The sequence below is a fragment of the Musca domestica genome, unplaced genomic scaffold (assembly GCF_030504385.1).
Source record: "Musca domestica strain aabys unplaced genomic scaffold, Musca_domestica.polishedcontigs.V.1.1 22, whole genome shotgun sequence".
In the NCBI taxonomy this organism is placed as follows: Eukaryota; Metazoa; Arthropoda; class Insecta; order Diptera; family Muscidae; genus Musca; species Musca domestica.
Genome location: NW_026712262.1, coordinates 9,164,460 through 9,308,638, shown reverse-complemented (window position 1 = coordinate 9,308,638; position 144,179 = coordinate 9,164,460). Strand labels below are relative to the sequence as shown.

Genomic DNA, 144,179 nt, shown 5'->3' with positions numbered 1-144,179 from the left:
GCAGGAAGGGACTTTAAGCACAAATCACAGTTAACAACGTGCGCTGGCAATACGATCAACATTTCACTGCAACACACACCAAGCCTTGCGCCTTTAGTTTGTAGCACATTTTCATACGTAGGTTACGGAAAAAGGAAACTGCAAATACTGAATAGAGCATTTGTAGATATATTGCCATGTTTATTTAATAATATATCTACAACTGCGTATTTGGATACCAGCAAAAATTATTTGGATCACGCAAAAAAATCTTTGACTGCAAGAGAAAGCTAAGGTCTGAATTCACCTCCTGTGTGACGTTATTAAATTGTATACACACAAGATCAATTACAGAAAATTCAGAGTTGAATATCCTTAAAATAAAATAAATAAACAAAAAACTGAACAAACAATTATTTGTGAGGGATTAAAGAAAACTTTGGAAATTTATATTGTTTATCCTATACTTTCAAAGAAGGTATTTCTTATCCGAAAATCACCGTGAATAATACCACTAGCTTATAAATATTATGTTTCTGAGGATTTTGATTCCTCAGAAATTATACATTTTGCCATGGCCGAATAAAGGATATTCACATTCTGCTCTTAAATTTTCCAGTTTTACAGCATGTTCATCATTAAAAATACTTTGCAGAAAAGACGCTAAATAGTTTCTTGTACCCATTGAACGTTTTCCCTGAAACCCGAAATATATTTATTGTTCAATTATTCATTGTCTGTGGCTTGGATCGGTTATTTCTGAAAACCAAGAAATGTGTATGTATTTTTTACGCTGCAAAATAGTTAGGCTCAATCCCATAATTGTCGTTTTTATAAAATCAACGTTTATTTCTTAGTGGAGCAAGATGGTAATGCTTACCAGGGGCGAGGCAGGGAATACCTTTACCGTTGTTTTTTATAAAAACAAAAATTATGTGATTAACCCTAACTATTTGCTAACAACATTAAATATTTATATATACTATGATGTCCCTAACCATCAATATACGTATCAAAAATATGCGTGGCCATTATTCTACTTTTCACTATGCCGTCTTGCTAGGCTTGTATGTCCATACTTATGATGGAACTGCCCTATGAGCATGCCAGCGTATTTGTTGCCATATGAGCCTGTATTTATATTTACATATTGACGCAATGCCAAAAGATATGTATCTCTCACTCCGAAATTTGTGCATACGACCAGCGAACATACGTTCTCAATTGCCTTCTTGAATTCAAACATACACAAACTCTCCTTTTTGATGTATGGTGAGTATCCCTTCCGTAGCCACAAATATTTACTCAGCTCAAGGCTCAGGTCTGCGGTTCCTTAGGTTTTGTACTAACACAGCAGCACACAGTCATATACACAAATAGATGAACGATTATAAAGGAAAAGTTGACATGAAAATATATTTTGTTGGTTTTCGGAAGGGTACTATGGTGGTTGTTAATATCCACATGTACCTAAACATATTTGTCAATCTGACACTGGCCATAAACGCTCAGTTTCGCTATTTTGTCAATGCGATACAGAATAATTCTCTCATAACTTTAAACCATACCCAGAAGAAAATTATCGGAGAATATGTTTTAAGTATCGAATATTATTATCTTGTAATATTATAATCTGTACATGCATATTATTTTTCTTATTAATTTTAAGATGACTACCATATCCTACACCACTATATCATACTTTACATGTACACCTAAAGTGCAAAATTACAATTTGTTTAATTCATATCTCTGTCGAGACTAGCTTTGAAAACTGAATTTAGCAGTGAATAGGAGAGTCCTTGGGGCACTCACCACGCGTTTCAATAAAAGCTACCAATGAAAGAGAATAGTGACCCTTTCAAAAATATTTTTATTTTTTAATATAATCTCCTAAAACTTCAATACACTTAGTCCAACTATTTTCTACCAATTCTATCCCTTGATTAAAATAGTTTTCCTCAAGATCTTCAAAAAAGTGGTTTACAACTGTAATTGCATCTTCATTTGAGGTAAAACGCTTGCCAACGCTCGCTGGTGTGTTGTCTTGAAAAAAAAATATTTTTTTGTGTTGTAAGCCAGGACATTTTTCTCGAATTTGTACATTTGATTGATCCAAAAGGTTACAACAGTACTCTGAATTTATTGTTTTAACCTTTTGCAGATAGTCAATCAATAAAATACCTTCGAAGTCCCCAAAAACCGTTGCCATAACCCCGGCTGGTGGGGTTTGAATTGTTTGCGTGTTTTTTGAACACCTGCTTCTATATGAAGAAGTTACCAGATCGAAACGTAATTTAACATGTGGTAATAACAGAGATGGAAGTTTCCAACACACTTAACTTTTTTCTATTTATTAACACTGCAAATATACATTCGAAAATAGTAAGTCAAATATATATATATATATATATATATATATATATATATATATATATATATATATATATATATATATATATATATATATATGTATATATATATATATATATATATATATATATATATATATATATGTTATATATATTATTACTCAAGAACCGCTGTTCTGATTTTAAATATAAAATCCAAAAAAAAGAACGCATAAAATGTAAAATTTGAGAATTTTCAGTTTGACTTTTTTTCATATTGACTTACTATTTTTGAATGTAAATTTGTAGTGTTTTTTTTTAATTCTAATGTGATGTGTAGACTTTTTTGGGTAGGATAAAGCGACAACGAGTAAAAGTGTTATTTATAGATTTTAACGATTTTATTGGCTAAGTTGAACTAGGCGAATAATATCATTTCAGAAGAGTATAAGATATGAAAAAAATCAATATTTTATCGCGTACGAATGGTTTTTTCAATTTGATTAACTTTATTGAATTGACTCGATTTTTTGAGAATAGAAATTGCAGGCGGGTGTAGTACTAAATTATGTGGTGACGAAACTGACGAAAAAGGGAGACTAACTCATTGCAAAAATTTTAAAATCGGGAAATAAATCGAGAAAAAATTTTTAATGAAATTCTTCGTAAGGATCTTTAAACATGTATACAACAAATAATTTAAAAAGTTCAAGATTTTTATACCCTCCACCATACTATGGAGGGTATATTAACTTTGCCATTCCGTTTGTAACTCTTCGAAATAATCATGTCAGACCCAACAAAGTATATATATTCCTGATCAGCGTAAAATTCTAAGTCGATTTAGCGATGTCCGTCTGTCTGTCTGTCCATCTGTCTGTTGTAATCACGCTATCTTTCGAACGAATTGAGATAGAAGGCTAAAATTTTGCACACATGTTTATTTTTCCAGTAGACAGGTTAAGTTCGTAAATGGGCCATGTAGGTCCACGTTTTCATATAGCCCCCATATAATGGTACTTCGCGATATTCGGTATTTTGATGATTTTAGCGACACTATTCAACGAAACCGTTTCAAATTTGGAATTTGAAGTTCGAAATGGATATTACAGTCTAAGACAGGTCCAGGTCTTCGTATAGGCCCTATATATCAGTACCTCCCTATACTCGGTATTTTGACGATTTTAGGTACAATACTCACCGAAATTGTTTGAGATGTCGTATTCGAAGTTCGTAATGGATGCTACAGCCTGTGACAGAAAATTGTCTATGTTGGTTCAGGTCTTCTCACAGTTCCGATATAACGGTACCTCCCTAAATACGATATTTTGATGATTTTAGCTACATTATTGACCGTTTAATTCAAGTTTCGAATTTATGACAAACAATGCATATGTAGGTCCACGTCGTATACACTCCAATATAACTACTATCTTCGGTATTTTTTTAAATTGTAACAGGATTTAAGGATTTTATTTTTTGAAAATTTTTAAATTCTTTCCAAATTGTGGAGGGTATTCAAAGTTCTGCCCGGTCGAACTTACTGTTTTTTAACTTGTTTAATTTTCTTTTTTTAATTTCACTTATCATATTGTATTCAACGGCTGGCATGGTTTTGATGATTCACAACATTTCGGAATGGTAGAAAAGGATAAAATTCAACCCATATTAGCCAATAAATATGTGAAAAAATATTTTTGTGATAAATATTTCATAGTTTTTTTTTTTTTAATTTTACGTGCTATATGGAAGTGTACAATTTTTGTTGTTTTGAAATCTAAACGAATGATGAAGAAAATGAAATAAGTGAGGAAATACGATGGTAAGTGAACCTACTTTTTCACAAGGCAATAATCTGTCAAATGTGAACTCATAGTTCAAAAATATACTTAAATCGCAGGTACCGATATATACTTAAATCGCAGGTACCGATATATGCGCAATAGTGAGTAATTACATTGTGCAAAAACCAATCTAAATAAAAATTATTCGGTTAGTAGATCAAAATCTTAAGGGGGATTTGGGTTACAGCCCAATATAGTTCTAACCATAAACAAATTGCCTCAAATATTTTACTCCATACTTCGATCAATTTACGATAGAGTTTTAACATTGATGCAATCCATGTAGAATCATATATACAGAATATGGGTCGTGTCGGTCTACCTTTTGGTATAAGCCATATTTAAGGGTATACACCGATTTCAAATTTTTAATTAAAGTCTTTAGAATGAAGAAAATGTCCTTTCAAAAAATTATAAGTATAGGGCAACCTTTCGGTATAACCCTCATATGAATGTATCCCTGATTTTCTTTTGATTTGACCATTATTTGGCATCTGGCTTCTCTATTTCGAGTGTCTTGACCACATTTCCCAATCGATTTTGCTGTATTTAGGTTACTTTGTGAGTAGAGAACCACCTTACAGGAAAATGTCAAGATAGGTAAATGTTGGTATAGTCCCCAGGTCCACCGATCTATAGTGGTTTTTATCGGTTGGCGGATAAACACACGGGCATTGTTAAATCGTCATTACTTTTTACTATCATAAAGAACATAGACTTTATGGGGTCCCTAATGCACAATTTGAGGTGTTATGGTAATGGGTGTAAAAGAGTAATTAACTTTGACCATTCAGAAGTTATTCTGCTCTCCTTCCATAGGTATTTATTTCTATTTAGTCGCATCAATATTTATAATAACATTTGTGGACCCTTATGAGCCAGATTTTGATAATTAAAGTTCTTAGTAAGAAAACACTATCCTTGCAAACTAACAATAGCTCACCTTTTGGTATAACCCTCATATGATTTAAACTATTTGCGGGGTCTTGGTAACTCTTTTAATTTTTTTTTTGGCAATTATTTTGCATATGGGTTTCTAATGAAGGGTAGAAAACGGTAGGTGAACACATATTATCATTTTACGCCATGAATATTTATTTTTATTTAGAAATTGTCATCGAGTCATTATTCATAAAAAATTGTGCCACTTATATGGGCTAGATCTCTGAATTATTATGCCTTACAAAAATAAGCATTAAAGACTAAAAGTGATCGGGCCAGCTATCTATAGAGGATGAGAAAAAACTGTAACAAAGTCAAACGCCATAATTTTTATTATTATTTTTTTTTTTCATTTTATTGAATGAAAGCAAAAAATGTCGAAAATAGCATCATATTTTACAATAAGTTTAGATTTGTTCGAATTGGTCACTTTTGGCACGAAATATGGCCTCCAAACGACCAATGAAACCGTCACACGCTGCCCGAATGTTGCTCTGCGGTATTTTGGCCCATTCCCGGCGAAGCGCTTACTTGATGTGATCGACTCTTTGGTATTTTTAATTTTCCGGAGATTTTGGAGGCCATTGTGCGGTGGAAATGAAGCGAGGAACCTCATTTTGTAACCATTCTTGGGTGACGCGTCTGCGGCCAAAATGTTTGCGTGCCCAAGACTTTAATACACCTTCCAGAATATTTTCCCGATTATATTCGGCATTTATTCTGATGCCACGGTCGATTAATACGAGCGGAGAGCGTCATCAGCCCACACCATCACAATGCCGGGCCAACCGGAGGTGCACATTTTCAGCTGACCACTTTGGCAAGTAAACACGATCATATTGTTTGTTTACAACGAATGATTTTTTATCGGAGAAAACCAAATTCGGCAGTTCCCCACTTTCAGCCAAGCGAAGCAACTCTTTAGCTCTTTTGAGTCTATTTTCTTTCTGTTACGGTGAAAGTTCGTGCACTTTTTGGTATTTCAATGGATTTACCACGAGCTCATTTTTCAATATTTGCCGAATGGAATATTGCTATATGTTCAGCTCACGAGCAATTTTTCGGCCACTGCGACGCGGGTTTCGATCAAGTTGCTTCTTTACTTTTCGAACCATTTCTGCTGATGTTTCTGTTTTCCTTCGTCCACTTCCTTGACGTCGGGCTACGCTTCCAGTATGAAAATATTCATTTTGACATTTGAAATGTAAAATTGTAATGTTTTATATTTCATGACTTAAATGACTATATTAAAGTGCAGTACCGAAGTATGTGGTGCCGAAACTAAATAGACGATGTCGAAATAATAATAATAATAATTAAATAAAGTTTAAAAATCGCAAAAAAAAATCAAAAATTCCAAAGTCGGAAAAAAATCGAGAAAACTTTTTCCATGGCATCGACTTTCAAAATAATAATACATTTTATTGACAAACTTCGTAAGGATCTTTAAAGATTTGTTGTAAAAAACAGCGAACAGGTGGACGATATTTTCTTTTCAATTTGTTTTTCTTTTTTTTTTTTTTTTTTGTCAATTTGGCTTGTCATATTGAATTCAATCTTTTTTTGTGAACAAAATAAAGAATTATGTTAGTTGCTACGCTTATAACTCAAGAACGGCTTGACAGATTTTGACAATTCAAACAATTTCGTAATGGTATCTTGGCAAAAAATATGTAAAAATATGCCAATAGAAATATATATTTTTTTAATATTTCTTTAATTTATTAAATCGTTCATATATTTTGATGAAACTAACAATAAATTTTCATATGTTACATACTATTATTTTTTATAGGGGGTTGTCAATAAAATCACCCTATATTTGTTTCATGCTTAAATTATTAATTACTAGCTGGCCCGGTCCGCGTTGCCGGTACTTTTAGTATTTAATATAAAGTTCACAAATCTGGCTGATAAGGGTCCACAAATATTATTATAAATATTGATGCGACTAAATAGAAATAAATACCTATGGAAAGAGAGCAGAATAATTTCTGAATAGTCAAAGTTAATTACTCTTTTACACCCATTACCATAACACCTCAAATTGTGCATTAGGGACCCCATAAAGTCTATGTTCTTGTTGATAGTAAAAAGTAATGAGGATTAAACAATGCCCGTGTGTTTATCCGCCAATCGGTAAAAACCACTATAGATCGGTGGACCTGGGGACTATACCAAAATCTACCTATCTTGACATTTTTCTGTAAGGTGGGTCTCTACTCACAAAGTAACTTAAATACAGCAAAATCGATTGGGAAATGTGGTCAAGACACTTGAAATAGAGAAGCCAGATGCCAAATAATGGTTAAATCAATAGAAAATCAGGGATACATTCATATAAAGGTTATACCGAAAGGTGGCCCTATACTTATAATTTTTTGAAAGGACATTATCTTCATTCTGAAAACTTAAATTGAAAATTTGAAATCGGCGTATACCCTTAAATATGGCTTATACCAAAAGGTAGACCGACATGACCCATATTTTGTATATATAATTCTACATGTATTGCATCAATGTTTAAACTCTATCGTAAATTGATCGAAGTATGGAGTAAAATATTTGAGGCAATTTGTTTATGGTTAGAACTATATTGGGCCGTAACCCACCACCCCTTAAGATTTTGATCTACTAATCGAATAATTTTTATTTAGAATTTCCCAACCCCCAGATTGGTTTTTCCACAATGTAATTACTCACTATTGCGCATAGTCCCCCATATATCGGTACCTGCAATTTAAGTATATTTTTGAACTTTGAGTTCACATTGAACAGATTATTGGATTGTGAAAAAGTAGGTCCACTTAACATCGTAATCCTCACTAATTTAATTTCCTTCATCTTTCGTTTAGATTTCAAAACAACAAAAATTGTACACTTCCATATAGCACGTAAAATTAAAAAAAAACTATGAAATATTTATCACAAAAATATTTTTTCACATATTTATTGGCTAATGTGAATTTATGGATTGGACTTTATCCTTTTCTGCCAAGGACCATTCCGAACTGGTGTGAATCGTCAAACCCATGGCAGCCGGTTTCCAGATTTAAAAAAAATGCAATGAGTTAGTTTCCCTTTTTTTGGATTCTATCCTTTTCTGCCAAGAGACAATTAAGAATTTGTCTGAATCGTTAAAATCAGAACAGCGGTTCTTGAGTAATAATGGTACTAACTAAACTAACACAACTTTCTTTTATATATATCTATTATGTCTATTATGTATATATGTCAAATCATAATCATTCACAGAGTTCAGAGTTCATAATTGAGGGCTGAATGATTTAAGAATAGCCAAAGTTAATTACGTTTTTAAACCCCTTAACACCTTAGATTGTGCACCTTAGATTGTCGTCATAAGTCCCACTAACCATGCTAGTCTGTTTGTCCGCCAAAAGGTGGACTTGAGGGGGTACATGGAGAAAATGGTATTACATGGAGAAAATTCTAAAATTTGTAGATATGTTGACATTTTTGTGTAAGATTTTAACCCCCCCAAAATACACATTTTTAGCCAAACGCTTTCAAATATGGTAAAGCAGGAGGTAACTTTATATGGGTACTACTCAGAAACATCGACCTACATTGAAAACTTTCTTCTACCCCTTATAATCCAAGATGACAAATAGAGGCCAAATCAAAAATAAAGCAGAACAACATAGCATGTCCAACTGAAAAAAATTTCGCGTGATTTCAATAAGTCAAAATAGTTTTATCCACCTCATAATTGAGGGCAGAATGATTTCAGAATAGACAAATATAATTACTATTTTACATCCATTATCGTAAGATAGGAATTAATTTTATTTGCCATTTAAATTGGAAGTTGGAGACTCCATAAGGTCCATATTTTTCATCATAGTATAATTCAATGACGATTCAACAATTATTCGGTCCCGTGCTACTTTCCTATATTTGTAATTTCTTCATGTTTCCACAATTTATTTCATATAGATGTACATCCCAAATCTACGTTCCCAACCAATATTCTCTTGGGGTTACAAATTCAATAGAATACAAAATTGTCTTTTCTGACCACACAATAGATGTGAAAGTGGACTTGGGGATACTCCAATGTGGGGACTTTACTTAAATAAATTCCTATGTGGCAATTATCTGTATGATGGTTCCCTACCCCAGGGTAGCATAAACACAATTTTTTAGCCAAATCAATTGATGAATGTGGTCAAGACCAATATGGACCCTACTCTGAAAATTTCAAATTTTATGCGAAAAGGTTCTCTACCCACTTAGAAACAAAGATGCCAAATAAGGGCCAAAAATGAAAAAAGTGACCATGACCCCAAAAATGGCTTAAACAAAAGCGATTTAAAATATCTTGAATTTTTGGGAAGAATTTCTGGAAGGATAGAAATGCTTTTCTTACTAAAAGTCCCATTCGCACCCTTTTATATTGGGTATTTTACTGATTGTACTCCCAAAGAATTTTGCATATTGAGCTCTCATTAGACGGATTATTGTCAGAAGTAGGTCCACGCTTTGAAATGAGCCCCATTAGGCTTTTTGGGTAATTTTTGTTTGTTTAAATGTGTTCACAACTTCCAGCTGAACCACAATGTAGGCCCTGGAGTTGAAAGCTAGATCCCAATTTTAGACATGAAAGATCGCCATTTAACATCATATCGCACCAAGATGCCAGTCCGAAACTGTAGGTCCTGGAGTTGAGAGATAAATGTCAGTTAAATATTTCGCACTTACTTCGTTTGTTTGGTGACAAATTGTATATAGGGAAAAATTATTCTTTATTTTGTTAATAATCCACTGAATTCAATATGATAATACAAATTGAAAAAAAATTGACAAAAAAAGAATAAAAAATTGGAAAAACTTCAACTTGTTCGATGATTTTTTACAGCAAATGTTTAAAGGTCTTTACAAAGTTTGTCAATAGAATGTACTTCTTCCCCGCCCTAAACTCTAGCTACATGCGAAATTCCGCGTCGATTGGTCTATAATTGCGACCTGTAGAGCAACTGCAAAATCCGACATTTTTTCAGTATTTGGTCCCTTTCAACCCCTAAGCATTTGGCGATCATCTCCAAAAGAAATAGGCTTCTATTCTGACCCTAACCCCACCTTCGTGCAAAATTTCGTAAGGATTGGGCCATAATTGCGACCTGTAGCGTGATTACAAATTAACATGGACAGACGGACAGACGGACGGACGGACGGACGGACATACATAGCTAGATCGACTCAGCTCGGCGAGCTAGGAAGATCCATATATACTTTCCTATATGGGAAACCAATATTTCGAGGTGTTACATAAATTCTGGCCCAATCAAACTTATAATACCCCCAACACAAAGTGTTGTAGGGTATAAAAATTGGTATTAATATTCGAATTCAAAAATCTATATATATAAAAGAAAGTTGTGTTAGTTACTACGCTTATAACTTGAGAACCGCTGGACTGATTTTAACGATCCATACAAATTCGGAATTGTCTCCTCTCCGAAAAGGATAATATCCAAAAAAATCGCGTAAAAATGTGATATATTAACATTTTCATGTTGACTTTTGAAATGTACAATAGTAATGTTTTATTTTGCATGATTTTTTCTATGTTAACTTATTTTTTTCTAATGTACATTTGTAGTGTTTTTTATATTTATTTTTGAATTCGAATATTAATACCAATTTATTTAATTGACTTGATTTCTTGAGAACTGAAATTGATGGCGGGTTGCAGGGAAGTGTAGTACCGAATTATGTGGTGGCGAAACGGAATAGATGATGTCGAAATAATTTAACGCGATCACACCAAAGTTAAAAGATAATTACTTTTTCAAAATCGCAAAAAAAAAAAACACGAAAAAGAGATCTCATTGCAAAAATTCTCAAATCGGGAAAAAACCGAAAAGAATTTTCAATGGAATCGAATTTTAAATAATAGTACATTCTATTCTATTGACAAACTTTGTAAGGATCTTTAAATATTTGCTGTAAAAAATCAGCGAACAAGTTGAAGATTTTTTCCAATTTGTTATTCTTTTGTCAATTTTTTTTCAATTTGTATTATCATATTGAATTCAGTGGATAAGAATAAAGAATAATTTTTTAATATATACAATTTTTCACCAAAAAAAAAAAAATAATAAAATAAAATAAAATAAGTGCGAAATACGATGTTAACTGACATCTACCATTCAACTCCAGAGCCTTATCGTAGTTCAGCTGGAAGATGCGAACACATTTAAACAAACAAAAATGACCGAAAAAGCCTAACGGGACTCATTTCAAAACGTGGACCTACTTCTTTCATGTGACAATAATCCGTCCAATGAGAGCTCAAAATGCAAAATTCTTTGGGATTACAATCAGTAAAATACCAAATTTAAAGGGTGTAAAATAGTAGAGCGAATGGAACTTTTAGTAAGAAAAGGATTTCTATCCTTCCAGAAATTCTTCCCGAACACTCAAGATACCTTAAATCGCTTTTGCAGGTCATGATATCGATCATAACTCACGGATAAGGGTACAACCCGATTTCATATTTTTATAACCATCGTAAGATTTAAGCTATTTTTGGGTTCTTGGCCACTTTTTTAATTTTTTTGCCCTTATTTGGAATCTTTGTTTCTAAGGGGGTAGAAAACCTCTTCGCAGAAAATTTGAAATTTTCAGAGTAGGGCTCATATTGGTCTTGACCACATTCATCAATTGATTTGGCTAAAAAATTGTATTTATGCTACCCATCATATAGATAATTGCCACATATAAATTTATTTAAGTAAAGTCCCCACATTGGAGTATCCCCAAGCCCACTTTCACATCTAATGTTGGGTCAGAAAAGAAAATTTTGTATTCTATTGAGTTTGTAACCCCCAAGAGAATATTGGTTAGAAACGTAGATTTGGGATAAACATGTATATGAAATAAATTGTTGAAACATAAACAAATTACAAATATAAGAAAGTAACACGGGACCGAATATTTGTTAAATCGTCATTGAATTATACTATGATGAAACATATGGACTTTAGGGGGTCTCCAACATACAATTTAAATGGCAAATAAAATTAATTCCCATCTTACGGTAATGGGTGTAAAATAGATATATTTTTGATTTGACCTCTATTTGTCATATTGGATTATAAGGGGTAGAAGAAAGTTTTCAATGTAGGTCGATGTTTCGGAGTAGTGCCCATTTAAAGGTACCCCCTGATTTTACCATATTTCAAAGGATTTGGCTAGAAATGTATTTAGGGGGACTTATGAGGACAGAAATGCACAATCTGAGGTGTTAATGAGTTTAAAAATGTAATTAACTTTGGCTATTCTTAAATCATTCAGTCCTCAATTATGAGGAGCACAAAACACTGCTCATTTGACGGGAAAATTTTGCTACGATTTTTACCATACTAAAATAATTTGATCACTTACATGCATATAACTACGGGCCGGCAACGCGGAACGGGCCAGCTAGTAAAATATAAAAAACACTACAAATGTACATTAGAAAAAAGTAAGTCAAAATGGGAAAAAAACATGCAAAATAAAACATTACTATTGTTATAACAAAACGTGGACCGACATAAACCATAAAATTTCCTCTATGAGCGATTTAAGGTACCTTGAAGGTTAAGGAAGAAGTAAGTGCTCTAGGTGAAAGCTAGATGCCAATTATTGACAGGAAAGATCGCCATTTAACATCGTATTGTGCACTTACTTACTTTTTTATATCATTCATTCAGAATTCAAAACAATAAAACATGTAATTTCAATATATTATGTCAAATTGAAAAATGTCAAGCAAATAAAAAACAAGTTAAAAATATCAGTCTGTTTTGCCGACATATTCATACCCTCAGCCTATGTTTGATTATTTCAATACATTTTTACTTTCGTTTTGATTTTAAAATAGTTAACCCTCTATGGAGTAGGTTCCAAAGAAATGGACCAATATTGTCCATTTCATAACGAACCTAAATAAATATGACATAAATATTGCGACGTGTCAGATCTGGTCCATATTGGTTACTTCCTAGAATAATATTTGAGAATTTTCAAAAAATGAAAAAAATCCATCTTGATACCAGATCTTGGGTTTGTATAAATATGGGCATGTGCGAAATGACAGTTGGACTATTACATCACATTTTATAAGTGTTGTAATTATTCAAAATTTTGAACCTTTGTGGGGGATAGATTGGGCCGATATTGTCCATTTTCGCACCTGACCTAGCACTGTTGCAAATATTTAGATTTGCAAAGTTGGAGCAAAAATATATTTTTTGAAAATTTAGACCTTTTGTGGGGGAGGCACCTAGAGGAGTGGACCGGTGTATTCCATCTTAACACGTTTCTCATTCTGTGCAGAAAATATATTTTCTGAAAATTTCAACATTTTGTGGGGGAGGTACTAGAAGGAATGGGCCGATATTGCTCGATCTAAGTTTGACAAAAATATTACGGTATACCATGTTTGGACCAAATCGAATACTCCTTTCGAGAGTTATCGTGCGCACCGGCCAGAAAGACAGACGGACATCGCTAAATCGACTCCAAATATCCTGAAACGGATTTGGTCCAATTTGCGTCAGTGCTAGGTCAGGTGTGAAAATGGACAATATCAGTCCACTCCATCAAGTAACTCCCCCACAAAAGGTCAAAACCCAAAATCTGGTGTTAAAATGGAATATATCGGTCCAGTACTTCTGGTACCTCCCCCACAAAGGCGCAAAATTTTGAATATCCATGGAGCTTATAAAAAGCGAAATTATCATCCGATTCCATTCAATACTACGTCATCTCAATCTCAATAGCTCCATCAACACAAGATCTTTTTTAGTGGTAGTGATCGGACAATTTCTTTGCTTCCTGCCCACAAGATTTTGAAAAACAAAACGCTCAAAGAAAGCGAAATTTAGCATTGAACACTCTTCAAATTTCAATACTTTTATCTATCATAACTTGCGAAACAAGTCAGCGATTCTTTACAACTTCCTATATCTAAATATATCTCTCTATGCCAGAAACCTGAGATGAATATGGAATTTATGATTTTCCATAAATTGGATATAAAAGTTCGATTTTCTCGATATTGCCCATACCAATATTTTTATATGTATTAGATAAAGCATGAACATGGAATACTTCGGTCGACTATATCTGGTACCTCACGAATATTTTCTAAAAATTATCATATATGTCATGTAAAGTGAAGGAAGTTACCAATATAGTCCAAATCCGATACGACGCAATATTTATATCATACTTATTTAGATCGAAATCGTCAATATTGGCCCATTCCTTCGGAACCTACTCTGTAAGGGGTTATACATTTGAATAATCTTAACAGAAGTCAAAATATTTTTAAATAATCGTACATTGGCTGAGGGTATACATCTGTCGGCAAACCGACAGATACTTTTTAACTTATTTTTTGTAAAATTTAGGGCTTAACACATTACTTATATATTGCCTAATCCATATATCATCGTGTTGATGCATTACTGAATATTGAGTGATATGCACAAAGACAGACCAACACCTCAAGCAACAACTTTACAGCTTTACCACCTTTAATAACGCTTCTCTCATACCACAACAAAGCAAACTTTAGGGAAGAGTTTCAACATCCCGGCCTAGACAGAGATAAAAGCATAGATATTTGATGTAATTAGACGTGTGTCCATTCACATCACAACAGCATAAGGTAGGGCATTTAACAATTATTACCTTCAAAGAGATATATTTAATTAGTCTATTCGTGTTTTATTAAAATCCTGACAAAATGTTGAATGTCGTTTTAGTGAATCATTTGAAATTCAAAATGGTGACACAGGTAGCCTGTACTAGCCACACGCTCATCTTCGCCCTCTTTTTCTCTAACAATACAAATGTGCAAGGCAAGGGCAGCCGCGTGTTTTTAAAACATTTCACAAATAACGTGTACTTCATTTAAACCCCCGGGTCGCAATGTGTAACCTTTTAATCTACGACTCGACAGTATGGTTTCCTTACTCTTCCCTTCAAATTTACCAAAATATTCCTGACAGCTTTGTCGTGGAAAAAGACACACACAATATAACAACGTTTTAAAGTAAGCGGACAACCCTTTTTTTCTTTTTCTGTTTAGTTCATGCCCACCCCGGTGGTCATTCGACAGAAACGGGTTTTGTATATAGGGGCGCTTACCTTAATGTACAATTGGTGTATGTAGACATGCACTATATATTTTCGTAAACACATGCAAATTGAAACGGTCATACGTGTACACAAAAATGTACATATGAGTTACATGCATTTGTTGTACAATTAAAAATCAAAATTATTTTTTAGTTTTCAACATTACCAATGACAACAGATCACCAACTTGACCGCAGTTCTAAATGTTTCAGATCTCATGTACAAAACAGTAACTGATGTCAGAAATTTCCTAATTCACCTTGTGACTTCATATTTTAGCAGTCTTTTTCTATAAAATGAATAGAAGACTTTTTCTTCATAGGGTTTTTTCATTTGGCATTGCTTTTCTTCTTTACGCCCCTACCCACTGGGTGAAAACATGAATTCACAGTAATGTTGCCGAGATTCGTTGAATGAATTTCCATTTGGAAGAATTTCATTTTTTTTTTAATTGTGCTGTGATTTTAGGCGGTTGCTTTGAAGATGAGGATCATGGAACAATTACATCAAGGTAATGTCAGTTCATATAATATCCAACTCTGCGTTTTCTGCAATTTAACTTGTCTAACTTAGCTTGATCAAAAAAAATTTCCCCATATCTGATTACTTTATATAGGGTAAGTGTACCAGTAGTCGGCATTTTTAGGATTCTCGCGTTTTTAATCGCTCACCATTCTGAGTGGAACTTTTCAATTATTACAAAGTTAATTTATTCAGATTCGAAATTTCGTATAGTTTTTGCAATAATAAATAAAGTTTTAATAACTTGTTATTAAATATCATAAATTTGTAGTTTTATTAAAACAATGCTTTTTTGCAAGTAGTCGGCATCACTTGCCAATTGTCGGTATGGCATGTTCCAACAGTCGGCATACCAGTTTTTTTGCAAGCATAATTAATAATAATACTAAATTAATTCATTAAAATATAATATTTTTGTTTAGTTAAACTGATTCGACGTCTTTATTGTACTTTTCTTAAGAATATGGATTGTTGAGGACCTTCACAGCCAAAAATTTAATTTTTATTAGAATAAATCATCTTTTCTTAGCGAAATTGTACACAAAGATAGCTTACAATATATTTGAAGTAAACAAAATACATTTAGTTACAATAGTTTCATTTATTTGGGCTTAAAAATAAAAAGTGCCGACTACTGGGACATGCCGAACTTATTCACACTTACCCTACAACGGATCTACGAATAAAGGTGTAACTTTAGAAATATTATAAACGTATTATTGATCAAGTCTACCTTCTAAATCTTATGATGGCATGGAATTTACGTATTTTGGTAATACGGACACGCAAAACATGTTACCAAATTGAGTATGTATGTTCTGCATATTTAAAATCTCAAAAATTCAGTTCTGAGAAAAACCATGGTACAATAAGGAGGAAGAACAGCTTCGTAAAACTACAGAAATACAGCCCTGAGGCTATGCCCGCTTTCTGTCAGACTCATTCAAAATTATACGAGTATACAACAAGTTGTTTTCTTTTTTTTAATATTTTCCTCATTTTAAAACGTGTTAAAGAGCGCGAAAAATAAATGAAATACCTGGATTTTCTCGCAAAAATATGACCCAAACTTTTCAATATTTCAATTTAATAGCTAAACTGTTTAATAGCTTTAATGCGCGAGGCGTAATGTACATGTCTTCCAATTATTGATTTTGAAAATATATTTTTTAATTTTTCAAAACAATAAATACATACACAAAATTGGCAGAAGTCGAGTACACTTAAAAAATTGTAGTCAGCTGATAGCTCTACCTTACCTTTTTATTGTATCATGAGAAAAACGTATTTTACATTATCTATTAAATTTTGAATTCCCGAATAAAACGGATTAGTTCAGCAAATGTAATGTGACTACATAGACAATTATTTGCAAAGAGGTCATCGGGTGTCAGTACTTGATTTCATTCATTCTGATTGCACATTTTTTAAGTAATTAAGAGCTTCATAAAGTCAAAATATGTTCTGTTCCTGAACTTGCAAGAAACTATTAGCTTTGCCATTTTTATACCCTCCACAATACATAGTGTAAGGGTATATTAAGTTCGTCATTCCGTTTATAACTAATCGAAATAATCATTTTAGAGATAACAAAGTATATATATTCTTGATCAACGTGAAATTCTAAGACGTCTCTCTGTCCGCCCGTCCGTCTGTTGTAATCACGCTATAGTCAAAATGAATAATGATAGGAAGCAAAAATTTTGCACAGATCAGTCTGCAGGCAGGTCAAGTTCGAAGATGGACTATATCGGTCCACGATATCGTATAACCCTCATACAACATTACCTCCCGATATTCGGAATTTTGATGATTTCAGGCATATTTTTCAATGGAATTGTCTGAAAATCCACACAAGGAGTTATATCTGAGTACTTTACCACTATATCCACTATATTATATATAGCCCCCATACAACATATCTTCGGTATTTTGATGATTTTAGCTATATTTTTCACTGATTTTTTCAAGTTTCGTATTTCAATATTGTAGTTGCTTATGACAAAAATTGCCTATGCAGGTCCAGGTCTTCGTATAACCAAATTTTTGGCGAATGTTATTTTTTTGAAAATTTCCAAATTCGTTCCAAATGGGTATTCAAAGTTCGGTCCGGCCGTACTTACTGCTTTCTTACTTGTTATATCCTCCACCATTCTATGGAGGGTATATTAACTTTGTCTTTCCGTTTGTAACTCCTCGATATATTCATAATAGACCCTACAAAGTGTATATATTCTGGATCAGCGTAAAATTCTAAGACGATCTAGCGGCGTCCGCCTCTCAGTTGTAATCATGCTATCTTTCGAACGAATTGAGATAGAAGGCTAAAATTTGGCATTTACCAGTAGGCAGTTTAAGTTCGTAAATGGGCTATGTCGGTTCACGTTTTCGTATAGCCCCCATATAACAGTACCTCCCGCTATTCGGGATTTTCATGAATTTAACGACATTATTTACCGGAATTATGCAAAATGTATTAAAAGTTCGGCCCGGCGAACTTAGCTGCTTTTTTACTTGTTTCGATATCATAAAGGAATAAGTTTTCATAGTAAAAATTTACACATATTTGCAGTTCTGGAACAAAGCAATACACTTTTGGTAATTTACGTCAAACTCCAGGTAAAAAGACTGTAACTGCTTGAGTTCTCAAGATATCAGAGTGGAAAGTTGATAGAAAGATAAAGTAAAATTGAAAAGTCAACCTTGTGCAATGTAAATATATGCATTTAACAACATTTTTATGTTAAAATGTGTATTAATTTCTCCATAGTGTATATAGAGAGTTTATCTTTTTGAGTTTATCAATTTTCAATTTTGACAGAAGTTATTTATTTCATTTTTTTTTTGTTTCTTGACAACATAGTTGTAAGAAGGTAACATAATTTCAATTTAATTTATCTGTTATGTACTTTCGATGTCCGATTTAGGTACATATAAATCTATTGAAACTTTTTGACAACGAGATGTTGTCAAATTAAAACGAACAATAATAAAAATATATATGTTTTTATACCCTACACCACAAGGTGGTCACGGTATTATGTCTTTGTGCATTTGTTTGTAACATGCAAAAGGAAGCGAGATAGACCCATAGTTCCTTTTGATGATCTGCATAGAATCACTTTCTGAGTTGATTTATGCATGTCACTCCGTCCGTCCGTCCATCTGTCCATGTATTCTTGTGAACAAAATGCAGGTCGCATTTACTATCCGATTGAGATACAATTTTGCAAACAACATTTGTTTGGCCCAAGGACGAACCTTATTGAAATTGGAGATAATCGGTAAAAATTTAGATATAGCTCCCATATATATCTTCGTCCGATTTGCCTTTTATTGTGCACCAAACGTGTAATATCAGCCCGAATAGTATGGAATTTTGCACATACAACCAAATTAGGCCTGAATAAGTATGCCAAATTTTATCGAAATCGGTTCAGATATAGCTATAGCTCCCATATATATTGTTCATCCGATTTGTTATTTTTGTCCTCCGCAGCCGTAATATGCACTCTGTAACAACAATATTTGGGGAAATATATCAAATGCAGCTCAGAAATACCTTTGCTAAATTTTATCGAGATCGGTTCAGGTGTAGCTATAGCTCCCATATATAACTTCGTCCGATTTACCATTTATTGTGCACCAAACGTCTAATATTTTTCCAAATGGGATGGAATTTGGCACATACGACCGAATTTAGTCTAGAAGGTAGTATGCCAAATTTGGTGAAAATCGGTTCAGATATAGTTATAGCTCCCATATATATTGTTCATCAGATTTATTGTATTTGTTACCCACAGCCGTAATATGCAATCCGTAACAACGATATTCAGGGGAATATATCAAATACAGCTCAGAAAAAATCAAAATTTGTTTCTTTACTTTTCCTTCATCGCTACTTTTTTCATGTTTTATAAATCAACTCAATAAAAATTATAAGAATCACATTTTTATTTCAAAAAGTCAAAAAGCTAATGTGTGTCCTGGATTCGTGGATATGTGAAGAGAAGGAGCTCATAGTTGAACTTATTAAATTACAACAAATGCATTGATCACATCATGAAAATTAATGTTATAGCCTTCTTATAATATGTCCGTTCGTTTACTTTCCCAGTAGCATGTACTCAACAAGAAGTTACTAAAAACAATACGATTTTCAATTGTCCATTTTCGCACATGACCTAGCATTGACAAAAATATTGCGATTTGCATAATTTGCACAAAATCGAGTGATCCGTTCTTTTTCTATTGGGACACCCTTTGATCGACTCCAAATGTTCTAAAACGGATTTGGTCCAAAGAGACTTGGTCTTAAAACCGTCATTTCGATGAGGCATGTTTTTTATGATTTAAAATAAAATAAAACTTGACTAAGTGTGCAAAAAGATACCGTTTACAACAAATACCTATTATTCATGCTTATCCAATTGATATGGGCTCACGGATACACGATTTTTGCTGGATTTCACACCTAAATAAACAGAATAGTCAATCATCCGCTCTTAAAGTATTTATTTTTAATCTTTACTTACGTACTCCTTATCCATTGTTATTAATAAAAAAATAACTCTTTTCCGCAAAAAAAAAATATTGGTTAAAATGGTTTGTTTTTTTTTACAAAACAACTGATTCAAGAACAGTTGACGTTACTGGATAGTTCCTACTGGAGAAACTTTACCACTAAGAATTAAATACCAAATTGACTCCCTCATTTCACTCTCACTTACTGGACATTTGGCTAAACGTAGAGCTTCCAGTAATAAATTTGTACAAATTATCGAGTAAACGAACACTCAAATGTGTGTATACAGCTGTTTTGCTATTTTATTTCATTTTTCATGTAGTGCTTTTCACACTAAAAAAATAATACAAAAAATGCGAATGTTTGTGATTGGAAAATAGTACAATAGTGGGGATTTAATAAAGCATTAATTTTTAAAGGCAATTATTTGATACTTTTTAAGATATGGAAGAACGTTAACATAGCGTTACCTAAAATTCGACGATATTCAACTTCCCTACTAGGATAAAATGTTTTGTACCTCCGTATTACCCAAATACTTCAGCTCCATATCTTAATATCTAAAAAATTAACCTGTAATATTTTCCAATTACAAACATTCACATTTTTTGTATTATTCATTTATATTTTTAACGCAAAACAAAAGAAGTTTCGGTTAAAAACGTCGACTGCGTACGTCGAACATTAGGTAACAATACAAAATACAAAGGTTATAAAATTGAAACAATATCCCTTAATATACAACATGTCACATGAACTATTTCACCACCTCAATTGTAATACACCCCTTCATTCAGAGTTAATTTCAGCTAATGGGCCGTGTGAACTGAACAGTAGTTTAGCTCGTAGAACTCTCTTTTCACGTGGTTTGTTTACGTGGTGGCTGCCCAACTCGGTGGAGTTGCGTCTGTAGTTCTGAGGAATTTCTGCTGCGACTATTTCGCCTGTTATTTGAAAAGGAATATTATTAACCGCATCGAATGTTATACATATATCTTGTGTGGCAATGCGTCTATGGACAACAAAACCTACTACTAGTCGTACAATTATGAGATATGCACCTGTGTGGAAAATTGTAATCACAATATTTCTCATTTAACGTTTTTATAGAACCTTGTGAAAAACTAATTCGCTTTGAAATTATTTTTGGTTTGATTGGTTAGTTTCTAAACTTGATCCAAAGTCAAAATTGCCATATTGAAGCCAATATTTCGACAATGGCATAAAACTGTAAATTCTACACTAATGGAAGCGTTATAGAGTTACCTAAAATTCGACGTAGCGCACACAAATATTCAACTTCCCCACTGTGGTACATTTTTTTATACCTCCCTGCTACCCAAATACGCTAGGTCCATGTCTTATCTCCTACAAACAATTAACTTTGTAAAAATGGATAATTATCAACATTCACCCAATTGTTTGTATTCTTTATAATTGAACTAGCTGGCCCGGTCCGCGTTGCCGGCCCGTAGTTTTTGTTTATTATGCATATTTTTAAAAGAATAATTATTCACAGATATGACTGATGTAAGTGTTTGCGTACTGGTCGATTAAAAGTGTTTTAAAATATCTGTACCCATTTATAAGCCGTGGACTTCAATATTTAAACCGTGTGCTTCAAATGTGTGGATGTGCTATACAAATCTATTAAAAAGTATATATGAATCTTATCCCCATGTAAGGGATCAAATTAATTTTTAGTATGGTAAAAATCGTAGAAAAATTTTACAGTCAAATGAGAAGCAATTTGGAATTTACTGTATTTTGTACACCTCATAATTGAGGGCTAAATGATTTAAGAATAGGCAAAGTTAATTACTTTTTTAACCCCATTAGCACCTTAGATTGTGCATTAGAGTCCTCATAAGTCCCCCTAACCATGTCGGTCTGTTTGTCCGCCAAAAGGTGGACTTGAGGGTATACTATTGCATGGAGAAAATTCTAAAATTTGTGAATATGTTGACATTTTTGTGTAAGATTTTCACCCCCCGAATACACATTTTTAGCCAAATCCTTTGAAATATGGTAAAATCAGGAGGTACCTTTATATGGGCACTACTCCGAAACATCGACCTACTTTGAAAACTTTCTTCTACCCCTTATAATCCAAAATGGCAAATAGAGGCCAACTCAAAATTATAGGTATTTCACACCCATTACCGTAAGATGGGAATTTTTTTATTTTCCATTTAAATTGTAAATTGGAGACCCCATAAAGTCCATATTTTTCATCATAGTATAATTCAATGTCGATTCAACAAATATTCGGTCCCGTACTACTTTCTTATATTTGTAATTTGTTCATGTTCCCACAATTTATTTCATATATATGTACATTCCAAATCTACGTTCCCAACCAATATTCTCTTGGGAGTTACAAATTCAATAGAATACAAAATTTTCCTTTCTGACCACACATTAGGTGTGAAAGTGGACTTGGGGATACTCCAATGTGGAGACTTTACTTAAATAATTCCTATGTGGCAATTATCTGTATGATGGTTCCCTTCCCCAGGGTAGCATAACAAAATTTTTTAGTCAAATCAATTGATGAATGTGTTCAAGACCAATATGGGCCCTACTCTAAAAATTTCAAATTTTATGCGAAGAGGTTCTGTACCCCCTTAGACACAAAGATGCCTAATAAGGGCCAAAAAATAAAAAGGGACTAAGACCCTAAAATAGCTTGAATCATACGATGGTTATATAAATATAAAATCGGGTTGTACCCTTATCCGTGAGTTATGATCTATATCATGACCTGCAAAAGCGATTTAAGGTATCTTGAATGTTTGGGAAGTCCCAAAGTCCCATTCGCTCTACTATTTTTGGTATTTTCCTGATTGTACTCCCAAAGAATTTTGCATTTTGAGCTCTCATTGGACGGATTATTGTCACATAAAAAGGTATGTTCACGCTTTGAGATGAGGCCCATTAGGCTTTTTCGGTCATTTTTGATTATTTAAATGTGTTCGCATCTTCCAGCTGAACCACGATATAGGCCCTGGAGTTGAAAGGTAGATGTCAGTTTACATTCTATTTCGCACTTATTTTGGTGAAAAATTGTATAGTGAAAAATTATTCTTCATTTTGTTCACAAAAAATCAACTGAATTCAATATGAAAAAAAAATTGACAAAAAAAGAATAACAAATTGTAAAAATATTCAACTTGTTAGCCGATTTTTTACAGCAAATGTTTAAAGGTCCTTACAAAGTTTGTCAATAGAATGTACTATTATTTTAAAAATCGATTCCATTGAAAAAATTTTTTTTTTTCGATTTTTTCCCGATTTCAGAATTTGTGCAATGAGATCTCTTTTTCGTGAGTTTTTGGCGATTTTGAAAAAGTAATTATCTTTTAACTTTGGTGTGACCGCGTTTAATTATTTCGATATCCTCTATTCCGTTTCGCCACCGCATAATTCGGTACTACACTTCCATGTAACCCGCCATCAATTTCAGTTCTCAAGAAATCAAGTCAATTAAATAAATTGGTATTAATATTCGAATTCAAAAATAAAATATAAAAAACGCTACAAATGTACATTAGAAAAAAGTAAGTCAAAATGGAAAAAAATCATGCAAAATAAAACATTACTATTGTACAATTCAAAAGTCAAAATGAAAATGTTAATATATCACATTTTTACGCGATTTTTTTGGATATTATCCTTTTCGGAAAAGAGACAATTCCGAATTTGTTTGAATCGTTAAAATCTGTCCAGCGGTTCTTAAGTTATAAGCGTAGTAACTAACACAACTTCCTTTTATATATATAGATTTGTTCATGTTTCCACAATTTATTTCATATGGATGCACATCCCAAATCTACGTTCCCAACCAATATTCTCTTGGGGGTTAAAAATTCAATAGAATACAAAATTTTCTTTTCTGACCACACATTAGATGTGAAAGTGGACTTGGGGATACTCCAATGTGGGGACTTTACTTAAATAAATTCCTATGTGGCAATTATCTGTATGATGGTTCCCTACCCCAGGGTGGCATAAATAAAATTTTTTAGCCAAATCAATTGATGAATGTGGTCAATACCAATATATGCCCTACTCTGAAAATTTCAAATTTTATGCGAAGAGGTTATCTACCCCCTTAGAAACAAAAATGTCAAATAAGGGCCAAAAAATGAAAAAAGTGGCCGGCAAAAACCCCAAAAATAACTTAAATCATAGATGGTTGTATAAATATGAAATCGGGTTGTTCCCTTATCCATGAGTTATGATCGATATAAAGACCTGCAAAAGTGATTTTAGGTATTTTGAATGTTTGGGAAGAATTTCTGGAAGGATATAAAACCTTTTCTTACTAAAAGTCCCATTCGCTCTACTATTTTGCACCTTTTATTTCAATATTGGTATATTACTTATTATTCTCCCAAAGAATTTTGCATTTTGAGCTCTCATTGGACGGATCATTGTCACGCTTTGAAATGAGCCCCATTAAGCTTTTTCGGTCATTTTTGTTTGTTTAAACGTGTTCGCATCTTCCAGCTAACCCACGATGTAGGCCCTGGAGTTGAAAGGTAGATGTCAGTTAACATCCTATTTCGCACTTATTCAATTTTTTTAGTGAAAAATTATTCTTTATTTTGTTCACAAAAAAAATTGACAAAAAAAGAATAACAAATTGAAAAAGTCTTCAACTTTTTCGCTGATTTTTTACAGCAAATGTTTTAAGATCCTTCCTTACAAAGTTTGTCAATAGAATGTACTATTACTTTAAAATTCGATTCCATTGAAAATGTTTTTTTGATTTTTGCAATGAGATCTCTTTTTCATGATTTTTCAGCGATTTAGAAAAAGTAATTATTCTTTTAACTTTGGTGTGACCGCGTTAAATTATTTCGATATCATCTATTCCGTTTCGCCACCACATAATTCGCTACTACACTTCCATGTAACCCGCCATCAATTTCAGTTCTCAAGAAATCAAGCCAATTAAATAAATTGGTATAAATATTCGAATTCAAAAATAAAATATAAAAAAACACTACAAATGTACATTAGAAAAAAGTAAGTCAAAATTGAAAAAAATCATGCAAAATAAAACATTGCTATTGTACATTTGAAAAGTCAAAATGAAAATGTTAATATATCACATTTTTACGCGATTTTTTTGGATATTATCCTTTTCGGAGAGTAGACAACTCCGAATTTGTGTGAATCGTTAAAATTAATCCGGCGGTTCTTAAGTTATAAGCGTAGTAACTAACACAACTTACATTTATATATATAGATACCATATTTTCAACACACCAAAAAAATAAATTTTTCAATTGTCAAAGCTGAAATCATTCAACTTTGAAATTGTGTACACCCGACGTATTTGGGTAGGAATAGTATGATATGCATGTGTTTTACTTGTGTGGTGAAATTCGTCGATCGAGTACGTCGTATTTTAAAACACCTCAACTGCTTGACGAATTTTGTTCGGAAATAAGAGAAGCCAACTACTGAAAAAAATTGCCAAAACCAAGTTGAATAATACTCGTTGCAACTCTATTGTTGACTCTAGAAGTAAGTGGAGAATAACTCGCGATCTAGGCGCCTTCCCCCTCTTTATACAATCAAAGATTTTGAGACCGTAAGGATTATAGGCCCACTGCCCTTCTCAACGTACTCCAATGTCTCACACTTTACTTTTCTTGCAGTCATACTTGTTCATCCGACTGGCACAAGTGTGCAAATGATGGCTCGAACTACTTAAGTATAAACCTTAATAGTATAGACCAACTAAAGAAAGTTTGTCCGATTGGTTCCAGCCAAATAGTTTGCACTCCAATGCTAGTAAAAACTAATTATGTTAGATATGGAAATATTGGTACATCGCGAGAAGATAGACTTAGTTTCTAGTACAAAAAACTTGTTGTATTGAACATTTCTCTCAGTTTGTTATTCCATATTAAAATAGCGTTGCACAATTTTTCGCTCCCTCCTATATATTGTCTCCCTCCACCTTACAAAGATGGGTATGCTATTTTTATACCCTCCACCATACTATGGAGGATATATTAACTTTGTCATTCCGTTTGTAACTCCTCGAAATACTCATGTCAGACCCAACAAAGTATATATATTCTTGATCAGCGTATATATATGTCTGTCTGTTGTAATCACCCTATCTTTCGAACGAATTGAGATAGAAGGCTAAAATTTTGTACACATGTTTATTTATTCAGTAGGCAGGTTAAGTTCGTAAATGGGCTATGTAGGTCCACGTTTTCATATAGCCCCCATATAACGGTACCTCCGGATATTCGGTATTTTGATGATTTTAGCGACATTATTCACCGGAATTATTTCAAATTTGGTATTTGAAGTTCGAAATGGATACTACAGCCTAAGACAGAAAATTGTCTGTGCAGGTCCATGTCTTCGTATAGCCCCCATATAACGGTACCTCCCGATATTCGGTATTTTGATGATTTAAGCGACATTATTAACCGGAATTGTTTAAAATTTGGTATTTGAAGTTTGCAATAGATACTACAGCCTAAGACAGAAAAATGTCTGTGCAGGTCCACGTCTTCGTATAGCCCCCATATTACGGTACCTCCCTATATTCGGTATTTTGGTGATTTTAGCGTCATTATTCACCGGAATTGTTTCAAATTACGCATTTAGAGTTCGTAATGGAAACTACTGTCTATGACAGAAGATTGTCTATGCAGGTCCATGTCTTCGTATAGCCCCCATATAACGGTACCTCCCTATATTCGGTATTTTGGTGATTTTAGCGTAATTATTCACCGGAATTTTTTCAAATGGTGGAGGGTATTCAAATTTCGGCCCGGCCAAACTTACTGCTTTTTATACCCTACACCACAAGGTGGTCAGGGTATTATGTCTTTGTGCATTTGTTTGTAACAGGCAAAAGGAAACGAGATAGACCCATAGTTTATTTTGATGATCTGCATAGAATCACTTTCTGAGTTGATTTATGCATGTCAGTCAGTCTGTCCGTCCGTCCGTCTGTCCATGTATTCTTGTGCACAAAATGCAGGTCGCATTTATTATCCGATTGAGATGAAATTTTGCAAACAACATTTGGATGAACCCTATTGAAATTGGAGATAATCGGTAAAAATTTAGATATAGCTCCCATATATATCTTCGTCCGATTTGCCTTTTATTGTGCACCAAACGTGTAATATCAGCCCGAATAGTATGGAATTTTGCACATACAGCCAAATTAGGCCTGAAAATAAGTATGCCAAATTTTATCGAAATCGATTCAGATATAGCTATAGCTCCCATATATATTGTTCATCCGATTTGTTATTTTTGTCCTCCGCAGCCGTAATATGCACTCTGTAGCAACAATATTTGGGGAAATATATCAAATGCAGCTCAGAAATACCTTTGCTAAATTTTATCGAGATCGGTTCAGATTTGGATATAGCTCCCATATATAACTTCGTCCGATTTACCTTTCATTGTGCACCAAACCTCTAATATTTGCCCAAATGGGATGAAATTTGGCACATACGACCGAATTTAGTCTAGAAGGTAGTATGCCAAATTTGGTGAAAATCGGTTCAGATATAGCTATAGCTCTCATATATACTGTTCATCTGATATGTTATATTTGTTACCCACAGCCGTAATATGCACTCCGTAACAACGATATTCAGGGAAATATATCAAATACAGCTCAGAAATATCTTTGCCAAATTTTATCGAGATCGGTTCAGATTTGGATATAGTTCCCATATATATTTTTATCCGATTTCAAATTAATTTCGCACCAAATGGGCAATACAAGTCCGAATTTAAAAGATACAAATGCTTCGGCATATTTAGTCCTTTGAATTTTAAATTATAATTATAATCATAGCGTGTATGATTGAATTCTCCCATGAAAACTTTTAATTATTAAGTGGAGCTCAACTAAATTAGCAAAGTGGTGTAGGGTATCATAAAGTCGGCCCCGCCCGATTTTAGCACTTTCTTTACTGGTTTACTTGTTATCATTCCGTTTGTAACATCTCTAAATATTCGTCGTAGAGCCCATAAAGTGTATAATCATGATCAGCATAACATTCAAAGTCGATTTAACGACATCCGTCTGTATGTTGAAATTCCGACACAGACCATAAGACAATTTGTATTTTATCTAGGATGGTTTGTACTGAAAATGAGATATATCGGTCCACGTTTTTGTATAGCCCCCATATCACGATACCTCCCAATATTAGGTAGTTTGATAATTTTTGTCACATTTTTCCACGGATTTTTAAACAAATTGGTATTTGCAGGGTCATAATGGATTCTAGCCCCGGAGGCGACACATTGTATGCAACGTCAACGTCAACGTTTTCATTTAAGTATGAAATTGTCTATAAAGGTTCTCGTTTTTGTTTGACCTCATCCACTTTATGTTTTTTTGAAACCTTTAACAGCATTATCCAAATGATCTTACTGGTATTTGTAGTTTAAAGTGGAACACGTTTGAATTTAGATACTTTTATACAAAAATGTTTTATTTACCCAATGGTGGAGGTTATTAAAAGTTCGGCCCGGCAGAACATAATGTTTCTTACTTGTTATTATTTGAGATTTTTATTTACTTCGAACAATAGAAAAAATAAACTTTTGTTAATATTTTAATTTTGAATAACAACATTTTTATTGTATGTATTAATTTTTAATAGACGTTAGTAATTATAATTACATAAATTGAACTATAATTTATATAGGGAATTATCAACGAATATTTACAGGTGTTACAAACGGAGTGGCAAATTTAATATACCCTCCAGGGTTGACAAACAACAGAGGCATTTTAATAATAGACCAAAATTATGTATGGTCATCTTGTGGAAACATATTTATTATTTATTTGTAAATCTTCTTTAAAAACATATAGTTTTCAAAATTAAAAATTTAAATATCCTCCTCGATAATACGCACACAACACATGGTACAATGAATAGAGGGTATGTCACCCATAACTAAATGATGGATTTATTGAATAGACTTTGGCACCAGTGACGACTTACAAAACTGCATCCTAACCCTTTATTTTTACATCACCATGCATGACATAGGAAGCAGGGAGATGGCAGGGTTGGTGCCGGATCCCCTCCGAAATGGCGTTCATGTCTGTCAGCAAACTCTTTGTACGTCCATTTTTATACCCTCCACAATATTATGTCGTATCTGAAGTTCACAATGTGACAGAAAATTGCCTATGCTGGTCCAGGTCCGATATAACGGTACCTCCCTATATATTTTAATGATTTTAGCTACATTATTCACCATTTATTTTAAGTTTCGAATTTGAATATGGTAATGGCTTATGACAATGCCTACGTAGGTCCACGTCGTATAGACCCCAATATAACGACCATATTCGGGGTTTTGAAAATTTCCAAATTTGTTCCAAATGGTGGAGGGTAATCAAAGTTTGTGTGGCCAAACTTACCGCTTTTACAGCTTACAGCGATCTTAGGAATTGAAGTCAGTCGTACTCTCTTTATGCAACCCGTATTAGTAACTTTTACCCATAAATTTTAAAGGAATAATTCATAATTATCTCACTGATAATAAAAGGACACGTAGTTGTCATTACTAGTAATGTGCATAGCTATTTAGAGACAGTATAAGCCGTAAACCCCATTTAAGAGTAATGTAAACAAACTATCTTCTGCATTACCAGTAAGTTAAAAATAATAGAATGTGTTTACAAAGCAAAATACTGTGCTTTTCTCAACGAAGCAAAAATAATAAAAAGCGATGCGTTGTTAATGGAATATTTTTAGAACCCCTTGATGCTCGCAGCAGTGACACAGTATGAAGAGTGTGTAACAATAAATCATAAGGTTGAACTTTCAATACCAGCAGCAGAAAACAAACAGACAAATTTTGAATCCACGTTCAAACCACCTTGTTTGGGCTTGCGTCAAATGCCATTGGTTAGGTAGTTTGGCGTTTTGCTGGGTGCCAAACAATTCTATATTTTTATTTGTATGACTTATGATGTCAAATATCAACAAAATGTTCATTAAAATGAAAACTGATCTTTAATCTTTGTTGTTGCAAAATGGCCAGGCTTATCCCTTTTATTGTTGTTTTTATAAAAACAACGTTTGTTTATTAGTGGAGAACGATGGTAATGTTTACCAGGGGGTAAGGCAGGGAATACCTAGGTTTCGGAAAGAGCCACCAATCCTCATCAGTTCCCTTGTTTTTTGTCTGGGATATTCTCCCCAGAAGTTATTTTAAAAATAACTTCTATGACAAAAAACATTTTTACCCAAGTGACGAGATTGTAAGCTCAATAGAAGAGGAACCAAAGAATTAAATAAAACTAAAATTCTTTTGGAAAGTCTTCTAAATCTTACAACCGCACTTATAAACATTTACATCTTTCTCCACTTGTTATGCTTTCGTTCAACCTGAACGAAGAAGCATAACCATGTAAGTTGGTTTTGTCTGTTACAACAAAAACCCCTGACCATTTTGCAACAACAAAATACTACGGTATCCCGAACAAATAAGCCACACTGTTCTGATCTTTAATCGTTGCCTATGTATGGCAATTCTGACAGTACAATCTCAAATGTATGCTACTTTGTGGCAATGCATACAAGAATGTAAAAACAAAATCTAGGATAACGGATTGTTGCGTTATATTTTCAAAAGTATGTCACTTGCGTACATGTTTGTCGAATTCCACAGAAGCAGAAAGGTATCAGAATTAATTGCGTGATGTACCTTCTTCGTAAAAAATTTAATTTTTCCCAGTATTCATTTCCCTGCCTACTATAACGGGTATTTTAACTTTGTTATTCATCTTTTAGCTCCTCGAAATACTCACGTTAGACCCCTCAAAGAACATGTATTCTTGATCAGCGTGAAATTCTTTTCCACTTATTCTGCTAATATCCATCGAACGAGTTAGATAGAAAGCTAAATTATTCACACGTATGTATTTTGTCTGTAGGAAGGCCAATTTAAGTCAATTTTCTAACAAAATTGTTAAATATGTTCTACCTTCCTGTATACTACTAGACTTAACTTTATACAAAAGTTTTCATATATTGTCTTTTTTACTTTCTATTTATTTTCGTACAAAAGAAAAAGTCATTTCCTACTGTTCCAGAGGAACTTATCTTACTGGAAAAGTGGAAAGACATACTCTGCAGCTTTTAAGTGTTTAACTGTGCTTCTTCTTAATAGAGATTTTGCATCTGCGGTTTCTTTCTACTTGGAATTAGAGATGATTTACAATTTGTATTGTATCAGACCTTCCTCACAATTTATTTTTTAAAAACGTATTGGAAAACTGAAGCGTCTTAATATTTATGCTTTATGTTTAAACTTTAAACTTTTGTATCTGAGGTACTCTCAATTCTATCAAATAACGTCTATATTTTCTAACATGTTAAAGTATTCTAATACTTGCCACTAACATTATTCGGTTTTCCAATTTCGCATTCGAATCTACTCGCTCCACTCTCTTTACTAACTCATTTTTCCTTACCGTCATTAAAATGAGCTCTGCTACTGCTATTGTTGTACCAACAGCAGTCACCTCATGGACTTTTTTGTCCGCCTATGTATGGGGATGACATTTTTGTGACTCGGTGTTGGGCGACTTGAAATGGAATTGGTAGATAATGAATGAGAAAACGTTAAAATAATTCACAAACATACATCTGCTCATGCTACATTTCTACATTTCAAATTCGCCATGTGAGTTAGCCGGTGTGTGCCCTTTATCAACGGGCCTAACAAATAAAGAATTTTGTGAGGTAAGCAGCCGAATGGACTCTTACCGTTCCATCCGTACTTCTAATTGCGGAAGACATCCACGTCGTGCAAATGAAACTTTTGCTTTCCGGCAAAGTTTGTACTGCCTGTTTTTGTGTCGTCCTATACTTTACGCATGTTTGTATGAACAGCAATCTGACTGTGAAATACCACATTCCATATAAAGACAAATATGTGTATGTGTGTTACATCAAATGTATGATTCGCCATCTTGAAATTCGCATTCACAAATTTACACCCACTGGTCAGGGTGGACAGTCAATGTAGCCGACAAACTACTGAATCTATGGCTTGTATGTCAAAGCCAGATTCACTGCACATACACACCACCAACGAGGGAAAGTTCAACCCTTTAAATAAATTGGAAGAAAAGGTAACGAAATGTTTGCTACTCGTCCACTGCACTGTGGTCAAAACTAACGAAAATAAATGGGAAATAAAAAATTTCCAATCCATTGATAAAATACGTCGACCCAATATTGAAATTATACAAAAAGAAAAAAAAAATAATATTAGAAGTTATAGAAAAATTAGGGTGAAGTTACATGGTGACACGGTAAGACTGTCTGCGGTCTTCTTTTGTTGTCAAAACGCAATGTTGTATTTAAAAATATGCAATAAATAGTTCTATTTATACATACATTAACAATTTTAAAATGTAGATTTTGTGAAACATATTTTTTAATGTTTTTACATATTTTTATAGATTATGTTTATAGGTGCGGTTGTAACATTTAGAATATTTTCCAAAAGAATTTTAGTTTTATGTAATTCTTTGGTTCCTCTTCTATTGGACTTCGTTCTCGTCAGTGGGGAGAATATCCCAAAAAAAAAAAAAAACAAGGGAACTGATGAGGATTGCTCGAGGACTGATCGTTCACCACTAATAGATAATAAAAACAACAGAAATGGGATTAAGCCTGACAATTTTGCAACAAGATTTCACGTTACCTCAATATGGATTCTATGATTTTTGATTAAAATGTTTTTGTAAATCAAAGAAAAATAAAAAATTAATAAACACCTGTGTCCTACGTTCGATGTCCTATGAAGTTTCCGTATTAGTATGTGTTATGAAGGTTTCGTAAATTCTAAATAGAAATAAACATTTACAGCAAACAATTTCTAGCATTATAGAATATTTCCAATCAAATGGGCTGTAGTTTTGAATTCGTCGTATTTCAAAGGACAGCTTAACCTTACCCCTCCTATATGTCCACCACCATGGGATGGAATATATTTATTTGTCAGCAGTTTGTAACACCACAATCTTCTTCGGAGACCAGAGCGCAAAATTCGACGTCAATTGAACTATTTAAGAAAGATCTTTGCTCTGTGCGCAGATGTAAACACAGAAGTATAGTGTGTACAGACGTATACATACTTCTTACGGTGATATATATTCAAGAAGACACATCGATGCCCATTTAGGTTTTGCCCTCATATAATTCCAATAGCGCACACTCGTCCTCCTGCATGTCTCAGCAACAATATCCGATGGCTTATTCATTCATATTCTATTGAGTGAAATCTTTTCCGGCAATAATTTTATATATTATACTAGCTGGCCCAGTCCGCGTTGCCGGCCCGTACTTTTAGTCTTTAAAGCATAATAAATTACAGATCTGACTTATGTAGGCGGCACAATTTTGATTATAAGTAATGACGCCATTATAATTACTCCAATTTTGATTATAAGTAATGACTTGATTATGAGTAATACCTCCATGACTAAATATAAATTAATATTCATGGCAAAAATTATAATCACGGTCGGTTTTAAATATTTTGAATAACCTGATCTTATTTTTCAGCTATAGGCTTTAATTTGAGTGTTAAATACCTATATGATAAAGAACATCTATAATATCCCCATGTGAAAATTCAGCTCAATTTTTGATATTGTAAAAAGCATTCAAATGAGCTATAATTTGAAATTTGTATTTCCAACGTTTAAAATCCCGTACTGCGTGGTATTCAGTTTTGTCCACATAATACTTGAAGGCAGAATGTTGTCAGAATAGCCAAAAAAATTACTCTTTTGCTCCGATTACCGTAAGATGGACATTAATTGTTTGTCATTTAAATTTTGCGGTGGAGATCCAACAAAGTTACTTTATAATTTCGTATTTTTTCATGTTTCTGCCACAATTTCCGACTGAATGAGTCCCAGATTGACATTTCGGAGTTTATTTCACATAGACGTACATCCCAAATCTACGTTCCCAACCAATATTCTCTTGGGGGTTACAAATTCAATAGAATACCAAATTTTCTTTTCTGACCACACATTGGTTGGGAAAGTGGACTTGGGGGTATACTAATGTGGGGACTATACTTAAATAAATCCCTATGAGGATAATTATCTGTAAGATGATTTTCTACCCCAGGGTTTTTTACCCCAGGTAGCCTCAAGACTAAGATGCGCGCTTTTCCGAAAAATAAAATTTATAAGAAGAGGTTTTCTTCCCCCTTAGAAACAAAGATGTCAAATAAGGGCCAAAAAATGAAAAAAGTGACCAAGACCCCGAAAATACCTTAAATCATATGATGGTGATACCAAAACGTGATAATTTTTTGCAAAGATGGTTTCTTCTTAAATTATCAACATAAGCTAAAATTAGTACGAAAAATATGGTTAAAATGTAGAATATACTTGAAATCGGGTTGTTCCGTTATCAGGGGTTATGATCCATATCATGACCTGCAAAAGCGATTAAAGGTATCTTGAATGTTTAGGTAGAATTTCTATTTTGCGTTCTTTATAGTCGGTATTTGACTGATTGCAGTCCCAATGTATTTTGCATTTTGTGTTCTCATTTGACAATTTATTGAAAGAAGTAGGTCCACTTTTTGAAATTAGCCCCATAACGCTTCTTTGGTCATTTTTGTTTGTTTAAATGTGTTCGCATCTTCCAGCTGAAGCACGATGTAGGTCCTGGAGTAGAAAGCATTTAACATCGTATTGCGCCCTCATTTCATTTTTAATATTATTCATTCAGAACTCAAACCAATAAAAAAATGTACACTTCAATATAGAAAAAAGAAAAAGAATCTTTAACTGGTTCGCTGATTTTTTTGCGACAAATTTTTAAAGGTCCTTACGAAGTTTGTCGGTAGAATGTACTATTATTTTGAAATTCGATTCCATTGAAAAATTGTAGATTTTTCCCGATTTTAGAATTTTCATATAAATCGATAACGGATAAAATTGTTATTTATAGATTTTATGTATTTATTGGGTATTACGAATAAATACATAAAATCTATAAAAAAAACCTACACATCATATTAGAATTCCAAAAAAAAAAAAACTCTACAAATGTACATTCGAAAATAGTAAGTCAAAATGGAAAAAAATATGCAATATAAAACATTACTATTGTACATTTTAAAAGTCAAAATGAAAATGTTCAAATTTCACATTTTTACGCGATTTTTTTGGATTTTATTCTTTTCTGCCAAGAGGCAATTCCGAATTTGTCTAAATCGTTAAAATCAGACCGGCGGTCTTTATGTTATAAGAGTAGTAACTAACACAACTTTCTTTTACATATAGAGAGATAGATTTAAAAGTAGGCGCGTTCCTCAGCCCCTAAATAAGTACTTAGGGTTGGATGGAAAGCCAACAGCATCTCGTGTAATAATTCTCAAACCAATATCTTCACTATTTTGCCAAATATAAAGATTTTAGATTAATCGTAATAGTGGGCGTAAAAGGAGGCGTGGTCAATATTTTTTTCTTTAAAAACCTAACTCGGGGTATGACGAACGTTTGTACAAAAAATTATGCAAATCGGTTGAGCCGTTTTCAACTGATTCCGTTACCAACAAACAACAATTGATTTTTATATATATAGACTAGCTGGCCCGGTCCGCGTTGCCGGCCCGTAGTTTTTGTCTATTATGCATATATTCCCAAGCATAATTATTCACAGATATGACTGATATAAGTGTTCACGTACAGGTCGATTTAAAGTGTTTTAAAATACCTGTACCCATTTTTAACCAGTGGGCTTCAATATTTAAACCGTGGGCTTCAACTGTGTGGATGTGCTATACAAATCTATTAAAAAGTATATATCAATCTTATCGCCATATAAGGGATCAAATTAATTTTTAATATGGTAAAAATCGTAGCAAAATCTTCCAGTCAAATGAGCAGTAATTTGGAATTTGCTGTATTTTGTATACTACATAATTGAGGGCTGAATGATTTAAGAATAGCCAAAGTTAATTACTTTTTTAAACCCATTAGCAACTTAGATTGTGCATTAGAGTCCTCATAAGTCCCCCTAACCATGTCAGTCTGTTTGTCCGCCAAAAGGTGGACTTGAGAGGGTATTATAACATGGATAAAAATTCAAAAATTTGTAGATATGTTGAAATTTTAGTGTAAGATTTTCACCCCCCTAATACGCATTATTAGCCAAATTCTTTGAAATGTGGTTAAATTAGGAGGTACCTTCTTTATATGGGCACTACTCCGAAACATCGACCTACATTGAAAACTTTCTTCTACCCCTTATAATCCAAGATGACAAATAGAGGCCAAATCAAAAATATAGCAGAACAATATAGCATGTCATAGCATTTCGCGTGATTTAAATAAGTAAAAATAGTTTTATCCACCTCATAATTGAGGGCAGAATGATAAGATGGGAATTAATTTTATTTGCCATTTAAATTGTAAGTTGGAGACCCCTTAAAGTCCATATTTTCATCATAGGATAATTCAATGATGATTAAACAAATATTCGGTCCCGTGCTACTTTCTTATATTTGTAATTTCTTCATGTTTCCACAATTTATTTCATATGGATGCACATCCCAAATCTACGTTCCCAACCAATATTCTCTTGGGGTTAAAAATTCAATAGAATACAAAATTTTCTTTTCTGACCACACATTAGATGTGAAAGTGGACTTGGGGATACTCCAATGTGGGGACTTTACTTAAATAAATTCCTATGTGGCAATTATCTGTATGATGGTTCCCTACCCCAGGGTGGCATAAATAAAATTTTTTAGACAAATCAATTGATGAATTTGGTCAATACCAATATGGGCCCTACTCTGAAAATTTCAAATTTTATGCGAAGAGGTTATCTACCCCCTTAGAAACAAAAATGTCAAATAAGGGCCAAAAAAATGAAAAAAGTGGCCGGCCAAGACCCCAAAAATAACTTAAATCATAGATGGTTATATAAATATGAAATCGGGTTGTTCCCTTATCCATGAGTTATGATCGATATAAAGACCTGCAAAAGTGATTTTAGGTATTTTGAATGTTTGGGAAGAATTTCTGGAAGGATATAAAACCTTTTCTTACTAAAAGTCCCATTCGCTCTACTATTTTGCACCTTTTATTTCAATATTGGTATATTACTTATTATTCTCCCAAAGAATTTTGCATTTTGAGCTCTCATTGGACGGATCATTGTCACGCTTTGAAATGAGCCCCATTAAGCTTTTTCGGTCATTTTTGTTTGTTTAAATGTGTTCGCATCTTTCAGCTAACCCACGATGTAGGCCCTGGAGTTGAAAGGCCCTGGAGTCAGTTAACATCCTATTTCGCACTTATTTAATTTTTTTAGTGAAAAATTATTCTTTATTTTGTTCACAAAAAATCCACTGAATTCAATATGATAATACAAATTGAAAAAAAAAATTGACAAAAAAAGAATAACAAATTGAAAAAGTCTTCAACTTTTTCGCTGATTTTTTACAGCAAATGTTTTAAGATCCTTCCTTACAAAGTTTGTCAATAGAATGTACTATTACTTTAAAATTCGATTCCATTGAAAATGTTTTTTTGATTTTTGCAATGAGATCTCTTTTTCATGATTTTTCAGCGATTTAGAAAAAGTAATTATCTTTTAACTTTGGTGTGACCGCGTTAAATTATTTCGATATCATCTATTCCGTTTCGCCACCACATAATTCGCTACTACACTTCCATGTAACCCGCCATCAATTTCAGTTCTCAAGAAATCAAGTCAATTAAATAAATTGGTATAAATATTCGAATTCAAAAATAAAATATAAAAAAACACTACAAATGTACATTAGAAAAAAGTAAGTCAAAATGGAAAAAAATCATGCAAAATAAAACATTACTATTGTACATTTGAAAAGTCAAAATGAAAATGTTAATATATCACATTTTTACGCGATTTTTTTGGATATTATCCTTTTCGGAGAGTAGACAACTCCGAATTTGTGTGAATCGTTAAAATTAATCCAGCGGTTCTTAAGTTATAAGCGTAGTAACTAACACAACTTACATTTATATATATAGATAAGGCACAACCCCTATAACGGTGCCTGCTAATTTAACGTATTTTAAAAGATCGAGAGCGAATTTCCAGCCGAATCAGTATTTAACAGTTTCAGAATTTCAGGCCATGCAAATTCACGTTTACCTCTTGATATTCGGCACTTCACTTGTCCCAATTTCTAACCCGAATATGTTACAATTCAGCGTTGTGGACTTTTATCGTAAGGAAATTTGCCATGCGGAAATGAACGTCCACTTATTGATATATGCTGTATAAAGCTGTGCTGGTCTATTTAGAATACCAGCGTATTGTGCACTAATTTAATTATCTTCACTCTTACAATCAGAGTTCAATAACAAACAAGTAAGCAAATTCTACAGTCGCGCGAGGCCGACCATGTGATACCCTACAACACTACAATATGTTAGAACCCCCTTTATGTCCAAATCCATTTTGGAAGATTTTGCTTTTGACATTATGTCACGGAGCACTGCCCAGATATTACCCTTAGCATTTTGGCCAGGGACATTTGTCCAATATTTACGCACTTCGTTTTGCTGTTAGTTGTTGTGCTCCATGTTACAGCTAAATAGAATCCAATGGTCATCCAAAATGCTAGAATTCTTCCCTGTCCTTAACTCTATTCTCATGCAAAATTCCCTGTTGGTTGGTTTGAATTGTGTGATCAGGAAAATGTTTCTGTTTTTTGGTTCATTGGAACCCCCAATTTTTTCAGTTTTTGGTCCATTTCAACCCCTAAATATTATGCGATCATCTCCAAAAGAAATAGGGTTCTATTCTGACCCTATATAAAAATACTACAAATTCAATTTTAAAGTAAAATTGAAAGAATTTCATGCAATATAAAAATATTACAAAACTAATAATATTTAAACGCTATTTTTTCAGTTCTATATTATACTAGCTGAACCCGGTGCGCTCCGCTACCCCTTTTGATTTTATATGCATTCAAAATTTTATTTACGAATATATGTTGGTTAAAAAAAAAAAAAAACAAATTAAAAATTAATTAATTAATTAATGCGTAAATAACCAAAACCATTAGAAAAGCAGTAACATGACATGCATACACGAAGGGTTTGTCCTTTGGATTTATTTATTTCATAGCAAATACCAAGCGTGCAGGAAACTGCAATTTTTTTTAAGTAGAGTGGCATTTCTATTGCAATTAGTGAATTCGAGATAGCAACATACTTCGCCGTACTAAGCGTATTTCAAATAAATTGTTGTGTTGTTTTTTAGTGTTAGCCTAAGGCGTTGTGGGTCAATTATTCTTATTAAAATCTTATCCCAATCTGATCCGATTTAAATATAATTTAAAAAAAAATACTTTTACACCAAACTCCGCCACACCTTTCATATTTCATTGAAATTGGTGCGTCAAATATGTGAAATCGGCCGAGAATATATATGGGAGCTATATCCAAATCTTCACTAATTTCCAATTAATTTATCACATTTATTACTATAACCAAATTCCGCCACACATTCTGAATTTCATTGGAATCGGTCATATATATCGTGTTTGGTGCATAATATGTATGAAATCGGCCGAAATATATATGTTAGCTATATCGAAACCTCAACTGATTTCAATATAATTTGGCAATTTTTTCTGGTGCCAGATTTTGCCTCTCTCGCTTTGGGTGCATCAAATATGTGAAATCGGCTGAGTATATATATAATCACATCTGAGCGTATTTGAATATAATTTGTCAAATTTATTTTTGTACCAAATTTAGCCACTCATGCCGAATTTCATTGGAATCGGAAATACGTATCGTGTTTTGTGCATCAAATATGTGAAATCGGCGGAAAATATATATGGGAGCTATATCCAAATCTGAACCGATTTTAATATAATTTGACTAATGTATTTTCTAATCAAAATCCCGTTACATATTCCAAATTTCTTTGGAATCGAACATACATATCGTGTATGGTGCATAAAATACATGAAATCGGCCGAAAATATATATGAGAGCTATATTCAAATCTGAACCGATTTCAATTTAATTTGACAAATTCATTTTGGCTCCCAATTCCGTTACTTATTTTAAATTTCATTACAATTGGAAATACATATCGTGTTTGGTCCACCAAATACATGAAATCGGCCGAAAATGTATATGGGAGCTATATCCAAATCTGAACCGATTTCAATATAATTTGGGAAATCAATTTTTTAGATAAAATCTATCACACGTTTCAAATTTCATTGAAATTGGGGATACATAGCGTGTTTGGTGCATCAAATGCTTGAAATCGGCCGAAAATATATCTGGGAGCTATATCCAAATCTGAACCGATTTCAATATAATTTGACAAATTTATTTTCGGATTAAATCCCGTCACACATTCCAAATTTCATTGGAATCGAACATTCATATTGTGTTTGAGGCATCAAATGAACAAAATCGGTCGAAAATATATATGGGAGCTATATCCAAATCTGAACCGATTACAATATAATTTGGCAAACTTATTTTTGTTCCAAATTCCGTTACGTATTCCAAATTTGGAGACTGTATCTTCAACCAAACAATAGATATGTGCATATACAATCTAAATTTTTGGGAGGTACCTCCGATTCTGATGCTATATCTCCAGTTCCAAGTGGAAATTCAGAAATGTATATAGCCTATGTTACTTTCAGGCGATGTTGCAGTATATATGGAAATTTTCAGGAAAATCTATTCAGCGGTTTTCGAGTCCATAAATTACAAACAAACAAACAAACAAACAAACAAACATACAAACATTTTCCTCTTTTATAGATATAGAGATACAAGCTGAACCCGGTGCGCTTCGCTACCCCTTTTGCTTTTATATGCATTCAACATCTTATATACAACTATTTTGTGGTTTTTAATAAAAATAAAACAAATTCAAGAATTTTAAAAACGTATTTGTTGTAATGCTTTGGGATATACAATGTTTTTTTTTTTTTTCATTTAAAAGCGTAAATAAACAAATCAATAGGTTTACCCTCACGGGAACATACCAGGTACAGCTAGCCATGAGATTTATTAATTTTAATAGCAAATGTTGTACGCTTCTCAATCTTATAAAATTGAATGGAATTTTTGATGCTATTAGGAGGATTATAGGTAGCAATATTTATGAACCCACATACTTCCCCGTAATAATCGTATCCTCAATTTAATTGTTGTATAGTTTTTTTTAATGTTAGCCTTGTAACAAGAAAAGGCGTGGTGGGTCTTTGTTCCTTAATTAAATAATATACGAATCTGAAGCGTTTCTATATATAAAGCTTAATCAAATCTGAACCGATTTCAATATAATTTGACAAATGGATGTTCGTTTCATTGAAATTGGGGATACATAGCGTGCTTGGTGCATCAAATACATGAAATCGGCCGAAAATGTATTTGGGAGCTATATCGAAATCTGAATCGATTTCAATATAATTTGGCAAATTTACTTTTGTTCCAAATTCCCTACATATACTAAATTTGGAGACTGCATCAATCATTAGATATGTGCATATAAAAAATGCATTTTTGGAGGTTCTGATGCTATATATCCGATTCCGATTCTGTGTTTAATTTCGTGGTGGAAAAAGTCGACAAATCACTCGGATTTTTTTATCCTGAACCAGAGTTAAATTTTACTGAAACATGCATACTTTCGATTATTTTCGTCACTGTTTAGCACTTTTATAACCGCCATTAAATGTGTCGTCAGAAGAATTATAGACCTTTCAATACCTTTAGTTTATGTTACATATTTTTTGAAGCATAATAAATCATAGATCTGACTTATGTATGCGGCACAATTTTTATTATAAGTAAGTAAAGACTCCATAGTAATTTCTAAGAGAAATAAATATGTATGGCAAAAATTATAATAGATGTTCACCTATAGTCGGTTTTTGATATTTTGAATAGTCTGACCATATTTTTCTGCCATGGGTTTTAATTTGAGTGTTAAAAACCAATATGATATAAAACATCTATAATAGCCCCATGGAAGACTCAGCGCTGTTTATACCCTACACCACAAGGTGGTCAGGGTATTATGTCTTTGTGCATTTGTTTGTAACAGGCAAAAGCAAACGAGATAGACCCATAGTTCCTTTTGATGATCTGCATAGAATCACATTCTGAGTCGATTTATGCATGTCCGTCCGTCGGTCCGTCTGTCCATGTATTTTTGTAAACAAAGTAAAGTTCGCATTTATTGCCCTATCCAGATGCAATTTTGCACAAATCATTTGTTTGGCCCAAGGACGAACCCTATTGAAATTGGAGATAATCGGTCAAAATTTAGATATAGCTCCCATATATATCTTCGTCCGTTTTGCCTTTTATTGTGCACCAAACGTGTAATATCAATCCGAATAGTATGGAATTTTGCACGTACGATCAGATTGGACCTGAAAATAAGTATGCTAAATTTGATCGAAATAGGTTCAGATATAGCCATAGCTCCCATATATATTGTTCATCCGATTTGTTATTTTTGTCCTCCTCAGCCGTCATATGCACTCTGCGACTACAATATTTGGGGAATATATCAAATACAGCTCAGAAATACATTTGCTAAATTTTATCGAGATCGGTTCAGATTTGGATATAGTTCCCATATATAACTTCGTCCGATTTACCTTGGATTGTGCACCAAACGTCTAATATAAAATCGATGAAATTGATGAAATTTGGCACTTACGACCGAATTGAGTCTAGAAGCTAGTATGTCAAATTTGGTGAAGATCGGTTCAGATATAGCTATAGCTCCCATATATACAGTTCATCCGATTTGTCACAATTGTTACCCACAGCCGTAATATGCACTCCGTAACAACGATATTCAGGGAAATATAGAAATATCAGAAATATCTTTGCCAAATTTTATCGAGATCGGTTTCGATTTGGATATAGCTCCATTATATATTTTTATCCGATTTCAAATTAATTGTGCACCAAATGGGCAATACAAGTCCGAATTTAAAAGATACAAATGCTTCGGCATATTTAGTCCTTTGAACTTTAAATTATAATTATAATCATAGCGTATATGATTGAATTCTCCCATAAAAACTTTTAATTGTTATGCGCAGCTCTACTAAATTAGCCCGTCCGACTTCAAGACTTTCTTTACTGGTTTTGGTATTGTAAAGAGCTTAGCACCATTTTCCAACGCTAAGAATACTATGCTGCGTGGTATTTAGTTTTGTCCACCTCATAATTGAGGGCAGAATGAAAATAATTCAATGACGACTGAACAAATGTTCTGCCCCGTGTTACTTTCTAATACTCGTATTTTTTTCACGTTTCTGCCACAAATTCCGATTGAATGAGTTCCAGTTTGACAATTCGGAGTTTATTTCATATAGACGTACATCCAAAATCTGTTTGTTCTTTTCTGAAAACACATTTGGTCGTGAAAGTGGACTTGGAGGTATACTAATATGGCGACTATATTTAAATAAATGCCTATGTGGACAATTATCTGTAAGATGGTTCTCTACCCCAGGGTAGCATAAGTACCAAAATGGGCCCTACTCCGAAAATTGCAAATTTTATGCGAAGAGGTTTTCTACCCCCTTAGGGCCAAGGCCCCAAAAATAGCTTAAATCATACGATGCTTATATAAATATGAAATCGGTTGGTACCTATATCCGCGAGTTATGATCGATAGCATGACCTGCAAATGCGAGTTAAGGTATCTTGAATGTTCCTGAAGAATTTCTGGAAGGATAGAAATTCTTTTCGTACTAAAAGTCCCATTCGCTCTACTATTTTGCACCCTTTATATACGGTATTTTGCTGATTGCACTTCCAACGAATTTTGCATTTTGAGCTCCCATTGGACGGATTAATGTCATATAAAAAAATTAGTTCCACGCTTTGAAATGAGCCCCATTAGGCTTTGCCGGTCATTTTAATACCCTACACCATACTATGGAGGGTATATTAACTTTGTCATTCCGTTTGTAACTCCTCGAAATCTATATCTATAAAAGAGGAAAATGTTTGTATGTTTGTTTGTTTGTTTGTTTGTAATTTATGGACTCGAAAACCGCTGAATAGATTTTCCTGAAAATTTCCATATATACTGCAACATCGCCTGAAATTAACATAAGCTATATACATTTTTGATTTTCCACTTGGAACTGGAAATATAGCAGCAGAATCGGAGGTACCTCCCAAAAATTTAGATTTTATATGCACATATCTATTGATTGGTTGAAGATACAGTCTCCAAATTTGGAATACGTAACGGAATTTGGAACAAAAATAAGTTTGCCAAATTATATTGTAATCGGTTCAGATTTGGATATAGCTCCCATATATATTTGCGACCGATTTCGTTCATTTGATGCCTCAAACACAATATGAATGTTCGATTCCAATGAAATTTGGAATGTGTGACGGGATTTAATCCGAAAATAAATTTGTCAAATTATATTGAAATCGGTTCAGATTTGGATATAGCTCCCATATATATTTTCGGCCGATTTCACATATTTGATACACAAAACACGATACGTATTTCCGATTCCAATGAAATTCGGCATGAGTGGCTAAATTTGGTACAAAAATAAATTTGACAAATTATATTCAAATACGCTCAGATTTGATTATAGCTCCCATATGTATACTCAGCCGATTTCATATATTTGATGCACCCAAAGCGAGAGAGACAAAATCTGGCACCAAAAAAAATTGCCAAATTATATTGAAATAAGTTGAGGTTTGGGTATAGCTAACATATATATTTCGGCCGATTTCATACATGTTATGCACCAAACATGATATATATGACCGATACAAATGAAATTCAAAATGTGTGGCGGAATTTGGTTACAATAATAAATGTGACAAATTAATTGGAAATTAGTTAAGATTTGGATATAGCTCCCATATATATATGTTATCGCCCGATTTCACGTGTTTGACGCACCAATTTCAATGAAATATGAAAGGTGTGGCGGAATTTGGTGTAAAAGTAATTTTTTTAAAATTATATTTAAACCGGATCAGATTGGGATATGATTTTAATAAGAACCATTGACCCACAACGCCTTAGGCTAACACTAAAAAACAACACAACAATTGATTTGAAATACGCTTATTACGGCGAAGTATGTTGCTATTTCGAATTCACTAATTGCAATAGAAATGCCACTCAACTTCAAAAGATTGCATTTTACTGCACGCTTGGTATTTGCTATGAAATAAATAAATCCGGAGGACAAACCCTTCGTGTATGTATGTCATGTTACTGCTTTTCTAATGGTTTTGGTTATTTACTCATTAAAGTAGTGCAATATATATATTTTTTTTAATTTTTAAATTTGTTTTTCTTCAACCAACATATATTCGTAAATAAAATTTTGAATGCATATAAAATCAAAAGGGGTAGCGAAGCGCACCGGGTTCAGCTAGTACTCATATAAGACCCAACAAAGTATATATATTCCTGATCAGCGTAAGATTCTACGTCGATTTAGCGATGTCCGTCTGTCTGTCTTTCCGTCAAATTGAGATAGAAGGTTAAAATTTTGCACACATGTTTATTTTGCCAGTAGGCAGGTAAAGTTTGTAAATGGGCCATATAAGTCCATGTTTTCATATAGCCCCCATATAACGGTACCTCCCGATATTCGGCATTTTGATGATTTTAGCGACACTATCCATCGGAATCGTTTCAAATTTGGTATTTGAAGTTCGAAATGGATACTTAAGTTATGACAGAAAATTGTCTGTGCAGGTCCACGTTTTGATATAGCCCCATATAACGGTACATTCCGATATTCGGTATTTAGATGATTTTAGCAACATTATTCACCGGAATTGTTTCAAATTTGGTATGTGAAGCACGAAATGGATACTACAGCCTAAGACATAAAATTGTCTGTGCAGGTCCACGTTTTAATATAGCCCCCATTTAGTGGCACCTCCCTATATTCGGTATTTTGATGATTTTAGCGACATTACTCACCGGAGTAGTTTTAAATTTCGTATTTAAAGTTCGTAGTAGGAACTACAGTCTGTGACAGAAAATTGTCTATGCAGGTCCAGGACTTCGTATAGGCCCTATATATCAGTACCTCCTTATATTCGGCATTTTGACGATTTTAGGTACAATACGCACCGACAGAGAATTGTCTATGCAGACCCAGGTCTTCGTATAGCTCCGATATAACGATACCTCCTTATATGAGGTATTTTGATGATTTTAGCTACATCATTCACCGTTTATTTAGTTTCGAATTTGAATATGGTAATGGCTTATGACAAACAAAGCCTGTATATGTCCCAATATAACGGCTGTATTCGGTATTTCGGTAAAATGCTAACAGCTTTTTTAACGGATTTTATTTTTTGAAAATGTTCAAATTCATGCCAAAGTGTTGGAGGGTTTGACTGTGTTGGCATCTTCCAGCTGAAGCACGATGCAGGCACTGGAGCTGAAAGATAGATGTCAGTTAACATCGTATTTCGCACTTATTTCATTTTTATGGTGAAACATTTTATATAGTGTAAGTATTATTCTTTATTTTGTTCATAAAAAAATCTACTGAATTCAATATGATAAGCCAAATTGAAAAAAAAAATGACAAAGAAAAATAATAAATTGAAAAAATCTTCAACTTCTTCGCTGATTTCTTACAGCAAATTGTTAAAGATCCTTACACACCATGGGTAATAAACATATTGTGATACCTGTAATTTGAAGACAATCGCCCTCTTACGTCACATTTTATAAAAGTTAGAATTACTTGATGGAGTGGGCCGATATTGCCAATTTTCTCAACTGATTTAGCACTAATGCAATTAGCATAATGGAGCAAATTTGGACTATCCTTTCTCTTTCTGTGCAGTATGATATATATCCGAACTTGATCTAAGTTTGATAATAATATTACGATGTACCAAGTTTGGACCAAATTCGATACTCCCTTTGAGAGTTATCGTGCTTACCAGCAAGACAGACAAGCGGACGGATGGACATCGCTAGATCTACTCCAAATATCCTGAAACGGAATTTGTCCAAAAACACCTAGGATCTATACCCAATATTTGGCCTTATCAAATGATATATAGCCTCTCTAGCCATATGGCTGAGGGTATAAAAACATTAAATTCGGGCGTGCAGAACTTTTAATACCCTCCACCATTGGGTAATAAAAGAACAATTTTGTATAAAAGTATCATAATTCAAACGTGTTCCACTTTAAACTACAAACAACCATAAAGTAGGGGCCATACCAATACAGAAAAACATCTAGACATTATTATACCACAAGGATTGTTATCTATTGCGAGTCTTAAATACCAAATTTGAAACAATATGGTGGGTACACGTGAATAGGATTATCATGTGATAGAACTCAATACGAACTACAAATGCCAATTATTGAACAAATTCGTAAGAAAAATGTGACTAAAACCTTTAAAATACCGATTATTAGGAGGTAGCGTCATATGAGAGCCATCGAGTTATCTATATGTACAATGTTCCGCCACCGGAGCTGGAACCCATTACTAACTTTAAATACGACTTTTTGGACAAATCTGTGAAAAATGTTGCGAAAATCAACAAAAAAACCGAATATCGAGAGGTACCGAAAGCGTGGACCGATATATCTCATTTTCAATACCAAACATCCATAACATACACAATAAAAATTGTTGTGCCGAGTTTTGAAGCTCTACGTCAAAAATTGTGGGCTGCATCGTTATTTCAACAGACAGGCAGACAGACGGACATAGTTAAATCGGCTTAAGATTTTATGCTGATTATGAATATATATACTTTATGGGGTCTACGACGAATATTTAGGGCTGTTACAAACAGAATGACACAGTTAATATACCCTACTTTTCAAGGTGGAGGGTATAAAACGGGCCAGCTAGTAAACTATAACTACACTACTTTTTTATAAAAAAACTCATTAAAATAAAAAAAAAAAACTTGTCGATTTAACCACATCCGTCCGTATATCAGTTAATAGAAATATCTCACTAAAAATGAAACACGTGGTACCCCATGTAAGAGTACAGCCGATGTAAGGATTTGGAGTTTGGTGCTTAGTCTTAAAGCGAATTTTCCTTACATTGAACGTCTATACAGGTCCACGATATATAAAGATATCTTCCGATAATCGGTTTTGATGGTTTTTGTTATATCTTCCGATGCAACTGTTTCAAAGTGTTTCTATAGAAAATTATCTATACAGGACTACGTTTTTGTATGGACATATGTAAAATCAGGCAAACAATATATATAAGTGCTATAGCTCTATCTTAACCGACTTGTATTAACCTTGTCATTGATTCTATGCTGATTTCAGTCATTTTGCTCATATACTTAATCCGATTTTAGGAAAGAACATTTGGAGTCGATCAAGTGGTGTCCGTCCGCTAGTTTGTCTGCATATCCGGCTGGCTTGTGTGCACGATAACTCTCGAAGGGAGTATCCGATTTTCTCCTTGGTATATCATAACGTTTATATCAAAGAAAGATCCAAATTTTCAAAGAAAATAATCTAATGTATTAGTACTAGATCAGGTGTACAAAATTTGACAACATCGGTCCCCCATTCTAGTATTCTATATTCAATTTCTGAGCACATTATCGATAGTAAGCTTCACGAGTATTGTCCTTTAAAGCATAAATTATCTCTGGCATGTCGGCATAATACCTATCTTTGATGATAAAGTAATAGTTTAACGGTGGCAAACCGCAGCTCCGAGTTGACCAACCGACATCAGCTATGTGGCTGATTTTGCGATCTTCAAAAACAGGGGGCAAAACCCCAAGTGTAGCTTCGGCTGTGTGGCATGTAGCGCCGTCCTCTTGAAAACAAATGTTGACAATATCCGCCTCCTCAATTTTATAACAGAAATTCATTCAACAAGGCCCAATAACGAAAAGGCCACTCACTGCACATTTTCGAAAAAAAATGATGTGACTCGTTTTGGGTGCATCGGATTTTCAATGTATGTGTGCGAGTTTTATGTGCCCCAGATGCGACAACTTTGCTTGTTTATATACGGAGCCGTTGATGTTTCTCTTCTTCCAAAATCCGTATACAATTATCGCACACTTTATGTAACATTACAATGTTCTTCAAAGAATTGTCGCAATATCTTGGCATTTGGTATTAAAAGAAGGAAGTAGAGTCAATAGGATGAGATGGCTTTGGAAATGTGCACTAACTGGAACTAAATTTCGTACAATTTGGTTTTGGGTTAACGGATGGAGCTGGTTTTAAATATTGCTATTGTGGTCTCTTCTGGTGGGTAGCGTTAAAATAAAGAGGTAATTTTGCAAATTCGTACTACTAGTATACGAAAAGTATTAAATTATACTTGATTTGGTATTGAGTGAACGGATAGTGCTAGAAATTCGAAAATTGGTAAATATTACTATTTGTAGTTGAGATATTATGCTGCTTTTGAAAATATGTAAAAAAAACTAAGAAAATTACTACTACTAAATTTTATCTTTGGGGAAGGTATACAGTCTATATATGGTATTAGGATTACTTAATTACATAAATGGTATTAGGTAATGATATTGAACTGATGTACAAATTCAATAATTAAAAATCGTTGGGTAACTTTCGAAACATTTTAATCGACATAGAATTTTACACTGATTAAGAATATATAACATACTAGCTGGCCCGGTCCACGTTGCCGGCCCGTACTTCAAGTCTTTAATGTATATTTTTTAAAGCATGATATATCACAGATCTGACGTATGTAAGCAGCACAATTTTTATTATAAGTAATGACTTCATAGTAATTTCTAAATAAAAATAAATATTCATGGCAAAAATTATAATAGATGTTTGGTTTAAGATATATTGAATAGTCCGATCTTATTTTTCAGCCAAAGGCTTTAATTTGAGTGTGGGAATGCTATATGATATAGAACATCTATAATAGCCCCATGTGACAACTCAGCTAAATTTTTGGTATTGTAAAGAGCCTTGCAACATTTTCCATTCAAATGAGCTGTTACTTGGAATTTGTATATCCAACGTCATAGTATAATTATTACAGGTAACAGCAAGTCCCAGGTGATTTGACTAGTGTCAAACTCGAGAGGACGTTTTGTGATTTAATTCCATTTCTTGATATACAATAGGTATTCCCTTTTTTGATATAAAATTTCACTGCAGGGTGCAGCAGTGTGAACACATTTTTTGCCTAATAATTGAAAAAAAACAAAACGCCAAAGGCGATGATTCGGAAACTTTTTTGCGGTTAAGGAACAGCGACACCACGTTTTATAATATAGTCGTATATTTCATGTTTCCTAAAATTGCAAAATGTAGAATACTTTATGTATGTATGCTGTTTGATTTCAACTTGAAAGTGATGTTGCCTTTTCCGCGATTTTCTAGCGATCGCTTGAAGTGTTGAGAGATTAGGGCCAACAGCCAACAACTATACATTCAGGGGAATGATGTGAAAGCATTAAAATTAAATATTTTAAGAACTATTCTTCTGCATTTTCAATTTAATAATCCAAATTCCAAAAATGTATATATTGTACAACAACACTTACTGTTACCTGTATTTTTCTACCACGATCAAAGATACAAACTTTTTTACTTCCATTACCGTAAGGTAGGAAGTTAAATTTTATCTTATTTTTGTACTTTTAATTGTGCTTTGGAGACCCTATAAGATCCATATTTTTCAATGATTCAATGACGATTAAACAAATGTTGGGTTCCGTTTTACTTTCTAATATTACAAATTCAATAGAATAAAAAATTTTCTTTTCTGGCCACACTTGAGGCTACACTAATGTGTGGACTATACTTAAATAAATGCCTATGTGGACAATTTTCTGTAAGATGGTTCTCTACCCCAGAGTAGCCTAAATACATTTTTTTAGCCAAATCAATTGATGAATGTGGTCAAGACCAAGATGGCCCTACTCCGAAAATTAAAAATTTTATGAGAAGATAATGTCTACCCCCTTAGAAACAAATATACCAAATACTAGCCAAAAAATGAAAAAAGGGTCTTGGACCACGAAAATAGCTTAAATGCAAGGTTCTTCTCAAAATATCAACATGCCGAAATTAGTATGAATAATATGGTTAAAATGTAAATATGTAAGAATATAAATCCTTTTCTTACCAAATGCCCAATTCACTCTACTATTTTTCTATATTTTTTGCAATGAAATGAGATAAGTCTCTTTTTTTTCGACATCTATATTCAGTTTCGCCAGCACATAATTCGGTACAACACTTCAATATAACTCGCCTGCAATTTCTGCTCTCAAATCGAGTCAATTAAATAAACTTAATCGAATTAAAACCAGTAAAGAAAGTCCTAAAGTCGGGCGGGGCCGATTTTATGATACCCTACACCACTTTGCTAATTTAGTTGAGCTCCACTTAATAATTAAAAGTTTTTATGGGAGAATTCAATCATACACGCTATGATTATAATTATAATTTAAAATTCAAAGGACTAAATATGCCGTAGCATTTGTATCTTTTAAATTCGGACTTGTATTGCCCATTTGGTGCGAAATTAATATGAAATCGGATAAAAATATATATGGGAACTATATCCAAATCTGAACCGATCTCGATAAAATTTGGCAAAGATATTTCTGAGCTGTATTTGATAAATTTACCCAAATATTGTTGTTACAGAGTGCATATTACTGTTGCGTAGAATAAAAATAACAAATCGGATGAACAATATATATGGGAGCTATAGCTATATCTAAACCGATTTCGATAAAATTTGGCATACTTATTTTCAGGCCTAATTTGGTTGTGTGTGCAAAATTCCATACTATTCGGGCTGATATTACACGTTTGGTGCACAATAAAAGGCAAATCGGACGAAGATATATATGGGAGCTATATCTAAATTTTTACCGATTATCTCCAATTTCAATAGGGTTCGTCCTTGGGCCAAACAAATGTTGTTTGCAAAATTTCATCTCAATCGGATAATAAATGCGACCTGCATTTTGTTCACAAGCATACATGGACAAACGGACGGACGGACAGACGGACTGACATGCATAAATCAACTCTGAAAGTAATTCTATGCAGATCATCAAAAGGAACTATGGGTCTATCTCGTTTCCTTTTGCCTGTTACAAACAAATGCACAAAGACATAATACCCTGACCACCTTGTGGTGTAGGGTATAAAAATGAAAAATAAAATATTGATGTTCATAGCTTATCCTCTTCTGAAATGATATTATTCGTATAGTACAACTTACCCAATAAATACATAAAATCTATCAATAAGAGTTTTGTCCGTTGTGGATTTATACCCACCAAAAAGACTGCACATCGTTTAAGAATTCAAAAATAAAAAAATAAAATAAATAAAAAAACACTACACATGTACATTCGAAAACAGTAAGTCAAAATGGAAAAAATCATGCAAAATAAAACATTACTATTACATATACATTTCAAAATGACAACTCCGAATTTGTCTGAATCGTTTAAATCAGACCAGCGGTTCTTGAGTTATAAGCGTAGTAACTAACACAACTTTCTTTATATATATATAGATAGATAGATAGATAGATAGATAGACAAAATTAATATACCCCTATTGTATGGAGGTCATAGTAGAGCGCTAAGTTTGAATTACCCTCAATCATGAGATTTTCTTCTAGAATTAAGTATAAGGAATTAATGTTAATACAATTATTATTATAATTATATCCCATTTTCCCACCTGATATTGTGTGATCAAAAATGTTGGCATGTGTGACATGTATTTCGCATTTTATGAGAGATATAATTATTTAAAATGTTTACCCTTTTAAGGGGGTGGTACCAGGGTCCATCTTCACATCTTTTCTTGTGTTGATAGAAATATTGATATGGGCTAAGTTTGAAAATAGTCAGATGCCCATTTCGCGTTCTATGGGCTTCATGGTTATTCAAAATGTGACCCCTTTATGGGGAAGGTACGTGGTGGAGTAGGCCGATATTGTTCATATTTCAAGGAAATTAGATGCTTCTTTATAGTTTTATAAGATTCTTTTTCTGTGAAAACTATGGCCTTTTGTGGGGGAGGTAGCAGAAGAAGATGGCCGATACTGGATCTCCGAACTCGTTCTAAGTTCGACAATAATATTACGATGTATCGACTTCTTTTCAATACCATAAGGGAAAAATCGGGCATAGTAGTAACCTATTTATGTTATTGCTGGTTTTGGAACGGAGCAATAATAAATAAATTGTCTTTTCCTTACTGGCCTTACATTATAAAATTGGAAAAATTGGTTCCAGCTAATACACCAACCGAGATCCATTATTTGGTCACACAGGAGGAAAATTCATGAATATATTCATCATCATCATATATTTCGCCACTCTTCAATTAAATTTATTTTCCACCACATTTTCATTTGTAGCAAGTAAAAAAACATTAAGTTCGGCTGGGACGAACTTTTAACACCTTCCACCATTGGCTAAAGAAACCATTTTTTTATAAAAGTATCTGAGTTCAAACGTCTTCCACTTTAAACTAGAAACGCCAGTAAGACCGTTTGGATGATGCAGTTAAACTTTTCAAAAAAACATAAAGTAAGTGAGGCCGTTATATGGGAGCCATACCAGAACAGGAAGATCTATACACAATTTTACACTTCAAGGATTGTCATCTACCAAATCTTCTTAAATCCAAATTTGAAACAATTTCGTATATAAATGTGACTTGCATTGTCAACATACCGAATATCGGTGGGCATCGTTATATGTGAGCTATAGGAAAACGTGGACGTAAATATTCAATGTTCTGGAGAGATAAATTTATATTGCGGCTATACCAAAACGTGGACCGATATATCTCATTTTCAATAACAACCATTATAGACATAATACAATTTGGAAAAAAAAATTATTCAAAAATTCTGTTCAAGTTTGAAAAATTCCGAATATAGCCGTTATATTGGACGTGGACCTACATTACCAAATTCAAAATCGAAACTTTAAATAAACGGTGAATAATGTAGCTAAGATCATCAAAATAGCGTATATAGGGAGGTACCGTTATATCAGAGCGGTGCAAAGACCTGGACCAGCAAAGATAATTTTCTGTCATAGGCTGTAGCATCCATTACGAACTTCAAATACGACATCTCAAACAATTTCGGTGGGTATTGCTAAAATTATCAGAATACCGAATATAGGGAGGTACCGTTATATGGGGGCTATACGAAGACGTGGACCTGCACAGACCGTCATAGGTTGTAGTACCTACTACGAATTTCAAATGCCAAATTAGAAATTCCGGTGAATAATGTCGCTAAAATCAATAAAATACCGAATACCGGGAGGTACCGTTATATGGGTACAATATGAAAACGTAGACCTATAGGCCCATTTACGAACTTAACCTGCTTACTGTAAAAATAAAAATGTGTGCAAAATTTTAGCCTTCTATCACTATTCGTTCGAAAGATTACAACAGACAGACAGACGGACATCGCTAAATCGACTTAGAATTTTACGCTGATCAAGAATTTTGGTTCTCACATTAGTATTTCGAGGAGTTACAAACGGAATTACAAAGTTAATATACCCTCCATAGTATGGTGGAGGGTATAAAAATGTCAATATTGTTTACAAGGAGCTTTTCATTTTCAAATCTACTCACAATAACTTATCATGGTCATACTGTGTGACCTATTCATAGGCAATGAGACCAACATTACTTATATTTTACTTTTATCGCCAAAATAACATTAAATGGAAACAAATTTAAATGCTATCATAAGTTTTACCGATTTCCCAGTCTTTGAAAGTCAAATGTTAACAACATTCTATCAACAATGTTCGCCGCTGCATATATTCCGTACGACCGAGATATCTTAACGTTCTTATGATGCAGTACACAAGTATATTAATTCTACGCTGTCTTCATTTTGCACACCGTGATCAACCCCCTAGTGGTACATAGCAGAGTTTAGTTTTATCTTCACCTTTGAGCAAAGACACTTTATTGGTGTGACACTATTACCGACATGATCGAAGGATCGTCATTACCTATGGTGGTAAATTATTACCACTTGTAAATAATATCAAACGAGAGTATATAAAATTTAAGTCATCCCTCCTGCTGTTGAAATTCAGTTGGAAACCATAAAATTTAAGACAAGAGAATGTCATTTGTGATTTTCGATACACAAACGAATTCTGCAAAACTATTTACTATTTGGCCTGGTCTTTACATCGCGACATTTCGACTATTTGGCATACCTTGCGATTTGTTATCGAATTGGCTGTAATTTAATTACAGTATTAATATCTCATAGATTAACCTTACTACAACTGGAAAATCCTAAAACAATTATCGTTTAAGATGAAAATTTTAGAACCTTTACAATGCTAATCTATATATATAAAAGAAAGTTGTGTTAGTTACTACGCTTATAACTTAAGAACCGCTGGACTGATTTTAACGATTCATACAAATTCGGAATTATCTCCTGTCCGCAAAGGATAATATACAAAAATGTGATATATTAACATTTTCATTTTGATTTTTGGAATGTACAATAGTAATGTTTAATTTTGCATGATTTTTTCCCATTTTGACTTACTTTTTTCTAATGTACATTTGTAGTGTTTTTTATATTTTATTTTTGAATTCGAATATTAATGCCAATTTATTTAATTGACTTGATTTCTTGAGAACTGAAATTGATGTAGTATTGAATTATGCGGTGGCGAAGCGGAATAAATGATATCGAAATAATTTAACGGGGTCACACCAAAGTTAAAAGATAATTACTTTTTTAAAATCGCTAAAAAATCACGAAAAAGAGATCTCATTGCGAAAACTCTCTAATCGGGAAAAAATCGGAAAAAAATTTCAATGGAATCTAATTTTAAAATAATAGTACATTCTATTGACAAACTTTGTAAAGACCTTTAAACATTTGCTGTAAAAAATCATCGAACAAGTTGAAGTTTTTTCAATTTTTTATTATTATTTTGTCAATTTTTTCAATTTGTATTATCATATTGAATTCAGTGGATTTTTTGTGAACAAAATAAAGAAGAATTTTTCACTATATACAATATTTCACCAAAAAAAAAAAAAAAAAATGAAATAAGTGCGAAATAGGATGTTAACTGACATTTATGTTTCAACCCCAGGGCCTACAATTTCGGACTGGCATCTTGGTGCAATATGATGTTAAATGGCCATCTTTCATGTCTAAAATTGGGATCTAGCTTTCAACTCCAGGGCCTACATCGTGGTTCAGCTGGAAGTTGCGAACACATTTACACAAACAAAAATTACCCAAAAAGCCTAACGGGGCAAAAAGCCTATATATATATATATATATATATATATATATATATATATATATATATATATATATATATATATATATATATATATATATATATATATATATATATATATATATATTAAGAAAGTTGTGGTAGTTCCTACGCCTATAACTTAAGAACCGCTGGACTGATTTTAACGATTCATACAAATTCGGAATTGTCTCCTGTCCGAAAAGGAATATCCAAAAAATCGCATACAATTGTGACATATTAACATTTTCAGTTTGACTTTTGAACTGTACAATAGTAATGTTTATTTTGCATGATTTTTTTCATTTTGTCTTACTTTTTTCTAATGTACATTTGTAGTGTTGTTTATATGGGAGTGTAGTACCGAATTAAGTGGTGGCGAAACGGAATAGATGATATCGAAATAATTTAACACGGTCACAACAAAGTTAAAAGATATTTACTTTTTTAAAATCGATAAAAATCACAAAAAAGACATCTCATTTCAAAAATTCTCAAATCGGGAAAAAATCGAAAAAAAATTCATAGGAATCGAATTTTAAAATAATAGTACATAATATTGACAAACTTTATAAGGATCTTTAAACATTTGCTGTAAAAAAACAGCGAACAATTTGAAGATTTTTTTCAATTTGTTATTCTTCTCTTATCAATTGTTTTCAATTTGTATTATCATATTGAATTCAGTGGATTTTTTGTGAACAAAATAAAGAATAATTTTTCACTATATTCAAATTTTCACCAAAAAAAAAAAAAAAAAAAACATCAAGATACCTTAAACCGCTTTTGCAGGTCATAATATAGAACATAATTCACGGATAAGGGTACAACCATACAACATACAGATGATTGCCACATAAGAATTTATTTAAGTAAAGTCCCCACATTGGAGTATCCCCAAGTCTATATGAAATAAATTGTGGAAACATGAACAAATTACAAATATAAAAAAGTAGCACGGGACCGAATATTTTTTGAATCGTCATTGAATTATACTATGATGAAAAATATGGACTTTATGGTGTCTTGACCTTACAACTGAAATGGCAAATAAAATTAATTCCCATCATACGGTAATGGGTGTAAAATAGTAATTATATTCGACTATGAAATCATTCTGCTCTCAATTAGGAGGTGGATAAAACTATTTTTACTTATTTAAATCACACGAATTTTTTTTTCAGTTTGACATGCTATGATGTTCTGCTATATTTTTGATATGGCCTCTATCTGTCATCTTGGTTTATAGGCGGCAGAAGAAAGTTTTCAATGTAGGTCGATGTTTCGGAGTAGTGCCCATATAAACGTAACTCCTGATTTTACCATATTTCAAAGGATTTGGCTAAAAATGTGTATTTGGGGGGTGAAAATCTGACACAAAAATTCAACATATCTACAAATTTTAGAATTTTCTCCATGTAATAGTACGCCCTCAAGTCAACCTTTTGGCGGACAAACAGACCGGCATGGTTAGGGGGACTTATGAGGACTCTAGTGCACAATCTGAGGTGCTAATGGGCTTAAAAAAAGCAATTAACTTTGGATATTCTCAAATCAGTCAGACCTCAATCATGAGGTGTACAAAATACAGTAAATTCCAAATTACTGCTCATTTGACTGGAACATTTTGCTACGATTTTTACTATACTAAAAATTAATTTGATCCCTTACAAGGGGATACGCTTGATATATACTTTTTAATAGATTTGTATAGCACATCCACACATTTTAAGCCCACGGTTTAAATATTGAAGCCCACGGCTTAAATATGGATACAGGTATTTTAAAACACTTTTAATCGACCAGTACGTGAACTTTGACAAATATGAATAATAGAGAAAAACCACGGGCCGGCAACGCGGACCGGGCCAGCTAGTGATTAATATAATTTGGAGTTGATGTGCTGTGTTCAATAGTGACAGCATAATGTAATTAGGACCTTAAAAATTTAGCCTACAAGTAAGTTGAATTTTGGTTCAGATATAACTATAGCTCTCATATAAATGATTCATCATCTATATATCTATCTATCTACATATAAAGAAGAAAGTTGTGTTAGTTACTACGCTTATAACTCAAGAACCGCTGATCTTAGACAAATTTGGAATTGTCTTTTGGCAGAAAGGGATAAAATCCAAAAAAATCGCGTAAAATGTAAGATATCAAATTTTTTATTTTGGCTTTGGAAATCTACAATAGTAATGTTTTATTTCGCATGAATTTTTTCCTAATTTGACTTTTTATTTTCGAATGTACATTTCTATTGTTTTTTTATACCCTCCACCACACATAGTATGGAGGGTATATTAATTTCGTCATTCCGTTTGTAACTCATCGAAATAATCATTTCAGACCCAACAAAGTATATATATTCTTGATCAGCGTAAAATTCTAAGACGATTTAGCCCGTCCGTCCGTCCGTCTGTCCGTCTGTTGTAATCACGCTACAGTCTAAACGAATTAAGATAGGAAGCTAAAATTTTGCACAGATCTCTCTTTTGTCTGCAGGCAGGTCAAGTTCGAAGATGGGCTATATCGGTCCACGATATCGTATAACCCCCAAATAACGGTACCCTTCGATATTCAGTATTTTGAAGATGTTAGCCACATTTTTCAATGGAATTGTCTGAAAATTCACATAAGTAGTTCCTTGTGAATACTTTACCCCCTGAGAGAGAATTGTCTATATACGATAATTGTAAAGATATAAAAAAAAATTTAGTGGATTTTATTTTTTGTGAAAATTTTCTAATTCTTTCCAAATGGTGGAGGGTATTTTTACTTGTTTCTTTTTGGATTGCAATATGATGTGTAGTCTTTTTGGGGTGTATAAAGCGACGACAATTATGGCGTGACGAACGTGAATAGATTTCAAAATAATTTAACGCGGTCAAGCCAAAGTTAAAAAAATAATCACTTTTTCAAAATCGCTAAAAATCAAAAAAGAGCTTATCGCATTGCAAAAATTCTAAATATCAGACCCAACAAAGTACATATATTCTTGATCAGCGTAAAATTCTAAGTCGATTTAGCGATGTCCGTCTGTTTCAAATTTGGTATTTGAAATTCGAAATGGCTACTACAGCCTAAGGCAGAAAATTATCTGTGCAGGTCCACGTCTTTGTCCCCATATAAAGGTACCTCCCTATATTCGGTACTTTGGTGATTTTAGCGTCATTATTCACCGGAATTTTTTAAATTACGCATTTAGAGTTCGTAATGGAAACTACAGCCTGTGACAGAAAATTGTCTATGCTGGTCCAGGTCTTTGCACAGCTCCGATATAACGGTACCTCCTTATATACGATATTTCGATAATTTAAGCTACATTATTCACCGTTTATTTCAAGTTTCGAATATGGACAAACAATGCCTATGTAGGTCCACGTCGTACAGATCCCAATATAACGGCTATATTCTGTAATTTTAAAATTTTAACAGAATTTTTTAAGAATTTTATTTTTTGAAAATTTCCAAATTCGTTCCAAATGGTGGAGGGTATTCGTATTTCGGCCCGGCCGAACTTACTGCTTTTTAACTTGTTAAGTTTCGCATTTGAATATTGTGATGGCTTATGACAAATTTTACCTATGTAGGTCGATGTCATCGTATAGACCCTAATATAACAGCTACATTCGGTATTTTTAGGTTTTTAACGTATTTAATTGTTTTTGAGAATTCGGCCCGGCCGAACTTAAGCTTTTTACATGTTTTCAATTTGGAGTATCATATTAAATTGAATAGTTTTTTGTGAGCAAAATAAAGAATTGGTTCTACCATATCAAAGAATGTTATATTAGTTACTATGCTTATAACTCAAGAACGGCTTGACGGATTTTGACAATTCATACAATTTTAGAATGGTATCTCGAAAAAAATCCTTAAAAACATACTATTTAAAAACATGCCATTTTTCAATTTAACAAACTTGCAATTTTTTTTTGTAATATCAAAATTGAAATAGTGTGCAATTCGATGTTAAATGCCAATCTTTTATGTCTAAAATTGACATTTAGTGTGCAACTCCAGGACCTATATCGTGATTCAGCTGAAAGATGCTAACACATTTAAACAAACAAAAATGGCCAAGCGCTATTGGGCTCACTTCAAAACGTGGACCTACTTCTTCCACATCAGAGGGCTGCAATGAGTATGATCGAGTAGGCTTGATCACACACAGTGGAAATACAATCAAACTCAATCAGTCGGTCAGATGCAACATGTTCATTCGAGTTACTCAAGCCAAACGAAAAAGTTGTGATCAAACATGTATTGATTGAAGTTTTGTGATCGCAATCAAACAGCTCACATGAGTTATTTGTTTACGAACTTATGTTGAATTGTTCATAACGGGTCGATCATCTATGAGGAGTCTTGTCGGTTTGATTCATCCCAGTTAAGTGAGTGATTTGATTTGATTAAAACACAAATGTTCGAAACTGAGCGAAATCATGATTGTAATTTTACAAAGGATTTCATAACTAAAAGCTGTCCCCATAAAAAAATTGGTGCAAATTATATTTAAACAATGTTTTCGTTTTATTTGGTTTTTTGGTGTGTTAGACTTCAGTGACTTATTTGAAAAAAAAAAAAAAAAAAAAAAACAAAATTAAATTTTTTAATAAAGAAACACATCATTGGTATTTAGAAAACTAAAAATGTTTAAATATTTTTTTTATTTTACAATATTGGTCAAGATTTTTCAGAAACTTCGACCTCTTCGTTTACCTACACCTGTGTAGTTTCTACTTGCAACAATTTCGTTCGCACTATCACAATATTCTTCCAAATTCAAATATTAAAAAAGTCAAAATAAACTGTCCTAACTTGATTAAATGGTTGAATAAACAATGACGCTGAGCGAACTCGATTCAAAGAAGACAATCACGGTTGTGATTGCTCATTTACATTCATGTGTTCGATCAACTCACGTTGCTGAACACATCAAACCGCTCGTATTTGATTGTGAGTGAAGTGATTCAAACTGAGCGTTCGATTCGATCCGAAGCGAAAACGGTCATTTCATTCAGATCAAACTAAACGACTGCATCAACAAAAATCAGGTAAGAAACCGAGTATGCTTGAATTTTTGCATACTCGTTGCAGCCCTCTGTTCCACATGACAATAATCCGTCCAATGAGAACTCGAATTGCAAAATTCATTGGGACTGCAATCAGTGAAATACCGAATATAAAGAGGGCAAAATAGAAGTTAGGATTTCTAACCTCTAATCAGAAATTCTTCTTAAACTTTCAGATACCTTAAAACGCTTTTGCAGGTCATGATATGGGTCATAAACCTGGGACTCACTCAGTCAGAAATTGTGCCAGAAACATGGAAAAAATGGGTCATAAACCTGGACTCACTCAGTTAGAAATTGTGCCAGAAACATGGAAAAACTGACGAATATTAAAAAGAAACACGGGATCGAACATTTGTTTAGTCGTCATTGAATTATACTATGATTAAAAATATGGACATTATGGGGTCCCCAACGCACAATTTCAATGACAAAACAATTAATTTCCATCTTACTATTCTTAAATCATTCAGCCCTCAATTATGAGGTGGGCAAAACTAAATACCACGCATCACGGTATTCAAAACGCTAGAAATACAAATTCCAAATTACAGCTCATTTGAATGGAAAATGTGACCAAACTCTTTACTATACCAAAAATTGAGGTGAGTTTTCACACATTAACACTCAAATTTAAGCCTATGGCCGAAAATAAGATCAGGCTATTCAAAATATCTGAAACCGACGGTAGGGTAACATCTATTATAATTTTTGCCACTTATTACTATTTCGAAAATACTATGGAGTCATTACTTTTATAAAAATTGTGTTGCTTACATAAGCCAGATCTGTGGGCCGGCAACGTGGACCGGGCCTGCAAGTCTATATATGTAAAAGAAAGTTGTGTTAGATACTACGCTTATAACTCAAGACTTTTTCATTTTGACTTTTGAAATGTAGAATAGTAATGTTTTATTTGACATGATTTTTTTATTTGGATTTACTATTTTCAAATGTACATATATTAAAGAAATTTATTTATTTATTATTTTTTTATTTTAGTTGCTACGCTTAAAACACAATAACGGCTTGACGGATTTTAACAATTCATACAATTTCGGACAAAAAATAGTGTAAAAATATGCCAATAAGAATGTGAATGAAAAAAAATTAAATGAGTGAGCAATATGATGTTAAATGACGATATTTCATGTATAAAATTGGCAACTAGCTTCCGGGACCACATCGTGGTTGAGCTGGAATATTCGAACACATTTAAACAAACAAAAATGACTGACAAACCCTTATGGAGCTCAAACCGTATTGGGACTGCTATCAATGAAATACCGAATAAAAACAGAAGGATTTATATCCAGAAATTCTTCCTAAATTTCCAAGATACCTAAATCGCTTTTGCAGGTCATGATATGGGTCATAACACCCGGATAAGGGTTCAACCCGATTTAAAGTATATTTTGCATTTTAACCATATTTTCATACCAATTTCGGCAAATATTGGTACGTTGATAAGAAACCTTCCATGCAAAACTGATCACGTTTTGGTATAACCATCATATGAGTTAAGCTATTTTCGGGGTTTGGGCCACTTTCTTCACTTTTTTGGTTCTTTGTTTCAAAGAGGGTAGAAAACCTCTTCTCATAAAATTTTCAGTTTTCGGAGTAGGGTCCATTCTGACCACACATAAAACAAAATTTTGTATTCTATTGAATTTGTAACCCCCAAGAGAATATTGGTTGGATACGTAGATTTTGACATGTACATATGAAAAAATAAACTCTGAAATGTCAAACTGGGATATTCAGTCGGGAATTGTGCCAGAAACATGAACAAAATTGCGAATATTAGAAGGTAGCACGGGACCGAACATTTGTTTAATCGTTATTGAATTATACTATGATAAAAAAATGGACTTGATGGTGTCTCAAACGTCCAATTTAAATGACAAAAAAAATTAATTCCATTCTTACGGTAATGTGCGTAAAAGAGTAATTTTCTTTGGCTATCCTGAAATCACTCACTAATACTGATAAACTCTTTACAATAACAAAAATTGAGCTGGGTTTTCACCTGAGGCTATTATAGATGTTCTACATCATATAGCTTTTTAACAATCAAATTAAAGCCTATGGATGAAAAATAAGATTAGGCTATTCAAAATATCTAAACCCGACAATACTTGAGCATCTATTATAATTGTTGCCATGAATATTTATTTCTATTCATGGCAAAAATTTTAATAGATGTTCACCTACCGTCGGTTTTAGACATTTTGAATGGACTGATCTTATTTTTCAGGCATGGGCTTTAATTTGAGTCTTAAATACCTATATGATATAGAACATCTATAATAGCCCATTTAGGAACGTTTTCCATTCAAATTAGCTTTAATTTGGAGTTTGTATTTCCAACTTTTAGATTACCGTACTGCGTGGTATTTTGTTTTGTCCACCTAATAATTGAGGGATGAATGATTTCAGAATAGTCAAAGATAATTACTCTTTTACACCCATTGCCATAAGATGTGAATTATTATTATTTTTTTTTTTTTTTTTTGTTTTTGTAATTTAAATTGTGCGTTGGAGACCCCATAAAGGCCATATTTTTCATCATTGTATAATTCAATGACGATCCCAACCAATATTCTCTTGAGAATTACAATAGAATACAAAATGTTCTTTTCTGACTACACATTGGTTAGGAAAGTGGACTTGGGTGTACACATAAAGTGGGGGCTATACTTAAATAAATGCCTATGTGGACAAATATCTGTAAAATGGTTCTATACCCCTGAATAGCCTAAATAAAATTTTTTAGCCAAATCAATTGATGAATGTAGCCAAAACCAAGATGGGTCCTACTCCGAAAATCGAACATTATAGAAACATAGATGCCAAAAAAAGGCAAAAAAATTAAAAACGGGCCAAGATGTTGAAAATTGCTTATACATCAATTGATGATGGTGGATGGATGGATGATGGTGATCAGATTTTGCAAGGATGGTTTCTTCCCAAATTGCCAACATTTGCAGAAATTAATATGAAAATATGATTAAAATATAAAATATACTTGAATCCGGGCTGTTCCCTAATCCGGGGGTTATGACTCATATCATGACCCGCAAAAGCGATTTTATGTATCTTGAAAGTTTTGGAAGAATTTCGGAAAGATAGAAATCCTTTTCCTAAAGACGGAAATTGTGCCAGAAACACGAAAAAAAATCAGAATATTGGAAAATAGCACGGGACCGAACATTTGTTTTATCGTTATTGAATTATACTATGATGACAAATATGAACTTTATGGAGTCTCAAACGCCCAATTTAAATGACAAAAAAATTCATTCCATGCTTACGGTAACGTGTGTAAAAGAGTGATTTTCTTTGACTCTTCTGAAATCACTCTTCCCCTAACTATGAGGTGGACAAAACATAATACCACGCAGAATGGCATTCCAAACGGCATTTCCAAACGACAAACTTCGTAAGGGCCTTTAAACATTTGCTGTAAAAATCAGCGAACAAGTTAAAGATTTTTTTTTAATTTGTTTTTCTTTTTTTTAAATAAGTGTGCAATTTGATGTTAAATGGCGATCTTTCATGCCTAAAACATCGTGCTTCAGCTGGAAGATTCAAACACACTTAAACAAACAAAATTGACCGACAAAACGTTATGGGCTCATTTCAAAGCGTGGACCTATCTTTTTCATATGACTAAAAGCGCAAAATAGTAGAGCAAATTGGGCATTCAGTAAGAAAAGAATTTCTATCCTTTCAGAAATTCTTCCTAAACTTTCAAGTACTTAAAATTGCTTTTGCAGGTTACGATATGGGTCATAAACCCCGGATAACTGTACATCCCGATTTCAAGTATATTTTACATTTTAACCATAGTTTTAATACTAATTTCATCAAATGTTTGTAATTTGCAAAGAAACCGTCCTTGCAAAAACTGATCACGTTTTGTATAACCATTATATGATTTGAGCTATTTTCGGGGTCTTCGTCATTTTTTTCTTTCTTTTGGTCCCTATTTGGAGAAGGGGTCATGTTAGGCTTGACAACATCCATCAATTGATTTGGATAAAAGAATGAATTTAGGCTACCTTGGGGTAGAAAACCATCTAACAGATAATTGTCCACATAGGCATTTATTTAAGTATAGTCCTCACATTAGTGTACCTATTATAATTTTGAAATATGCATTAAGAACTAAAAGTAGGGCAGGCAAAGATACCAAATGAGGGCCAAAAAATGAAAAAAAGGGGCGAAGACTCCGAAAAAAGCTTAATTCATATGATGGTTACACCAAAACGTGATCATTTTCTTTCAAGGATGGTTCCTTCTCAAATTACCAACATTTGCGAAATTAATATCAACAAGTTAAAAAGCAGTATGAATACCCTCCACCATTTGGAACGAATTTAAAAATTTTCAAAAAATTAAACAGTTGAAAATTCTGTTAAAATCTTAAAATGGCGAATATAGCCGTTATATTGGGCATTGTTTGCCATAAGCCGTTACCATATTCAAATACGAAACTAGAAATAAACGGTGAGTAATGTAGCTAAAATCATCAAAATACCGTATATAGGGAGGTACCGTTATATCACAGCTAAACAAAGACCTGGACCTGCATAGACAATTTTCTGTCACAGACTGTAGCTCCAATTACGAACTCTAAATACGTAGTTTGAAACTACTCCGGTGAATAATGACGCTAAGATCATAAAAATACTGAATATAGAGAGGTACCGTTATATGGTTGCTATACGAAGACGTGGACCTACATAGACAATTTTCTGTCTTAGGCTGTAGTATCCATTACGAACATCAAATACCAAATTTGAAACAATTCCGGTGAATAATGTCGCTAAAAGCATCAAAATACCGAATATCGGGAGATACCGTTATATGTGGGCTATAAGAAAACGTGGATCTACATGGCCCATTTACGAACTTAACCTGCTTACTGGCAAAATAAAATATGTGTGCAAAATGTTAGCCTTCTATCTCAATTCGTTCGAAAGATAGCGTGATTACAGCAGACAGACAGACATCGCTAAATCGACTTAGAATTTTACGCTGATCAAGAATATACGGGGAGTTACAAGCAAAGGACAAACATAATATACCCTCCATAGTATGTTGGAGGGTATAAAAATATGGTTAAAATGTACAATATACTTGAAATCGGGTTGTACCCTTATACGGGGGTTATGACCCATATCATGGCCAGCAAAAGCGATTTAAGGTATCTTAAAAGATTAGGACGAATTCCTGAAAGGATAGAAATCCTTTTCTTACTAAATGACCAATTCGTTCTATTATTTTGCATCCTTCATATTCGTCATTTCACTGATTGCAGTCGCAATGAATTTTGCATTTTTAGTTCTCATTGGACGGATTATTGTCATGTGAAAGAAGTAGGTCCACGTTTTGAATTGAGCCCCATTATAACGAATTGATTTAAATTTAGTATTTGGTGTTCGTAATGGGTACTACCTATTATGACAGAAAATTCCTTGTACACATCCACGCCTCTGTATAGTCACTATATAACGGTAAAGCCCCACATTCGATATTTTTATGATTTTAGCTAAAGTTTTCAACAGAATGATCTCAAACTTGATATTTGGTGTTCGTAATAGGCTCCAGAGAACCAGGTTTTCGTATTGCCCCATATAATTGTTACACCAGAAATTCGGAATTTTTTAAAATTTGCTGTTTTTTATACTGTTTCTGCTTTAGCTGCTTGTTATACTATTTCAATAATCGATGCTCATTGTGGACCAAATGCCACAGGATTAAGCTGCTTAGCAAAGTAAAACAAACTTTCAAACTAATTTTTACAACTACTACTCAGCTGTTCTACTGGATAATATGCCGCCAAAATATGATTGGAGTGTTCAGAACAAAAAGTGACAGCTGAGATAACATAAAACGTTGTCATTGAACAAATATAAAATTACATATATAGAATAGAGTTCTTTATTGTGCTGAACGGATTACGTAAGCAGATAGTATTAAATAAGCTGTTATAAATTGCACAAAGTAGGTAATTAAGTTCATAATAAATTCTCGCTAATGATAATTTTAATGGTTCGAAATTACGAGTTCTACGAGAAGGAGCATTATGGTTTACTTTACCTGTAAGAAATGGATCAGACCACGTATTAGTTTAATGATAACTAAGTCGCTTTACATGAAACGTCTGACTTCCATATGGTGGAAAGCGAAAATTAAAAACTGTGAATTGATTCAATATTTATTTAAAATTTATTTAAAAATGGTCTCAACAACATAAATAATTAAATAAATATAATATAAATCATATTTTTGTTACGTAAGGATTTTCAAACTATGTGGACCATCGCTTGATGAAGACTGGTAAAGAATTTGCTTTATTAAGGCCAGAATAGATCAAACCGAAGTTTTGGATCTAAGATTACGCCCAATCACCAAAAATTCAACATTATCCAATGTGAGGGAGCCAATAACTAGTCAGATAATAATAGTTAAGATCGAAAGAACGACAATTTTCTGCACTTTTTCAAAACATTTCTTTTATTTACTTTTTGCAATGGATGAGTAGGCTTACTCTCTCGAAAGAACTTACTGAGTTAATATTATTAGAAAATAAAAATGTATCAAAATCAATGATAATCAGAAATAATCAATATTGAGCATGCATATATGAAATTATTCGGTTCGCCACTGCATTGACGAATTAAACAGTTTTTATCCCATTTCTAAAAGAATACCTTCGTATTTCATTCGTTTTTTGCACTTTTTGGTTTGTTCCAAAGTGGTATTCTATAATTCTGATAGAACGCGGGCGTAGCCTCAATAACCCTTCTATTTTTTTTATAAACTTATTACTTTACTTATTGTCCCATGGCTCACAATTGAAACGAACAAGACAGAAGTTTAAAAAGGATTTAGAAATATATTTGACATTCAAAAATTTTTTCGTTTGTTCCCACCGGCCGAGGGGCAAACCTCTCCATGCGTAGGGAGCGCGTACACACCAATGCACAGTGGTCGAGGTCGTATGGGAACAGCGGCCAAAAATACTTTCAGTGCAGATATCAATATGAATCTTTGGTTATGGTACCTTGATGGGATAAATATAAAAAATGTGACAAAATGGATATGGTCGATGCATGTTTTGGCATGGTCCCCATATAACGTACCTCCCGAATAAGGGTTATTTGCCCAATTCTTGTCACATTTCTACACCAGATTGTAATTTTATTTGACATTTTACGTTCTAAGGAGCTAAAAAATAATCTTACTGAAAATTATTTGGAACAGCCCGCCATCAGGTAGAGTCCCTTGTAAGGTAGCTCCAAAAATAGAAGCACTTTTTATACAAATCCAGTCCAAATTTGATTATTTTTTATAAACAAAATAAAATAACAATTTAATGTAAAATTAAATCAAAGATAAATTTTGAACAAATAATTAGTTTGACTTAAGGCCCTATTGAAATTGGATATAACCGGTCAAAATTTAGGTATAGCTCCCATATATATTCATCCAAATTGCCTTATATTGTGCACCAAACTTGTAATATCAGCCCAAATAGAATGGAATATACGTACGACCAGATGGGACCTGAAAATAAGTATGCCAAATCGATCGAAATCGTTTCAGATATATATATAGCTCCCATATATATCTTCGTCCGATTTGCCTTTTATTGTGCACCAAACGTGTAATATTAGCCCAAATCAAATTTAGATATAGCTCTCATATATATCTATCCGATTTCAAGTTAATTGTGCACCAAATGGATAATACAAGTCCGAATTGAAAAGGCGCAAATGCCTCGACAAATTTAATAGAAATCGATTCAGAGGAGGATATTCCTCCCATATATTAGTTCCTTTGGGCTTTTAATTATTACTATAATCATTGTTGGTATGATTTAATTCTAACAATTTCCCCATTAAAACCTTTATTATGTGACGCTCTACTAAATATGCAAAGTGGTGTAGGGTATCATGAAGTCGGCCCCGCTCGACTTTAAGACTTTCTTTACTGGTTATTGTTTGTTAAGGTTCGCTGTCCCATTATAAAAGGGTCAGAGCTCAGAAGAAGACGGTTAATAAGATCTGTGTTTGTTGAAACACGAGAATTTTTTCGGGCATGATTTAGTCGAAACTTGGAAGATAGTGCCATGGATATAAATTTGTTAACTCTTTAGCAGTTTCCAGTGCAAAGGCCTTAAATTTTTCGACATATATATTATACCCAGAGGACAATGCTTGCAACATCATTGAACACCCCTTAATTACATCCTTATCAATCCCTAACAACAAAAACATATTCTATGTCACTAGCACCATTGAACTGACAAAATTGGAGCGAAGTCACTTCAGTATATTGGGCATAACATACAAATCTGACAAAATCTGAAAGTTAAATTATCACTTCTTGAATCTTAGGACCATTACTAATGGCGTGAAAAAAATCACATTGGAGGATTCAGGGGGGAAAACAATTAAAACTTTAACTGAAACCCAATTTTATTTTCAAAATTAATCTTAAAGGCAACTCAGAACTCTTACATCTTCTATATTATAGACATATACTAAACACGCAAATTACTGCACTAAAAATAAGTTAATACCTTGCTTTTCAATAATAATGCCAAGATTTGTAATTTTAAAATGTATTTAATTTTGTAATACAGTTCTATTTTTACTCCACTTTTTCTCTGATCCCACTGAAAAAAAAAACAACTAACTACATTTTCTCTTTTTTGATGCTATTTTCGAAGTGTCCCGTTAGAATAAAACCAAGATTATTATGTTATGTCATAGACTGTAGTAGTACTTACGAACTTCAAATACCAAATTTGAAACATTTTCGGTGAATAATGTCGCTTAATCACAAAAATGCCAAAAAACGTGGACCTACACGACCCATTTTCAATACTAACAGTCCTGCAGACATAATACACATTTGAATAAAGTTATATCAACCTATTTCATTTCGTTCGGAAGCTAGGGAGATTTTCACGGACGGACGGACATTGCTAAATTACAAATTAAATAAACATAGAAGGACAATCAATCAAACTGCGTATTATGTTAATGACGATTATGATAATAACGCTCTCAGCATAAACCGTCTCCGTTCAATACCTGGGAGATCAATTAACAATACACGACTTTCATAGGACGGACGTAATGCTGACGGGTTCCAGTTAAGGCCCCGTAGGACAAAAATTAAACTTGAACTGATTCGATTTTATCTGAATAGCATCTGTAAGAAGTACTCCACAGAATGCATCCGTATTATAATACTGGGTGAATTAAGCTAACAAACTATCTTTTGGTGGCATAAGGATCACTGAACTCTTTAGACCGTTTTATGAAACCTAAAAAAGACTTGGCTTAATTAATACACAAGTCGATGTGTAAATGAAAACGTAGTTTAGGATCAACATTTTCTAATTTGTTTGAACCGATAAAGTAGATAGAACGTATTGGTTGTGACCTAAACAAGGAAAATTGCTTGCATTTCTTCAGATTAAGAGGCCTTAAAGCAATACAACTATAGTTATCTATGAATCTTCTATTCAAAGACCTAAAATGGTAAAGACTGGATAAAATGCATTTTAAGCAAATGGTTTGTATCTGCAATACATAGAGTAATAGCTCATGACTGAGACATGTTCATATAAAAACCAAAATTACGGAAATAACAAATAAAAATTTGAAAAATCAAAAAATGTGGTTTCAAAATTCTATTCCATAAACTTCTCTAATAATTTGTATATTGCCTTAGCGGTTTAAATCAGTTAACATTGGTAACTATGTTGTTATGATATCGTACCAACAGAGGTATTTTCACAGGGTTACCATATTTTGACTCTGTCTTTTCCTATCTTTGCCCAATTTATGAAGTGGAACAATGAAACACGATTTCCAGAATCTTGGAAATTAACATATTTTCAAGGAGTAGTTAAATATTTTTGTCAAAGGTAAGTACAGATCTCTAGTACAAGATTTTGAGATATATGTTGGAATACGTCAGGACCATGAGTAGATGAGGAGAGTAATATTCTTAAACCCTTTAAGACTTCGTGTTTAGTTAAAATAATGCAGATGAAGTGATATAATTTAGCGGTAAGCGTTTCGCAAGGACCAATAGGTGTGCCCTGAGTATAAGAAGACTGTACATTTCTGCAAATAAATTACAATTTAAGATTACCTAAAGACTCTTTACTGTCGAGTTTCAAGCTTGAGGGAAATTTCAGAGCTCTCTCTTAGGATTGTGTAATAAATTCTGCCACATTTGAACTAAATTTTTAGTTTTCCGAATTATATCAACACAATGAAGTCTTGGCAATGGTGGTGTTGGACAGAATGTTCCTTAATTGAGTATTAAATTTACTTGGTATAAACAAAGTTCATAAATTTTATCACAAAAAGCGTCGAATATAACTGGGTAAGTGAAGGGTACATAATTTAATTCATTATCACCCGAAACCCATGTTACATTGGGAAGATTAAAATCAGCTATGCAAATCAAAGTCGAGTTACCTGTTAGCAACGAGGACACTTTACCAATAAGATTAGTGTGACTTTGCACAAACGAATCCCCCACCACATTTTGTATTTAATCTCTCCTTTCCAAAAGGTAGATAATTATCCGGAAGTATCTCTCTATCAAGAATGTCTGGTTTGAGCCAAGTTTCAGTAAAAAGAATTATTTTATATTCACAATAGAAACTTTTAAAGAAAACATTAGTCAATTTAGTGTTAAGGCTTCTTGCATTTTGTTATAAGATAGATATGGCATCATTTAGTTTTTTGGTACTGTTGGTATATTCACAGATCTAGGAGTTTTTGAACGTTTTCTGAAAGCAAATTCCTTTCACACGATACCATCGAGTTACTGACTACTTAATAGTATTTCGTATTTTGTTTAGAAGAAGAAATATCACGTGGTTGAGAGCAATTAAATTTAAATACATTCAAATCGTTATCAGATAGATCGGTTATTTTAGACTTTATGTAGTTACGAATAATATCAGTTGAAGTATTTGGGTGCAGCCTAGATAAAAATACAATTTTTCGAGACGCAACGACAATTAGTTGATTAGAACGCGATTGATTAAAGTCCTCAAGCAACTGTAGGATTTAATTGTGTATTATTTACTACAATAGTAGTTGGATTGCAAATAACGTTGTTGAGTTTATATCAACTTCAGTACGAGAACTAACATTCACTTCTACATTCGAAAAAGGATTAAAAAAAGTATGCACTCATACTTTAAGGTGAGAATACACTCGTCCTTGGAATTTGCCAAAATCCTGTTCACATTAAACATGAAGTCAATTCATCGTCATCGTGTTCTGACAATAATTTTTATATCCTCCACTATACATAGTATGGAGGGTATATTAGGTTCGTCATTCCGCTTGTAACTCATCCAAAGAATAATTTTAGACCCAAAAAAGTATATATATATACACATATATATAAATACTAGCTGAACCCGGTGCGCTTCGCTACCCCTTTTGATTTTATATGCATTCAAAATTTTATTTACGAATATATGTTGGTAAAAAAAACAAATTTAAAAATTAAAAAAAAAAATTATTGCACTACTTTAATGCGTAAATAACCAAAACCATTAGAAAAGCAGTAACATGACATACATACACGAAGGGTTTGTCCTTCGGATTTATTTATTTCATAGCAAATACCAAGCGTGCAGTAAACTGCAATCTTTTGAAGTTGAGTGGCATTTCTATTGCAATTAGTGAATTCGAGATAGCAACATACTTCGCCGTAATAAGCGTATTTCAAATCAATTGTTGTGTTGTTTTTTAGTGTTAGCCTAAGGCGTTGTGAGTCAATGGTTCTTATTTAAATAATATCCCAATCTGATCCGGTTTAAATATAATTTTAAAAAAAATTACTTTTACACCAAATTCCGCCGTACCTTTTATATTTCATTGAAATTGGTGCGTCAAATATGTGAAATCGGCCGAGAATATATACATGGGAGCTATATATCTAAATCTTAACTAATTTCCAATTAATTTGTCACATTTATTATTGTAACCAAATTCCGACACACATTCTGAATTTCATTGGTATCGGTCATACATATCATGTTTAGTGCATAACATGTCGTACCTTTATATACGCCATCCCTTTGATATTTCATTGAAATTGGTGCGTCAAATATGTGAAATCGGCCGAGAATATATACATGGGAGCTATATCCAAATCTTAACTAATTTCCAATTAATTTGTCACATTTATTATTGTAACCAAATTCCGACACACATTCTGAATTTCATTGGTATCGGTCATACATATGATGGCCGAAATATATATGTTAGCTATACCCAAACCTCAACTGATCTCAATATAATTTGGCAATTTTTTCTGGTGCCAGATTTTGTCTCTCTCGCTTTGGGTGCATCAAATATGTGAAATCGGCTGAGTATATATATGGGAGCTATAATCAAATCTGAGCGTATTTGAATATAATTTGTCAAATTTATTTTTGAACCAAATTTAGTCACTCATGCCGAATTTCATTGGAATCGGAAATACGTATCGTGTTTTGTGCATCAAATATGTGAAATCGGCGGAAAATATATATGGGAGCTATATCCAAATCTGAACCGATTTTAATATAATTTGACTAATTTATTTTCTAATCAAAATCCCGTTACATATTCCGAATTTCTTTGGAATCGAACATACATATCGTGTATGGTGCATAAAATACATGAAATCGGTCGAAAATATATATGAGAGCTATATCCAAATCTGAACCGATTTTAATATAATTTGACGAATGTATATTTGTTTTAATTTCCGCTACACATTCCAAATTTCATTGAAATTAGAGATACATAGCGTGTTTGGTGCATCAAATACATGAAATCGGTCGAAAATATATATGGGAGCTATATCCAAATCTGAACCGATTTCAATTTAATTTGACAAATTCATTTTGGCTCCCAATTCCGTTACTTATTTTAAATTTCATTACAATTGGAAATACATATCGTGTTTGGTCCACCAAATACATGAAATCGGCCGAAAATGTATATGGGAGCTATATCCAAATCTGAACCGATTTCAATATAATTTGACAAATTTATTTTCGGATCAAATCCCGTAACACATTCCAAATTTCATTGGAATCGAACATTCATATTGTGTTTGAGGCATCAAATGAACGAATTCGGTCGAAAATATATATGGGAGCTATATCCAAATCTGAACCGATTACAATATAATTTCGCAAACTTATTTTTGTTCCAAATTCCGTTACGTGTTCCAAATTTGGAGACTGTATCTTCAATCAATCAATAGATATGTGCATATAAAATCTAAATTTTTGGGAGGTACCTCTGATTCTGATGCTATATCTCCAGTTCCAAGTGGAAATTCAAAAATGTATATAGCCTATGTTACTTTCAGGCGATGTTGCAGTATATATGGAAATTTTCAGGAAAATCTATTCAGCGGTTTTCGAGTCCATAAATTACAAACAAACAAACAAACAAACAAACAAACAAACAAACAAACAAACATACAAACATTTTCCTCTTTATAGATATAGATATATATATATATATATATATATATATATATATATATATATATATATATATATATATATATATATATATATATATATATATATATATATATATATATATATATATATATATATATATATATATATATATATATATATATATATATATATATATATATATATATATATTTATATATATATATATATATACATATATATATATATATTCTTGATCAGGGTAAAATTCTAAGACGATTTAGTCTTTTGTCTGCAGGCATGTCAAGTTCGAAGATGGGCTATATCGCCCACAATGTTACCCCCCCCGACATTTTTTCGATGGAATTATCTGAAATTCAACACAAGGAGTACCTTGTGAGACTTTATCCCCTGAACGAGAATGGTCTATATAGACCCACGATATCGTATAGCCTCCATCTAACGATACCCCCAATATTCGGTATTTTGATGATTTTAGCCACACTTTATAAGGGAATTGTCTAAAAATACACACAAGGAGTTCTTTGTGAGTAATTTATCAACTAGAATAGAATTATCTATATAGGACCACGATATCGTGTAGCCCCATATAACGATACCCCCCCTCCCATATTTGGTAATTTGATGATTTTAGCCACATTTTTCTATGGCATTGTCTGAAATTCTACGCAAGGAGTTCTTTGTGAGTACTTTATACCCTGACAGAGAATTATTTATATAGGTCCACGATATCGTATATCCCCCATACAACGGTACCCCCATATTCGGTATTTTGATGATTATGCCACATTTTTCAACGAAATTGTCAGAAAATTCTCACAAGATGTTCCGTACTCACACGTATCTCCTATAAGAGAATTATCTATATAGGTCCACGATATCTTATATCCCCATACAGCTGTACCCCCCGATATTCTGTATTTTGATGATTTTGGCCACATTTTTCAATGGAATTGTCTGAAATTCTACGAAAGGAGTTCTTTTGATTACTTTATTCCCTGAAAGAGAATTGTCTATATAGCTCCACAATATCGTATATCCCCCAATATATCGGCACATTCCGATATTCGGTGTTTTTAAGATCTTAACAGAATGTTGAATGGATTTTATTTTATTTATTTATTTTATTTTTGAAAATTTCTTAATTTGTTCCAAATGGTGGAGGGGTTTCAAAGTTTGGCCCGGCCGAACTTACTGCTTTTTTACTTGTTTAATTGTTTAATTCCATAATGTAATAACTAGATATTAGTGCGCTTGAGAAACAAGTTAAAAAGTATCAGTCTGTTTTGCCGACAGATCTATACCCTCAGCCAATGTTCGATTATTTAAATATATTTTGACCATCTATGGAGTGGGTTCGTAACGGACCTAAATAAATACGATATAAATATTGCGACGTGCCATGTTTATTGGTAACTTCCTTCACCTTACATTATATATGGGATAATTTTTGGAAAATGTTAACATGTGCGTGAGGTACCATATAGCCGACCGAATTAATACATATAAAAATATTGATATGGCCAAAATTACAAGACAATCTAACATTTATATCCAATTTTATGGGAAATCATAATTATATATTCATCTCAGATTCCTGGTTAAGAGAGATATAAAGAATCATGAATTGTTTAGCAAGTTATGACAGTTAAAAGTATTGAAACATGTGACCCTTGGTGAGTGAGCTACCAGAAGGGTTTCGCAGATATAAAATATATCTTGTATTAGCAAAAATGTTTGTATGTGTGAACTTTGAAGAGAGTTGGATGCTTATTTCGCTTTCTTTGAGCGATTTGTTTTTCAAAATCTTGAACCCTATATGGGGGAGGTATCAGAAGAAATGGCCCGATCTCTACCATCGTTATAAAAGATCTGGTGTTGATGGAAATATTCAGATGGTCCAAGTCTGAATGGAATCGGATGGTAATTTCGCGTGTTATGGGCTTAATGGATATACAAAATTTCGACCATTTGTGGAGGAGGTTCCTGAAGGAGTGAACCGATATATTCCATCTTAACACCAGAACTTGGGTTAATATAAATGTTGTGATGTGTAAAATTTGTAGACAATCGGACTTTTACATCTAATTGTTGAGAGTTGTGATTATTCAAAATGTTGACTCCTTGTGGGGGAGGTAATTAATGGAGTGGACCGATATTATCCATTTTTGCACCTGACCTAGCACGAGACAGACGGACGGACGGACAACGCTAGATCGACTCTAAACTCAACGGATGTGGTCCAAAGAGACCTAGGGTCTAAAACCGTTATTTCGACTAGGCACATTTTGACCGTATCAAATGATATATACCCTCTTTAGCTATATGGCTGAAGGTATAAAAAGAGAATAAACAACAGTGCACAGTCTTACTAATATTAGAAAAATAACGACTCGAGTGGTGTATGCTAAGTACAAGCATTGACTTAATTTTTAACAAATAGAGCAAAAAAATTGTCAACCTTGTAGAATCCGTCTACGCCCAAGTTTCTGTACTTCATTATTTGTTAGAACTTACCTAGAATTCGACTAACTATGTCAAACTTTTCCACCACACAGGTTATGTATATTTCCGAAATACTTCGAGCGTAGAGAATTTCAAAGGTTATGTTGAAAATACAAACGATTAATACAAATCATAAAAACTTTGGTATATTTGAAGCTTTGGACTTGACGTATTGCATCCTTTTGAAGTGCGCATGGCCGAACTCAAGCTGCCTTGTTAAGAAAACCTATTTAATCTATTTATGCTGTATATAAAAAGGAGATTAATAACTTTAAAATAATGGATCAATACAAAAGTAGTCTTGAGAATTATTATATTTCGGTTCGTGAATCATCTCTTAGTCAAAAGAAACTTAAATCGGTTGGAGAATGCAGATAAAGTGTTCCGGATTTCCAAGCCATCAAAGTACGAAAAAATATATCGATTCAATCAAAAATAACGTGAATGCCGAAGATGGACAAGAAATATATATTGAAGTACAGTCGAGGGTATATTAATTGTAATTCCGAAGCTTCCATGTACCTTGTATAACTGTACCAATTTGAGATGAACAAAAAATCATTATCACAACAACAACAACAAAAAAACACATACATTTTGGACATTCTTCATATTTTCTATTGTTTTCATTTTCTTATGTCTTTTATTTTACGAAATTTTAACACATACATATATACGTTTTCCTCCTTTTTCAGATTCTATTTTTTGTTTGTTATATAAGAAACTCTTAATTTTCTACTTACTTATTACGGAATAAATAATAATCATGATATTAATTAATACGTACATACATTTAAATATATTTGCACAAATGTTCAAATGATTCCCTTCGTTTTGATTTCAGCGCTAGAGAAGAAGCGACTTGTCACTGAACTACAGTGTGCGATAGTCGTATGGGATAGTCTGTATTTCCCGGCCGGTACTTTTCAATGTGACTATATACAATATATTTTCATCGATGTCGCAAGAATAGCGAGGGGAGCATTATGTATTGCTCTCCCCGCATTTCTCAGCAATGGAAGACAGCAGCAACTCGGAATGGTATGAAGACTAGGCGAGATAGGGAAGTGGGAAATGAAGAATTGCAACTGGGTTTTTGATTTCAAAAAACTGTTTTATTTTTATAGTTATTATTATTATTATTATTAAGAGCATATGTTTATTCTAAATCAATTATTCAATACAATATTGTGGTGTATACAGGGATAGGGGTAGATGCGATGTCTTCCAGGTTCCTTTGTACATCTAAATATACATTAGCAATTAGATTAATAATTTAAGTAAACACAATTATGAACTAAAAAGGCAAAGAATACTAGTTTACAAAAGGCTTAGTTTAAGTGGGCCACAGGGGAGACGGGGGTACAGGACAGTTCGAAGAAATCAATCATAATTACAAGCAAAATAGGCGTGATTTCATTTGACGGACAATCGAAGGTGCAAATGCGTGTGGTTGATCTCCTCCGGCCGGCCTAATTGACTCCCTTTCCATATCTAATAAACAAGGACATAAACATGTCTGTGTGTACCCTAATAACATACACAGAATGTGATCTCAAACAAAATAGATAAATCAATCAATCAATAAACAACACAAAGTAACGAACTAACAATAATAACGAGAATCACAAAACAAGATCTTGAAAATCAGACATTTACACGTCTGCAGTTTGTTGGGGATGTGAGGAGTTGAGGAAAGTGGAAGGGTAAATGCGAAGCGATCATATAATCGTTCGCACGTGGGGATTAAACGCTAAAAATGTATTGCAATGCCCTTTACCGATGACGGAGTGCAGACAAAGCATTTTCGATTTAAAGTATTTAGATTTGTCTAAGGTTTCATTTAAATTTAAATATGATACAGTTACAATTACTACTTAATTCGAATTCACTGAATTACACTGGGGATATTAGCTAGGTTTCTTTTTTTTTGTTAGAGAATGAGACTGGGAAGAAGACAAACATTTTAACGCAGCCAATTCTGCATTAGGCGGAAGAGCGCAACAGACATGGAGTGAGACGATGGATGTATTGCTTTGGTATACGTGGAGGCGCTCCGGCGGTGCATTTACACTAGATGTCCTGATGGAGTCGGTGGTGGGTCGAGTCATATATGTACAAACGCGCAGGTAAGATCGTTCTTTTTCAAAGAGACCTCAGGGTTTTGTGGTAATAGACGTATTCACAATATGCGACAATATACTATTATTTACACGGGCCATCCCAACGTTATCTTTAGAAGCCTATCTTTAGAAGATACGTGATAATATTCGGTTCACAGTCGGGAGAGGACGTTGATGGTGATGATGCTGGGCATGCGTCAGTAGATGGTGCGATTGTTCTTGCTGTTGCTGCTGGTGGGGCGGCGGTGGCGGAAGAACTGTATTGGGCGAATTGAAGCAACTGGTAGCGTTGTTCCAGTTTCGATAAAGTCATGCCTCGTGTTTCAGCGATATGGCGTGTTGTGACGATAGACTTGTCGACGCGTTCGAATCGTTGTCGCCTATACTGCTGGGGAGGGACATGGATCCGGGACCTAGACCGAACTGCGGTGGGAAGGAAGCGTTTGTCGGCGGAGATAGTTGCTGAGCATTGGGCAAATGATTTTGCAGTTGCACGGCAGCCGCCGCCTGCGCTGCGGCAACGGCGTTGGCGGCATTGGCCGCGGCAACCTTTCCCTGGTTGACTACACATTTGCGCATATGTTTCTCCAGCGTGGAAGGAACACTGAACGGCATATCACAGAAACGACAGCGATACACATCTTTGCCCATGCGGCCATGAGTTTTCATGTGGCGTGTCAGCTTTGAACTTTGGGCACAGGCATAAGAGCAAAGCTCACACTTGTAAGGCTTCTCGCCGGTGTGACTGCGTCGGTGTACAGTGAGGTTTGAACAGTTCTTGAAGACTTTGCCACAAAATTCGCATGTGTCATTGCGTTGCCGGCTTTCCTTTTTCATTAGGGAATTCTGAGCTAATAAAGAATTAGCGGATCCCAGCCCTAGTGGTTTCAGCTTCAAATTTTCAAACAGCGATTCATTGCGATGAAGCGCCTGCATATTCCACCAGTCATTGCCATCCATTTTTATCCGTTTTGATATTTCAAATGGATTTTGGAAAGGATTGAAGATTGGAACCTGTGACGACTGTGAGTTCCCTTCTTGTTGGGTGGGCTTTTGGAACATATTCTTGGCAAATTCTTCGCGCAAACGCAATGCAGCGGGAAATCCATTAATTTTGTCATTCATTTGGTGCATTGGCGAGCTGGTGGCATTGTTATTGTCAATATCCTTGGAAATGTGCTTATAGTTGCCGGATTCTTGTAGAGCTTGCTTGTATGCCTCCGAATATTGTGCAATGTTTGACAAGCCAAACTTGTCCATTAGTTCGCCAACTAACGATGTGGCACCAGATGCTCCTTTAGGACTTTCACTTTTTAAATCCATTCGGTTGTTGCTGACACTTAGATCTTCAGCTTCATAGTCAATTTCATCCTGCTCCTGGTCATCCAATTCCTCGTCATCCTCTTCCATGGCGTCTTCGTCCAGATTTTCCTCAGGATCCTGGTCGACATCCGAGTCCCCCTCATTTGTGTCTGCCGATTCAGCATTGCTGAGTCCATCCTCCGCCGGACTCCGGTGCACGCGCATGTGCTTCATAAGTTTTTGGATGTGTGAGCACTCGAATTCACATGCAGTGCACTTATATGGCTTCTCGCCAGTGTGTGTACGCTGGTGGATGATTAGGCTGTTTTCGAAACGGAATTTCTTATCACAATACGAACATGTGAATACAGACGCATTGACTGATGAATCTTGACTGGGCTTAGTCGGAGGTGTTGAGGCTGAACGGGGTGTACTATTGATGAGTGACCCATTTTCTCCAGTTAATGGTTCACTCTTTTCGGGAGGGGTCAAGGAATGTGGACGAGTATTATTTGTGACCGGAGTGGGAGGAAGTTGATGAGAAGGCGATGGGCTCGCGAAATGCGGCGATTGCTTTTGTCGTGGACTCGGCGAGCTCGAGTTAACAATATTTCCAGCTCCAGGACTCGTTGTTCCTGCAAGCTGACGCAATCGCTGCGAGTAAAAATCCATCTGGGGTTCCATGTTAACTTGATTATTGGGCTGGATGCTTGAGTTCGAACTCTGCTGACCGGGCATGAGGGGAAGGGCCGCCGGAGTCGATGAACCTCGATGACTACTATTGGAGGATGGTGGTCGTGGTTCTACAGCTCCTCCCGAAGGCACAGAATTGTTTGGATTAAACTGTGGCGTTGGGGTATGAGGAGTGGCCAAAGAGTTGGCCGCAGCAACTGCAGCCGCAGCTAAGTTTAGACCGTGGTGGCGGAACTGCTCTGATACTAGTTGTTCCATGCGATAATGATCGGCATGAGGGCGTGAAAAAAGTGGAGTAACTCCAGGAACTACTTGTGCCTGGCCAAGTCCAGGTGGAAGAGGCATTCTCAGCAAGTTGAAAGGATTTGTGGCATGCATGTCAGGTGGTGGCAAAAGTGGATGATGACGCATGCCAGCGGCAGCAGCTGCTGCCAAATTTTGGGCATTTTGCATAGCCGTTAAATTTGATTGGTGTTGATGTTGTTGTTGCTGTTGTTTTTGGTGTTCTGCCACAGCGGCAGCAGCAGCTACAGCAGCCGCTCTGTGTTGCAATTGCTGATGAATCTGTTGTTGCTGTTGTTGTTGATTGTTGTTGCTGTTACTGACGATGGGTGATACCGTACATGTGGACTCATTCGCATTGCTCTTGTTTGAACTATTATTACTTAGGTTGCTCTGCGGTGGCTGAACGCCAGAAGAACCATCGCTGGGAGACTGAACAATATCCCCAAATAGAGGGGTTTCCACGTAAATCTTGACACCATGCGAGTATTGTACATGTTGAATTAAACGCCAGGCTGAACTGTATCTCGTCTTACACGTCGAACATGTGTAATTGCTGGGTTCTGGAAGTAAAACAAGCGAAAGAGTGGAATTAAGAAAAGATTCGAGTGTAAGAAATGATGAAATTGGCTAGAGATTCAAATGTGAGACAAAAAATAAACAACAGGCAATCCTGTCATCCCACAGACCGAACGACTATCTGCATTGTTTTATGTAAATTACTTGCTCAACCTATCCCTAAATTAAGCTCTCTACAATTCTGTGTGCGATTTCATTAATATAATTAATAGTGTGCGAAAACGCAATCCGTTGCTGCACTCACAAAGCTAGCTACACACACGCATAACCACGCGACAATCGATGTTTGCCGCTTTAGCCATGAAGATGCGAATCATTGTCGGATAGCAATCATGCCATATATTGATGCAGCCTGCATTGGTTGCTCTTTCGACTGTTGTTGAATTGCTGTTCATCTTCGTTGGTCCCTCCCCACCTTAAGTATTTTTATATTGTTATTACATATCTCCGTGTTGTTGCTGTTGTTCATGAGCCGAGCTGAAGTGCAAGCTTTATGAATGAATCCTAGGTGCGGACGGTCGACGCTCCACTCTGTGTGGGCCGCAACAAAGATTCCCAATACCATTTAAAGTCGCCTGAACGTTCAGCCATTGGTGTGTTGTCGCCGACGTTCTCGTCTTCGTTCAGTTCGTCGTCAATTGATGTAAGTACCCCCTCTTGCCGATGTGGCTCCGAATGTGAGAATATCCATGGCGTGGAAGTTCGCCAAAAGAAACGTCACGCAACACACCTTGATTTTTGTGATCTAGACTTGGCAAGACTCATTCAGTACATCCAAGACAATTATCGCGCATATAGATGGAATGGTTTTCAACCCACAGAAAGACATGGAGTTAGAGCAACGCTGTACTACATGGCTATAGTACTTCCCGTATTTCCGTTTTCTCCAAAACGTACTAGCCAATGCTATGCTACAGTAGCCAATTCTAAAATTGTCACCAAAGCGACAATACAGCCGACCTAACCCGACCGGTCCCTTCCCTTCCGCCTTTGCACTGTCTTTTTTAGAGCTGACAAGAAGGACAGTTTATAAAAATCGAAAACCATAAGATTTTGGCCGTCGCCACGCATACAAATGACCGCCATCGGATACTAAAGCAAACCGAAATAGTCTAAGCGTATCGAATGCTACACAGAAATATTTTAAATAATCAATACTAATACGGCAACAAGCAAGAGCCAAAATGAATACACATCCCTTCAATGTTTGTCCCATGTGTGACATCCCATGGTTGGGATGTTCCTCATGTATTGTGGTGTCTCCCAAATGTCCGTGCAAGGCATGCATGCGCTGGATAAGACGCTGAGAGCCATATAACTGTCATCAAGGCAAAATCATCACGACCAACGAAGCAATAACCACGAGGCTGGGTATTTATTCTTCTAATTTGATGGCATCGCCATATGTTGCCCGAAATGAAAAATTGCAAATTTGTTGCCGTTCGATTAAGAAAAAATTCGCAATTTAAAAAAAAAAAACTGTAGCAGTTACAAAAAATAAATAAATTTGCCGTGTAACCGACCGCACGTAGAACAAATCAGCTCTTCCACCCAACCACAATACCAACCCCCTGAACAATTTTTTAACCGAAGGGAGGGGGTTGCAATATTACAATTTAAAATATACGTGCCTATAAGCGTTTCCAAAAAACATGTTATCTCAAGTCTTACGTGAACAGCTGTGAAAAGATGCAACGGCCACATAACAAAACAGGAAGGAACCCATACATACATATCATCGAAAGCCGGCATTCGCATATCGTATAACCTTAGCAAGGAGTTGAATTAAATGTCTTTCTTTTATTTCTACCTAGTGGCTCGTGGATGCATTGTCTTCCATAAAAAGGATGGCTGCTAGATCACAATTCCTATCGAGAGACCTCTATGACTGACTACACATGCAAATGATGCCGAATTAGAAGTGATCTGGGCAAACAATAACAAAAGACAATACAATTGGAAACAACTTCCTGCTTTGTTGGTGTCCTCTCTACCTGGATAAGTGGTAAGGGTTGAATGGAAATGGCAGAAGGGGTTAAACGGCCAACTAATGGCGTGTGTAGATGTCTCACTTTTACTTTTTTTAATTTTCCACAAAAAAAAAAAACTGAATTGTATTTACGGCGAAAAGATAAACAACGGAAGATCTCCCTGTTGGTCTCTGCGCAATTTGTCGCATGCTTAGCACGAGCCGATTATTTGCCTGATAACCGCTGCACAGGAAGTTCACTGCATGCATACGATATACTAGAAGTAGATGAGCGACATCCTGACGACTTACGGTCTGGTGCATTTACACAGGACTGAGGACATATTATTATGCAAGCAGAAATTATTTTTTGGGGGCTCTCGGTAGGAGGTCAGTCTCAGAGAGATTATTTCCATTCTTTCGTCTATTGCAAAATGTATTTCTAGTATCTGAATGAGACCTCTAACATGTGAACTACTGCTCACATGTACGCTCACATACATATGGAAATGAAGACTTCTAGTTATTTGCCAAAACAATGCTTAAGAAGACGAGACGAGAAAGTTGTGCTGTTTTTGGCAGCTCAAGACGACGCAAGCAAATCAACAGCAACCCTTTCGAAACAACAGCGAGCGTCCAGAGTGGCACTCCCCCATTCCACTTATACGCCTCACAGGGGATAAGTGACCGCATTTGACAAGAAAGCCGTAAACAAAACAATTGGCCGCCCGCTGATATGTTGTCAAAACCCTTCACTTCATGATGTGATAATAATGTCTGTTCACTTTTTCTTTGCTTTGGCTTGTTGTTCACCAGCAGTTTCGTTCGTTCGTTCACTCATCCATACATCTTCGGTAAGGATTTTGTCTATTTTTTAACATTTCATAATCTAGCAAACATTCGCTTCGCAGAGCCGTCGTTTTCCATTTTTGTGAATAATCCTCTCACTCCAGGCAACAAAGGACATTACAACGAAAACGTGTTACAAACACACACATACACACACACACACACACACACACTTCTGTACAATAAGGGCAAACCAAGACGGTAAATACGTGAACTTGCATAATCAAAGAATTTATACGTGAATGGATATTATTTATCCCTTTAAAGTATCCCAATGTCCCTCCTAATACTGTCAAAGTCGATACGCGCCAGGTTCACTCCTCCTAAAATAATAACATTTCTGAATAGCCAGATATTCTAAACTCATCAGGATTACTCTTTTCACCTGCCGCCCTCCATCTATAGCAGGATTTATTTGTGTTTAGCAGACTACCCCTCCTGTCACCCGGCTATCAGATAAACCCTTTTTGATTATATTTATACCCAGGTCACATATACACACATGTGCGTTTATATTTTCATCAGATCCGATTTTCAGTTTTTTTTTTGTGCGCTTCACTTTTCAATAAAACAAGCATGACATTCTGCGGATTACGTCCACGACAAAGGTGAGGGACGTTATGAAACAGCAAGGAATTACAATTAGAGATGCCAAATTGACGACCAGTATATGGGTCGGAAAATACATGTTTATACATATAATATATAACATAATTACATCTGAAACCACAATTCATTTAAGCGATCTGATCTTCATCGCATTTAACAGTGACAATTGTCACTTTGCCTGGCTACTTGACATGGAATTGTAATTACGCTGCAGTCATCATTGTTTGATTTCTGAGTAAAACAATGAATGAGGAATGACATCATATGTCCTCTACTATGGCGGGGGAGGGAGTTTTTTTTTCTTTTTTGGCGGAAAGGAGTATTTGAATGAAACATGTGAATGTCTGAAATATATATATACATAAATAATCGAGCAAGCATGAAAAGGCAAACATAAACTTGACAACTACACAAGAAGAGCATATAAAAAATTAAGCTATGACTAAAGAAAAGATAATACAAGCAAACAATGGAAACAATGGAAACAAATATCAGCACACATCACAAAAAGGACCCCATGTACTGGACCTTTGGTTTTCTTATCAAAACTGAGAGTGATTCAGCTTGAAGAAGTTCTATGAATACCATCATCTGCAGCAGTCCTACCAAACGTCCAAGCAAGAGGCGATTACAACTCACCATAGCCTGAGATCTTCTTTAAGAACTTACTATGGTGTGTGGTTTCATTTAACAGTCAGTCAGCCAGTCAACTCTTAAGTGTCTTCAATTGAAGGTCAGCCAAGCAAGAATGTAATGACAATCTAAGGACTCAAAACAATAGGTCGCACTCTTTCTCTTCTCATTCGCTCCTTTATGTGAGAATTTCATAATACAACCTTTGTTTCTCATCTACACGCGAATGCCGTTGACTCTTGTTGCCGTCCACTTATTTCCTTTATCTGCTTCCCCCTGACTCTACCGTGTCCACTAAACTCTTTCGAACTCATGACGAATCATTTTGCGCAATTTATTTTCCATTATTTAACGTATTCAGTTTTGAGAACCTTTTCAAGAATAGTCGGTTACATTGACTGTTTGACGTGACATATTCTAAGTCGAATAGTTGTGTGCGGACCCACTGACGTATGTCGACACAAGATGTAAGCGTGTCTACCTTTTTTAACAAAAAAAAATTAAAAGATTTCCATGTTTTTTTTTTTCATTTGCCGTTTGACCAAAGTTCTATGACACCCAGTTATTTGACCAGTCCTCTCTAATGGATTTTTAGTTAACTTAACAATTGTTAACATAGACAAAGGTGTACAATGTCAAAGGTCATTGAGTAGCGTGTCAAAATATTATCAAAATGACCTTTCTACACGAACAGCATCCACGGCACGTCAGATCGAGTGGTCACTCCTTGATGTCATGGAATTCTTGTGCCTCCCCTAATATAGATGGTCAGCACAAAGATAGGGTTGAAATTTATTATTTATGTTCGCTTAGATTTGTATTCCGCAAATGTTTTATGTTCATTGTCAAGAATTTCATTTCGATGTGCTTTATTTGCGAATGTTCCACAAAAAATTCGAATGCATGTACAATGAATGAGTGGACGAACGGTTGTGTGGTGAAAGGCATGTTGATGTCAGCTTATCGCTGGGCTTTTGTTGCCGGTGACATCAACGATTATGAGGCAATAAGGCAAAGTTCCATTTTCACTTTGATGTTGTTGATGGACGGACTGTTGTTTATTTTCATGGTTTTTATCAAAAGGATTTTGTTTTGGTCAAAAATTACTTTGTTCTAGGGGAGCTATGATGTGTGATGCAGTTCGAAGTAAAAACATAGCGTCGAATATGATGATGCGTTAGACACACGAACCGCTCACGGAGACATAAAATTCTGAGCTACTATTGCCCTTAAGGCTGTGGACTCCAACCATCGGAACATGTGTCAAAGCGTGGGTAATGGTCATTGTGGAATTTTAATTAAATTACAGTTACAAATAGAAAACCCGGCGCCCTCCCTTCCTCTGCACAATTTCCAATTATACGATGCTTACCTGTTTGCAGCGTATTGGACTCAGCATCGACGAACTCAATTTTGGGTCGTTTGGTCTTGGGCTGGCAATCATCGTCGTTTTCGCGTACATTATCGTTAGTGTTATCATTATTGCTGCTATTGTGACACTCAATTGTTTCTGTATCATTTTCATCACGATCAAGTTCCTGCTTGATGGATGTGGTAATGGTCGGTAGCTCTTCTGTCGCTGAGTTTGAGGTTTTGGTGTCTTCTTGGGTTGCCTCCTTGGGTGTGGTATTGTCATTTTCTGTATAATGGAAGGTAATACATTTAGTAGGATCCTTTTTAGATGTTTTTTTTTTTCTTCTTGCAAAATTACTTACCATCTACAAGTCTTTTGGGTGTACTTGAGGCACCGTCGGCTAACATGTCCGCTGGGCTTGGCGGTGGTGTGTGAATGCGGGATCCTCCCGATGTTTTGCGTGCATTAATAGGAGCTGATACCGAAGGTCTGCGATTAGCAACACCCAACGGCCTGCCATCTTCGGTGTCGGCTCTATCATTCGAAGGACCTAGGGAACGCAACACGAATTAAAAAAAAATGCTTCATCAATAGATATTCCAATTTCTTATAACATACCTTGGTTTGAACAGTGGCCATAGTTTTCCTTGTTACATTGTAGAACCTTGTGTTGTATAAATTTGACTATGTCGGAGAGGGCAAAAGCCTTCTGGCAGGCACCACATGTAAGGATATCCTGGGCTGGGGCATCACCTTCGGTGGAATCTGAATCTAAAAAACAAACCAAACAAAGCGTCACCACTCAGTTAGTCGATACTACAATGACAGATATAAATATATTGATATCGCCGACAAAGCAATAGAAACTGTTACGCAGTGACTGTCTGCCATGTAACCCATAATAAATTATTCAATAAATTTTATCTTAATACGCTTATGGCCTGACCTCTAAATTGCCAATTACCAACGAACGAACGAAATTTCCTCTACATAAAACTGGCATAAACATGTGATATTTCGAATTTACTAAATAGTTGTTGGGCGTCTTTCAGTCTCATGCCACAGCAGTGGCGTGCTTCATGGTTAGACTCAATTTATAGCACAGCATTCGCGCTTTATCCTTAAATACACATGCTCCCAGAACCAAGTTGGTGTTTTCGCTTAATGTCTGACAATAAATTTGCAATATGCGTGCAAGTAATTAATTCCCCGCAAATACTTGTATTGATTTGCTTTGCTTGCTGATAATGAGATGCAAACTTGTGACGGAGGAGTGCAGGAGGCCGTAGCAAATAGTTGCTGCACCTCCCTTCGCCCATCGATTTAATCCTCTACCCTGCCCATTAACCTAAGCCAATTTATCCTGTGGAAATTTATTCATAACATTTCCACAAACCCACACACACCCACCCAGTCTTATCACCACATCGTCATCATAACATAAAGGCGACAATTGAAGGTGTTTGTTGCCGGTCTAAATAGTAGCAAACAAATATTGGCCAAACTTATAAATTCCAATCAATGTTTATTAATGGACAATTTACCCAATATCTAGTGTGATATGCTCGAACAATTCGTCCCTTTTCGTTTCATGGCCGTTGCGAAATCCGTTGTTTGTATACTTAGGATAGATGACTAGATGAGTGTGAGTGCAAATGTGGAAAGGGGGTTATCGAAGGGTCTGAATTGCCCTCTTTGTTGGCTTCATGTCCTTTTTTCGTGTTCTCTTTGCACTTCGGGGCATGTGTGGGTCCGTATGCGTTAACTTCACATAACTCTATAAACAGAATTTCCGCAAAGTTTTATTTCTGCTCTTAAGGCTTTGTTTGATTTTTGGTTTAGTACTTGTGTCCATATAAAGCAGGCCGACCCCAAGGCAAAGACAAAGGGCACTTCGAAGACGACACAACATATGTAAAAGTTTTGTCATTGTGATCCCAAAATTGGCACCATAACTGAGGCCAGAAACATTGGCCACATATTTTTGTCTTTATAAAAACAAAAAAATTCTAAACACACACACACACACACACACCCATACAAAAGTTCTGACCAACAAATTTGCCCAGTTCCTTTCCCCTGACAAACAAAACAAGGATAATCACATTAAAGAAGCGTAACAATAATCCAGTTGTCAATTAGGTGCTGTATAACAACAACAACACCAACAGGCACTAAAGAATTATAGACTCTGATGATCAATAAAAAACGACACAAACACACAAAAAGACATAGACGATATGCTGCCCAAACATTTGTATGTGTCCGGACATATAGATGAACAAACGGACACATAATTTGATACCCTGAAGCTGTGCGGTTTGTCAGTAGTGGAATTATTGTTTCCTATTGTTTTTTCCCCGGTCTATTATCTTGTTGTTTTTTATATTTATTATATGTTGGTGTAAATTGTCATATCCTGGGGGTGACAAGAAGGAAACACAGGGCGCAAAAAACATAGTTGACTTATTAATTCCTGATTGACTGGGATGAGCTCTGCAATTCAGTTAGTCCGTGAGACATCGATATGTTCCGCTGATTGCGTTTTTATTAGTTAGGGTTTATTATTATCATGTTTTTGGTGATTATTATTTTATTTTTTCCCTAAAAAATACACAGACGCATCATGACAACCTAAATAGCTGGGTATACACCCTCATTTCATTTTCTGTTGCGCGTTCTTGTTTAGACTTTTTTATTGATTGAGCGTTAAATGGCCAGGGGATATTGCGGTTATCAATTAGGACACAACATATTGATAACTTCTTACAAACGGCCGTCGCCAACAATTGAGGCGGACTAATATACAATACCAATGCCACTTAAAGTGGTATTCTGACCAATGACCGGCTTAGTAGGTTATTGTTGTTGCATATGGTCGTGTGGGCAACCACTTTGATTGGCTAGTGGTGCGAGGGAATATAGGAAGCTATAATGAACAGGTAAAATGACAAGCAAACGTAACCACCTACCAACTGCCCATAAGGGCGGCAATATATCCCTTGTCGCTCAGCAGCAAGAGACCTAAATGTCAGATCGTTTCATTGTTGCCAATAAATGTGCCAACCGCAGCTGATGTTTGATGGCTTTGGGCAAATGTCAAGTGTCAGCTGGCCACTTAACTCTTTAGCGCCGCAATTCCCAAACTGCAGTACCACATTGAATTGTGATGAAATCATCAACTCTTTCACCCTCATCTCATCGCCAGTAACTTTTGTTTCCATTGAAACATTTGTTACGGCCCTTCAAATGCGTGATATTAGCAACGATTACTGAGATTTTGTTATTTCGTCATTGTTTGCTGGATAACTGTTCAATATCTGTTCTTAATTCAACGAATGTACGATATGAGTTGCGTATGATTCGGCACAGAATCTGTCATCTGCTGGCCTCGCAAGTTGTCCATTTCCATTTCATATGGAAATATGAATACACACTTATTATCCAAATCCCTATGACAATCGTAAAGGGCTGCGAGTGGTGGAAGGTTGCAACTAATGTGTATCGATGTGTTTCGCATCGATAGTCGACAGAGTTTCATCTGAGGCAGCAACCCTATTAGCATATTAATAGTGTGCCGTAATCAGACCATACTCGCTGTTTTTGGCAAGCAAAGAGTAATTTATGTCTGTGACTTTATGTTGGACACATTACATTCAGTCGTGAGCGATTCTTATTGCACACTGGCGCCCAATTACGAATATTTACCATCAGCTACTTACCAAGGCACCAAATTTCATTGCTACGAGGCATTTTTTTTGGATGCTGTCAGAGATTATGATATTGTTGTCTTTATAAAATGGACCACTGCTAATTACTCCACGTACTTGGGTACGTCAATCGTTTTAGACAGAATTGAGTAAGTGATGGAGATAAGAAAGCAGAATATGTATTGTTTCTAGGCCGGTGAGAATAAACTACACACATGAATTATATATACATCGTTTGTGTATTCGTGTAGTCTCTGTCACGCACACACATTTACGCACATGACCAGAAAAGTCATTTGTCTTATTTACTATTTGGCCAGATCCCATATTTAAACGACGTATTTTATTGTTGTCTTAACAAATACACACCAGTCGAACAACAAAATAATAACAAAATATTAAGGTTATCTAAAAACACTAAGAGACGGACGTTGAATTCTCCCCCTGCCCGAAAACGACCGTACGAACCAAATGGATAAAAAACGACTGTGCAAATATTTGCCATAGCGGCCCAGAGTTTAAACACTCGTTTGTTAGCTGAAATTGGGACAGTGTCATTAACAATATCACAAGCCTAGTCCGTTTTCGAAAGCTTAACCACAATTCCCAAGGTAAAATTTCTACTGACCCTTTAGGATATTTTTGACGCCATTCAGAAATCCAAATAATACTACAATAATGAATGAACAGTTGGATCGTCCCAATTCATTGACTTGCTAATCCAGAGAGGGGTTATGGCTCTGATCAAGGCACTTTACACGCTACACTTTTTACTGATAATGAGAGTTCCGATTGAAACTTCCCATAGCCCCCGTCCAACAGAGGGCTATTTGCACCGTTCTTATCAGGCATGTGGGTTTGTAGAATATTTAAGCATATCAGGGGCAGGCATATGTCCCATCTCGCCCATACGTGGGCTTGGATATTTGGGTTAAACACCTTTGCGATATGACAATATTCTTGTGTGTGTGTCTGCTTGAAGCGAACCGTTGCGTCCAAACCAAATGGCACAGATAACACCACCCGCATACAGCTGACAAGTCTTATGCAAATAGTCAGCTTTGCGATACAATGATAGCTGTAGAAGCAAAGCTATATGGAGAGGGTGCTCGCAACGTCACGATACACTAAGCGACAATGTGTATTCACTGTTTTACCTGATAAGACACTATTGTGAACTCAGTTATTCCAATGCCCTGAATTCATTACGAATGGTCATTGGGCAAACACATACACTCGTATGGAATGTAAACAAATTAGCTTACGTCGACTCAGATAATAATTGTTTTATCGTACTGAGAAGGGTATGGGCCTAAAGGCTTCCTAACCCGCAATAAGTTTGAACTTTTTAACGCTCACATACATATAGTCACATTCGTTTATTTTAAATTTTTATGATACAATTTCGAAACTTTGTTATCGAAAAACGGAAACTTACGACTCAGAGAACGAAATCCTTGATCCTCGCTCATCGAAAGCATTTTGGTGTACATTTTGCATAAACGGTCACGATACTCGCGATACAAATGAAAGATGTCTTTGATCAATATTAGTTTGCACTATTTTACACAGTTTTCTTTCTTATATTTGGGATAGTTGTTTTAATAAAAATATATTACAACTTCGTTTTTGGGATCTGTAATCACTTTTCAGTTTTATTTTAGTAAACTTCACAGTTTGTTTTGTTTGTTTTTTTATGTTGTGGTTCAGTTTTGTTACAAATTATTTGTGTAGCTGTATTGTGTTGTTCTTTGCGAGTGCTGAGTGTGTTCACCCCACAAAGACTTCACGTGGACTGACGATAGAGTTTCTTGCACGATGCCTTGACGGTCCTGTTGACTATGTTTGACGGTAACTGAGACACACACGCATGGTGTGGCTGACCCAAAAGTACCGAAAAAAATAAAAAAAATGTGAGTCCTCACTAATACAAACGCATAGAGCACAGACTTTCTAATGTCGATAGTCTCCCTTATTTGTCATACACTTACGACCGCCACAAAAGATCCCTATGGCTAATGTACACACACACACAAGCAATCGATGAGCGAGTTACACACAAATCGGTCTGTGTGAGGATTCGGATACAAGGGGGATGAAATCTTCAAATCTGTATGAATTAGTCGTGTTGAGCAATGCTTCCATTGACCACCTTCACTGGCAGTGATGCTGTGAAGAGACTCAAAATTCAAATAGGAATTCGAAAATATTGAGATTTTTTAAGAAAGCAAATTTGATGCGCAGTTTCCTGGTTTTCCGTGGAGTAGATCATTTCGTTCATCCATTATTTGTCCGCTGCGCAGCAGCGATGAAGCTTGTACCGATATTTGGAACATCTTTTTTTTAATTAAAGGGTTAAAAAAAGGAGAAGTAGGAAAATTATTTTTACGCATGTAAAACGTTCTCTCACTTTTCTATTCAGCTCAACATACGCATATGCCAGTGTATGTATGTTTCTATAAATGTATGTAAATGAGGTATTATTCTGTGAGGTAATTTAAAATTTTCGCTAGCACGCTTTTTCCTAGACATTTTACAGTATTTTTGATGACACTTACATAGCTGCACATCAAAGCAGGTATAGTAAATAATGGCTTCTGCTTACTTGGACAGGGATTTGAATTTTTTGAATTTAAAAGCTTTATAATATATATTGGAATGCGACTTTAATTCATTTTTAGACAACTAAATATTCCACATCGCCACATTAAACACAAATCGATCGCTTATCGCTGTTTTTTGATATTTAGTACCTCTTTTGCGGCAAAAACCAAATATTTACACAAGTTACACAAAGAAAATATGTATGTATGCGCATAAAATACACCTAGAATGTGTACTAACATATAATTTAGATAAATAATTTTCATGTTTCTATTGAAAAGTTTTAGTTTTTAAATCAGAAGTAAATTGGTTACCATTTCTAAGTTAACATTTATTACTCACTCTTATATCAATTCTGTAAGTAATGTGTCTTATATGTGTCGAACTAACAAAACTTTGCTGAATACAATTTTCCAGCAAAATACATATGCTCTGCCAGTAACATTTTGTACAAATTGTAGAAAAATACTTAGTACTCAGCTACACTAATTTTTAAATTAAATACTATCGATATGCATGTATAGGCATTATCTTAAAACATGAGAAAAAGTCTAAGTTCGGCTGATCTGAATTGTGCGTATCCTCCACAATGAAGAAAATGCGATAAAGGTATACTCGATGACATGTCATAAACATTCATCTTGATTTTAAAACTGTCTCATCTGCTGTTTGTCGCAGCGTCCACCCGCTCTTCGATTTGGCGGACCCATGTAATGACAGGAAATGTGTACAGCCTCTAACTTTTTCCGCTATCACTGCATCTGAATCAGTTTTTTTTTTTTTTCAAGTGCTCAGAGATTGGAGCTCCTCAATTTCTATTGGCAGCGTATAAGGTTCCTGCAAATGCTTTGTTATTTTCGTCAACATAAAACATTTTCCTGAGAATTAAGAAACTTGAACGTGAAACAGAAAACCAGCAAACCCCTATAGTAAATGGCCGTTTTTTATTGTTTTCTAAATCTTCTATATCATTTGTTGGCTGCTTTCTACTCGTATTACCGTGTGTCGCCGTAGTTACAAGCGGGAGAACCTAATAATGGTAATACAAAAAACACAAGCAAACATTGAGCGACTGATTCACAGCTTGGCATGCATGCAGATCGTTTATTGTCTTCGGTTTCTTAACATTTCGTAGTTTTTAATTTTTTTTATCAGGATAAGGACTATACATCATGACCCCTGAGAATGTACGCAGACGCCGTGTGAGCTAAACAAAAAAAAAAAACAACATCTTTAGACAACACATCATAGATTCTTCTTTGCCCTATTCCTTCGTTACCCCTGACGTTTTTTATTAAGATTTTCAATTTATAATAGGGCGAAATACGAATCCACAAGCAGAAAGCTGTATAATGGACATGTAGTGGAATGTTTGGAAAAGGATGCTGCTAATGTCCTGTATATAAATTTCTTAACGAATATTTATCCTTTCTGCTGGGGCCTCAGACGGTACCCTTGTGTCTATGGATATTCACGTATGAGAGGCCACATCCATACAAATGTGCATATGTCTGTGTTTGCGGATTTTATAGTTATTCTGTGACCCCTTGCATAATGTCTTAGGTAGCCTCTGTTATTGTACGTGTTTATCCTTGCGTATCCAAAAAATTGCATTTCTTTTGTTTGCTGTTTTTTAGGGATCATTGTTTTTTACGATTTTCCATTGTACGCTTCTTTTTGGCAATGTGTCGCCGAGAGTAGCACAAACTCGAGACGAGATGGCTCATAAAGAAATTGCGTTACACACACAGGCATGCATGTGCAAAATCTCACCCCTCAGAATGCGTTGACGTTATCTTACGAAATTCATTCAGAGGGAAGAAGACTACAACAAAAACATCGGAGATGAATCTTAGAAACGGACTACACACAAAATTATTGTGAGTTTCGTCCGTTTTCAATCACATCCGTAACAACAACATTCCTAGGTAGTGATAATTGTTAAGCCGTCGCCCAGCCTTTTTTGCTTGGTCCCATCCTCCCTTTGTAACGGAATTTTTTATGCAAATATGTGTGCGTTTTTTATGTTCGTCCTACCACCGAAGACAACAAAGGTAAGAAAATAGTTTTTTTTAGAGTGCCTTCGGATGCATATGTCACAAGACAAGAATGTGCGCGTGTGATTTTTTCTTCGTTCTTCTTTTTTTCTCGCTGACTTGGGTTGTTTGTGGGTAACATTTTCCCAGGGTTTGATAAAAAGACAAACGTTCTCTCCTCAAATGGGGAGGATATTAAAAAACGTCATATAAATAAATGCTTGCGGAAGTTTTTCCAAGGGTGTGCTATAGGAAACAGGACCATACAATGTACTCACTTATTTGGGTAGCAATGCCAAAACATATGCCCTGACAATTGCTCATTATCCTTGGGGGTCGGGTAACAACTTTTTTCCCTAATAAATTGCATTGATTTTGTATTTCAAAATTGTGCATATCTGTCACGATAAATGTGTACTCTTTTTAAAAAGAGGTTGCGGCTGCTATTTTTTGTTTGTCCCTTATTTTTTCTTAAAAATGAAGACAGTTGGTAAGAGGTGACGCAATAGATTTTTAAGCCTCAGGTAAGCCACCCAGCCAGCTGCACAAATTTAAAAAAAAAAACGGCGTCCAAATAGGAATTAAATAATAGCAAAGTAAAAATTGCTTTTGGTGAGCAATAAGAGACTGCGACAAAAAGCGTGTAATTTTCAGGTTAATTTTATCTAAATTGAAATCTTGGTTGGGAAGAGAACATTCTCTTCAAGTGTGCAAGTAAACTTTCCCGCAATCAATGTTGCTCTATTTTTATTTGCAATTGATTATATTCGGATGTGTTTTTGGGTGTGATCGAAACTTACCACACAACGAAATTCTTATATTTAGCACACGTAGCAAAATGTGGTAAATGAACACTTCATACTGGGTCAATTTACATGCACTATATTAAACTAATGAGGGACAGCGCGCAAGTGGATAGTGAACGACATAATTTTAATAATATACCACTTTTGCTAAAATGATTGTCCTTATACAAATATAACATTCATATATAAATATAACTCGAACTGGGAGGAGAAGTGCATACAATAACAAAATTTGTTGTAAATTACTGTCATACATAAGAATCAACAGATTTTTGTCATATATTTAATACAAAACGCCTTCGCGAAGGATATAAAATTAGTTTATTCTGTTTTTGTGCAGACTCTTGTAAGCGATGTTTCTTAAACTTAGCCGAGTGCTTAATCGGTCCCCACGCAACAAAATTGACTATTTGTCACATTGCGTAATGTTTCAACTAAATTGACTGTCGACTACACTGTGCCACCAATGCGGGACATATGTGATGATCCAACACGATGTAAATTCGTGTCGTATTCATATTCGCCCGCATAACTCTTTCCGTGCAGCGAATTGATTTGTTGAGCGAAATACCGTCATCACCATTACAAATTTTGTGTAATTGCAGCGGGCGTTCAACTCTTTTATTGTGACCAATAGCGATAGAAAGAAATTAGGATATCCGAAATTACTATGATGTGCGAGGGTCCACAGTTTAATATGTACCGTGGCAATGTTTGTCGCCCACTCATTTTGTCATTCAAATTTATGGCCCTGCCTTCTTCTATATGTGCTTGAATTGCATTATGTACGATGATACAGGTAGCTAGCAAGTGGTTGAAGTAGTTTGTGTTTTAATGTTGACAAAACAAGAACTGACCCTCGCTGTGTGAACACCAAAATAGACAAAAGGACACGCAGCATAGGAGAGTTTCAGTACCGCCTATGTCTGAACAACGACGCAAGTATTTGTGAAACTAGCGGCAAACGTAAAAGGATATTGACAATGTTTTGTCGAAGGCGTTGACATACTCCGTTTCGACATATGGAGCAAGTGATCTAAGACATTGGACTCTCCCGTTTGGCCATTGTGATCTTGAAAGAGACTTGGACGTCTTTAAAGATGGTCGTTCAGCCATACCGAACGAGTGTACGGACAAGGCCCACATTCACATGTCTTGGCAGTATTCTCAGGTTCACACCCGTTTGATGGGTTAGCTCGATAGTGGAATATTATTTGTCAGTGCCAGCATCGCATGTAAATCTGCTATGCTGGACACGTAGGCAGCCAACGAAAAACCTTTGTCTTCACCAGCACCAAACTGTAAACCAAGCACACAAAACTATGCATTGCAGTTTGGAGAATCTTCAAATGTCCGAATGTCAAAAACAAAACAAAATAAAAAAACAACAACGGTCCGTTGTTCATCCAGATTTTACGTAAAGATGTCACATGAATAATTGTCAGGTACAGCTTAATTTTTGAATGAAACCAAACAAAACCACATCAGCGGCATCATCTTCAGTGTTCAGTTTAGTAGATGAACAGGCGGGCGGACATCAGCATGTGCAACATGTTTCATTGTTTGCTTAAGTAACTCATGGCGAGTTCGTCACACAAATGGGGTTTGGTCGAAGTGAGTCGTGGAGGAAGTGTTGGTCTTTTTCCCCTGAGATACAATGGTCAGCACGATCGGGTCGACCACTATACCCTTTATCTTTTGTAACGTCACGGCTTTGTAATATTCCACAGAAACTACGTGTGCATGTGACAAAAAATTGCGTTCTTCGCTGGTCCAAAACATTTCGGTGTTGTTACAGGCTTGCTCATTCATCATGTATGAATGACCTCGTTGGTGTCAATTGAAATGCATTGTAGGTGACATTTTTGTGGTTTAGAATTATAGAATAAATGCAAAAATGGGAGAATGAATTTTAGAAAATGGATTTCATTGAATTGGACCAGAATTGATGATATTGTTCATAAGTAAACGTCCTAAGCAATGCAATTCCAACGTGAGCACAAGAATACAATTGAACGCCTTGCGGGAACGTTGGTCTTCTAGCATATCTACAGATTTGTTATTGTCTACTAGCAACACTGAAGACAGGATTCACCGATGCTTGTAAATTCGATTGCAAACATTTATACCACTAGCAGCTTCTGGACGTCGGTCTGCTCAAGCTTGTAATGATAAAGAATTTAGTTCGCTTGCATCGTTCGATGTGGCTGACAATTGTTTTTTGTTTCTGATTTAACTGCCGTGAGAAAAAGATCTTTATCGACGAAGAGTGCTGCTGAATCATTGTGGTGACCAACACACAAACAAACCAAAGGACACAACTACAAACAATTTCCATAGTTAGCATCTAAAAAGAATTGGAGTTTTAATCCTTTTGCGATTGCCGATTCTTCTAGACTATCCTCAAACGGTAGCAAGTAGAGTAAATCATTTTTCTCACGCTCGCACATAGTTTCGCCAACGTGGCCTAAGGTTTTTGACGGGGAGAGAAGTGTAAAGATATTTTCCGGCAATTGCTCAAACGATTAACGGTACAATTTAGATCAATTGTTTTACGTGTGTATTCCATCAAATCTATTTTGAGAACAGGTACATGAACACACACAAGCACACTAAGGTTGAAACATGACGCTCCCCCGATCGTAAGAAATGGCATTTGCGAAAATACGCTGAGCAGATTTAATATCAAACAATAGTTCAACAGGGCAAATTCCATTAGACCAACGAACATCAATTCAAAAGAAACAAGGATGACGAGCAGAAACGAAAGGAAGGGACACCAGCAGTTGAAATTCGCATTGTAAAGATAATTCCCATTCGTTCGTCCTATTAGAACGCACCTGCCTTGTGTTCCCATGATTGCATTTTGGGATAAGAACTGTCATCAAATCATCAATGGCAATGACAAGATATGCGCACAAAACCGAAGACATGGATTGCAATTGGCCAGAGGTTATTGTCCTCTAATCCTTATCTTTGTACTTGTTTCTAACACTGAGATTTTGTGCACTGAAATTTTCTCATGAAATTTGATTCCAATATAATTTGACGTATGAAAAACAAGTGTTGCAGACCAGAGATTTAAGTATAGTTTGGAGCTAAATTGTTTTCATATATCGCTCACTTACTCAAAGAACGTGACATCTCGAAAAATTCAGTTTCGAGAAAATTATAGTTTAAGTTATTGATCAAAATTTGACTTGACCAAATTAAAATGACAATAAAACACAAAGTAATATAACTACATACGAGTAGATCATAATTTGCAACAAGGTCACAGAATATCAATAATAATACAAGGGGCCATATTAAAAAGGCCCAGATACTGCTCAAAAAAGCGATTTTTTCTATCATCTCCTCTAAGAAAAAAAATAGTTCAGATATATTACACCGGTGTAGTTAATAATTAACAAAGAGGTTTTGCGATATCAATTCTAAATATCTGTGCCATATTAAACACGGCTTTTTAAATTTCATTGTTGAATTGATAACGATTTTAAATACTAATTCGATTTCATGATGTCATTAGAACCCCTCAAAATACTAAACATCTTTTGGTATATTAATATAGAGTCCTATATAGGAACATAGCAAATTGTCATGAAAAGGGGTTTAAAGTAAAGTGATACCTGATACCGGGAGGTTTCTTTAAACTAAGTCTGGAATAGTTGTATGACTGCTATATCACGCCATAAATCGATTTGAAATTTTTCTACAATTTCTAAATATCAGGTCATAGCCAATTTCCTCGGAGAAAAATTTACTCATTGTTATACTCTTCACAAGACTATAAAGGGTACATTCCGTTTCATTTGTAACTCCTCGAAATAATCATGTTAGACGCTACAAAGTACATATATTCTTGATCAACGTAAAATGCCATGCCAATTTAGTGATGTCCGCCTGTCTATACGTCTGTTTATTTTAATCGCGCTATCGTTTGAATGAAATAAGTCTACCTTTTCCTATAAGCCCCATAAAACGGCATCTCCCCATATTCTGTATTCTGATGATTTTATCCAAATTTTCTCACGGAATGGTTTAAAATTTCATTATGAGATCTCTTTCTTGTGGCAGAACATTGCCTATATAGGTTCAGTCTGCAGTCTTCATATAACGATATCTCTAGATATTGGGTATTCTGATGAATTAAGCCAATTTTTTTTTTATCGGAATCTTATATTACCATATATTACGGATATTCCGAATATTTTTTATTTCTGATATTTCGAACACATTTTTTTTACAAAATTGTTTTAAAATTGGTATTTGAATCTCGCAATAGATAAAAGTTCTGTAGCAGCGAATTGGTGCATCAGCCATATAACGGTACCGTCCACTTTATGGTATTTTTGAAAAATTTTAATGCAATCTTCAACCGATTTCACTGGCAAAAATTAAACTCTTTTAAATACTAAATCCCCATTAAAGTTCGGTCCAGCCGAAAATGGGTCCTCGTACGAAACAAAATGTTAGTTAGCAGTATGAAGTTCTACGATGACATTTCGACCGATATTCTATAGTTGTCTTAACAGTAATGTCGAACATTGTCAATCTTTGCATCTAAAACTGCAAAGCAAAACATGACAATTGAAATCCGATTAAACACAATAAAATCTTCACATGTTCCTTGGGTACAAACTAAAGGGAAGCTCATTAATTCAATAAGTAACGGGTTAGATTGCGTTCATTGTACTCATATGCTACAGTTCTCATCGTGAGACTATCCCAAGATGGTACATATATACTCTTGGTTACAATTTAACTCACACCGTGGAGCACCGGTGTGGTGTTGGTCATGTTAAAAAACATAGCCACGTATAACAAAACAAAAACAAAAAAAAAAAAAAAACAATAAATAATTTGCAAAATAAACGCTATTTTCACCTTAACCGAAAACCTAATAACTGTTGCGAACAAGTCATAAGGCGGGGGATAAGAGAATGGAAAATCAGTGGAAACTAGCAGCAAGCCATGGGCAACAGTAGCCGCAGCATAGTCGTAGTAGCCTCATGCACACCCATACTTTGGGAAGAGGACGTATTATACACACAAGGTTCCCAAAGATCGGTAAAGGGAAGAGGTAGCTAGCAAACAAGCAGCAATGTGGAGGATCATCATTATTCGATTTGGAAAAGTGCACGGCTAGTTGTGGTGTCCAAACATAACAATTGTGAGAATGTTCTCATGGAAACACGATTACACTTAAGAGCAATATTTAGTGCAAGCACCTCGCGGTCTCGTGTCTTCGTCCGTCTAAGTGAACCAAACTGAACTGCATTACACCACAGCTTGGTATATGAATGTATGCCCTGCTGGATGGATAGATGAACGACTGTATTACTGCATCTGTAATGTTGTGGCAGTGGCATGTCGTGTCCAGAAACTGAACGCTAACCCAAACGCTGTGGCACTAGTTGCTAGTTGCATGGAAAGTTCAAAGCATTAGAAAATCAAAATAGCTTGTCGTTTGTCTTGTGCATCCCAGCAAATGGAACTGGCAAATTTCGACTACATATAATGTCATGTGTGTGTGTGTTTGTAGTTGGATGGGTCGTCTAGCTAGGTACCCACGTATGTCGCTCTCGTGAAAATGAGGTGCAGTCTTACGATGGCTACACGGCGCTGCTAACTGCCAACTGCAGCGGGCAGCGGGAACGGCCTCGGCAACATCATTATCATCAAGATGAATAACACAAAATATTCGCTTTACATTGCCACGCTGATAAAATCATGTGGTGGTGGCCACTTGGACGTTTGGCGTAGGCGCCCTTTGATAGCTCGCAAATAGTGGAATAACAAAACAGAAAGTGGGTCGGGCGAGGGGTTTATGTGGTTCTACTTGTTGTGTGTCATCTCCCACGTCCGTCCACAATATGCACATGCATATTCACGACAGCTACGTCTTTGTGGTTTTCTAACTGACTAATCGCAATAAATGAATTCATTCATTCACGTTCATTCATTCATCACCAAAATGCTAGAAATTTGCAGAGCTCGAACAGGCATATTTGAACCCAGAACCGAGCGGACTCGTCTTACGAGTTGTTTATTGTTATTGGTCTGTTGCGGGTTAAACAGTGAGCTGTACTCATCGACGTGCAATTTTAATTTCTAGTCAGCAACTCACCTCTACGAAGAGGTCTTCTTCAGAAGCTTAATACAACAAACAACAACAAGAAGCCTTGGTAAAAAAGAGAGCAAAAAGCTATTGTTTTTCTATGAACGCCCGCGGAGTGAAGGGCTGAATGGTCCCGTCCCGTCCCAGGCAAGACAAGACTAAGTAAGCAAGTAGCAGTGATGGTGGATCCATTGCAAATGCTACGTGTAGTACATGCAGTGAGCCAATTAATTAGCAAAGATTCTCACGACCTCAAATTAAAGAAACCCCATAAAAAGTCGACACAACACAAAAGCCAACCACTTGAGCGCTATGGAAAACGGGATAGTTGAACGAAGAATGGAAACAGTTTAACGCCACAAATGCAAGCTTGGCGACCACATTACCGCTAAGCCAAATACCTTTCGTTTGGAATTTCCTGGGAGCCCTGTTCACATATGCCCAGCTAACCAACCACCCAACCAAGTAAGAGTCTAAACACTGTAGGCGGAATTGCACTTGGGAACAGTTTAGGCTTTGATATTGGTTTCACTTGGTTTCTGATGCTGTTGTTGTTACAACAAGGAGATCTGATTTAAGTCGAAATTACCAATGATGAGTATTGCAATAGTAAACGCTATTAGAGTAACATTAGCAAACCGAACCAAAACAACTGAAACATTTCCGTTCATTTGGCATGTGTGTGTGTGTTTGTTTATAATATTAATTGATGGTATGAGGGCTTTTTAAACTGCAATTTATTCCTGCGCTGAACTCATTTGCAGTAGTCAAAGTTAGGCAGTGTTCAAAATAAGAAGGTTTTCTATAGGGCATTTAAACATGTCGATCATTATCGATTTCGGATAAGATTATTAATCGGAAGAAGCAGTTTGTTTAAATCATTTCGGATTTCAACCATGCGGAATTTTAATCGATGTAAATAATTTTTTTACTGAATTTTTTAGTAAATTCTAAAACTATAACTTCTACCTACAAATATCACGAAAATTTATCTAACAACATACACTAAAATTTTGCAAAAAAATAAAAACGCAAGAACTACACTTATATCAAATTGCTGAAAAAATTGAAATAAATTTGTAATTTTTATGGAGCAAAATTCGTATTTCGTGTTTTTATTTTTTTTTTTTTTTTTTTTTTGGATAGCTTGTCTGAAGCAAAACTTCTTTTCTTATAATAACTTATTTACATTCTTACATCAGCAACAAAACAGATACAGACTACAATATCTTTGAAATTATTATCATAACCAATAACATGGGATATCGGAAAGTTTAGGTTAACCTTAATAAATCTAAAACCATCCTGGAACTTTTTCGAAGTAAACGACGGACCGACCACAATTGCTGGCTTGCAATCAGTTCGGCCTTAGTGAAGCGCAATTGATCGCTTGCTGCCAATTAATACAGCATCATCATCTGTAGTTGTTACCCCAGTGGCAAACAATGAAATGTTATTACACCTGACTGGGTTGTCGATGTTGTTGCTTGGCTGTTTGGTTGGTCAAACAAAGGCTACAATATTCCCACACAACATGCAGAGACAGTACAGAAACACAACACGATGTTGGTGACAACTGTACCATATATCCAGGTGATTCAATTGTACCTATTTATTCCTCTTCTTGCAAGGACTCGACAAATACGTAGAGCGACATTTGCACAGGTTATACATACTCCAGCACAAAAGCTGGACAATAGATACAAGCTAAACATATGTATGATCTTTGAGCCGATTGAAGTCACAATGGTAGATATTCTTCGCAGGCGTTGGTGTCAAACATACATGTGTTTTATTTAAAGTAAAGTGTTGTTCCCGTCATTTTTTGCCAGAAGCCCTTCACCACAAAACCACGAATTTTAATAATAATTTAGAATTGCAAACTGGAAATGACTCACAAAAATTTTGCACTGAACTCACAGTCGGATCAGTCGTGTCCATTCGTCGTGATTACCTTTCAATTTGTATTTGCTGTGGAACACGGACAGCATTACAGCGAAGAGGTAGTGTACGTATATGCGGATGCCTGCTAAATGGATGGATGGATGTACATTAGATGAAGATGGTTGGTCGAACAACTAAACAATCCGTTGTCACTGAGTCAACTTGGTACGAGTCGAAGTCGAAGGGTTTTTGCGATGGGATTGGTGGTAAATGGCAAAGTCATTGATGTTTTGTTTTCGTTGCTAACGTAATATTGTCAGATATTGGACACTTGGGACTCCTTAACAGAGTTCAAAAGATGAAATCTCATACATATGAGTTTATTGACTGATCATGGAAGGCTATTTGTTGTGTCTCCTTGTCAACTGTTAATTCAAAGTGTGAAGAAGATTGAATCATTTGGCCAATTTCGTTTTTCTATACATACTCAAGTCAAGACTTAGCGTCGACCATAATGATACTCAATCTGCTATTACTGAGATTCATTTCCCCCAAAATAATGTAATTTGATGTAAATCAATTCATGTCGTCATTATGTAAGAGGACATCTCATTAGCAAACCTACAACATCATCGATGACATGGAGCGGCTCCATCAAATCCTTTAATTTGGGATCACCGTGAATTGAAGACAGTACGCATCAATTCTTGAGCCCATTCGGTAGAATCCTCTGCTTCTATTGTCGGCGAGTTGCCGCGTAAGCAATCTTTACTGTCATGTTTAACTCGATTTGGTTACATGCCATTGAAATGTCATTAATGTCCAAGCTTTGATTGAAATGAGATGATCAACATGTGGAGAAATCCTCTAAAATGTGAAATAAAGAATAAACGCCACCGCAAAATGTATCCACAGCAGATACATTGAACAATGTCCATTACAATTGACCAGACTTAAATAATTGTCAAATGGTGGAAATGGCCGATAACAGGTATATGTAATCTTGGCGATGACTTGCTAATAGCTTCAAATAGAAAATATTTACTTTATAATTAAAAAACTTTAGAAGGACATTTAAACTAAATAAGGGCTTTTAAACAGGGAGTTTAAAGAGCTACTCAACTCAACAAAAAAATGTATCTGTATTTCACCTCGTGTACGTTTTGTCAGAGGAAACCATTTAAATGACTTGCAGTAATGGGCACTCATCCAAAGAATGGTCTGTAGGTCGCAAGCCACCGAACACCCAGACGTCAGTATGCCAATTGCCAGTAAAATATGCAATCAAGAGAATGCTCTATTTTAGATATCGATTTGTAACCACGATCACACACTTTTCCAGTTTGCACGTAATCTAAGACGATAGACTGAAGTAAAGCGTAAGCGATCTCTCGTTATTCTCGTTATTATCAAAGGAAAGAAAACGCTGGGGAGATTTGATGCAATTTCAATTCTTCTGCTTCACATATTGATTTTGTCGTCGGCATAGCCATCGAGTTGCTGTAGGTGAATGGGCCGTTTATGCAACAGACGGCGCTGTTGGCAACATGTGCAGGGGGATGTGGGCATACTATTTACCCGAACAATGAACTTTTGTGGTAATTACCATCCGATATTTTTGTGGTTGATGTCATGCTGATGCAAACTACTGATCAACGAACGATTCAATCGATCCTACTCCGATCAATAGCCAAATACTAACTTCTCTGTTGCAGCAATGTTGCGGCTGGCATTATGACGGCTAGCAATTGTCGTTTTCACTGCATTGTTTGGCGTAATGTGTTCCGTTCGTCGTGTGTGTGTGCGTTCCAGTGTATGAAAGTGGTTAACCAATGTTGTCCATAAATTCTTAAAAGTGTCTCATTATTCATTTTACCACAATGGAGGAGTTCATGCAACTTCCAATTGTTGTGTTGCAGAAATCAATGTTCGGTCAATGTATCGGCGTGGGCCTCCTGGAATAATTTCTCGTTTAGTCGGGTCGATAAGAAAATCGCACACACGACCATCACCCATCTGTGAATAGTGTGAATATTTAAGTCTTGAAATGTGCATTTTGATTTCCTATCGTACATACCAACGATGGAGAACAATCTAAGAGCGGGAGCCAGAGAGAGAGAGATAATTTCTGTTTCTGTATGACATCATAAACATCTCGACTAATTCATACAGAACTGCTTCCATTCATTGAATTGGTCTTTTGTTCGTTATTCTGGACAATTTGAGAATGTGCAAGGGCTTCCTTATTATTTGGGCACAATGAGTAGATTTGCATATCTGCCTCAACTTAGTCATGGCCAAATGTACCCATGTACCTTTGCCAAACATGGCCAAAACACGAAACCAACAAACATTCATGCTCAATTGGTAAATTCATCTATCTTATGTCCTTGGTGTTAGTTGGGAGTGGTGGGAGTGTGAATGTGTGCGTCTATGCCCAACTTGCGCGTTTGGTGACAAATGAACAAAAGAAGCCCACAGGCATAGTGGGAATCATTTGAACTGTGATAAATGTCGAAAATTCGACACTCATTCACCATTCAACAGGACCACCATGACAAATATTCACACTAAAGCGAATCGGTGTACGGGCGAATGTCGTTTATTGCCACTGTATTGTTTCCATACACTGGAGTCGTACCCAACCACAACAGTGTACGACGCCTTAATCACCCAGCCAAAGCACATTCGTTACTGGCAAGACTCCCATATATAAACGATGCCCAACTCATTGTCAGCACAAAGGGTATCAGAACAAGATATACTAAAAATTCTGTCCGAAAACTTTGTTTGACCCCCTACTAAGAGATCCAGAGATTCTCCAAATGTCAAACATAGGCCTTCCCATGAGCACTTGTCCTTGCCTCACACGGCATTCGAAGAATTAATAGGGTTGAGTGTCCATCAACAATTAGTCTCCTTTCCGTGGGGTAATTGAAGGCAAAAGTTGGATAGCATTTTCGTAAATCATAATTCTGGGAACTCAACTTCTAAAATGGCAAGTCCACTCACTAGGACGAGCAATATTGTGTATACCAGCATCTTGCACACGGATTAACCCGTTGTTTGTGTGCATATGTCGCACGATGGCTCCAGCGTACATTCTTGGCAAGTGGTTACTTTTTATTATTCTTTCCAACCATACCATGTTCATATGAATGTGTGTGTGTGTCTGTCCAAAAGTACAAAAAGTATATGTGAGTTTTATTGTCTTGCCTTTGAAAAGGATACAAGGATGCTGATGCCTGAATCCCTACAACTTCGTGTTCTATCGCACACGTATCTGCTGTAGTGGCTCTCATTCGGACTGGCGAATCTTCAAGTTGGAAGACAAGCTAAACACAAATGCCCGGTCGAATGTTTGAAATAAATACTTATATCCCGTTGCTTCGTATGTGTGGACTATGTACGAATGGTTATATCTTTGTGTGTCCAGAAGAGCCACAGCAATGGCAAAACCCATTGCCAACCACAACAAACTCCTGAAACCCCATCCAGACTGTTAAGGCCCAGGCTCAAGATCATAGAAGCTTCCATACCTCACTGCCCATTGACATCCCCCCTCCAACTATTTCCCTTTTCGACATCAATGACTACGAATGGAAAGAAATGCTATTCAAACACACGAATGTCTGCTTTCATCGTCTTCTGGTGTTTCTCCTCCTTCTTCATCGTCATCGTCATCTTCGTCTGAAAATTGTATTTTCGAACGGTTTTGTTGTTATTACTGGCTCTTCTGCTTTTTGCTGGGATACTATTGCAACATATTGCCATAAAAGTTTTCATTGTGGCCGCAGGGTAGTTAAATCTGTTATAGAGTTTTCATTTGTATGTATGCTGCCACAGCACATACACACACATCGCAAATATACGCTTAAACGACCATGGACATGAGTTGCCTTTGCCTGTTATTGTACAGGACAACGGATATCCAATGCATACACACGTACAACCACACAAGCATACACACACTCACGTAAAACATGTAACATTTCACATGCTCCATATATCTCCAGCACGTTGAAATGCTATCCCCAGCACATTCGAACATTCCTACAAAAATGAAAATGAAAATGAAAAACAACAAAAATAACGGACAAAAAAGCACCGGCTGTTCTGTCCGTCTCCCATGCGACGTACGTAGTCTGAACGGGTAGAAATGATGTTAGCTGGTAGTAGTTGTTAGTGGAGTGCGCCGCAGTGTCTGCTCCAATACGACGACCAACACAAGCGTGGAGACGTTGGCATATTTTAACAAACACACTCTAATAGCTACATACACATATACACATATTGATTTTAGCAAGGCACAATGCTTTTTACTAAAATGGTCAACATATCGTTGTACAAAAAAGCACTGACACTCATTCAAACATAAATATGTAAGTATGTATTTTCATATGGGTGTATGTATAGATGTTTATATAAACATGTACATACATATATATAAAGGACATGTATCATGGGAAGACTCCGCCCACACACACACAAAAACGTCGACATTTTCGTATGGCCAGTTTCGTAGTTTGAGAAAAGTTTCTATTTCGATAATAGGAAATTCGCTCGATAAAGTTAAATGGTTGGTTGTAGTCATTAAGTCTACACAAATGCCGTCAGTACAAACAATCACAAAAAGTTGTGCGAACATGTTAGCGCTATGTTTTCAAAGCATTTTAATTATTTGTGGAAAATTTCTAATCATTTCACCTTATATTTGTATATATTATAATAACCCATCCGCAATATACGAAGTCACGTTTATCCTTACATCTGTGCCCTAACGTCACTTTTAAAGAACTCTTTAATATTTATTCAAATAATTAGCAAAATAATATTTAACATTGATTGTTTTGGATTGTTTCTTTGAAGCAAACGAAGGACACATTTCGGTTGATATTCGAAAAAAGTTAAGTTTGGTTTTGGGTAACCGTCTGTTTCTGTCTTTTACTCGGCTTGGCTTCTGTAAAAAAATGAAAAAATCGGGTTCTTTTTTGGGATGTCAATTTCACAAAAAAAATATTAAAACAACCAGATTTACAATCCCTATCCATAATTTCGTGCACGAAGTCACAAATTAAAAAAAAAAATTAATAATTTCTTTTGAGAAATGTTTTTGTTAAATTTCGTACATTTTGAAAAATTAAATGTCGTTTCCGTTATGGTGAAAACCCCACTACCAATCGTAAGAATTGTTTAAAGAATATCTCAGATGGGACCAACTAAAAAACTACCATACTGTTGATAAGCAAAACTTATGATTGAAGTTTAGATTTTTTTAGATTTTCCAGCGCCTATTGAAATTAGCCTTAGCCTTGCAGTGCAACTACTATTAAATATTGACAGCCATGGCTAAAGTCGCACATAATCAGTTTTTTACGTCAGAGAATACCTTTGACATACTAGCTATTTTTGTTTAGTCCTGACCGACAATGAACAACAAATTCGGCACGCAATAAAAGCAATAGCTCAGATTTCGGCAGCTACTATTTTCGTTTTAGACAAATGAACAGCCGAAAATACATTTTTTGATTGTGTTTTGTCAATCACAACCAAATAATCACACATTTATTTGAGCTCGTCAGCTAATTGAAGTTTATTTTAGAATTATAGCCCACCAATAATTTCTATCGGAAATTGTTGAATAATATAACATATAACTAAAATAACCTTTAATTAAGAGGCTCTTTCAATATTTGCGTTCATGAAAATATCAATAATATAAAAACTCGATCTTTATTGTATTTCATATGCTGTGAATTTTTTACAAGTAAAACAGTAAAGAAAGCCTTAAAGCCGGGCGGGCCCGACTTTATGATACCCTACACCACTTTCCATATTTAGTAGAGCTTCACATAACAAATAAAAGTTTTAATAGGGAATTTGTGGAAACTAAATCATACCAACTATGATTATAGTATCAATTAAAAGTCCAAAGGAACATATATATGGGAGGAATATCCTCCTCTAAATCGGTTTCTACAAAATTTGTCGAGGCATTTGCGCCTTTTGGTGCACAATTAACTTGAAATGGGATAGATATATATGAGAGCTATATCTAAATCTGAACCGATATTGATAAAATTTGGGAAAGGTATTTCTGAGCTGTATTTGATATATTTCCTCGAATATCGTTACTACGGAGTCCATATTACGGCTATACGGGGCAAATTCAACAAATCGGATGAACAATATGTTTAGGAGCTATAGCTATATCTGAGACGATTTCCACCTAATTTGACATACTGGTTTCTAAATTCAATTCGGTTGTAAGTACCAAATTCCATTCCATTTGGGCTAATATTACATGTTTGGTGCACAATAAAAGGCAAATCGGACGAAGATGTACATGGGTGCTATATCCAAATATTAACCGATCTCGATAAAATTTAGCAAGGGTATTTCTGAGTTATATTTGATATATTTCCCCAAATATCGTTGTTGCAGAGTGCTACGTATCTTACCAGTAGCTTTTGTGCTGTTTTTATACCCTACACCATGTATTTTTGTAAACAAAATGCTAGTCGCATTTATTTTTCGATTGAGATGCAATTTTCTATTTAACATTTGTTTGACTCAAGGACGAACCCTATTGGAATTTGGTGAAAATCGGTCCAAATTTAGATAAAGCTCCCATATATATCTTCATCCGAGATTTATTTTGCTACATCCGGCCGAATTCAGTCTATTAGCATGTGCTTCAAATTTGGTGAAAATTGCTTTAGATATAGCTATAGCTCCCATATATATGTTTTATCCGATTTTGGTGTTTAAGTCCCTTACATTCGTAATATTACATTAAATTTTGCACAAGTCATTTGTTTTACCCAGGTTTAAACTGTATTGAAATTGGAGATAATCGGTCAACATTTAGATACAGCTTCCATCTATATTTCCGTCCAATTTGCCTTCTATTATGCACCAAACGTGTAATATCAGCCCAAATATTATGGAATTTTGCACATACGATCAAATTAAGCCTGGAAATATGTATGCCAAATTTTATCGAAATCGGTTCCATATATATTGTTCATCCGATTTTATATTTTTTATTTGTTATATGAAGCTCTACTAAATATGCAACGAGGTGTAGGGTGTCGACATTTAGACTTTCTTTACAGTTTTTTTTTTTTTTTTTTTTTGAATGCTGAGCTATTTAAATGTTAGGGATAATTTCTATTTTCTTGCACCCGCTCACTGCAATAGCTCCCGTTGGTTTTTCTGTAATGTGCTGCTTTAGACATATATTTTCAGATATTGGAGTCGACTTTAAATATGACATGATTTCCACAGTGAAATGGACAAACAACATTTATACAAACATCTGCAGATATATACTACCGAAACTTTAACGAACATGAAAGAGGTTGGCCCAGTCCGACTTTAGTCTTTGCTCACTTGTTTTAAGCAATCAGCTTTTCTCAACTTCAAAAAAGTTTTGAGTATTAAATATGGGCTGGCTGTAACCTTCAAAATGTAATAAATTTACCCTTATCTTTACCATATAAAATTTGCTATTTTGGTATTTAAAATTAGGTATACCGGTCCACATTTTCGGATAGCCCCAAATAACGGTACCCACCGATATACAGCGTTTTTATGATTTTAGCCACATTTTCCACGGAATTGTTTCAAAATTGTTGCTAAGAGTTCGTAACGTTTCACTATAGCCCCCTAACTTCCGATATTCGGTATTTTGACGATTAAACCAATATTTTCTAACGAGTTTATCTAAAATTGATTATTTGTAGTCTGTAATGGGTTCTAGTTTCGTTGATCGAACTTTATATATACATGTCCACCTTTTCTTATAGAATCCAGATATTCGTTAGTTAAATTCGCTAAATAATAATATAATGGATTCTTCAAGCGATATGAGATAATTGTCCATATTGGTCCACGATTTCCATATAACGGCACATGCCGATATCCGTTATTTTGTTTCCAAATGTGCTATTTATATATATATATATATATATATATATATATATATATATATATATATATATATATATATATATATATATCTTCTCATAGAACATATATATATATATCATATATATATATATATATATATATACATTATCGGACAAAATAAAGTGCAAAAGACGAAAAAATATTTTAGTACATGAAAAAATGTTTTTTGGTTTTTTATAAATTCAAATTAAACCACATTAATTTAAGTCATAGTGTATAGTATATAAAAAATATAAAACGATTTTTGGTAGTTCATTCAGAAACAGAAAAAACATAAAAACATAATTTCACCTCGTATTAGAGTTAGACAAAATAAAGTGCAAATTCATTTTTTGTTTTAATAAAAACATATTTTAATATTATTTAGTACTTTGTCGCTCGACCTTTGTTGTCTATCACTGCTTTAAGCCGTTTTGGCATACTTCGGACCAAATTTTTTAAAGTGTTACTCGGAATTTTTTTCCATTCTCTTTGCATTGCTTCCCAGAATGTTGTAACGTTTGTTCGCGATTCCATCGGTATTTTGGTATCTAAAATGGCCCATAGATGTTCGATGGGGTTAAGATCTGGGCTCTGAGGGGGCCATTCCATAACTTTCATAGATTTTTCTTGAAAAAATTGTTTTGCCTTTCGGCTAGTATGTTAGGATCGTTATCCTGCTGAAAAATAAACGATCCCAATTGCATTTCTGGTGCACTTTCTTCGATATTTTCACTCAAAATCTTTACGTAGTCTTTTCCTGTCATTCTGCAATCAATTTTTACTAGGCGACCGACTCCCGTTGTAGAGAAGCACCCCCATACCATAAGGTTACCTCCACCATGTTTAACTGTATGAATAAGATTCTTCGGCCTCAGCCTTTCTGAGGGTTCGCACCATACCCGCTTCCTCCTTTTCTCATTCTTCAATTCAAATTTGGATTCGTCTGTCCAAATAACTCTATCCCAAAAGGTTTCTGGCATATTTATGTACTTTTTGGCGAACAAAAGTCTTTTTTATATATTTGCGGCGCGCAGTAGTGGTTTTTTCTTTGCGAAGAAGCTTCTCATCTACATCCTTAAATCTATATAAAAGATGTGATATATTTTGGAAAATGTTTAAATTTGAGAGAGGTGATATATTTTGGAAAATGTTTAAATTTGAGAGAGGTACCAAATATATTGAACTAAAACCTTCCAATTTATCTAATGCTGATTAAAATATGTGGATGTGCAGAATTTGAAGAAAATTTGACATCTTCCAATTTTTTTAAGAATAATCTGGTTTTTTGCCCATAATAAGATATATAAGTATTGCAAAACGTGAGGTACCAGTAAAAATATTGGTATACATGAAATATAAGAAGAATCTGAAGGTAATTTCGCATTTTACAATAGGTATAATTATTAAAAGTTTCGACCCGTTGAGGTACAGGTACAAGAAGGAACAGACCGATATATTCTACTTTCACACTAATTCTTGTGTCAATAGAAATATTTGGATGTGCGTAATTTGAAGTCAATCGGACTCCTATTTGACATTTTATAAGCGTTATAATTATTCCAAATGTTGACCTTTTGTGGGGAGGTACCAGAAGAAGTTGTCCATCTCCGAACTCGATCTAAGTTTGACAATAATATTACGATGTACCAAGTTTAGACCGAATCGAATGCTCCCTTCGATGGTTATCGTGCGCACCAGCCTGACAGGCGGACGAACGGACACCCCCTATATCGACTCCAAATGTTCTGAAACAGATTTGGTCTAAAGATACCTAGGGTCTAAACAGTAACCGTACGGCTGAGGGTATAAAAATAGGCTATAAATATATATTCTAATGTTATATTAAGCGAAATAATGCACCAATTCTATTTGCGAGCAGTAAAGGTGAGATGATTTTGAATTTCATTCAAACGTTATTTGAACGATCACTGAATGTGCCTTCTCGATATCTAGATGTTGTTATTCTCATCGTTGTTGTAGTCATCATCATTGGCTTTATTGCCGTTGACGCCTCCCCTTTTTAAGAGCGTGTCTGCCTTTGTGTATAGCCCCAGCGTTGCGAACACGTAAACTGATAACTAATGCCTGTTTGTATGTCGTACGAGTGTGGATGTGGGTATGTATGTATATTGGGGTCTAGTGTGGTCGGTGCTTGCCATTCGTTTACTCGGTAACTGGTCTGGCATTTTGTATTATTGTTGTTGTTGTTATCGTTGTTTTTGACTTTGCTGTTTTTGTTGTTGCTGTTGTTTGTTTATTTACTCCAGTAGAGTGTGGATGTCGAATCTGGTTTGTCGTTGGGTATTTTGCGTACACTGTTGTGCGCACTCAGAGCTTCGATTGTAGTTGTATTGCGATTGCTACGCCTTTCTCGACGAATACCACGGCGATCCAGTAGATGACTCTACTCTCGTTCGCCAAAGCTACGTCACTTGGGTGCGCGTATTCTTGTGAGCTTGAGTGTATGCGTATGAGAATGAGTTTCACGATCATTCCCATCAAAATCCTCACTTTTGTTTTATTTCTGGTATTTCAAGACGAAGAAGTACGAAAATACAACGGGGATTAATACGAATCAATTCAGTTGTGTATGTACCTATATTGCAAGCTAGCACGTTCGGCTCGCAATCTCTTGCCAAATACCAGTGTCAACTCCTCGTGCGGACGTCTCTTACGATCCGCTTGCAAACAATCCACTTTGCAATCAACGGCATGAGCTATGTGTTTATGTTTGTGTGACAAGCTGCCAAACTGGAATTTTTATTGGTAAAGTTGGATTTATTTGCCTGGCTCTCTTTTCAACGCGTGCCTGACTGACTGCTTGTATTGAAAGGCAAACATGTGTTGGCAAGATCAACACACCAATATTTGTTCACACATACGAGTATGCACATGCTGGTCGTTGCGCTATGGTCTCGTGCTTACAACCGACAGCCGCAAGAGCTCCAACATGCCACAAGACTCCACAATTGGATGCCAATAGCACGACTTGCGCCCCTCTAATTTTTAGCCTACCATTGCTCTTCCGTATCTACATGTACTTTAAGGCACCCATTCAGTCAAACATACCATTATCCCACTACCATGTTGACTCATAAATGGTTGTTAGTCTCTGCAATTGGCAAGCTAAAATCTTCCAAATACACGCTTATGTACAACAGATAATGTCCGTGAGTGAAAATACATTTGTCACATAAGATGTGTGAAGGTGGGCTTTTGATTGGCCACCATATAGGCACAACAGTCAAACCAATACATAGAAATATATACAAATAACGTCTGATCGTGAAAGAGGGATTGGTGTCTAGCTGAGCGATGAACACAAGCGTTATTACAATGATGGCATCAACAGAGCCATAATTCATTCAGAGGATTTGCATAAATATTTGTAAACATCTAGAAGAAATTGATGGAAAGCCATGAACCTATGAGATATTTTACCATGTTTTATTCACACCTTTGAATGTTGGAAGGAAACTTGTTGGATACGTATTCGTTCTTGGAGCACAACCAAAAACGACTACAAAAGTAGTTTAAAAAATTATTATTTTAAAAGTAATTGTTCTTAATTTTAAACTTGTCCATTAAAAAATTGCAATGTGATTCGACTTTTTCAATGGGCGATATATGGTAGTCAAAGGGTGCGTCGATATTGAATAATGTTTGTAGGTGAATTTTTTATCCAACAAGGGCCCAATTCGGTTGGAAAATAAGAAGTTACATTTTTGGAATTCTGAAACTATATCCAAATCTGAACCGATTTCAATGTAATTTGACAAATAAATTTTAAGACGAAATTCCATCACCTATTCCAAATTTCATTGAAATTGGGAATGTATAGCGTGTTTAGTGCATCGAATACATGAAATCGGCCGAAAATTTATATGAGAGCTATATCCCAATCTGAAACGATTTCAATATAATATGGCAAATGTATGTTCGCTTCAAATCCCGTTACATATTCCAAATTTCATTGAAATTGAAATACATAGCGTGTTTAGTGCATCGAATACATGAAATCGGCCGAAAATTTATATGGGAACTATATCCAAATCTGAACCGAATTTAATATTACTTGGCAAACTTATTTTCGTACTAAATTCCATCAAATACAGGAAATCGGTCGAAAATATGTATCGGAGCTATATCCAAATTTGAACCGATTTTAGTAAACGTGGACCGACATGCCCCACATTTTGTACAAATTATTCTACATGCAGCCCATAGGTCTGTGCTTCGCAGAATGGAACTTCTATTCAGACCCTTTTTGCATGGTTAAGGCTATATAATGGGCCCTAAAAATTGTTTGAGTGGTAACCCAAACCCCTTTGGGACGTAGAATTTCCGACCCCCAGATAGGCTGTTGCACAGTGTAATCATTACAAAGTTTTCATTTTGGAAGCGTTTCGCAATATTAACAAATTATAAATAAAACAAAGCAATATAATTATTTTTCAATTTCTGTCAATAAGAAAACCATCAATATGTATGCCTCACACTACACTTTGGAGAAATTTGATTGGGCCTAAACATATTGGTCCCAGACCCCTAGCAACTCGATCATGGTATTTTGACTAACTGAGTCGGAATAGCTATCACTCTACAGGTTGCAATTATGGCCTTATGGTTAGGGTAAGATTTTTGAAGCGGATAGAGACCAAAAATATATACCAATATGGCTTCAAAAGGATTGCAGATCTGAAGAGACTTAATATACATAAATATATAACCGTGTAGAGTAACTCATGGTCCATACCAAACGTTTATAGTCTTATGTACTTTTTTTATAACCATGTCCATAATGAAAGTGTTTAAGACTTGTATACGATAGTCAATTCGTTCATCGGTAACGAAAACCGGCGAATGTTTTCGATTTGTACAAATATTAGTAAATTTTCCATACAAATGGAAACTCAAATATATTCTTCGCGTGTTATTTATTACGCGTTCAAAGTTTTAATATTCACACAGAGCGATTCTGCAATGTATGCAAATTAATATATAATATTGCAAAAAATTTATCACTCTGCTCGACTCGAAAGAACAATTAGTAAACATGAAAAGAATTATCTTATTAGGTATTAAAATATGACATTTTACAGATTTTTCGTTAACTCCAACTGTATTTTTCTTCTTTTTGATAAGATAATTATTTCATGCAATTAAAAAAATTGATTTTGTATAAGTTATTGTGGTCAACGAGAGATATGTACTGACGATATTAAGCAATGAGTATAGTCTACCTTACTGCCCACAAGTGAAATACACCTACATCGGTGCATCCGAGGATAGGTGTGTACCATCAATATCCTGTCCTCGCAAAAAGGGCTAGCCAGCCAGCCAGCCAGTCAAGATACTCGATCACGTTCACTGCTGCACACCAAATGAATTAATGAGCGCAGTCCGTAAGACAAAATAGATCTGAGATCTTCTGGAAATAGCACAGCGAGATTATCATTAGCAATATTGATGTTGTCTGTCTATGTCATACGTCTCAAGCATTCAATTGGAATGGAAACGAAGTCTTCCGTATTATTGCTTGATTCTATAGCGCGTGCCCAACTCTTGTGGTGCGGCCTGCAAAATGTGTGGGCAGATTCCAATCACGGAGTCACACACACACACACACACACACACACACTTGTAGGGGGAGATCTTCATTGACTCATTTTGGCGTGGAGGAGACGCAATGATTATAACTACAAACTATGAATGAACATCTTTAAGTCTGGCCAAGTGTGCTTTGTTTTTTCTTTACAATCCCAAAAAAAAAAAAAAAATAAAGAGGAGTGTATGTTTATGTATGTGTGTGTGTGTAGTTCCAGTGTAATTGCATTGCCAGCAATTAAACAATTCGGTTAAATGAAGCTCCGGCTGGGACGATGACACGTCCATTGATTTTGGACCTCCAGGTAAAATTAAGGCGAGGGCGTTTGTGGTCATAATAAACAAAAAACAGACGGCATTAACAAAGGTTATAAGATGAATAAAGCAACAAACATCGAAACGTAACTAAAGAGCAGGCACATTCAATCAAATTAAATCACTACAGATATACATATCTGTCATATCCACGTTTCTTGATGTGCGACGACCTGCAATTCATGGGTGCGTCTCCACTTCAAGCGTATGGGTAAATTGAAGGTAAATTGAAAGAACCTTTAGCGACATGATCATCTTGTATCTACACATCTCAATTTATTAGCACGCTTCACACAACTATCGCGGTCGGCGTCAATCATGTAAGCTAATTTGTATATTCCGGTCAAAACATATTATTCTTTGTTGCTGTTGTTTGTTTGTACAACAACAGATGGTCAAGTATTAGAGTGTAACTACTAATAAAATACTATGCGGAATTCACGTTAGGCAAATTTGTATTATTTGATGTAAATGGGAACGATAGAATTCGATATATTTATTTAAAATTATTGAAATTAACTTCAGATAATTGGAACTTTTGAATTAACAATTACCAGGTTTTGCTCGCTGCCAAATTTGTCCAATGCTATCTACATTTATATATATTTCCTGCTATAAATATCCAAACTTTACAAAAGCGTAACATATCTCCAACACAGAGGAAGAGAAACGCAACCCTGTATAACATTTCGCGACCATGAGATATTATTTCCGATACTAGCAAATAATACCCCGTTTTAAAAAATGTACAAATTAATTTTGTTTATTTAAGTTTTGAGATGAGCGTGGAATTGGTTAACAGAGACTGAGGGGTACGGAACTGTGTGCATAAAATATAGGCATCTGTATCGAATTTATTAAACTTGTGTATATAAAAAAAAGTAATAATTTATGAAATGATCCACAGCACTCTAATGTGCGGTTATACGCACACACATTTACATTGCGTTGAAGCAACCAAAATTTAAGCTTGGTGAGAAGTTCTATCTGCGCTCATTTCTTCTTTAACTTGATCGCTTTGTCTTCAATTTGTTTGCGTATATTTCTGTATGTTTGAAAAACTGTTGTAGATTTCATGGTATTACGGTTTGTCGTCATTCCTCTCCTTCTTTGTGCCATAAGTTTTTAACTGGTACCAGTAGGGGACGACAAACGTTCGAGTCAAATGAAACGTATCTCCGCGCAGTGGCTTGGTTACGGGAGTATGTGTGTTCGGTGTAGAAAGAACATGAAGCAAATGGGTTGGCACGTGCTGCCTGAGATGAGCAAGCCAACAAACAGTTCAGGAATATTCAACTGAACACATACATACATATGTATATGCATGCGTGAGTAACTGATTTTTTTTTTTTTTTCAATGTTGCACTGCCATAGATTTGGTTTTAAGCTAATTCGTTTAAATATTAACACCGTAGAGTGTATTCTCTGTGAACAGATAGACATATTTTAAAAACATTCAGTTCTGTTTCCTTAGTTAGTCAGTCATTGGCATCAACTATGTCATATTTTTTTAATACTAAAAGCATACCACACACCACCCCACCGCAAAGAAAAAACACTTTAATTTTTTGCACTTTGCATTTTGACTCTCATCCTGAAGACAGCACGAACGCACTCTTATATGCTTCAGTCAGGACCATTCTCTCTGTTTTTCTTCTTTTATTTTTTGAGAAGCAGAAGCACACAAAGAGAATGGCGCGAAAAATCATATCGTAACGGAGAGTGAATGGTATGGCTCCAGTTGAAAGTGAAAAGTCGGCAAAGTGCAATACTGAGTTGGAAGTAAATCGCATAGTATCAAAGACACGAAGGCACGGACGAAAACAAAACACCTAATGAAAATTACATTATTCAGTCAAAATATGTATAAGCGCTTAAAGTATCCCCCATTTCAAAGCATAAAAGGACGATTATAAACTGGTAAACACACACCACTAATTTGACGCTTATCCGCTGCAAGTTCAGGTCAAACTGCAATTTAGAAGCAAATTGACCAATATTCGGCATTCAATGAAACTGCATTTGAAAAACACACACATATACCAGCAAAAATGTTCGGTGTTGGCCAAGAATTGAGAATTACCCCTAGGGTTATAGCGAACGAAGAAAGAAAAACAATGAAGACACATGGTTTTGAGGAAGCAAAAGAAAGTGGCAAACAATTGTTCACACTCGGGTGCATCACAGTGTGTGAAGGCTGCACAGTCGCCGCAACGGAAGTAATACAGTTTACAATGTGCTTACCGGCTGATTATGCAGCAGCCACAAAAAAGCGAAGCACTCCTGCCGCAAATATTTTTCAACACCACATATTCCAAAGACAAGTGAATGCACACATATCGCGTATATGTGTGTACGTATCTGAGTTTGTGGCCGAGATGTCCCATGCACCAAACATTGCGCAAGGACAGAGTGCAAAAAAACTCAATTAGTACAGTACCAAGCTTAAATTAAGGTACATCTTCTATAAATTTAAAAAATGTTATTATAGCATACTTGCTTTGAGAGCTGAATGAATCTGTGCGGATCTTCGAGTGAAGACATATTTGCCAATAAATACAGAAATTTGATCCTTTTTGTGTGTATTTACAATAGTTGTGTTCCAGAACCTACAAATTAGTACTAATTTGTACTTATTCTGCTACAACGCGTTCCCGTACTCCAAAAGCTAGCAAAACTTGCAGCTCTCTCGAGAAAAAAAAATGACGCTGAGTGGTGCACATTTCTGCTTGTTTTAGCTACATGAAATTGGGCGAGCAGAAATGTGCATATTGAAATTTTGACATTTAATTGACAGGGCTAACAAGGTTGAAAAATTTATTGATACATTTCAATGTTCGTGCATCACAACAAAAATAAAGAAAATCATCAACTTAAAAACTAAAGGAAAAACTAATATTTGTCGTGCAAAAAACAAAAAGAGAAAATATGGAGCAACTGATGCATTTACTTTTGGATGATTCCAGCAGTGAAGAGGACTGGCTGAATGAGGAATCAGATTATTAATTATTATTATAGATTATTAATTTTAACTTATCGTCTTCAATACTGATTTTTTTAAATTTTGGCGTCCTTTTCAGTAAGGTTTCGCCAGTCCGATTTAGACTGTTTACTTTTGGAATTTTGACATTTTATCGCATTTCTGGTAATTTTCCGTTTCTTTATTTTTTGATTACACCTAAATGAGAATGACATTTCGAACTGTTCTCTCTTCTGCTAGTTTTACTACGAAAAAAGTACTGGAACACAACTAATATTTGAACAATTCCCTTATCGAAGTTAAAGCTCTAAGCACACGCTTGCTATGGATGGTCACTTCGAAAATGCGACCATTCTATAATTTCACAGCAATATACTGTTTTAGTGGCAGCGCACTCAAGAGGATATCTCTACTCGAGTAGCTTCCTTAGCCTCAAACAAATGTATACTAACACTCGTTGTATGTACAACGGAGTCCATGTGTAGAAGAAGGCATTACGGACGTAAACAATTGTCTGCCCTGGGATTCTACATTCAGTCTTTTACCCCGAAACTACATAAGTACGACCCAGCATCCCAACCAAATAAGAACTATGTACTCCGTGGTCCATACGAGGACATCTTTTTACATACAAACACTGAATATATAACAACATGCATGCGAGTATGACCGTATTTTATATACATGCATACATTCATATGTATGAGCCAGCCATACGTTCGTATATATGTAAGTCTGTATGTATACAAATTCTATAACGTGTATGAAACTGTATGACTTCGAAAAAGGAATGAAAATATGAAAAAAATAAGCTATTTTTTGGTGCGTAACAAAGGACTTTAGCCCCTTGTGTCCTTTCCATAATTATGCTTGCTGCAGCAGGAGTGGAATCAGCAGCATCAGCATGGTGGTACGAGGACGTTTTTGTTGCAGTTACAAGTAGTTATTGTTCAATAGAGTCCGAGTCCGACAGGAAAACAAAAATGAAGTTGGTGAGTTGAGTTCAGCTTGACAGGACTCTGAATTCTTTTATTGCAGTTTAAGTTGACAGCTCGTGATAAGTTTATACATTACTGGCTTTTAGATGCTTTTAATTATAATGTTATTGTTCGGCTAGTAGCCGTGAGTAAGAGTGATTGTTTGGCAATGCATGTGTATGCGAATATTTATGTATGTGGGCCAGCGCGGTTGTGTGCTCTGAACACGTCAGTACGTGGAGTGTGACGTGGTGACAGTGGCTGTTGTTATTTTTTCTAACAACGCTCTGTGGTGCTTGGCACAATCGCCTCACATCTGGCCATCTCCAAAGCAACCTTGGGTCAACAATGTTGTTGTCGTCGATGTCTTCTGACAGCCGACGGTTTCGTGAACCAACAGTGTTTTATGCTCGTATTATTGTTATTATCCTTGCGGGTTTGCAATGTTTTTTCGAGTAAATAGACAGGAGTTGTCATGGCTACCAACAAACCAAAAAACTCGAAAAGCAACAAATTTAGCCAAATGAGTTTTTCACAAGCAACGCTTAATAATCACAAGAACATTCAATAGGCATAGGCATGACATGCTAATGGACATCGTTTGGTCGATAATCAAATTAAGACGACGATGTTGTCAGCGGTCGATGTGCTTTCAGTCATTGAATAAGTCCACAACATTTTGGTCATGCAATCCAAACAAAAAGAACATCTGCAACTTCAATAGCACAAGGTGTGGGCTCATGGTATTTGTAGTGTTGGTAACCCAAAGCGCCAATAACACCTGATTAATTTTACACCAAAGAGTTTATCTTTTTTTATTTTCAATCCCTTTGAAAGGTTTGGAACTCACCTTTCTGCCACGAATTATCATAAAGTAAAGGAATTTCATATGCCTATATCATAGTCGAGATCGAAATTCTCCAACTTAATGTTCGTAACGCCAAAATTTAACTAACCGTAAGGTTCAAAAGCATCCAATACCTATTGAAATTAGCCTTACTGTGCAACTGCTATTCAATATTGACTTCAGCCATGACTGAATTTGAACATGATCAACTATTCAGCTCAGAGTGTGGATATTTTGTGCATATTTCAGAAATATATTTCTAGGTTTGTGTTTTTTAATTAAAACACTCGTCAGCTAATCGAAACGTATTTTTTAATTGTAACCTACCAATATATTTTTTTGTAATTGTATCTAATAAAACAAAAATAAATGTTAATTATAATGCTTCAACATTATTAGAACATTGCCCATATAATTGTCTATATATAAAAACATCAGTACGACGCAGTCAATGTAGACGCTAAGACCTATCGATAGGTACCAATGTCAAACTCAAAAAATGAGTTGGAAAATCCTACTACATATGTATAAGTATGCGATTATTATCACATGTCATATTTATAAGGAACACTGAACTCAAAAATAATGATTTGCTTTCGTTAGGTCCGTTCTTTTTTTTTGGTGCAGCCTTTTAATACTATATTGCGTTAGTTAACGATATCCCTCAGGAATTTTTTATACCTTGCACCATAGTATGAAGGGTATATTAAGTTTGTCAATCCGTTTGCAACACTTCGAAATATACATTTTAAACCCCACAAAGTATACATATATTCTTGATCAGAATAAAATTCCGTCCGTCTGCCCGTCTGTGGATATCACTCTAGCTTCTGGATGAAATTAAGAAAGTTGATAAAATTTTACTCAAATATATATTATGTCTGCAGGACTTTTAGTATTGAAAATGGTACATCCCCATTTTCGGTACTTTGGTGATTTAAGCAACATTATTCCTCGGTAATGTTTCAAATTTGGTATTTGAAGTTTGTAATGGATACTACAGCCTATGACAGAAAATTGTCTGTGCAGGTCCACGCCTTCGTATAGCCCCCATATAACGGTACCTCCCTTATTCTCTATTTTGATGATTTTAGCGAAATTATTCACCGGAATTGTTTCAGATTTGGTATTTGAAGTTCGTTATGGATATTACAGCCTATGACAAATAATTGTCTGCGCAGATCCACGTTTTGCCCCCATAGCCCCCATAAATGGTACCACCCTATATTCGGTATTTTGATAATTTTAGGTACATTATTCACCGAATGGCTAATGACAAAAGTTCCCTCTGCATGTGCACGTCGTTTAGACAATACAACAACGGCTACATTCGGTATTTTGAAGATTTTAACATAATTTTTAACGGATTTTATTTTCCCGAACTTAAAGCTTTTTTACTTATTTTTTTTCGTAATGTTCTACAACTTTTTAGGGTTGCAATTTAGTTCATTCATCTTCGATTTTGATGAAGTTCAACAAATAGATCTGATTCGAAGCTTTATCTTTATAATACGATCATATTTTGGTATGAATTATTCCAGTACATGACAAATTACAGTGATCTGTTATTAGCGATGTTCATTATTTGGACATTAATTTTTTATCATTTTTGGGTAACAATCAAAACAGAAATTTATCAGAACATGATTCGGTTGTTCAAAATGAGACTACAAAGCATTTCGTAGCCTAAACTGAAATGCAATGAAAATCGAAATATGATTGTTTTTAACTAGAGGTGTTTTCATCATTGAATTGTTCAATGAATCTAGATTAAGATACAAATGATAAAATAACAAGAAGAAAAATTCATTTTCTACAGGTAAATAGTGTTAGTCAATCGATAGATAGTCAATTGTCTGACTCGTTTCGACTGGGACTTGAATTTCTCATTCGAACAATTATAAAGTTATCATTCGAGAACAATTAATTATGGCCGCTAAAAACCTAAAAACAAAAAAAAAAAAAAAAACAATTATTTGTTGACAATTTAGACCGAAATGATTTTTTCTTAGGTACACATCGGCTATGTGGCTTTCGACTACGATACTAAGATATCGACTCTATTAGATAGTTTGGTGTTCATGGCATCTGAAACATTCCTTTCAGTACCTCCAATCGAACAAGAGTAATTTGGACTACAAACCCAGATACCGTGGTACTCGCTTCCAAACATCATTCATTTTGAACTGGCATTTGGTTCCTACCAAGCACAGTGATAAGACAACGCAGCTAAACAAATACCAATACGCCGACATACATTTGAACATGAATCTAATGGAATGTTTTTTGTTTTTGTTTTTTTCCTAAAGTAAGACCAATTGTATAAACGAACAGACGTATGTTTAACAAATAAATATGAAATGTCTAAACGAGGGTTCAATGTGTATTTTTTGATACGACAAGAAAGTGGACATAGGACGTAGGAACACTAAAGCGCATGGATGTTGGTGAACGTATGAGTGGGTGGCTATCATGGCAAGACGCAAGGTGCTATTTATGTATGTGTGTGTGTGTTTATAAACATTTCAATTTGTTACATTTTCAGCGATAAACCGTCGTCGGCGGCACGCACTGATTCTAACGTGTGCTGTTTGCTGCGTTTATCTCACTTGTACGATATTTGTCGTAATTTTATTATTGGCTTTGGTTTGTAATGCAAATAAAAAAATAAAATAAAGAAATGAGACCGACAAGGGCTCATCGCCGCCATTTTTCGTCCATTCGATAAGGAGTTCAGGGAATTCAACATTTAATTAGTTCAAAACTCTCCGAATGCAAGCAATGCAACACGCAACAAATTGCACATGCACTTCTCAGATTTCTTTTTTGTCGCTTTACTAGTTTTTAGCATAATTTTTATAGGAGAAAAAATTATATTTTCCTGGTCTCACATCTGAGTAAAAAATGAAAAATTAAAATTCCTACCAATAGGATCGACAAGCTTGAATCTTATATGTGATAAAAAATGTGATGAAGAGAAAATTTGGTTAATGTCTTCATAATATCGAATAGCGAGCTATGTCAAAGAGTGGATCATACTGGCAATTTTTTCAATCAATTGTATATCTCACTAATAATTTAAAATAGCAAATTACAATCAAATTAGCGATTAGACCCCCATCCAAATACTAAATATTGGGCCGAACTATATAAAAAAACCTTCATAAAAGTTGGAATGCGGACGAATATAATTGTAAATCAATTTACTCTACTTCTTTCAAAAGACAACGTGGCTTCAATTTCAACTGACTTTTAGCCTGATCTAAATTGAATATGGTCTAATAGGGTTTGATATTAGCTTCAGAATGTTTTATGAGTGAAATAGACCGGGTTTTTCTTCTATCTTCATATTTTTATTGTAGAACGTTAAAACAAATGTAATTTATTGATGATGATTTCAACGAGCTAAGAGAAATTGGACTAGTGAACTGGGTCTGGCTCCTGAGCAGCTTTGAGCTGGAGCCAATAAACTAATGTAACCACTGAACTTTGTTTCTCCAAAGAAATGTATGTTTCGTATGAAATAGTGTGTCCTTTGCAAAATGACAATTGTCCGATTGCTTGTTCATTGGTATCATCTAAATTTTCCAGAGCATTGTTGACCCACGTCATTAGTCTCACCAAGTACGTCAGTCTGATAAGAACAGTATCACCGTGACCAATACACACCTTGTTTTCAAACCAAGGGAATGGTAAATAATAGGTGTGCTAGCCATCAAAACACTTTTTAAGTTTTTTTTATTGGTTTATTATTATTTTACGACAACGTGTATGAATTAGTATGAACTGTGTCTTTTCTTTGATATGAAGCATATAAAACCAAGCCACTTACGGCTAAAGGTATCATGGTTTCGGTACTCCAAAGAGAGATTTTCTTTTATTTCTTCGTAATTGAGATTGGCGTGATTTCGTTCCAATCAAAACACACCTATTTGCGCATCGGAACAGTTATCAAAATGTATCTATTGTGCGATTGTAGTTGATTTTATCCACAGTTCGGTAAATGTATAATGACACTATTTAGTGCTAGTGTCAATAGATAAGTAAAACATGTATTTTTTTAACAAACCGACAAAAAGAAGTAGAAAAAAAAATTTTTTCGGATGGTTAAAATTTTTAAAAGTCGGATTTTTAGAAAATTTTCTACACCGATATTTGCTGGACACTTCATAAAAATATCTTTTTTTCGTTTGTTGTTATTTATTTTTGTATATTTTGAAATCTTATTATCTGAATAAAATATTAAAATAATTAAATCATTGCAAAAAAAAATTCCAACATTTTCACATCGGCCAAAAAATAGATGATTTTCGAACATCTTATGGAACTGGAAAGTAACAATTTACAAACTCTGCGTACCTCACCTGTCAAAATTTCTCTCTTACTCGCTCTTATTAACCGAACTTTTGAGTTATCGAACATTTTGTAATAATTATAATTATATATTATATAATAATTTTTATTATTAGAAATTATCAAGCTGAAACTTGAAGCAAAACTGTGCCGAATTCGGTTTGTATCTTAATTTTAAACCAAAAGTTATACACTTTAATTACGCTTGATATCTTGCGAAAAAAAACAATCCATGTTTCATTTATTTATTTCAGCTGGCAAGTATGGGTATTTTAAATAGATTGAGTTTTAAATGAGAAAAAGTGAATTTTTGGAATTGTGTAAAGTTTGTGAAGGAGTTAATAAATACAATTTTGAAAGAAGTGTGATTTCTCACCGTCTTAGACATATAATGTGTTATATTATTAAAAAAGACGTTTTGACAAATGTAAAAAAGAAAACTGAAAAATATCAAAAACGGAATTTATTTATAATATGCCTACCTAATAGTCGACGCACCGTTCAAAAATACCTACTTTCCCCACTATGATAAAACACAATCACGCAACTAAATAAAATTATATCAAATTCGTAAGCACACATTCACATTTAATCCCTTTTTATTTTCATTACGAACTTCAAATATGAAATTAATGTCGCAAAAATCTGAAAATATCAAGTATCAGAAGAAGACGTGGACTGGATACGATATGTTTTCCATAGGTTGTTGTAACCATTAAGATCTTCCAATACGAAATTTGAAAAGACACCGGTAAATAATGATGCTGAAATCAACAAAATGCCGAATATCGGGAGCTGCCGATATATGGGGGCTATACGAAGACGACGACCTGTATACAAAAATGTTTTGTCATAGGCTGTAGTACACATTACAAACTTTAAATATGAAATTTGGAATATCGGGATACCGTTATATGGATGCTATACTACAACGTGGACCGACATGGCCCATTTACGAACTTAACCTGCCTACTGGTAAACTATGCATGTATACAAAATTTTATCCTTCAATCTCGATTCGTTCGAATGATAGGGTGATTACAACAGACAGACAGACGGACATCGCTAGAATTTGAGAATTTGAAATTGATCCAGAATATATATACTTTGTAGGGTCTATTATAAATATTTCGAGGAGTTACAATCGGAATGACAAAGTTAATATACCCTCCATAGAATGGTGGAGGTTATAAAAGGAATTTTTTACCTTCCACCACTATGTTTATCGAAGTAAAATGAAATAATGAAAAGAGTAGTGTATGTTAACTTAGAATATTAATCAATTTTAGAACAGTATTGGCATTGTTTGTTCGGGATACCATAGTATTTTGTTGTTGCAAAATTGTCAGGCTTAATCCCTTTATTGTTGTTTTTATAAAAACAACGTTTGTTTTTAGTGGAGAACGATGGTAATGTTTACCAGGGGGAAAGACAGGGAATACCTAGGTTTCGGAAAGAGCCACAACTCCTCATCAGTTCCCTTGTTTTTTGGCTGGGATATTCTCCCCAGAAGTTATTTTAAAAATAACTTCTATGACAAAAAAATACTTTTTTACCCTAGTGACGAGATCGTAAGTTCAATAGAAGAAGAACCAAAGAATTAAATAAAACTAAAATTCTTTTGGAAAATCTTCTAAATCTTACAACCGCACTTATAAACATTTACATCTTTCTCCACTTGTTATGCTTTCGTTCTACCTGAACGAAGTAGTATAACCATGTAAGTTGGTTTTGTCTGTTACAACAAAAACCCCTTCGTCGACCGTGCCTTGTCTATCGTTCTCCACTAATAAACAAATGTTGTTTTTATAAAAACAACAATAAAGGATTAAGTCTGACCAAATTTTAATTAAAATATAATATACCCCAAATAGTGCAACCCTTATTATCAACTAATTTTGTTGGAAATTGTGGCAAAGACCTTCAAAATACCGAAAATCGGGAGGTCCCATTATATGGGGATATACCTAAACATGGACCACTAAAGCCCATTTTCAATACCAATTAACATGCACAAACCTTTGTGTCAAATTTCAAAGCTCTAGATTAAATAATGTGGACTCTATCTTGATTTAAACAAGCAGACGGACATCGCTAAAACGCCTTATAATTTTATTCTGATCAGAAATATAAATTTTTTGTAGGGTCTCCACGAATATTTCGAGGTGTTACAAACGGAAGAAAAAAGTGAGCAAGTTGTGCGTCAGGTATTAGGTAGGGATGTTATGGAAAGGATTTCAGGGTTTACCAGGGTAAAATGTGTTAGTTATATTGTTTAATCTTTCAGAATAGATATATTTAATCGACTGCTTGGAACGGTTGTAACAAACGGCGAAAATTGTCACGCTATTGTTTACTTAAACCTTAATTATGTATATTTAAATTTTGACAAGGTAGTGTCGGCAGCAACAATTTACAACAAAAACTAGCTTTTTCAGCAACAACTGTTTGATACTTTCCAAAAGGATAAAAATAGAACGGTTTCACATTCAATACACCTTTACAGATATGAATTAGAAAATGTCAGACTAACTATAGCTTTAACAAAGCAATATAATAAAAAGGAAAATTAACGCACCTTCCTCTTATTCTTGATACAATCAGTTCGAAAAGAAAAATTTTTTATCATTTCCAACTGAATGAGTCCTCCCTACTTATTGCCGTTTCTACTTCATTTATCCATTCTAATGTCATATAACTTTAAGTATCGTATTCTGTAAATTAAAGTCAATATATCCAAAAATTTGACATTATATCGAAATGTTCACATATTTTGTTCAACATTGTGCACTATATGTATTTCCGATACGCAGTCAAAACGTAATGTTGGTATCTGCCCAAAACTCTTTGCATTACGTTAATTCATTTGAAAAGAGGTAATACCCATGGCAAGCATTTTCCTTGCCGTATTACACATCTAATTATGCTTAATCTTGTAGCAGGACAAGTGAAGTTGGCTACATTTTTTGGGTAGCGCATACACTAAGAATTGATGCGGCTTACGCATTGTGAATAACTTTCGAATTTTACGCAACGCTGATGTGGTTTAACGAAACGATTAATCTGTTCTTCTCCAATCTATTAAATTGTATTTGTAAAAGGGAAATAAACTCGTTACAAACTTTAAAGAGGCTGTCATCGTCCTGAAGGCCATTGGTCACTCGTCGACATGGATGATCGAGTGGTTTTCACGAATAACTCATTTCAATTTTAAAGAATGTCTAGCGATATTTTGTAAAATAAGAAACTATCCAAATGAGAAACAGGTATGTTTGCAACTACTAACCTTGCGCAATTCTCACGGCTGGCATTTTAATTCGCATTTTTTGTCAAAACTTGAAAATGGGTCTGTAAAGGTGTCACTCCTTCACTAGCAGCAGATGGGCGAGAGAGTGAGGTGACGGCACCTCCACGATGTATTCATCCAAGCAAATTGTTTTTGAAGTTGACGATTTTGTGGCTGCAGGCGAGTCGAGTTTGCGACAAGTATCCTCGTGGTCTGTTAAATGTATTTGCGACGGCACTTTCGTTGCGTTTCGGTTGTATTATTTATGTTTTTATTTCTTTATTTAATTGTTTTTCTTTGTTGTTTTATTGCATCGATTTATTTAATTTGAAAGTTATTCTTGTTTTGTTTTATTTTTTCCATGGCATAGTTAGAAAATAAATTGATTTATGAATATTATTCGTTTCTCTTTTAAAGTGAGAACATAGACAATAGGAACCTTGCACACTTTGTTTCAAAATTTATCCATGTAATATCGGGCGACAACGTATTTGGTAAGATTTAAAAGTGTTCTTTTATTTGCTCTTTCGTAGGATTTTTTTTTTTTGATTGCTGAGATTTTTAAATTTGCACTGTGAAATCGTTTTTTTTTTGTCACTAACAATTTGATTGTATTCGTTTGTGGAAGGGTTGTGAATCGCGAATTGGCTCTGACTAACGACGCCGCGATTATTATTGAAACACTCTGGAATGATAATACGCGCGGACATTGGCTATGAAGCGAGGGGTAGGGAGCGGGCTTATGCGAGCTGAGGTGGGTAAGTGTGGGTGTTGGCGGTGTTTTGATTTACTTGTTTTTGTTTACTGCAGATTCAATTAATGTAAACAGTCCGTCCAATGGCGGTTTTGTGAGGTCCGAACACGTCGATGTCCTGTGAGTGACTGCGGACACATACGTGAAGATAATTCAATTTTATTTTCGGCGCTTTAGAAGCATTGATGCGAATTTGTAATGTGACTTTGTTTTGTTGGTTACGCGCGGGGGTTGCGTTGTTGGGGCAGCTGCGGTGGGGTTGGGTGGCAAGGTAGAGGGCGAATGCGCGGGAGAGGGTTGTGTGTTATTGTAGTGCTGACTGCTGCTCCTAATGCTGATAAGAACTTAGGAAGCAACGAACAGGCAGGTGGTATTGTTCTTTCCATATGAGAACGCGTTGTCGAACATACGGATGTGTTATTGTTGTTTGGTAAATTTGTCTTTGTCAGCGATGTGTGTTATTGTGGGTGGACACAGAGTCGCGCGCGCTCTTCCGTCTAAAGCACTTGGCGTTCAGAACACGAATGTCTTTTGATAGCGGCTAATATGTCTGTTGTTGTGAACTGTGGAAGTGTGGAGTAGCTTTGCGGTGGAGGGTGCTGATGGTAAACGTCAGCAGTGACAGTGGCTGTGCTGGCAGCGCAGCAACAGCGATGTTCACAGCAAACTTTATGAACAGTAGTATTCACATGAGTTACCGTTATGCGTAACGTACCCACCGCAAACGCCAACGTCGATGATGAACCTCTAAACAAAACTGTGTAAAAAGCGTTGGGTAAACAAAAGACACTGACTGAATGTGCAGAGCGGCGGCAATAGTAAATAAACGCCAATCACCAATATTGCGAATCTGAAATGTTCAAATGCTCCTTTGAGTGCGTGCCGTACTTGGGTGTGGAAGTGGGCAATTCTTGAACGTTGTGTAGCCACTGTTGGTGTGGAAGCTGCTGTAGTTCTAAGCTGTTCTATCGCAGTTATAGCGACTTGAATTTTAGAAATTCCGGCGCACTGATTTTAGTTGTTTTGTTATTGTTTCTGATTCGAAGATTTGAAATAGAGTATGTTTTGAGAAATGGATTGTATGCTATCTGCGGTGGGGGAGTGCCGAGTTTGTGATGCGTGGTGTAATAATAGAAAAACACGATATGAAAACACAAAGCACAAAACGCGACGGTTACTCACATTCGAAATAAGCAAAATCACGTCCTCGCAACGCGACCAACCGTTTACATCTAAGAAGCTCTTTGTTTGTCCATCCAATCTATTCGACCGAACCAACCAGCCAGCCAGCCAACCAATTCATTCATCCGTCCATACACGTATCCGTCTGTCCACACAACGTCCGTACATGCATACATACATATCTATATACGTATCCATTTACTAGTGCTGCTTCTCTCCAATGCGAATTAAACAAACCAAACAGCTTGCAACGCTTTTCTTCGGCCACAGTGCTTCATTTAACCATGAGAAGTTTGTTTTTTATCATTTGCTGTGTGTTGCTAGTTCTGTTTTGTTTTGGTTTAATGTCAACCTTACTCTTTTGTTGAGCGCTTTTGTGTTGTGTTAAAGCGGGGGGATGTATGACATCCAGTTTCAAGAGAAAAAATAAAGATAACGCCGGCGTAGGTGAACTTACAGTAAGCTCGCGCAATCATCCTCTCTGGGACTCTCTTCATTCTCTCACAATAGTTTACTCTCTTTCTCACTCTACTGGCCTGAGTGTTGGCCCAAAATACGGGAGTTTGTTTGGTTTGTATGTTGGTGGTGGGTAGTGGTGGTGCTGGTAGTGAGGATGGTATTGTGGTAAGTAGATTGCAAATGTTGTGTTGTGTTAAAGTTTTACTCGTTGTGCGTTGCGGCAACTTCGACGGTGTCGTTGGCATCGAAGTTCTCACATACGTTGGTCACTGCCTGAGTGGGTGATGGCAGCGATTTCCGCTGCAACATATGAGTATCCGTTCAATACAATCGCAATTCACACACATATGCGTGTATATAAAGTAGTTAAATTCATATGTACACAGAAAGGATTGTTCATACATACGTGTCCACCTTCTCTACCAACAAACATAAGTAGGTGTTTAAATTATATAGATACCCACATTGCTTTTTGATTCTAAGATTACTTACATTATTCTTGAATTTTGTGGCTTACAAAATATTTCAGCACCCAAGGATCATATATAAACTTTTAAACCTTTACTTCCCCGTTCGTATACAGTGCACGAATTAGGCATCCCTTGGTTTATTTGGCATGAGGAAAGGTTCAAACACTTTCTTCCCCCATAACATGCTTGACCATAGAGATACTTAATTTTAGTACATCAACACAATGGTCTAACCCTTTCTTCTATGTTCCCCTACAACCCTATGGATATTCGCTACGTCCAGCCGACCATCTCTATGTCATGTAAAAGGAGACCAACTCTTATGTACATACTTTGCATCACATCGATGGCGAAAGAGTCACTTGTACTCAAACTAAGCATCAAGTAAATAGTCATACTGGTTGAGACCGCCGGTCTCTGAATGTAATAGTCCACCTCAAAGGTATTTGTATACATGTTCATGTATGTAGCCATGAACACAAGGAACCCACTCATATCACAAACGTGCCACCACCGTCAACTGTTTCTGATGCCGCCACCACCGACCGTCAACGCCATCACCACGTAATTAATTATGTACTGTCACCAAAGGGTATGTTCTCTCGCGATTTTTCTCTTTCGTGTTCGCTCTTAAACATCTTAACAACCAACTGAGAACACTAACACAGTGAAGAGTACACACCAACACCACTGTAGCAGTAAATGCCACACGCCAGAGAGAACTCGTTTTTCCTCTCCGTTCACGGTTTCCAGGTGTTTTGCACTGTCGCTGCTGCTAGGGATGCCCAATTTTTGTTTGACAGAGCTTTGGTTGGTGTTTGTGCTCGTTTCAACACGACATTCTATGTTGTGTCGTTCAGTGAATGGTTTAACTCGGCCTATCTAAGCGCAAACTTGTGGCGATTTATATTTATTGATCTGTCGCTGGGCTTAACATACATCAATTTGTCAAAACTAAATGTTGTAAATATTGCTACATGTTGTAAATATTTATATGAAACTATTGTTTCATGTTCTGCTCCTTTTGTTCTTACTTTATTTATATTTAATACAAGTTAGCAGTGTAGCCTTGTCTTGTTTGACGATTTTTTAAGGATTTTTCCGACTCCGTAACCATCAAACTTGATCAATATTAAAAAAAACGTTAAGGAATTCCAAGTCTTCAATCGTTCGCAATTCAGAGTGAAAATTTGCAATTATATTGAATTACAAAAAAAAAAAAAAAAAAACATTTTACAGATCTCTAGAACTAAATTACTTTTACGCACAAAAACTATTCGGCCAGTATTATTGTATTCTTGTCCAATTGGGTCCAGAATATTCCCTGTAATTATAAACGACATTGAAATTTTGAAAGAACAGTTTAAGGCACTGTATTTGAAAATACTACGAACCAAATTGTAAGGGTTACTCTAACCGGGCGATGTATGGCGAGCTCAAATAACATCTGTTGGTTTATACGTTAGGGATATGATTTCAAAATATATTAAATAGCAACCATTAAAAACCGAAACTTATAGCTGGAAGAACTACCCAATATGTTACATATATGAAGCATTACAGAAGTTTGGTATCAATGTAACATTCACTTTGCATTTTATGCAAAAGCTATTTCCAGTACATACAGGTGACGGGTATGCTGTATTCTTTTTATGTCCCCCACCATACTATGGAGAGTATATTGACTTTGTCATTACGTTTGTAACTTCTCATGTTAGACCAATCAAGGTATATTTATTCTTGATTAGCGTAAAATTCTAAGTCGATTTAGCGATGTCGGTCTATCTGTCTGTTGTGTCATGCTATCTTTGGAACGAATAGAGTTAGAAGGCTAAAATTTTGCACTCATCAGTATTTTATTCGCAGTTTAAGTTCACGAATGGGCCATGTCGGTCCACGTTTTCGTATAGCCCCTATATAACAATACATTCCGATATTCGATATTTTGTTTATTTAGAATACATTTTCCAACAGAGTTGTTTAAAAATCGGTACTTAGAGTTTGTAACTGGTTATAGCTCCTATAGCAACACATTGTCTATATATCCATATATTCATAGCTCCCAATATTCCGCATTTTAAGAATGTAATCCATATTTTAAACGGATTCGCTCATAATTCGGTTAATAGATTATATAATCGGTCATACTTACTGTAGCAAAATATGTCTATAAATATCCACGTTTTCCTGTAGCCTAAATTTATTTCTCGATATTCGGTATTTTTACAACTTAGATCACATTATGTAATACATATGTTGAAAATTAATTGTGCCATTGTGGCACAACGTTGACTATATAGGGAAGTGTACCAGTAGTCGGCACTTTTAGGATTTTCGCGTTTTTAATCGCTCACCATTCTGAGTGGAACTTTTCAATTATTACAAAGTTAATTTATTCAGATTCGAAATTTTGTATAGTTTTTGCAATAATAAATAAAGTTTTCATAACTTTTTATTAAATTTCATAAATTTGTTGTTTTATTTAAACAATGCTTTTTTGCCAGTAGTCGGCACCACTTGCTAATTGTCGTTATGGCATGTTCCAACAGTCGTCAACCAAAATTTTTGTAAGAATAATTAATAATAATAATAAATTAATAATTAATAATAATAAATTAATAATAATAATACATTAATTTATTAAAATATAATATTTTTGTTTAGTTAAACTGATTCGATGTCTTTATTGTACTTTTCTTAAAAATATGGATTGTAGAGGACCTTCACAGACAAAAATTTAATTTTTATTAGAATTAATCATCTTTTCTTAGCGAAATTGTACACAAAGATAGCTGACAATATATTTGAAGTAGACAAAATACATTTAGTTATAATAGTTTCATTTATTTGAGCTTAAAAATAAAAAGTGCCGACTACTGGGACATGCCGAACTTAGGCGCACTTACCCTAGGTTCGTTTTTTTAGCCCCAATATAACATCCCGTTATTTCGTGTTTTGAAAATTTAAATCACATTTTCAAATAGAATAAGTTCAAATTCGACATGCGCTCGACTTACTTTTTCCGAACATTGCCTATATCTTGAAAGAAAGTTGTGTTAGTTACGAACCTCATAACCGCTGGACTGAATTTAACGATTCAGACAAATTCGGAATTTTCTCTTGGTAGAAAAAAAAAATAAACAGGTAAAAAAACTGTAAGTTCGACCGGGCCGAGCCTTCAATACGCTCCACCATTTGGAACGAAATTGGCAAATTTCAGAACAAAAAAAATTCGTTAAAAATTCTGCTAGAATCTTAAAAATTCTAAATGTAGCCGTTATATTAGGGTCTAAACGACGACATGGACCTGTATAGACCACCTTTTTCACAAGCCATTACAATATTCAAATGCGAACCTTGAAAAAAGACATCGGTGAATAATGTAGCTAAGATCATCAATATAAGGATGTACAATTTTATGAGAGCTACACCAAAATGTGGACCTACACAGACAATTCTCTGCCTTAGGCTGCAGTATCCATTAGAAACTTCAAATACCAAATTTGAAACAATTCCGATGAATAATGTCGCTAAAATCATCGAAATACCAAATATAGGGAGGTACCGTTATATGGGAGCTATAAGAAGACGTGGACCTGCACAGACAATTTTCTGTCTTAGACTGTAGTATCTTTTACGGACCTCAATTACTAAGTATGAAGTAATTCCGGAGAATAATGTCGATAAAATCATCAAAATACCGAATATCCGGAGGTACCGTCATATGGCGGCTACATGAAGACGTGGACCTGCACAGACAATTTTCTGTCTTGGGCTGTAGTATCTATTACGAATTTCAAATACCAACTTTGAAACAATTCCGGTGAATAATTTCGCCAAGATCATCAAAACACCGAATATAGGGAGGTACCGTTATACAGGGGCTATACGAAGACATGTACCGGCACAGACAATTTTCTGTCATAGGCTGTAGTATTCATTACGAATTTGAAACAATTCCGGTGAATAATGTCGATAAAATCATCAAAATACCGAATATCGGGAGGTACCGTTATATGGTATGGTATAAATTATCGGTGCAGGTACATGTCTTCTTATAGCTCCCATACAACGGTACCACCCTATTTTCGGTATTTTGATGATTTTAGCTACATTATTCACCAATTTTTCGGTAGTTTTAGCATTTTAGCAGAATTTTAGGGATTTTTTTGAAAATTGCCAAATTCGTTCCAAATGGTGGAGGGAATTCAAAGTTCGGCCCTGCCGAACTTACAGCTTTTTTACTTGTTTTTTTTTTCCTTTATGATGTGTAGTCTCTTGTTGGGTATTATAAAGCGACAAGTAATATAATTTCAGAACAGGATAAGACATGAAAAAAAAAATCAAAAAAAAAAAAAATTATCGTGTTCGAACGGTATTTTCTATTTTATTAACATTTTTGGAGTGAATCGATTTTTCTGAGAACGGAAATTGCATGCGGTGTAGTGTAGCAACCAATTATGTGGCGGAGACTATTATATGGGACGAGACAGCTATATGGGACTCATATAAAAATGTGGACCTACTTCTTTCATATGACATGACACAAAGAGGCCTCAATTATTTTGTTCTTTACTTCCCAGAATATACGATGGAGCTCAAATTTGATATTGTCGTATGGGTTGCATGTAAAACCATTCTATCAAATATGGATTTGGGCTATTTTGGGGGTGAAAAGCTTACATCGATCTATAACGCTTTGGCGGACACACAGACGGACATTGTTAGAGGGACTTATGAATACTCTCCAACGCACAATTTGAGGCGCTGGGTGTAAAACAGTTATTATCTTTGGCTATTCTTAAATCATTCTGCCCTTATAGCCTGTTCACAGAACTTTTGTGTAAGGCAGACAAACAATGAATACCCAAACAATTAAGTTTTCATTTCAGTTCATTTACTTTTTTCGTCTGGGAATAAAAGCTCATTTTACCTATTGCCCTTCTGTCAAAAATTTGTTTATATACAAAAAGAAAATTTGTTTATTTTCATAAAAATGATTGCGTCCGTTGGTTTTGGAGTTGCCGTGTCGGTGTCCGGCTTCCAAAATGGACACAATCCCCTTAGGCAGTATGATCGTTTGTTGTGGACTATTTTCAAAAATAATTAAGAAATCTTTGATTTCTAATCTTTGATTAGCGGTAGCCTGTGTGGAACATACTTACTACTTACAAAAATTATTAAATTTAGGTGCAGGACATTCCCAGAGGAGAAAATATCAATTTTTTCCCACACCCAATCGTTTTGGGCATGGATGGATTATGTCCCCAACTTTCTGTGTATTATGGCCGAAACCGCATAAAGAAAAAAAAAACGTTCATGAACCACATAAAGTACCTGATATAACCCCCATAATAATGGATATGTTCAAAGACTTTCTCCTCTGGTTATGTCCGGCACCGGCTAACGCGAACCCAAGTTTACTACATTTAAAAATTTTTGTAAGTAGGCCCCACAGCAAACGGTCATACCCCCTTTATTATGGGTATTATGATCGAAAAAGGTCATAATCCTCATAATTGCAATGGGGATTGCGTCCGAGCGCCGGTTTCGCCAATGGGGTGGCGAAAATGTCAACCTAATCAGCCAAATGTTAGGTGATGCCACAAAACCGCATTCTACACCCACGATTTTACAGATGCATCTAACTATCTCGCCGAGTTGAATCGATTTAGCTATGTTTACCAGTCTGCCCATTTTTATGACGTAAACCTCAATTTTGCGTTGAATCAGAGTTAGGATCAGACAAAAACCTTTGGAGCTTGAAATGGACCAACAAGAGATTTTTCAGATTTTGTAGTCTCTCACGTCATAATTAAATACCAATTGGCGCATAATTTTGCGTGGGGTTAGAGTTTAGAACAGCGAAGAAGCACGTCTGTTGGGACCGACATAGCACAGTGGATGAAATGGACTATACCTTTTGTGTGAAATATCCATTTTCAAACACAATATTTAACTTTGTTTAAATTTTGTGAATGAACGATTGATATTTTTTGATTGTCTACTCTGGCACTTCGTTTTGTTTGTGTTGGGGTTAGCTGAACTAACATTTGCCTATAGAAAAAAGCTCTTTCTGTTTAATTACGTACGAAAACCAAAAATTATATTTATATGCCATTTGCCTTGCAATTTGAAGAAAAATAAGTTTGCTGAACAGGCTATTAATTATGAGGTGTAAACATTTGCTATGATTTTTACAATACTAAAAAGTGTTGATATATACTTTTTAGTGATTTTGTATAGCACACCCACACATTTAGGTTCCTAACTCTCACACTAAAGCGCATGGCTTAAAAATAGGAGCAAGCTTTTTAAAAAAAACTTCAAAAACCAAAGTAGCTATTAAGCTTTAAAATACCGTCAGACAATAGTTAAAAACTACAATGATAGTGGAACTGGACTTCATCAGCAAAGATGTGAATGAACGAGAAGTGTATTCAATTAGTAGAAGACTGCAGAAGGGCTTATAATTATAAGACGTTTAGTCTACTGTAGAAGACTTTATTTAAAGAATTAAAAAATTAGCTTATAATGGAATATCTGCTCAAAATCGGTTGCAAAACAAATTCATTTTTTCGACATGAATATCCAACACATTGTACAATTTTGGGATAAAACTGTATTGTCTTACTATTTTATATTCAATCTTGTGGAGTAACCCCAAAATTTCATTCTTGTTTCGCGGGGTTTCCCCAATATAAGAATTTGGTTAAAATTTTAAAAATAAACACAGCCAACTGTTGCATTGAAAATCTATTTGAAACTATAAAACTTCAGCACAGAGTTGCATTTTTCAGTTTCTCTGCAGTTGAGCTGCTACAAAATACACAAGTAAAAAAGCAGTAAGTTCGTCCCTCCACCATTTGGAACGAATTAGGACATTTTCAAAAAATAAAAATAAAATCCATTAAAAATTCTGTTAAAATCTCGGAAGGTGCCGATATATGGCGGGATAAACGATATTGTGGACCTATGTATAGACAAATCTATGTCTAGGGATAAAGTACTCACAAATAACTCCTTGTATAGGGAACTCCTTGTGTAGAATTTCAGACAATTCCGTTGAAAACTGTGGATAAAATCATCGAAATATCGAATATCGGGTGGTACTGTTATATGTGGACTATATGATATCGTGGACCTATAAAGATAATTCTCTTTCAATGAATAAAGTACTCACAAGGAACTCGTTGTGCGCATTTTCAGACCATTCCAAACCCCCCGTTATACGATTCCCTTCCAGAGGAAAAGTGCTCACAAGGAACCCCTTGTGTAGAATTTTAGACAATTCCGTCGAAAAATGCGGCTAAAATCATCGAAATACCGAATATCGGGGGGTACCGTTATATGGGGGATATACGATATCGTAGACCTATATAGACAATTCTCTTTCAAAAGTAAAGTGCCCACAAAGTACTCCTCGTGTGGATTTTCAGACTATTCTATTAGAAAATGTGGATAAAATCATCAAAATACAGAATATTTGGGGGGTACCGTTATATGGGTCTATACGATATACGATATCGTGGACCTATATAGATAATTCTCTGCGCTGATCAAGAACATATATACTTTGTTGGGTCTAAAATGATTATTTCGATGAGTTACAAACGGAATGACGAACTTAATATACCCTCCATACTATGTATGGTGGAGGGTATAAAAATTGGACTGAGTGTGACGCAAAGTGTGAAGACTGGAACATGCATGAACCAACATCCACATATTTCATTAACTAATCTCGATTCATGTAAAAAATAGATTTAAAAACGGACATATCAACAATGTGAAAATGAAGATGTAGAATTATCAAACGTGCATCTTTGTTGTTAAAAATCGTATAATGTTGGTATTTGTAACATTTGATAAATTATAAATATGCCCACCTCTATAAGCGCAATGAACTTTTTCTAAATATTGCAACAGCATTTTGCAATGTTTTGTCAACGTGTCGGCATCTCGCAAAGGAAATAATTTAAATTGAAAAAAGCAAAACACAAAGATGCATTTGGAGTACATTCTTTGTAGCATTACTTCAGAGAAGTACTGATCTCAAGTGTTTCAGTTTGACGAACATTCAAGAGTAGGCAAATACACACCGTTCCATTAAGTGCAATTTATACCTTATTACATACGCTCGGGCTTAAGTTATTTTGGTGAAGTTGATGCCGGCAAGTAAATGCACTTGGACATAATATCGGCGTCTTTGTTGTCCATAGGCATAATCGAGCGTAGAAATCAAATCATCACACAAAGTATATATTTTTTTTAATTTTTGGGTTTGTTCTCTCTGTAACAATGTTGCAGGCGTGTTTGAATTGCTGCATTCAAATATTTTTTTTTTCAGATTTGTGTTGGGGTATATCCCTATTGTTGTATATCAAACTGCTTTGTAAATCTCTTTTCGGGTTTTTGGAAAGATATTTTCAAATGTTCTTGAGCATATATAAATATTACAGATTTTTAAACTTGGGTGGTTTGGTTTCAATCATTGACATATTCTATTCTCCTTAAATATTTTAATATATATTCCGACATTTGTGGAAAAATATCTCACAAAGACAGAGTAAAAATTTTGTGGTCCCGGGATTAATTATTGATTGTTGCAAAAAAATATTCGAATGTAAAGAAGGCGTTTTCAAAACACCTTCCGCAAGTGTGTGAATACTGCAAGTTTAGTAAGAGTTTAAACTATTGGCTTAAAGTTGGACTATCTAGCTCACTGAGTGGATCGGCCTGTTGAGTTCCCTTTCTGAAGAGGATTTGTGTCGTTTATCTAATTATGTCGTTCCATTTGTTACACTCATTCGGTCCATCGCTCAAGTTCATGCTATCGTTAGGACAGATTGAGGTAGAATCTAAAATTTTGCATACACGTATATTTAGCCGGTACGCATGTCGATCCATGTTTTCATATCACACTTTAATGATTTAGATCACATTTTCTAACAGAATTATTTAAAATGCAGTACTTAGAATTTGAAACGGGTCCCAGATCTTTGTCTATTTGGGTTTGTCTATTTGGGTTAATCAAAAAAAATTATTACAAACTATAACTACAATCCAGCAATACGTACCGGCAGTGCAATATACACATAAAATAAGTTATTTTTTCTCTGTTGAAAAATGCCACGTGTAGTCAATTGTTTGATATCAATCTTATATGCTATATGACCGTTTCGTCCTTTTTTTTTTACTCGTATGATAATCCATCGATAGTTCGGGGACCATATGGTCTGACTGCGGGCGTTATTTCATACAAAATGTCATGGTATAATTATTACAGGTATTACAGGCAAACCCAAAGTGATGTTGGTGTTAAGTTCGATATGACGTTTTGTGATTTAATTTTTCGCGGTTAAGGAACAGCGACCACCTCATTAGGTAATAAAGTCATATATTTCATGTTTCCTAAACTTGCAAAATGAAGAATACTTTATGTATATATGTAGTTTGGTTTCAATTTGAAAGAGATGTTGGGAGATTTGAACCTACAGCTAACCATTATACATTCAGGGAAATGATATAAAAGCATTAAAATTAAATATTTTATTA

The 144,179-nt window shown here is 35.0% G+C and overlaps 1 protein-coding gene across 2 annotated transcripts; it reads right to left on the bottom strand.

The window, feature by feature from the left end:
- Nucleotides 1-78,494: 78,494 nt before the first annotated feature.
- LOC101889596 (B-cell lymphoma/leukemia 11B) lies at nt 78,495-133,921 on the bottom strand. 2 transcript variants are annotated; one of them, XM_059122980.1, is made up of 5 exons: nt 131,757-133,921; nt 88,893-89,045; nt 88,636-88,824; nt 88,293-88,559; nt 78,495-82,844 (listed from the first exon to the last, which is right to left on the bottom strand). In XM_059122980.1, the coding sequence occupies exons 1-5, from the start codon at nt 131,791-131,793 to the stop codon at nt 80,314-80,316; spliced, it is 3,177 nt and encodes a 1,058-aa protein (XP_058978963.1). In that variant the 5' UTR covers nt 131,794-133,921; the 3' UTR covers nt 78,495-80,313. The 2 variants fall into 2 exon arrangements, with proteins under 2 accessions (XP_058978963.1, XP_019893349.1); XM_020037790.2 differs by lacking the exon at nt 131,757-133,921 and adding an exon at nt 93,423-93,766.
- Nucleotides 133,922-144,179: the final 10,258 nt, after the last annotated feature.

Coding starts and splice junctions, on each gene's coding strand:
- LOC101889596 (XM_020037790.2), bottom strand. CDS start 93,477: ATGTACACCAAAATGCTTTCGATGAGCGAGGATCAAGGATTTCGTTCT. Junction 89,046..93,422: donor AGGATTTCGTTCTCTGAGTC/GTAAGTTTCCGT, acceptor TTTGTTTTTTAG/ATTCAGATTCCACCGAAGGT. Junction 88,560..88,635: donor ACCCAAAAGACTTGTAGATG/GTAAGTAATTTT, acceptor TCCATTATACAG/AAAATGACAATACCACACCC.